The 144179-nt window shown below is 40.6% G+C and overlaps 3 protein-coding genes across 6 annotated transcripts; 1 reads left to right on the top strand and 2 right to left on the bottom strand.

The window, feature by feature from the left end:
• Positions 1-6357: 6357 nt before the first annotated feature.
• Positions 6358-41663, bottom strand: apoba (apolipoprotein Ba). Of its 3 annotated transcripts, XM_042500936.2 has the most exons (29): positions 41523-41663; positions 40020-40061; positions 39272-39384; positions 39013-39158; positions 31050-31197; positions 29982-30134; positions 28172-28296; positions 28013-28089; positions 27471-27927; positions 26726-26870; positions 26455-26601; positions 26087-26298; positions 25079-25286; positions 24821-24991; positions 24460-24663; positions 22835-23008; positions 21055-21260; positions 20787-20969; positions 20473-20603; positions 19000-19201; positions 18608-18780; positions 18332-18507; positions 18088-18209; positions 17520-17893; positions 9672-17246; positions 9469-9580; positions 8201-8233; positions 7906-8092; positions 6358-7761 (listed from the first exon to the last, which is right to left on the bottom strand). In XM_042500936.2, the coding sequence occupies exons 1-29, from the start codon at positions 41578-41580 to the stop codon at positions 6577-6579; spliced, it is 13239 nt and encodes a 4412-aa protein (XP_042356870.2). In that variant the 5' UTR covers positions 41581-41663; the 3' UTR covers positions 6358-6576. The 3 variants fall into 3 exon arrangements, with proteins under 3 accessions (XP_042356870.2, XP_087943181.1, XP_087943182.1); XM_088087055.1 differs by lacking the exons at positions 40020-40061; positions 41523-41663 and adding an exon at positions 39505-39593; XM_088087056.1 differs by lacking the exons at positions 31050-31197; positions 39013-39158; positions 39272-39384; positions 40020-40061; positions 41523-41663 and adding an exon at positions 30285-30303.
• Positions 41664-49060: 7397 nt separating this feature from the next.
• Positions 49061-59805, bottom strand: ldah (lipid droplet associated hydrolase). Of its 2 annotated transcripts, none has more exons than XM_042501347.2 (7): positions 59592-59805; positions 58153-58304; positions 57023-57157; positions 56118-56287; positions 53957-54197; positions 50875-50957; positions 49061-49378 (listed from the first exon to the last, which is right to left on the bottom strand). In XM_042501347.2, the coding sequence occupies exons 2-7, from the start codon at positions 58283-58285 to the stop codon at positions 49187-49189; spliced, it is 954 nt and encodes a 317-aa protein (XP_042357281.1). In that variant the 5' UTR covers positions 58286-58304; positions 59592-59805; the 3' UTR covers positions 49061-49186. The 2 variants fall into 2 exon arrangements, with proteins under 2 accessions (XP_042357281.1, XP_042357282.1); XM_042501348.2 differs by having other exon boundaries at positions 59596-59805.
• A 23026-nt stretch (positions 59806-82831) lies between these two features.
• setd3 (SET domain containing 3, actin histidine methyltransferase) lies at positions 82832-133357 on the top strand. The gene is made up of 13 exons (XM_042500592.2): positions 82832-82991; positions 87410-87532; positions 91924-92016; positions 92283-92431; positions 104685-104757; positions 105269-105525; positions 114895-114953; positions 119966-120080; positions 120185-120259; positions 122450-122616; positions 125468-125553; positions 129003-129163; positions 129813-133357. The coding sequence occupies exons 1-13, from the start codon at positions 82895-82897 to the stop codon at positions 130302-130304; spliced, it is 1947 nt and encodes a 648-aa protein (XP_042356526.2). The 5' UTR covers positions 82832-82894; the 3' UTR covers positions 130305-133357.
• Positions 133358-144179: the final 10822 nt, after the last annotated feature.

Below are 144179 nucleotides of genomic sequence, written 5' to 3'. Positions count from 1 at the left end.
GAAGGTTATTAAGGTGTTCAAAAATTTTGAGTCTTTTTTCATGTGATCCAATTCCACGCACATTCCAAGTGACAAACCATAACATGTTCATATCTAAACTAACTTATTGAGTATAAATTGTAATTTAAATAAAGTGGAGGTGTGCGTGTGTGTGTGTGTGTGTGTGTTAGATGTGTGCAGCTGCCTTTCTGAACAACCTGCATAAACAAGTTGTTGTATATATGTTTTCTTGTGTGTGCGTGTGTATGTCTGTGACAAGTGTATCCTTGTAAAATATGTGGTCGGACTGAGCATCATTGAAACACGATAGATTTAAGCATAAGTGGTGACACATTACAACAACTACAACAGGGAACAAAACAAACAGAACAGGTAACACAAATATACAGATTAACAGTCTGGAAGGAAAACAGTACATTATGAGACGTGCACTGTGATTTTAGTTAATGAAGGCCCAAAAGGAAGTTAGTGGAGGAATTGTTCTGTAACAATGTTCTGTATTACCTTACTCGGAGACTACCTTTAAGTGCGGGAGAAGACGTGCATTCAGTAGAGCCAAGGAGTGACTTCTGGATCACGGAACAGCTGTCCATTAACGTAGAGTTTGTCCACAGTGATGATAGCCCAGGATCCTCCGTCAATACATTTTTTTCTGATTGGGAACAGGCATCTGCGGCGCTCCAGGATTTCCTTGGGGAATTGATCGTTCACGCTGAAGTCTGTTCCTCTCACCTCCCTGCCTCGGCTCTTCACCAGCTCCTTTTGCTTGAAGTATTCAAACTTCGCAACAATGGGTCTCGGGCGCCGGCCGTCCGGTCTCTTCCCTCCAAGGCGGTGGATCCGATGGAAGGTGATGTTCTTCACAGTGTCCGTTGGGAGTTTCAGTTGTTTCTGGCGAAACTCCTTGATGGACGCTTCGGGATCTTCCTCTGCCCGCTCTGGGATCCCGGAGAAAACCAAGTTGTCTCGCATACTGCGCACCTGAATATCGAGGATGGACTCCTTCATCCATTTGTTATCCTCAGAAAGCTTCGTCATACCCTCGGTGAGCGATTTGACTGAGCCCCACAGGGTCTCGTTTTCAGCCGCTAGCGAGGCCACCTGTTGCTGGCTAAATTCCAGAGACTCACGTAGCGCCTGAAACTCTCTGTGGAGGACTTCCACCAGAGCCAGGCGGGCATCAAAGCTACTTAGCTTTCTATCTATTGAGTCTAGGATGTCTCCGTAGTCTCTTTCGGGCGATGAAGCGGCACTTGGAGACTTCTCCGAGCGGCTTCTCTTTGAGGAAGAAGTTGGCGTGTTGGTTGCCTTCCTCATGACGAGTCTGTAATAGCACTCGTCGACGTAATCCTGCAGGCTTTCCACGGTCTCTTCGTCCAGGATTTATCAGACAGATTTATTGCAGAAAGGGGAAAACGTGTAACAGTAAGTTTAACTGAATTATTGGGCTTGTATAAGCTGGCGTTTGGGGTTGAGCTGAGCTGCTTGCCTGAGCGCCATGTTGAATCACGCACAAATCTCGCGACGTCTCAGGCTAGCATCCCTCCCCGTCCTTCCAGCCTATTCTCATTCCAAACTCATAAAAAACTGCAGCTTTGACAGTGTTATTGGCATGAGATTGTGATGCCAAAAGCCACCTTTTGCTTTAACTTCAGCTTTATTATCTTGCAGAAAAATTAACTTGTAGCACTAACAAGATAAATATAAGGGGTTGTGATTGATTTATGAAAGGGGAAAGAAGAAAATAATAAGTTCAGTCACAAAAAGTGTTGTTTTTATTTGTCATTGTTGGGCTGTGTCTTTTGTCATTTGTAGTTATCTATTTATTTATGTTGTACAATCCCTAAACTTGCAGGTAATACAACAAAAAACATGAGCAATAGACAGAAGAGGAGTACTCGTGGGCCTGTATTCAGTGTCAGAGTCAGGACTGAAAAGTTACAGTGATGTAAGCACAAAACCACAGGGTGGCGCAACAGGAACTCATAAGGGTAAAACTTCAATTTAGGCTGTCAATATATAACATATCCCTCCCCCTTAAAAAACAAACATAAGGAAATATTTTGCCATTGCAGTGTCTTACTTAAAAGTCTTTGTAAAAAGAAACTGTTTTATCTCTTTTAAGACTCACAGTCCTTATTACCAATCAGCACTTTTCAATAGAACTAAGGGACATATCTTAAAAACTCCAACATCAGGTCTGTCTGCAGACTATGATGTCAGTCTATCAGGAGGTTGTCTTTTTTTCCTGGGGTAAACACAACCCGTTTGCATGTCAGTTATATTGTCTCTTGGTGGGGACTGCACGAGTCCCCAGCTTGGAGATGTGATGTCTTGTGTCTGCACCGGAGCAGGCGCAGGTGTACTATAAACAATGTCCATTCCTGAAGATGACTTTGGGTGTTCATTAAGTGGTGGAGACTCTTCCTGGCGGGTCTGCTGCTCTTGAACAAGGGATGTTTGCTGAGGTGTGTCATCTCGTGAATCACAAGCGTGGAGCAGCAGATCAATGTGTCTTCTCCAGATGCCATGATCCTTGGTCTTAACTGTGTAGGACGCAGGACCTGTCTTTGCGACTATTGTTGGAGGCATCCACTTCACACCTTTGGTGTAGTTCCTGGTGAGGGCACTGTCTCCAGCTGTGAAACTCCAAAACTTTGCTTTTGCTCGTCTCTGCACTTGAACTCTCTGTTGGTGGTGTACAACATCTTTTGTCTGTTGAGCTCTCAAGAGGTTGAGTCGAGTATGCAGTTGTCTCTTGAGCATAGCTAAGGCAGGAGACACCTTCGTGGTGGCATGAGGGGTGTACCTGTATGACAAGAGAAAAGTACTAAGGCGCCTGTTTAGAGACTGTGCACTGTGAGAGGATTGTCTGAACAAATCTTTCAGCGAGCCCATTGGTTGCTGGGTGATAAGGTGCAGACCTTGACTGTTTTGAACTCTTCAGACACCAGTCTTGGGCCATTATCACTTACAAACTGTTGTGGCAGACCAAAGCAGCTGAAGATGGATCTTAGCCCTTCGATAGTTTTCTCCGGGAACATGCTCTTCATGACAGCGACCTCTGGCCATTTGCTATGAGCATCGACTACCACTAAGAACAATGTTCTCCAGTGGTCCTGCAAAGTCTATATGTATTCTCTATTATGGTTCTTTAGTCCAGTCCCATGGATGTAATGGAGCCAGCTGTGGGAGATTTCTCAGTTTCTGGTAGGCAGAGCATGACTTAGCTTTCTCCTCAATAGCTGCATCCACACATGGCTACCAGAAATAACTGCGTGCAATCTCTTTCATTCGCACTGCACCACAGTGTCCAGAGTGTAGCTCGGTAAGTTCTTTCTCTCTCCACAACAGGCATCCAGACTGGACTAAAAGCTCCTTTTGTCTCACCAGGTAAGGTTTCAAGCTCAGTGTCATCTCTCCTCTTCTCTCCTTAGTGACATTGTCCATAACTTCAGACATGACTGGGTCTGTGCAAGTGTGTTTTTTCACATGAGCTGAAGTTACTGGAGCGGCAGTCATTTCCATGAAGGAGAAGATCTCAGCTAGTTTTGGATCAGTGTGTGTGACAGGCGATGGGAGACATGAGAGCCCGTCAGCATTCCTGTGCTCATCCGACTTCCTATACTTGATGTCAATAACAAAGCGGACAATAACAAAGCCCATCACTGCAGCCTACTGGCTGCAAGAGACTGGATGCCATTGTGAGGACCAAAGATGGAGGTGAGAGGATGGTGGTCAGTCAGTAGCAGAGAGACTGATGGAATTTTTTCACTCCAAACACAATAGACAGTGCTTCACGCTCAGTCTGTGCATAATTGCTTTCTGCTTTGCTCGGCATCCAAAAGCGATCAGTCTCTCTTCTCCTGACGGCATTATGTGTGACACCAATGCACCCACACCATAAGGAAAGGCTTTACATGCCAGCTCTAAGCTGGGTCAAAGTGGTGCTTGGTCAGAGTGAGAGAGGGCTGGCTTCAACTCTTTATAAGCAGTCTCACATTTGTCTGTCCACTTTCATTTCTTGGTAGTATTTAGGAGTTCATGCAGTGGCTTGAGGCTATTGGCCAGGTTAGGCATGAACTTTGTGTAGTATGACAGCAGACAAAGGAATGATCTTAACTGGCTGACATTCTCTGGGGATGGAGTCTCCACAACGGCCTTCACTTTTGACAGTGCCTTGTGGAGTCCAGTGCTGTCATTGACGTGTCCCAGATACTCGACAGAGGGTTTGAAAAACTCACACTTGTCTTTCCGTACTTTCAGACCATACTCTTCCAGTTGTTGTAGTGTTGTGTCCAGGTTCTGCAAGCGCAACTCCTCATCTGGACCTGTGATGAGCAGACCATCTAGTTAGCATTGGTCCCCTGGAAGGCCACTTAAAATCTGGTCCATTGCTTTTTGGAACAGTGCTGGAGCAGAGTTAATACCAGAAGGGAGCCTCAGATACTTGAAAAGACCCTTGTGTGTCACTATGGTCAACTGTTCCTGTGAGTCAACGTGTATTTGGAGGAATGCCTGACATAAGTCTATTTTACTAAACTTCTGTCCTCCAGCCAAGCCTGAGAAAAGGACATTGATGAGGGGCAATGGATACTGTTCAGGTGTCAAGACTGGGTTCACAGTGACTTTAAAGTCATCACAGATCTGGGCAGTTCCATCCTTTTTCATGACTGGGACTATGGATGTGTCTTGGTCACTTGTGCTCACAGGTTCCAGTTCCCCATTTTTCACTAGCCTGTCTAACTCTGCCTCAACTTTGGGTTTGATGGCATATGGGACAGGTCTCACTTTAAGACACTTTGGGATACTTCCAGGTTTTACTGTCAGCCTAACAGTAAAGTCTTTCATGCTGCCAAGTTCCCCGTCAAAACTTTGGAATGTTTCTTTAATTTTCTGTAGGGGGCTTTTGTTCCCATCTTCAATGAGGAACACCTCTTTCTAGTTCAGCCTGAGCTTATTCAGCCACCTGCGGCCTAACAGAGCTGGGCGGTTCCTGTTTTTGCAGGCATGTTCAATATGGTATTTCTTGCCACAGTTCCTGCAGTCTAAGTCCTTGAACCAGCACTCTGATGCCTGGTGCCCTGCTTTCTGTCAAGAGTTTAGCTCAGTTAGCCACAGCTTCATGCTGTACACATGCGAAAAAACCCATTAAAATCTGACTTTTAACTGAAAATAACAAACACAACGTGAAGTCTTGTCAACTTGTTGCCAGTTTTGTTGTATATCCCTAACCTTGCAGGTAATACAGCTAATAATAATGAGCAATAGACAGGAAGAGGTTTTCACGTGGGCCTGTAATCAGTGTCAGAGTCAGGACTGAAAAGTTACAGTGACGTAAGCACAACGACACAGGGTGGCGCAACAGGAACTCAAAAGGGACAAACTTCAGCTTAGGCTGTCAATATATAACAATTTATTTTATTAAACTTGTGGAATATTTAATAATTTGACCTCTTCAGATCTCATTGAAATGAAACATGAAACCTTGTGGGAGTGCAGATAGAAAATATTTATTTAGAACTTTTAACAACTAATAGACATCTGAAATGTCTGCTTTATTTTCTTTTGTTGTTGATTGTTTATTTGTTTATTTGTTTTTGTAAGGGGTCACAAGCAATGTTTCCAATAATGTATTTGTATATTATCATGTTTTCTTTAATGTAAGACCTTAATTGAAAAATCCCAATTAACTGTAGCTATCAGATAAATGAAATGAAGTAAAATGTACAATATTTCTCTAAAATGTTGTGGAATAGAAGTACAGAGTGGAAAGTCCTTGTGCTCAAATTGTACAGAGGCATGGTACTGCCTAAAAATAGTTAACATCATTCGGGAAATACTTGATAGTTGCCAAGGAAAAATCATCTCATAGAGCCCACATCTTATCTTGTATCTAAGTGTTCTCCAACTGTTTTCTGAAACTACAAATGTTGAAGATGACTAATTTAGAAGTGAAAGACATCAACAAAACACAATAGCTATGATTTTAAAGGTCTATTTTTTGAAGTCTTGACAGGTCTTTTAATTTCATTTCATTTATCTTATTTATAAGGACAACACACATTAATCAACATTTCTTTAAAGGTACCAGTCTTAGCCAGCTGGCTAGTCAAGCAATTTGATCAGTTTTCAATGCTCTTTTATCAGAGTTGAATGAAAAAACAACTGTTGCTTAGATCCAGTGAAAGTATAATGGACATGAAGTTAAAAGTATTTAAATAACCCAAAAGCAACAGGCTTGTCAGAAAACATTTGGAGCTCCACCACTGGGCCCTGATTCTGTCATACACATCCAAAGGATACAGGCCTATTGATTTACTGAAAATGTTGGTACAGTATAACAAACACAAAAAATCTGTATTCATCATTGTTTAATTGAAAACAATCATCGAACAAACGTGGTAGGTCATAATTTTATCAATTGTCAAATTTAAAGAAATCTCTCGTATGAAAAGCCTGTCTATATTTCATAAGTTAAAACACATTTAAACATGTTTCATGGCATTACACAAAAGTCATTTTATTCACAGACAAATTAAGTCAGTTATTATGATACCACAGGAGAGCCATCACTCACTGACTGGACCACATTGGCCATTCACTTTTAGCCTTCCAGAGGAAGGGTAAAGGAATTTCAATGTCCATCTTTTTATTGCTCACTCTAATGTATGGTGCTGTGCTAAGGGATGTCCTACTCAGTAGATCTATAGTTTCATTAAGTCCTCTGTAGAGAGGTGACTGCAAAATACTGATAAACTCCTTGGCATTGGTATTAACCCGCTCCATACTTAAAGCAGTATAAGCCTCTTGAATCTTCAGTTTGGCGTGGTCTTTATACTCAGCCACAAATCTCTTCGCCTCCTTAGTACGTTGGTTTGAAGACTGCAGAATCTTTGCATGAATGGCATCAACTTGAGAAGCAATTTCCACATTTTCATCTTTTAGGTAGGTGATGAAATTCTCTGCTTTTTCAGCAGTTACCTGGAGGAGATCATAAACTGTATTCTGAAGCAAATAAAACCCCCTGCTAACTGAATGTCTAAGCTGATAATACGCAGATCTTGTAGAGGACATTAGTTTATCCATGATCACATTTCCATTGACAACAACATCAGTTTCAGGTAAGGTGAACTTGATGTCCCTGATGTACCTAGTAATCTTCTCCATGAGGCTGGAAAACCTTTGTATTGTCCTGTCAGTGACTCTTGATACAGACCAACGAGCTTGCTGGGACATCTCCAGGCTTGAGAGCCATTCTTCAGATCCAGGCAATGTAAAGTTTGTGTCACTCAAAGACTGTCTGACTGCATCGAAGAAGACATAAATCTTGTCTTCACTGTGATTCAAGACTTGTCTAGCCTCATGAGTCAATGTGTCTATAACATCCTGGACATTCAAGGACATCAAGCCATCAGAAGCTTTTCTGTACATGTCCTGTCCTTCATCACTGAGGTGTTTGATTGAATTCTGCAGTGTGTCAGGAAACATAGGCACCTCATGATAGGCTCTTTCTATGCCATTGGAAACTGTGTTTTTCAGCTTCATGCCGCCACGGTTGAGATCAAAGCCAAAGTGGTCAGTGTGGTACTTGTTAATGAACTTGAACACAGCATCAGTCATAGCAGGAATCCTGTCCTTGGTACCCTCAACCACATCATGACAGAAGTCCCAATTCCATGACATCTGTAAGATCAACTTTTGAGGCTTTCTCAGTGTGACTCTGGCAGTGATAACATCAGTATCCTTTTCAGGAGAGGACTGAAGTTGAGGGAAGAAATTGAGGAGGATAATTGTTAAAACATTGTCATATTGGACAACATACAGCTACAATCCATCTGTAGATCTAAAAATGCTTTGCACTGACAACAATGTGGAAATGAAACAGCTACAAGAATGTCTTACCAGGTATCGACTGAACAGTTTTCCATATAACTGTGACTGAGACCTCCGCTGAAACTGCAATCCAAGGAACCCAGATGATGGACAAGACATAGATGCAGTTATTCCATCTTTGCGGAAAGCAAAGCGAAAGCTCACATCAACAAATGTCCGGCTGGTGATGTCAACATTAAGACTATGATGAGACTCCCTTTAAAAAAGAGAAAGGTGATAGTGGAGATATGTTCTAGAGAGAGAACTTGTGAGAACTGTTTAAATATGCAGAAAATAAATATTAAAAAAAAAAAAAATTACTTACATTGAATTAGCCAGGGAGGTCTGGTGCTTCATCCTGAAAAAAAACAACAAAAAACAAAAAAAAACCCAGCTGTATTTATGTAACATTAGGCCAATTCATCTTGCTCAACCAAGAATAGCATCTATAAACAACAGCAATGAGACATCTTGAGTAAGGGTCTTGTTTGTTTTCCCTCAGAGTAGCTCTGAAAACTAACTCTGAGTTTTGGTTGATTAAATGCAGACACAATTTCATACACATATGCATATTTTTTGTCCAGATCCTAAATCTAATCGTAATACAATTTAGTTGTGGGGACTACATGCAAACCAGGGCTGACTCTCTTCAAGTCCAGACGGTGTTAGTGGTAATGTACCAGAAGCTGTTCAGTAACTGACCAAAACCCCAGAAGAATAACATGCACTTATCAGTTTAATTACAACAGTTTAGGAAGCTTAGGTAGTTTAGGTAACAACTTTGCATGAAGTGATGAGGTAAATGACCATTAAGGAACAACTAGCATGGTCAATTTCAAAGGGTTCCCTTGAATTTTCACCTCAAGACTCTCTCAAGTCTCCCCGAAACTTAAGAGAGCTTGTTTTGATCATGTTTTGTTCCTCACAATCAATGTGGTCCTTTAAAACAAAGCTTTATAATTGTCATTTTAAGGGAAGTGACAACCAGCCTATTTAAAGAACAATAAATTGCTTAGCATGTATAGATACATAACACACAGATAATTAGAGATAATCAGATAATTGTAATATTAACTGTGAAGTAAGAAAGTCAGTTATATCATTATGTGATTACCTCACTCTCATATTGACATATTTTTCTATGTCTAGCCTATAAACTTCAAACAGCACAGTCAAGTTGCTGAAATTCTGTTATGCAGTTTGGTTTTGGTGTTCCACCCAAAGATTTTCAGCCGTCCCATCTGGCCACCCCTATGAAGATTTCTTGGATTCACTGAACATATCTATTTGGAAATTGAGATGTATAAAAGCTTATTTCCACCAGTTAAAGACAACAAAAAGATGAAAAGTAGGTCACAACAAAAGGAAAAAAATGCTTATATTTATGGTTAGTCAAAATGTTGATTTACAGGGTGAAAAAAACAATAACATAAGTCAAAAATTATGAAACAAAAAGTCAATATTTACCTTGCCATGAGCATTGTTTTACATGACTAACTTCATCTTTTCCCCTTTTTTCTTTCACAGGCAAATAAGCAAATAATTTTCCATTTAATTAAAAAATGAAGCACAAAATATACTGTGTATTCTTACCTTAGGTTCTGTGCCAAAACATGTTGGCAATTGACCTTTACATCGCTGTGAATCAAGTTGCACTTCCCATTTACATTGATTACTCCATTATCAAAGCCAAGGGTTGCACTGGCTGAAGGAACATAAGCAAAATAAAATATGACATGCAATGTGTTAGATCTGGTGATTCACATAAAATGGTCTTGAGTGTGTTCCTGTCTTACCAGAGAACTCATATTCCAAGAAGATCATGGTTGAGGTACAGATGGAATATAGAGAAGTCACAAAGCCAGAGTCCTTTTTCTCCAGGTTGGCAGTTGTTGACACATTATAAATAGGAGAGGAAATCTTCAGAGTGGCACTTAGGGCTCCAAAAGATGGAATAAACACACTTGAGGGCAGATGTAGAGAAATTTTGGGGATTTCAAGTTTTTGCTCAGGGATGACAATGGTTGGTAGTTTGAAGTTTGAAATATGATTTGTGATGTCATGTAGGCTGATGGTGTGCTCTCCAACGGTAAAGGATTTTGGTAGTGTGAAAGATGAGACTGCGATTCCATATTGTGGCATCTTAAATGAAAGGAATGTCATTTTCCACTGTAGATACTTTGTTTCAATGTTATAACTTGGCACAGACAGAATTGGCAAACCAGGCACCATGATTTCAAAGGCTGTAGAGGTGATCACATTAGGGATGGTAAGGTTCTTGGGATCAAATGTAAAGGGTCCTACATGCAAGTTGGTAAATGGCACATCAAAGGATGGAACTGAGATTGCAGGGGGAAGAGTGATATTATCAGGGACATCAGGGTTTTCAAATTGCATGTCTATGCTCCTTATGGAGTGTGGGATTTGTTTTGCCCAAGGAGGCATGGCAATGTTAATCTCAGGTATCCTAAAAGTGATGCTGTTTTCAAACCATTCAAATGGTATTGTATACTCCTGGCCATCCACTGACTTTGTGTATACAATGCTGCTAGAGATGTTAAGAAACTGTAAGTTGTCCATATTTGTGACTTGACCATACTTGAGAACATCCCAGAGGTTCTTCTGATATACAGGAAGCTTAACTGACTTCAAGAAAGCTAGGTGGCCTTCCATTGATCCACTCAAGTCCATGCGTACTTCGGATTCATCATTTGACATGAGTAAATCACAAGCATGCATGAGAGATGTCAGCTTTTCCTTACTACTCCAGGTGAAAGACTGCCTCTCTAAGCTGATGTCAAGATTGATGCTCTGAGAGAGTCCAGCATGAGCCAAACTACTTGGCTGACTTGCATCAATGTTTAATGTAGTCTTGAAGGTTGCCATGGGAACAAAATCTAGTTCTCCTTTAACAATGTGCTTTCCATATGTGTTGAAATATGCAAAATCAATATTGTTATTGCTGGTGTAATCAACTGTTGCAAACATTCGCTGCAAGGAGACCTCAAGAACCAAGTTCTTATTCACATCAAACTGGAAGATGTTATTGCTTGAGCTTCGCTTTTGTTTGTCCTGTTTTTCAGTGTTCAAGTTTAAGTTTGTCCTGATAGCTGAATGCAATATATTTGCATCAAGGTAGAAACTGGCCTCATTCTCTAAATCTCCAGCAAAGTTACAACAATCCATTACAATCATGTCTGACTTCCCTTGGGTGGAGGTCGTCAGTGACATATAGGAAGAAAGTGCTTCCAGTGCCCAGTTCATATCAAGGTTCCCTTTACCTATAGACTCAATCATAGGAATGTTAAACATGTAGTTAATTTTTTTCTTGAAAGTAGCATTTAGCCTGGTCTTTGTGTTTCCTGTGAGTTCCTGATTCAATTCTAGATTGAGGAAAAGTAGATTGATTTTTGCATTGTTGGCTATGGAGACATCAATGCTCTCTTTGGTGAGACTAACAGCACATTCATGGTTTGCTTCCACATTGTTATGCTCCAGTGATACAGTGGTAACTAGTTTAATTTCTCTCTTCTTTGTCAAACTGGTTATACCGTCTATTTTTCCATTAAGAATTTTAAAGACAGATGTTGAGGAAGCACTGAACTGAGCAACAATGTCAGACTGGCTGTAAAGGCCAGCATTAGCATTTAAGGCAATCACAGTAGATTTGAAGGAGAAGTCACAAGTAATGTTTCCCATGGCTGGGATCAAAATGTTGTTTTGAATGGCTGGTAGTGTAAAAGTTGGCAGTTTTATTTCATTTAATGTTTCTGGAACATAGATGACAGCTAACTCCAAAGATGGTACCACAAGGGTATAGGATGGCACATAGAAACCCAGCGCTGGAACTTTGAAGCTTGGTGTACTGACCTCCTTAGGAACAAAGTAGCTAAAGGCTGGCATCTCAGCCCTGAAAGCAGAGACCTCAATATTGAATACTGGTATTTTGTATCCAGGGACAGTGAATATTCTTGGAGGCTGGCTAGAAGTGTCTATTTTGTGTTTGATATACTGTGACTTTGCTTGGTTGTATGAATCTTTTAGAAGTAATACTACTTTTTCTCTATAATGATCAAATTGAGCATGGATGATGTTGGCATTAAAAATGATTGCACTGTAAATTGGTTCAAGGTGTAAATTAAAGCTGTGTGTATCAGGGTTCTTGTAGTAATGAAGCTTCAGATTTATATCAAATGACTGTTGAGGAATGGTAAGCAAGGTTTCGAATCCAGCACTTTTCCACAGTGAGAGGTCTCTGACCTCAGGGGTTTTAATTCTAAGATAAGGTACAGTTATTTCTGGTATAGATAGAGGAACTGTCAAAAAGTCCAGATTAGCCTCTCCATTAGCTAATGAGTAAAATAAGATGTCCTTTTCATTGTTTTCTCCTGTGAAGCTGTGATTGTACTTATACTGGTTGAATCTTGCCAAAGTACACCAATAAGCTCGCTGCTTGACAGAGTTTAGTGTAACACCATAGTCATACTGGAGATCCACCTTACCGGTAAGTTTCAGGGGGAAGAACATCTTTGAGTTTATTTTATTCGTAACATCAAGTGCAATCTCAAATGGATGGGTCACAAATTCCAGCGAGTTGGCCATTAATCCAGTCAGACTTTCAGTGAATTCAGCAGCATGAGAAGCTTTCACTGCAACTTTCAAGTCCCCAATATGAGCCTGTCCATTTAATACCATAACACTCTTTTTGACAGATGGAGCTTCAGTTTCACACCTTGCTTCAACACTGATATGGCTTAAGATCACTGATTCAGCAATCAATGTTTGCCTAGATTTCATGGCCTTACAGTCTGTTTCTCCTACAAAAGTTAACTCGGCAGTGCTAAAATTGATGTTAAATTTTGCATTGCTTTTGTGTGTACCTTCATCAGTGTAGTCTTGAACAGACCACTTTCCATTACCAGTGGTTTCACTAGTCACAGTAATTTTGCCTGATTCCATGGTGGCTGCTATATTCTGTTTTATTGATGCCTGACTTGAAGTTTCAATAGATGGAATGTCCAAGCTGTGGTCATAGGTCATGTCTATGGTTGCAGAGATTCCACTCCTCAGTGTGAGCACCATATTGTTTACCAAGTCTGCTGTGTACATTTGGGTTGTGGCCTTGGTCATGGTCTTTGCAGAAACTTCAGCAGAGGCACCAGTGAGTGTCAAGGACCCTTCATGATCAAAAGAGAAGGCCATATGTTTCGCTTTCATTGTTTCTGTGAATAGTAACTTCTTCATTCCGGGAGCTTCCAACTGAGCAGTGGCTTCAAAAGTGTGTTCGAGGGGCTTGATAGATGATTTGGCAAGAGAAGTAATGGTGGCTGTAAACTGTGGGTTTTTTGGTGTGGATGTTGAGTTCTCAATCTTTCCTATAGCCACAAGAGTGTAATCTGGGGAGTTGACTCTAAATTCTCCATGCAGTTTACTGAAAACTGGGATACAAATGTTACTGGGAACATCAGGTAATTTGATCTCTGGAATTGGAAGCACTGTGATTTTGAAATCATTCAGATTTAATTTGGGCATGTTGAAGGTAGGAAATTTGATTTCTGAAAGAGTTATTTCTTTTAAAGTAAGATCTGGTATTTGAGGTAGGTAGAGGACTTTTAAGTCACCAAAGATTGCCTCAGGGTCAGACGTTTGGATCTCAAATTCTCTGATTTTGTCTATGATTGCAATTATATTTGCTTTGATCTGATCAAAGTCTATGGTGAAGGCAGGAATTGTATAGGAGTTAAGGATGGTGAACTCAGGGACTGTAATTTGAGCTGGGATGCTGATCTTCTGCAGTTTGTTCAGGTTGATTGAAAATGCTGGAATGACAAGGTCAGTGAGAGGTATAGTAAAAGTGGGAACTTCAATCTCAGCTCTTTTCAGTGCACCCAAAACTCCATCTACAATTTGCTTCATCTGGGTGATGATCTCATGGTCAGCCACATCTCTGATCTTCTCTATCAGTCGGTTTATCTGCACAGAAATGTAAGCAACCACATTGCTATAGGATTCACTTGCTCTTTGAAAGTAAATGTGCATTTCATTTCTGATATCCATGTCAAGGGTTCTTTGATGCATGTCCTCAAGGATGTCCTGCACTTTCATCTTAATGTCATTGTAAAATGTATTATCAATCACATTTTTCAGTTTCTTTAGCATGTCAGACATTTTTGTGCTTTTGAGTTCATCCAGATATGTAAAGATGGAACTTTGAATCTCTTTAATAAATTCCCTAACTGCCTCAATTTTTTGGACAACCTCATATATTTTAATCTGCTCATTGATATAGTTTGTTAGTCCAGCAATCTTTTTGTTGGTCTCATCAACAAATGCACTGTAGTCAAATTCCCTCATTGACTTTAAAATTGAAGAAATGTGTTTATTGAGGTCATCAATGCTTTTCATTAACTCAAATGCTCTGAACTGGCTTATCAGGCTGTGCAGAAGTTGCATGATTTTATCATAAACAAATTCGAGGTTGATAGATTTCAAAGTATTTACGATTGACTGCACAGTCTCTTCAATCTTGAACTCCTTAATGAGAATCAGTGCCTGAACCATTAATTCTTTAAATTTATTATCAAGGCCATATTTTAAAAGTAGATCCCTAATGTAAGAATACACTGCATTGATTTTTTGGGGGATTTCATATTCATCAATCCAGTTGACAATCACATCATTCATAGATTCCATAACTTTTGCTATCTCTGAGGAGGGAATTTTATATGATAGCTGCTCAATATACATGGCCAAATCACCTGAGAGAAGGTAATCCTTTATATCTTGGAAAAACATGTTGACATCAAAGTTCTGAATGGCGTGTTTCATTTTGGACAGTTTGTCTTTGATTTTCTCCAAGATTCTATATTTAGAATTCAAATCTCGCAGCCACGCAGCATTGCTTTCTGTGAGCTTCTGTAAATCAATTTGTCTGATGATGTCCTCGATGGCATCAAGTGCTTTGACAAGTGATTGCTTGATCTGATACTTTTCATTAAATGCCCAAAGCGTATTTCCAATTTGTGAGAGTACATTTGTTATATTATCTGTAAAGTGTCTAGACTTGACATAGTCTTTGAGTGTAAGGATGAGGTCTCTCATTTTGATGGCAGTGGTTATTACCATATTCTCCATGTTTTTTTGCAAGTTTTCCATCGCAACCTCCAAGTCATCTATTTTTACAGAAAACTCATTGATCAAATAATCAAGTTTTGCATTTACTTGATTCACTTTATTCTCCAAGTCCATTTCTCGCATGAAATCACTCACTTGCATTGGTAGCTGATCTAATTTTGTTCTAAAGTCAGTGATTAGCTGATTAAAATCTAAACTGTTGATGAACTGTTGAAGCGATTCTAGGGTTTGCACAAGTGTGTTCTTGAGCTGCTCAAAAGCCAGAGGAAAGCTCTCAATGAATGGGAAATAAATGATATAACAGTCACTGTTTTTGTCATACTTGAAAAAACTAGAAACACTAACTTCTTCTATTTCTGATCTCTTTGATCTCTTATCTTTGCGCATTTTGCTGAAAATGTCTGTCAACATTAATCCTGACAACTCAAATCCAATCTTCTCAGGATTATTATAAGAACTGATTTCTTGGTCATATGCATGGTTGTTCAGTTTTGATTTTACTTTCCAGGTCAGAGATTGATTGTTTGGTGTCAGGAGGGCATCAAATTTGTTGTCTAAATTAGTACAAGATTCCCCACTTGGAAGCATATGTATGGTTGCTACCCTGCTGTCATGTGAGTATGCAAGAGCTAGGGGCTCAGCTTTCGCCAACAACTTGCTGTACAGCTGTCCGGTGTGCCTCCCATATAGATGAATTTCTCCTTCACTGTTGATAAGAGCATTAACAGTGAGGCTGAAAGGCAGTGCCATGGTTCGAATGGTGCTTTCAAAATGTAGAGGTTCAGAATTTATTTGTGCCTCACAGTTTGACTTGGAAGAAAGTCCAGCAAACTCAAGATCACAGTTGTGAGTGAGCTGGGTGTCCATTACATTGCCAGATGTGCTGCATTTCACTGTACCAGCCATATTGTCATAGTTGAGTTCATAGGTATGTTTAATGTTGTCTTTTTCTCCATAAGCTCCCTTCATAATTCCACTCAGATCCACTTTAATTGGCTCAAGCTTCATGTGGGCTTCGTTGTTCAAAGTGACATCATAAAACTTGAGATTATTTGTCATATCAAAGGACATTGTAAATGGCTTCATATCAACCTTGGTGTCTTGCTTGTAGTAAATATCCTCACAGATTAAGTTATTAGTCTTGGAGTGGAGGGCTAAGGTCCACAGAGTGATGGTCACTGTGTGGCTATTTTTTGTATTCATCTGCTTAAATGTTCCCATGGTGTTGCTCGTAAAGGTCAAAGCCCTTGGGTTCAGAACAATATCCATGTTGTTTCTTGTGGATGCATTGTATGCATATCCCTTGAGGACACCATTCAAAGAAGCTTCTGCAGCTGTAATTTTTCCCTCAATGTTCAGCTCTCCTCTGCTATCCTCGGCCATTGCTTTGGTCCTGGAGGACAGGTAGGTCCCATTGTTGTCTATGGCAGCATTGAAGATACTATCTACTGTGACAGGGCTGCACTGAATACCGAAAGTTCCACTTGTGGTTAGGCCATTTCTGCCAACCATAACAGAAGCTTTGTGCAATCCTTGACCCATGTCAAAGGCGAAGGAACCTTCAGAGTTCACTTGAAGCCCATTTGAATCCAGGGATCCTGTTATAAGTGAGTATGCCCTATTTGTTTCATCATCTGCTTGTGACTCAATTCTGAGGATGGTCATGTGGCTGGACACACCAAGCTCAGCTTTGTTATTGAAGGATTTCCCCATCGCTGAGGCAACAGCATTAGATTTTAGAATCAGTTGTGCATCGTTATACTTGAGCTCTGCTACATGCTTGAGGACATCCTCCAGGGCATTAGTTTTGGACACAATATTCAACTCAGAGTTTGCATAGGCTCCATGGATCACGTTGTAAACTTTGATGAATGGTGAGTTGAACTGCAAGGTAGACTCTCCTCTTCCCTCCCTATCTACTGGACGCAGGTTGTAGCTGTGGGTGTAGGAGGTATTGGTGTAGAACAAACCTATTTCAAGTGATCCGTCCACAGTGCCGTCTCCGGAAACTTCACCTGAATCTAGAGTTGAGGTTGACTGAGCAGAATAGTAGAGAGAGGCTTGCAGGCCTACTGGACTAGAGACTTCAATCTTATAGTTGGCTCTTGCATTCATTTTGTTGTTTACCCTTAATGTTTCTAAGACACTCAAGCTTGTGTCAATGAGGCTATGGCTGAAGGAAGTATTCAGAAGATACTTGATATTGTCATCAGCTCTTCCTGACATCATCCCTGTTCCTTAATACAGACAGACAGAAAATATATTATTACCAGTTACACCACAGGCAGTGATGAAGAATACGAAAACAAAACGTAAGTTGCTGCATCTTACAATAATAGATCTCATCTATCCAGATCAAAACTCAGTTTCACAAATACATTTTTTTTTACCCATCAGTAACTTAAGTTTGTAAAATCTTATCCGTCATGCCTCATTCTCTTATCGAATGAAACAATGCCCCACCATTACTGATTAACTGTTAAGAATTTTTGTTTTAAAAGGATGTTTACCTTCAAGCTTGTATGACAGTAGGTTGAAAGGTGATTGGGACTTGGCATTAAACTGTGCAATGTAGCTTGGGACATCAACAGTGTTGTTCCCCCCAGAGATGCAGCCTTCCCATCTGTAGAAGTTGCTGTTGATCTTGGTGGATGCTTCAGCCAGACCAAGAAGAGGGACAGTGAAATCCAAAGTAGGCCATATAGTGAATGACGGTAGTGGATAGTTTTTGGCAGGGATATATAGACCTATCTCTGGTAAATCTATGAGGGGAATAGACAGAGTAGTTGGAATGTTCAACTCTTCTGAATTTTTGCCTCCATGTGGAAGAGGAAGTGAAATGACCATCCTATCCTTGTTGAACTGGTATTGGAACAAGCTGTCACTGTTGAGGTAAAAGAAAATGCATAATCAATATTGTTCCAATTTTTAGCTTTGCATCTGAACATGTATTAACACACTGAACATGAACAGGGAATTGGAGGACAGAACACCTAGTTTAACTGAACTGTTGAGTTCCGTTTTATGCAAGGTAATAACGAAAGCAAGTGATATTTTTAAACTGAAATAAAAACTTACAACTGCAGAAACAGTTTCTCAGGCAGAGCTGGCAGTGTAAGGTCTGAGATACTCCTCTTACTTCGCAGGTTTGAAAGATAGGGAATGCGTATTATCAGTTTGTCCAGCCATATATTACCTGCCTTTGGGATGACATGATGATAACATTTCACTCAAAACGATAATAGCAAAGCTGAAAAGTACTCAAAAAACTCAAGCTTCTTTAAGAAGGTAATAAATACAGTGTCAAATGTCGAAGTGCTACCTCAATGCCTTTGGTGACTATGTGACGCAGTTTCATGTCAGTCCTTGCCACTTTCTGGTCCAAGACATGATCGATGAGATGTTGCATCTGCCTGTGATGATCCTCTGCATTTGGGATTAGTTTTTTAATTTCTGAATTTAGGCCTGATTTCAGTTCCACCACAAACTTGTCATCATCTGTGAAGAGAAAATCCACATGCACCCGCAAATATACAAAGTAATGAATATTCTACACCCTCCATCTCTGTTGAAGCTGTGAGTGATGGCTGACAGTTACTGTATCTGAGGGAAGCTTTCTGTTGGTAGGATGTCTCAGGTAGGCTGATGAGTGTTTCCAAGTCCATGAGCACATCCTCATCCCTCTTCAGAGATGCAGTGACAGAGGCATCAGTTTTCAGAGATGGAACGACCAGCTGGAGTTGCAGCATGGCATCCTTCATCATGTCATGTCTACATTTAAAACAAACAAAAAGGTTCTATTTAAAATAGACAAAAATTACATTTAGTAGCACAACTCAGTTTTTTAATTATTTGCATGCCATGGGATGTTTTTATCACTCATTTCCTACTAAAACAAAATTGTCTACAGAAAGCATGCAGCAGAGCCAAAACTTCAGCATTATCTATCATTAGAAAGAATTGAAAGTTTGTTAAAAGAATTACATGTACCTTGTGCGTCCAACAAAAGTCAGCTGTGGGATGTTTCTGTTGGTGACATCAATGGTAATACCTTTTATCTTCTTGTCACTGTCACTTACAGCCAACTTGATACCTGCCTCCACATCATAGTTAGGAATTACAACCTCAGTAGTGAGCGTGTTCTTGTTGCGGTTGTATTTCAGAGATGCAGTGGCCTCAGCTGAATCATACCCTAATAACAGCAGAAAATAAACTCATCAGTTGGTGTTTGTATCTAGGGCAACCAGCTCGTAGCCTCAAGATCTATTAAGACGTGTGCCTGTACCAATATCATAAGCACTTATCAAACCATCATTACATTTATCCAAGCCATACAATTCCAGTGCATACGAAAACCCAGGATTATGTTCAATACCAAAAACCAGTGTCTTTAAAACTTGGCATATATGATATAAAATATAGCAGCTATGGTATGAATAAGGTAAGGAAAGACTGTGGAATTGGTAAATAAAGTGTGATGAAGAAATTATTATGGTCAGGCAACAAAAAACAGGGTTGACATCATGAAAACTTTGCGGTCCCTTTTATGAAATATGAACATTATGCACAGCTCTGTCATAAGACACAAACTCTTGCATGAAAGTAGGACAGGCTGCATGCCCATCCATCCACACTATAGACTGTATATAAATATGGTCGACACGCTCCCACTCACCCCCGCCATATTGAATGAGGTTAAAATATCCGAGATACAGGCATTGCCATCTTGCGAGGGTGATGTCATTGAGAGCCTGCATCTGCGCAGTAGCGCTATCCACAGTGAGAAAGTTCTCGCAAAAACACCCGTCCGACCAATTGCGAGCAGTTTCATTGAATGCGAGTGCATGGATTGGCTGTCACAGCTGTCAATCATGGTGGACCCCCATCATAAAAACAACCACTTGAACAAACATCGGGGTGATGACAATTACCTTCAGTGTCAGAAAACAACTTTGGGAAAACATTTATTTGGCGTGTACTTTAAATGTTTAGTTTGGCCTATGTCCATTTACTACAGTCAGAGTCTAAGATCCACACTAATACGTTTCCCTTTATTACATAAAAGACACACTACTTCCTGTATTGGTGGCACTCTACGCCAATGGATGGAACTGCAATTGCATAGAGCTTTTCTAGTCATTTGATCATGCTTTGACACTACAGTCCCCCATTCACACAGACATTCATGCACTGCTGGCTGAGGCTACCATACAAGGGGGCAGCTGCTACTCAGTTTTTGGAGCAATTTGGGGTTGAGCATCTTGCCCAAGGATATTTCAACATGTTGACTGGAGGATCAAACCTCAAACCATCCGTTTGCTCTACTTACTGAATTACAGCCATCCAGTGTCAGTTGTGAGGTGTGCAATTGTCGTTTATGAATGCAATAGATTGGGATATTGGGCTGGCCCCTTACATGCGCACAAACACACCATCAGACAAACACATATGTTATTACATTACCTTCTGCCTTCAGGGATAGCTTCAGACAGTCTACTCTACGACGACCTTTTTTACCCTCTCTAAGTGTTTCATCAGTGATGGTGGCAGTATACTCTGAAACTTCCCCTGTTGGCTGGATTTCAACTGCAAAGCTGAGAAAACAAGGCAGGTTTTATTATTTAGGCTCACATTTTAAGTCTGTTATCTATTTGGTTAGTTATAACCATAGAGCACTGCATTAGGGTAATTAAATTGATAACCAATTACAGTAACTAATTAGCTACCCAAATAGAAATCAATTTCAACTTCGATTTGCAAATATGACTTCCTCTTACATGCTTTCTCCAGTCAGGGGGTAATATGGGGCCTGGTCCAAGGAAGTGGCATCAAAGTAACGCACAATAGTGCAGAATTTTAGACCACTGAAAAGGGTATGGCAGTTAGCTGAATCAGACCGGTCCTCCACCAGGGATGGCACTATTGTTGTTTGACCAGAGGACACTGAAAGCAACTTGTTGCTGTATTTCAAAAAGAAAGAGAACTAGTTAGCAAGAAAAGCACGACACTAGCAACTATTGAAAGGGTTTTAATACAGCCTCTAACCTAATGCTGAACAACTGAGTCTTTGACTGAGGAGCAAGGATAGCCAGTCTCATCTGGTTTCTGCTCATGGTGACCTTAGCATTGAGGGAACTCTCATGGTACAGATTAGTGTGCATCTCAAACCCAGCCTCCACATAGTCTGGAATATGGACACCCATTTCAGTGATGACTTCTAGCCCAACTGAGGGCATAATGGACAAGTCAGTCTGCAAGGAGAAGGATACAAGACAAGCTGTAAACAGCATTTTACAGGGGGACAATAAAATTATCACTTTATTTTACATACAATTCGGATGAAGACGAGCTATGAAGATAAATATGTTGTAAAAGGTGACAGCTTGAAACCTTGATGTGAGAATTGCAGAATGCAATATGACAACCCTTGAGCAAAATTTTTGTTTGCATTGTTATTGATTGTTTATTTTCATTTGTTTGGATTTGGTTTCTCATTATTTCATTGTTTTGTCTGCACCAGACATGATGTGTAGTCCTGTATGGTGTGTTTTTATAATTCCCTTCTCTCTGTTGGACAGATGCTGTGGGCCTAGGCAGCAGTTCAGTTCCCTAGTGGTGGTGTTTTCTTCACAATCCCGTTTCTCGTTGGTGTGCAATGTCACGGATGGTTAGTTTATGGACCTTCCCCTTTATGGAAGGTCCATTGGAGCTCCTGCTGCCATGGTAAGCCCTAGCCTTGTCCTCATTCCCTTGCTTCAGTGCTGATTTTATGTCACCACACTAGTACACTTGAATCCTGGTGTATGACATTTTAGCTTTCTGTTTGAGTGTTTTGAACCATTATTTTGTTAAATAAATTCTTTTCTTTTTAAACTGAAAACCTGTCTGTCTTTTGCCCAGTGGTTAAAACGAATCTGTGTGAGCTTGTTAATTTAAAAATTAGCTTTAGACCTCAGGTGGCGTTGTCGCAACCATTTTTATCCACCACTCATGCCACACAGGGAAATAAGAAAATAAAATGTGTAACAAAAAAGTTATAAGTCTGTCCTGATTTTTTCCCAATTTTAGTCGTAAAAATGCTTCAGTTGAATGATCAGGGAATTATACATTTTTAGGTCTGTGGGCAACATGTTCAATAGATTATTGTGGCGTTCAGCAATGATATTGGAGTAACAGGTTTGTCTTGCAGCTTTGATGGCAGAGTTGTAGTTGGACATTAGATTTTTAAATTGATAATAATGTAATTTAATTTTTTAATTGCCTTCTGTGTTCTGACAGAGCGACCCACAGGCTACGTGTGTCTAGCACAGTCCCCAGATACTCCACACTGGTGTTGTTGGGGACTGCACTTTTTCCGGTTGATTGGTCATGACTTGGCCATTAAAATGAGGTCACAGAGATAAAAGAAGACCCTCATGCCACTGATGCAGCCGAAGTGTCACATACACGCATTTGAAGGTGGGACTTGTTTGGGAATAGCTGAACAGCAGTCTGTTGTACTCGTATCCCCTGGAAGGTGAAACACCATAATTTCCTGTGTTTTGGAGCCATCTCGACATGACAGAATCTAAGTATCCTTAAATTCAAAGGTGGTGAACCAATCGGCCAGCTGGCCCAGTTCCAGTGAGTGGCTAGCATACGGAATGTCTTGCAGTCAACACATGGGTGCATTGGGTGCAAATTTGGATTAATGTGCATTGTCCCTATTTTCATTTTTCAAAAATTACAAAAAAAATAGGTTCAGATTTTTGTTCAACCATTTCTCACCTAAAGTCTATAAGCTCTCAAGTTGCAAAACATTTACTTTTATAACAAGCTAACTTACCATTTTGTTGGCAGGTGAGTGGGTCAGGCCTCCTTTGACACCAGGTGCAAACACACCAGCCAGTGAGAACTTCAATGGGAAGCCAGAGGCAGTAGGTAAAGAGAAGCCAGTCTCCATGAAGATGTAGTGGGCAAATACCTCATTTTCAGTGCTAGATGTCAAAGCAGAAAAGGCCTGTTGGGAAGAAAACAAACGGGCTGTGTGAATGCCACAACATCTCTTTAACCTGTGGCTAGTGACTTAATGGAACTCTACTATCAAATAGGTCTTTTCTGTGGAAGACATTTTGACATGTCAGAGTGAGAACAACTGAGAGAATGTTCCCACTGAGAACAATGATGGCTGAATTCCATTTAGCTGCTTTGATTTCAGGATCCATGTATCCTGCATGCTCGCTAACTGTCACGCTAAAATCTAGAATATTGCCTCTTTGCAGTGGATTTCCATGTCTACATATTATACTCTGGGTATCCTTCTCCGTCTGCTCTTTACATTCCGGGATGCCGCTACTGTGATGTCAACGCAAGCACATGGTGGGATTACCGGTACGCTGTAGAACCATCCACACTGCTTATCACTTATCACTACCGGCAGTGTTTCATGCATACATTTCAGGTTCAGTCTGGACACGTTCTAAAGTGACGCGGTAGATGCTGTTCAGCCGTCCACCACTGTATAATAACACATGACTGGTCCCCTCCAGCTGTGTTCTCACTTGACACCATACAGCAGTGTTTCATACGAAAGGTACGAAAGGTGACTTTTGGCATTGCAATCTTATGCCCAAAGCACTATCAAAGCAGCTGTATTTTACAAGTTCGGAATGAGAACAGGCTGGCCACTGTTACTGAAGCACTTGAACAGAACAGAGCCTACATAGTGTTATATTAGTAACACCTGTGTCTTTCCTCCTTTGACAAATCAACATGTCTGCTGCGAGAGAGATCTATTGTGGTCTTTGTGAATGACGAGACAATTGGGCCAAGAAGAGGAGCTTACATACAAAAGATTGTTGTGGGTAACAATCACTCTTAAGGCTCATTTACCGTATACTTCCTTTACGTACAAAAATAGATACATCAGTTACAGACGTTGTAAATGTCAATGCCCTTATACATCCATGCGTTTTTTATGTTGGCACAGATACAGCCTATAGATGGTACTAGAGGGTAGAGTTAAAAGTTTGACACAACAACAAACAAGCTTATAGTGGATAGTAGTTCTAAATAGAAGTAGCACTGTAGTTGAGGAGGTCCATGTATCAATTATATACATCCCGTCATGTGGACAGAGAATTCTCTCACTCATTTCATGATATATTGCTATCTCTTGCCAATTAGTTCCATACCACCATTATTTAAATTTCTTCTACGTCTCCTGTGGCAGTAACTCGCTTGAATTTCGCTACACGCCATGACCTCTGGTTATTCTGCTCCGTTTTGTCCGCATCCGGAGGCTTCATTTGGATGAGATTTGTTATTCAAAATCCCAAAACAGGTAGAGAGCCTTGTTCACTAAACCTGCCACCGTGAGGAAGATTTGTTTTGCATATGTAAAGATGGATAGCTAGGTCTTGTCAGTTCTATTCTCTTGCAGAATCCAAGTTAGGAAACAACAGATCTTACCTTGCCAGGTAGCACCCTGGTGAAAACAATGTAGTACATGGACAGAGTCTCAGCCATCTTTCTCATGTCGCTGGTCTTCATGTATCCTATCTCCGCTCCCAAAAGCCGAAGATAGGCTATGGCTTCAGGGGTTGGAGAGAAACGCAGGCCCTCCATGAGCTTCTGGACACTCTTTGTGATGTCTTGTAAAAGATCCTGTGGGGCCTGAATTGATATGACAAGTGTTTGTATTAGACCCTAACTATGCATGCACAACAAAACTTCCAAACCAAGTAAAATGTATTTGGAGAGACAGGGTTTTATTTATGTGAAAGCATTGACAAGAACAGAATGCATGATGTATCGAAAAACATCATTTCACCTGTCTTTTCATTCTGTTTCTTTGAGGGGCCATTCTATTCAGAACCTCTCGGAGCATCTGGGCTTTGTCACCTGCCCAGTACGTGACTTTGGAGATGGAGTCAGGGATGACACCCTGCTCCCCAAAGAGGGCATCAATTGTTGGTTCAAATCCTGATCCCTCAACACTCACCTTTAGGGGGAGATTTTGAATGTTAAAAAATCTTTTTGAATTTGTGTGTTTTCAGCACATATAACAAATATGCTATTAAAAACATACCTCAAAGATGTCATAGTTGTAGTCAAAAACCTTTAGAGTGGTCTCAAGCATCACCTCCTTAGGTAAGGTGTCCGTAGCATCAAAGATTATGTTACTTTGCACTGAACCCAAGGGAGAGTCTTTTTTGTAGTTGCGTGACATGCCACTGAGTATCTTTCTTGTGGGTGATAGCTGGTCTTTGAAGGCCAACTCAATGTACTTCTTCAGTCTTCAGTAAAGAGAGTAGAGAAGGCTGTAGTGAGCTGACACTGTGCAAAACAACATTTCTATTTTGTCTCTCTAATCAAGAGAGCTGTAAGAAAAGATTTATGTCTCTTTAATAAAGTTGAAGATGCAAATCAGCTTCAACTTACCTAATTTTAAAGGGAAATATTATTCATAAGTGGTTATTTTTAAATCTGCATTACAAAGTCATTGGATTTTTCTGAATGTTTTTTTTTTTGTTGTTGTTAGATGGCTGAAATAATAAACTCTTTGGCTAACACCAGCTGAAAAGACGTTCATGTTTTGTTCTACAACATAAAAACTATCAGTAAACACCCCACATTGAACTTTGACACTTTTATGTGTCTTAAAAAAGGCAGTTGCTGACAAGTGGCTAAATGAGACTACAGAACATTGTCATGCCAAGCTGTGCTGGACACAGCTTTACAGCCTAATTGTGGTGGTGACATGACCATTTGTTTATATTTATTTGTTCATGACATTTGTTTGCCTCAGAGCTAATGTAAGACCATTGCTCGCTCTACATCTCCAACTCCTGAGAGAAGTACCTGGCTCTTTAGCTGCTAGTAGTTTAAATTTCTTCACCAATTAGCTGTTCAGCCTTGTCTGCTGCTGGTTTGCTGCTAGGTGAGCAGCATACAGCAGTGTTATGGTTATATAATAAGATTTCTGAGCAACGTTTGATATTCTTTTATCACAACTAGACATTTGCATGTGCTAAAAACCATTAATATTTTTGTAGGTGTTTAATGAATTAACAAGCCAATATTGCTGGCCAAATACTTATGCATTTGTGGCTCGCTGGAGTCGTAGATGTTCTTCAGGTGGGAGACCACAAAGCGCTTGAGCTGCTCATCCCTCAAATTCTCTAGATTGTTGAGAATGTCTCTGAGCAGGGCTTGGTCTGGGTTCTTCATGAGAATCAGATAGGCAGCTACACGTTTTTCTACCGGGTTCAGAGCATCCTGGTACACCTCAAACAAAGTATTTTTGACCTGTGTTTGAACAATGGTAAATTACAACATTCATACTATACATTTGGTAATTACTTATAAGTCAAACTGTCAGTTGAATCCCATAATATAACATGTGGTCATCACTACCCTACAATGACAATAAGTAATGAATGTGTTGGTGTAAAGTAATTGTACCTCATTGTTGATATCCATCATCCTAAAGGCCTGTATTGCTGCCTTCTGGTTTGATAATGGAATGTCTGTTTTCTTTGCGCACTTCAGAATGGAGGAAACGAGGCTGGGGCTGACAGCCTGCATGGCCCGACCCATGACACCAACAATCTGGAGATTAGGGGAAAAAGTAAAAATCTAAGGGAATAAGACCCTGAGCCAAATTGCCTGACATGGGCTGACTCATCACCAAATCCAGAAATGCAGTCATAGATCCTTGAATGATTAATGGTACCCTCAGTACAAGGAAGGACATCTTTCTTGGGTCAGAGGGAAAGTCAGAGTCATCATCAAGGATATCTTCCGAGCAGTCATTTAGGAGTGTTTCCATGAACACTGACACGTCTTTGACCACTGGAGTAACCTCTGCTTTATGGAACCTGGAGGGCACACAGAGAAGATATCATCTGATGCTCTGGTTTGAATTAAGATTCTGCTTACATTTGCAAGTGTTATGTCTAGTTTGTAGCAGTTACAAAGTTGACATGTATAGACCGAATGACAATTTTTATTTACGATAACTTCTAGGGAGAAAACTGCTGCATCACATACATAGGATCAAACGGCACTGAACAAACTCTACCATAAGTGATTACTTTAAAGCCACCTAAAAAAACCACCTTAAAAAAAACAATATCCGTTGAAGTATACGCTATTTTAGAATATTTTTACCACTTTACCTTGCCATAAGACAGCCCTTACCAATGTGGATTTGAAGCCGTAATATCAAAAACACCAGACTCCATTGAGAAAAACAGTTATTTCACTCTACCACTGCCTCAGTCAGCTGTTGTGAAAGGTATAGTGAAGCAAATATTCAAAAATAGTGTGCATTTAAACTGATATTTTTTAAGGGGTTAGAATATGTTTTGCTACAGCCCCATCCACAACTAAGCAGGTTTAATTTTAAATATATAGAAATAAATATATAGCAATACTTTTTTTTTTTAATTATGAGTCATAAATCATATTTGACTTACTTCTTGATTGTATTGGCTAGAGCATACATGATTGCTCTGCTCTGTCTATACTGAGCCATGCTGAGCATGTCTCGGACTCGTGAGGCATCAGGGTTAGCCTGTAGACTCAGCCCATAGACGAGAGCGTCCACCTCCAGTGACACTCCATCAATGGTCCTGACAGCACTGAGGATGGCACTGGTGCACTCTGCAGTTCCACACTGGAACAGGGCCTGCCAGGTGAGCCATCCTGACATATCCATCATCTCTGTGACCATTTTGCTCAGGGTTTCATTCTGCAGGATACGCAGGCTAGACACAAGCTTATGAAAAAGGCTGCTTCTCTTCTGACCCTGGTCTGTGCCTGCCAAAGCCATGAGCTCCTTCATGGTGCTCAGTACAGCGTCTTTGGTCTGGACTGGAGCTTTGTCCTGAGGCTCTTCAAAGTGGAGTGGCTTGCTCTGGCTGGGGTTCACATCTGCATACACATATTCAGCATTCATTTTGAGAGATGTGAACTGAAACTATCCCTGTCAGCAGACATGCTTGAAATGATCACCCACCAAATACACTGTTGTTGATCCTTTTGGAGCTTAGAAAACTAAGAACCTGGGTCACCACAGATGATATCCCATTGTCCCTGTCAGGCAGATTAGAAGGTGAAGCAAAATGTATAACAGTGCTTTATACACACTTAAATCTGCACTCAGAAGATGACTTACTGATAGGAAAATGGCAAATAGGTGTGTTTTTCTTTGCACGTGGCTGCCGTAATGTGCTTTCCCTTGTTATCAAACTGGTAGTTGCAGTCTTGAGTGCTTGTAATCAGCTTAGACATGGGGCGATGCTAGAAACAAAATCCACAATGTACATTTAGTCAGGACCACTTAAGTCAAAGAAATGTTCTATTTGCAACATGATATTTTTGCAGTATGGTTGTGTTTCTGGCCCTCTCTGCCTTTCCACGCATTCACATGGAAAGCCAAAAAAACCCACACCTACGAGGAAAGCTTAAGACTGAGAGAGCATCTCCCCATCTCCTTGTACCTACTTGGAAAGCAAAACTCTCTGCCCTCCCTGTGCATATGAGAAAGGCCTTAGGCTAGAGAAGCAGCAAAGATCCCTGGGTACAGAAAAGAGCAAGCATCTATGACAACAGAATTGACACTGATAAGTCAGACACAGCATGGAAAGGAGGATCTGGGGTGGAAGTAGGTTGCAAAGAGGCTTGAAGAGGAAGCAGGCTAAAGTAGTTTAAACAGGCGCCCTTAATGAGATTAGTCAATTGGTTGCATAGAGAGGAATCATGTGATCATCAGCTAATCTATCACCTATTTGCCTGGCTTGAGATCAGCTGATGTAGTGAGGTAAGCTTGACACCCCAGCTTGCCTGAACTAACGCTATGCTCAGTTTTTTAAGTGAAAAGAAAAATTTTGACCTCCGATTTTAATTTTTGGCAACTTATGCATCAAAATGTCAATTTCTTTTTTTAAACTGACAGACCAAAATATCTTTACATTATGTAAAGCACTTTACATAATGTTAGGATACTACTATCTATAATAATTGGCAGTTAACAGGTATGGGATCAATTATTTTCAATTAATATATGCCATACCAGGGTCTCCATCTTATTGTAGCATCAGCGAAAAAGTTATCTCATATTACAGGACAGAAAGCAAAACATTCAACACAACATACTAATATATACATTAGGCATATTAAAATAGAGAAAATACCATAACTATTACAGACAAGCCAAATATACTTATTATGAAACAAATCAAAACAAACTGTGATCAGGAAGTTAACTGTGCACAGCTGAACCTAAAAATCAAACAAAATAACATAAATAAATTAATTAATTAATTAATTAATTTTTTAAAAAAAGGGGACCACGGTGCCCTGAGAAACACTTAACTTTTTGATCTTAACAGTAACAAAAAGTAAAATTTTACAGTTCTCTCTTTTAAGGTTAACAGAGATTATAATATCAATAGATGTGAACTTGTTTATATTCTGATGTGAATGCTGGAAGCAATTCAGTTCCACCACATTTTTCAGTGTAGAAACTTCATACACACATCAAAACGTTCACCTACATTAGAACATGCTGGCTACTAACTTTTATTATTCATATCTTAAATACTCTGATGTTTGTCTGAGAGTATTAAAGAGTATTTTTTAACTTTTGTGTAAAAGTCTTTACGCAAAAGGCAGAAAAAATGAAACGTGATTTGTAGTTTTGTAGTTGGACAAAAACAAAAACAAACTTCAGCCGAGTCTTATTTGCTCACAGCCAACCAAAAAGTACACGCCCACTGCATTGTTTACTGTTGCCATGGTGTTTGGCACCACAGACAGCATACCTTCATATATAAATTAATTCCATTACCTCCACATGTGACGTTTCGGGCATTAGCCCTTCCTCATACATGAGCAAATTGTACCAAAACCTTCATCACAATATTATAAGGGAGTAGAAGAGAGTATCCAGTCAGAGGCTGTAGAGGCAGATTTTGATATCTCACCAACTTTTGCAGTAGGGCCAAGGGGCTGTTGATTCGTTCCCTGCTGTAGAACTGGTCACACTGGGATAGATCTCTGGACAGCATCACATCTGTGGCGACATCCTTCCTGGCATTCACCGTGTAGTCTGTTAAACATAGGCCATGCACTGTGCTCTGAGGACAAATAAAACAAGACAGCAAATTGTGGGCTAGACAAATGAAACAAGACAGCAAATTGTGGACTTAGCCTAGGAATATTTTCTTTAAACTAGAAATGACACCCCACGGCTGTATGCCTCTGCATACCAGTTAAGTTACACTTACAGTTTACATCCATGTCTGTGAAAAGATGGATGTTCACACACATCTTCTCCCCCAGCAGCACAGAAGATCTCTACAATCAGCAGTTCCAGGGTGGACACGCAAAATTAGTGTCACCAATTCAGTATCTGACCAAATGTCTCCCCTTCTGCTCCTGAGATATCAAGATGAGTAATGGCTAGACAAGAGTTTTTGCACAACATTATGATGTCACAGTTTACCTTTGACATCTTAGACATAAAATGTCAGCACCTTGTCAATATATCCTAGGAGACATTAGTGTGAAATTTTATCATATGCATTCTTGAGCTATGGCCAAAAACATGTTTTGAGGCCACCTTGACCTTGACCTTGACCTTTGACCTTTGACCACTACAACCTAATCAGTTTATTCTTGAGTCTAACTGAATATTTCTTGCCAAATTTGAATAAATTCCCTTAAGGTGGTCTTGAGATAAGAATGAGACAGATGAAGTCACAGTGACCTTGACCTTTGTGCACCAAATTCTAATCATTTCATCCCTTAGTCCCAGGGGATGTTTGTGCTGAATCCTGAGAAATTCCCTCAAGGTGCTCGTGAGATATCACGTTCATGAGAATGGGCCAGACCGACGGATTAACATATGGACGTATGGACTTACAGATGTACATACAGACAACCCTGCCACAACAAATGTTCACCCACAAGGGGTCAATCAATTTATAAGTAAATGTATAATGTGTCTTCAACGACAGACCCTCATGGTGTAGTTGTGAGAAGATACCAACCATGAGGCTACTCTGTTCATCCTCCATGACGGAAACGATAAGTGATGAAATGATTCCTCTCTTAATGTTAAGTATGTTGACTGGCTCATCTGTCTCTGGGTACAGCTGCACACGGGTGGCTTCCTCCACAGCAAACTTCAGAGGGTTCCTGGGAGAAGAACAGTTAGAACGGTTAATGGGATGGGCAGATGGACAGACAATATGAAAACATAATGCCTCAAGCCTCAGCTATTGCAGGTGCAGAGGCATAAATATATGAGAGGATAGCACTTAAAAGCATTACTGGAAACACTTTCTCCTAGAGTGGTCTCATCCTCCTTTCAACCCCACTTCCATTGTTCAAACTACTGTCTTCAAAGGTTAACAGTCAACACTCCCCGCAACTCCTCCTCCTTAACTTTTATTTTAAAAACATGGCCTCAGTTTGTCCAAATTTAATATGCAACGGTGTTGTAGGTTGTTCCGCAGATAGATTCCAGTACAGAAAACCCAACTTCCTGCTATTTTATCATTAGCATGAGGAACACTTTATGACATAATGTTTGCTCTTGTGTTGCAATTATGTTGACTTCCAGCCATGTCAATTTGATAGCTGATATTTTTTAGGGCCGTTTTGTTCTTTCGTTCTTTTGGCCGTTTTTTAACAAACATATGGTGTAGTTTCAGGTGATTAACTCAATCTTAAACAGGTAATAATCCCATGTGCGATCATTTCCACAAGTCCTGAGTCCTAGTCCTATCTGTCCTATCAAGTCCTATCTGTCCCAAAGACCCATGGAACTCCTTTGTATTCAGATACCTTGCAGTGAAAGTTCAAAGAACTCATTTGAAAATTGCCAGTTGGTGTTAGAGCAATAGTTAAACAAAGAGAGGAGAGGGAGAGGAGGTGCAAATTCAGGCAATAATTGGTTAACAGTTTGGTTTCAGGAGTTTTTTCTGAGTCTGGCAACATGATAAAAAAATACAGTTTTTTGGACAGCTAACAGCAACCTGCTTTGCTGATCCCGTAGTGTTTTTTTAATGGAAGATGATCGATGCTGTGTCGAATGTTAATAAAAGGCATTGTGTTTTGTGTGAAGTAACACTTTTAAAAATGCTATACTGTCAACATCCAGATTTAGTGGTAGAATCAAGCTTGCTAAATGTGTTTTTAAAAAGGTGTTAAGTGAAACCTGGGTTACTTGCTGTACAAGAAGATGACAGTGTGAGGGAAGGTTGCGTTCGGGGGAGCTGGTGTGTTAAATCACTGATATTTTTTCATTTTACCCTACCAAATAATTCTGGTGACTTCTCAACTCAGACCGAGTCTAAACAACTACTTTTTGCGACAGCCCGACAACATGCCACGCAGAAAAACTCAAGTCTCTGAAGCTTGGGACCATGGATGTATTATAAGGAAGTCTGGATACAGCCGTGGGGGCGGGGCCTCATTCATTCCTATGAGAGCTGCTCAGTGGCGCATGAAGCAGAGAAAACTCTTTTTCCGGGTTTAGAAAAGTGTAAAATACCCGGATCTACTGGCCCGTAGAGCATGCGTAGAAGTGATTAACGACAGCCAAACACGGCCGAGTGTACCCGAGCATTGACTCCGACTCCCTGGCTCGCTCACACAGATGACCCGAGTGCTCGAAGCGAACAGCGCTGGTGCACGAGCATTCCTCTCATAGTAGCTTAGCTTATTAGCAACAGCAGCTAATCGGCGATATAACAGTGCTGTCGGTTTTAATATTTACGTGATTATCAGATAATGGTATATTTATCTCTCTCTCTCTCTACACACACTCATACACACACATATATACAAACTCGTCAGGGAATCATATCGTAATCTCAACCGGAGAAATCATATTAACAGAATCGGAATGTGTCGTGCCCATAAAAAGGTAATAAAAGGTGGTGCCTTGTAATATTGCCCTGTATTTTATTACACAGCTCAAGCTTAAGTAAATACCATGTTCAGTACCTTTTAGTAACTGTCACTAGTGCTCTGCATTGCTCACTGATAACCGGTAGTTTGAATACAGACCGTAGACTGTATACGGTCTCTGATACAGACATGGTAAGACGTCCATATTACAGGCTTTACAGCTAGCAGCGTATGGATGTGTTGTACAATGGTAAAAATGATGAATTGTGATTAAATAATGATGAATTACAGCAAAAATATCCATTACCACAGCCGGTACGAAGCCTGTGCTGTGTCAGAAACTCTTAAGAGTTAAATGCACGTTCACGCAGTAGAGTCCCACGGGTCCGATGCGCATTCATTTTATGTCTGGAGAAACACCGAATTACAAATCTTGATTCGGAAAATAGCGCATTTAACGTCTTTAGGACTTAATGTTTTTAATAATGGCTATAAAAGAATGCGTTCTGTAATTCAACATGTCTCAAAAAAAAATTATCCAGTGATTTAAGGAGGGCTCTTTCTCAATGTTAACAAAAGTCTTTCTGGGCCAGTGTGCATCACGTGACGCTGTGGTTCCACTTTCAGCCACTATGTAAATTTTGTTTCAGAGGGTTGCGCACTTCCTGGGGGCTTGCTTGGGACGGACAGACCAGTGAGGCTAAGGAGGGGGCTAACAACATGCCACGCAGAAAAACTCAAGTCTCTGAAGCTTGGGACGGACGGACCAGCGAGGCTAAGGAGGGGGCTAACGCGAATGCTAGCACCGGAGTTGAAGCTAGCTTGCTTGCACCAGCACTTTGTGAAGCAATTGCCGAAATAACGGCCAACATCTCCAAAGTTATCAACAAAAAGCTTGGGCCACTGTCATAGCTTTTGCAAATGCACCTTGAAGAGCTGGACAGCCATGAAAAGAGGATAAGTGAGGCGGAGTCGAGGATCTCTGAGCTCAAAGCCAGACGAAGCTGAGAACTTAGGCGCAGCAGGTGGGTTCCCCCAACGGAAAAACATCCGCATCATTGGGTTTCCAGAAGGAGCCAGGGAGCGGACCCGACGGTTTTTCGAGATTTGGCTTCCCAAATTTCTAAACATAGAAACAAAGTCGGGTTGCGTGAAGTTAGAGAGAGCACACCGCTGGCTGGCTCCCAAGCCCCTCCCCACCCAGAGACCATGACCTGTGTTGGTGATGTTCCATAACTTTCAGTATAAACAGAAGAGATGGTAAATTCGACACTTTGAAATGATTCAATACCTTTAAACCATTGCTTTGAAACATTTTGAAACATTTCTGAACCTGTTAAAAGGGAGGATGTACACATAGCCTTACTGCAGGAGACTCACTTAAGTGACAGTGAACATCTGAAATTACAGCAAGGGGGCTTTGTAAAAGTTTACTTTCCATCTTTTATGTCAAGAAGTAGAGGTGTGGCTATTTTAATTAAAAAAAAATTTACCATTCAAATTACTACACTGTATAAAAGACTCGGGAGGTCGTTCTGTAATTATCAAAGGTGTTCTTTATGGGGAAGATATAGTTATGATGAATTTTTACAAGCTCCCCTGGTCATTCAGCGGACTTCCTAACCACTTGTTTCTCTAAAATGGTAGATCTAAATGTCAGGAATTCTTTCATTAGAGGAGATTTCAATTATCACTTAAATCCTATTATAGACAAATCTCCCGCTGGGAAAATGTCACTCTCACTCGGGCCAAGATCGTTGCTGCACTGTGCAAAGATTTAGAGTATACAGATGTATGGAGGGCTCAACATGTAGCAGGGAAAGAATGTACATTTTCCTCTACTGTTCATAAATCCTATCTGACAAAAAAGAAAGCAGATTCTCAAATTATCTCCTGTATTATAAATAATCAGCGTGAGCAAGCTTTTGACAACTCAACTATCAGTAACTCATTTAAGAGTTTCTATGAAAAACTAAACTGCAGACTGATGCCCCAGAGAGAATGAACACTTTTCTGTCCTCCCTTAACCTCCCTAGTTTATCAGATGACCAGAAAACATTCCTTGATGCCCCTATATCTAAAAAAGAGGTACTTGATGCTATAAAAGGACTACAGTCTAGTAAAGCACCAGGACCGGATGGACTCAGCAGCGAGTTCTATAAAGAGTTCCATAACATATTGATCGATCCTCTTCTGAACATGTTGACTACACAATGACTCATTTAAGAAGGGCATTTTACCACAGTCTCTGAGGGAGGCAAATATCTCTTTAATCTTAAAAAAAGCTAAAACTCCTGAGGACTTTGCGTCCTAGAAGCCTATCTCCTTGCTGAATGTAGACCTGAAGCTCCTCTCTAAAGTACTTGCAACACAATTGGAAGGCTTATTACCTTGTCTTATTAATGATAATCAAACTAGATTCATTAAACATTGCAATTCATATAATAATATAGGCAGATTATTAAACACAATCCAATTTTTTCAACAGTGGTCTTTGAGGGGTCTGGTGCTTTTTCTTGATGAAGCAAAGGCATTCGACTGTGTAGAACTGCCATATTTGTTTTGTACATTACAAAAATTTGGTTTTAGTGAAAATTTTGTAAACATGACAAAGCTACTGTACAACAACCCTCTTTCTGCAGTGCTCACAAATGGCATGAGGTCTCCAAACTTTCCCATTTTGAGAGGTACAAGACAAGGCTGCCCTCTATTGCCTCTGCTATTTGCTCTGGCAATAGAGCCGCTCGCTGAGGCGGTCAGGACAAACAAGACCATACATGGTCTTATTATAGTGGACAAACAGCATAAGATTACTCTTTATGCTGATGATGTCTTAGTTCTTTTGACCAAGCCAGAAATATCTGTTCCATCCCTAATTGAAACCATCAAAAAATTTTGTGCTTTTTCTGGTTACAGAATAAATTTTAGTAAATCAGAGGTTATGCTCTTAGGCAGTCTTAAACAGAAACCCAGGAATCCATCTCCCTTCCTCTTTCAAATGGTCCCCAGAGGGTTTTGTCTACTAAAGTATACATACAGTATAATACCAACTTTTGAACAAATGTACAAGGCAAAATTTACCACCCTGTTTGAGCGCATTAAACTAGACTTGGAAAGATGGAATGCCCTGCCAGTCTCTTAGGTCATGTTGCTCTCTTAAAAATGAAAATCCTCCCTAGACTACTTTACTCAATACAAATGGTTTCGCTTTTGATTCCCCATAAGGCCATCAAACATCTAAATAGCTGGTTTAGCTCCTTTATATGGGCTAAGAAAAAGCCACACCTCAAAATAGCCACTCTTTGTCTCTCGTCCTCAGAAGGTGGTCTCGACCTCCCAGACATTCGAAAATAACAGCTCAGTGCCCATCTATGGATATTAGCTGACTGGGTACACAATAACACCTCATCCCTTTGGTTTGATATAGAAAGCTCAATAACTTATGACCTGCTGTTTCTTAAAAAATCTAGACTCTTAAAGTCAGCTTATACCAACCTGATCACAACCTCCACAGTTAAGGTATGGTATGCTGTCAGAAAACTGGAAGATAGATCTACAACCACATCTGTGTCTTTACTCCAATATGCAACAATCCTGTTTTCCCACCTGGAATAATACACAGTAATTTCCGTTGTTGGAAAAAAAAGGAATATTTATCAGTCATTTTCTGTAACCGCTTGTCCTTGTAAGGGTCGCGGGGGGGCTGGAGCCAATCCCAGCTGTCATTGGGCGGAAGGCGGGGTACAACCTGGACAGGTTGCCAGACTATCGCAGGGCCGACACATATAGACAAACAACCATACACGCTCACAGTCACACCTAAGGGCAATTTAGAGTCACCAATCAGCCTGAGCTGCATGTCTTTGGACTGTGGGAGGAAGCCGGAGACCCCGGAGAGAACCCACACAGACACGTGGAGAACATGCAAACTCCGCACAGAAGGGCCCCACCCAAGGACCAAACCCCGTTCCAACCAGGTTTCGAACCAGGGACCCTCTTGCCGCCCAAAAAAGGAATATCTCCTTTATATAAATTGCTAGAAGGCTCCATCTTGATGTCATCTAAGGGAAAAATACAATATTCAACAACAGGATTTTTTCCAGTTACAGATGAGGGATTTTATCAGGAAGGATACTACAATACTTGAGTGTCAAAATATACTGTGAGAGGCAGCTGTTCTTAAAACATAGCAACTCTATCAGCTCTTTTTATAATATACTTAAAGAGTATGACACAATAAACACTTCATATTTAAAAGGCGTATGGGAAACAGAACTCAATGTTAAGATTGATCTGCAATCTGACTGTTGGAATGATGCATGGAGAAGTGCAAAAACATTAAGTGTATGTAATGGAGTGAGAGCTATCCAGCTTAAGATCTTACACAGAGCCCACATCTCTCCCTTCCATCATAAATTTAACCCCAATTCATCCCCACAATGTCCCAAGTGCAAAACAGAAACGGGAAATCTCACGCACTGCCTGTGGTCCTACAGAAAAACTCAGCAATTCTGGCAGATCATAGAGCAAGAAATTAATAATATCCTGTGTACCAACACAAATGATGGCCCTTTGTCATTACTTCTTGGTATATCCAATACTCTTATAACTGACAAACATAAAAGAAAACTTTATAAAATATTAACGTTTTGTGCCAGAAATGTATACTTCTGAACTGGATTACAGATAAAGTTCCATCTAAAATACAATGGCAGAGAGTCATACTTGAATATGTCTCCCTAGACTATTTACTTGTAGACTACACTGCAAAGATATTTTTCACAAAACATGGGGACCCTTTCTGATGTACATTGGTTTGAATGTTTCCACTATCCTCACAAGAGGCTTTGTATTGCAGATTTGAGAACTTGACCAAGGAAGGAGAAGAGGGAAAAAATCAGTCTATACTTACTCTGAATTACTCTTACTCTTTTTTTCTCCTCCTTATTATTATTATTATTATTATTATTATTATTATTGTTTGTGTGTAAATATGTATATATGTATGTGTATGTGTGTGTATTATATATGTAGTAGTATTGTAAATTTATTATTGTATTAGTAATTTATTGTATTAATTTTTTATTATGTTATTTTTTAGTGCTGGGCATAGATTAATTTTTTTAATCTAGATTAATCTCACTGCAATCCTGTAGTTAATCTAGATTAATCTAGATTAAAATTATAGATTTGAATTTTGCCAAAGACATTCAAAATAATATCTATCTATTTAAATGATGAAAATGCATCACAAAATGCTTGAGAAAGCTGTTCTACTATAATATTTGGTAAAGAAAAATAATGTTCCATAAGATTTACTTTGGTGTTTAACTTTTTTTTATTTTGTTAAACACAGACATTTAGGAACACAGGTTCTGTCTCCATGTGGAAAAAGCTTTTTCCTGCTAACTGGAATGAACAGCAGAGGGCGCAGCCTCTGATAACATGACCCTAACTGAACTGTGGGCCTACATTAGAGGTCATGAAGAAGACCATTAACAGTCAGCAGCTTTGTGACACGGCTTGAGCCAATCACTCCAGTCACTCAGGCAGACCAGCTTCCACCTTGTTCACGCCCCCTCCGCGTAATTCGACCAGGTATACATCCGCGCTTAAACAACAAAGTGAAATTGGTGCCTTGCTTACTGTATAGACCCAACTTAGTGAATAGTTTATCGCGCGATAAGAATCCCGCGTTAACGCAGCACGTTAACGCCGTTAACGGCCCAGCACTAGTTATTTTATATTATGTTATGTTATATTATGTGTCACTTATTTATTTATTTTCACCTGATCTTGCTACATCAAGTGTCTTTCATCAGGATTTAGTGGTTTTGATGAGAGTTCTCAACAAAGAAATGACTTGAGCTCCAGATCACTTTTCTGGCCAAGCTTGAGACCAAGTAGACCACAACAAGCCACAGACTGAAATGAAACTTGTGTGCAGTTTGATTTTTTTTTTTAGTGATTGTGCTTTGTCAAGGCTCAATATGGACACCACAAAATATAAAACTTGTTTTTCCTTCTAACTTACAAAAGAGACATCATGCTATGGTCATCGATCATCAGATCGTTTGAAGAATGTTTTTCACTAACTTTTCCATTGCATTCTGGAAGGCCTCAGATCTGGGGACGTTCATGTAGACCGGCTGGCCCTGGGCATCCATGAGTGACACCTCAGTGAGAGCACAGTCCCTGGTGTGCATGACAAATCTGCACGGCTGAGGGACTTCGATCTCTACCTAAACATATGTGACAGCAGACTCAGGGTCAATGGGATGACAGGGATGATGCACAGATAAGAACATTCTGTTATCACGTGAGTTTAGTAAGTGGGACACAAACAGTTTTGTACCTGACAGGAAACTTTGGGGCCATTCTCAAGGTTAGCAGTGCCCACCACAGCATTGCTGCTCTCTGTGGTGTACTGGTACATGTAGTTCTTAAAGGTCTTGAATCTGGATGCCACTGAAACAAGATAACGGTATCACATGGTGATGTTGACTCTCTAAGATCTTCTATACCTGTATGCAAAGCTCTTAGTGTGTGAGTTCAAGCTACCACTGTAAAGACAGAGGACATGTTCACCTATAGGACCCCTCTGTTTAGAGTCAAGGTTGAGCGCATGGCAGCAGACCTGTGGAGTCAGCTAAATGATGTTTCCAATGGAAAACAGCTGCTACTGTAGTGAATCATAAACAGCACAGAAGCAAGAGTCCATTGGCTTCTGCTGCTATCACCAGAAAACAGGGCATGTGTTTATCAGCAAAACTACCATTGAACAGGTCAATGTGTCTGCTTGCAACAGCATATCACCCTTTCTATCTACCCTATGCACATACACACTTTTTCAGATACACATAGTCAAACCCCTTAGAGGATCAAATACAGAATGTTGCAAATACATCCATTTGGACCAATACAAAACAAAACAACAACAAAAAAACGTTTTGCATCATTCTCATTTTTTTCAGTTACCAAAATAGTTCAGAATAATGATGAAAGAACCCAATTACAATATCTTCAGAAAAGGGTTTGTAAGGTTTGTTGACTGACTAAAGGACATTTAATGTGAATTAACTGATGTATTGGTCGGAACTTACATAGACACATAGAAGTTGGAGCGTTATTGTCATTGCCTCCTTCTGGAAAATAAACAGAAGAGTGAATTGTCAAAACATGGTTAACCCTTTGAAACCTTGAGCAGCACTTTCCTTGTGCTGCTTTCAGATGCTTTTCACAAGTATCTTTAACCTGCACACTTTTGTGTTTAGAAAAAGTGTTTGTAAACACTCGGGAATGTCCAAGAAGTAACAAAATAGCTATGGGAAAACCTGTATTTATTATTATCATAATTACATATTTACATATTATCTGAAAACATTATCATATTTGAAAGTCTTTTTCCAGGTCCCATCTCCATTTTTTTTTTTTTTTACATTCTTTTTCTTAAATTTTATTTTTACAATTTAATGGTAATTTTATTGTGTTTTTTTTTTTTTTCACTAATTTCTTGCTAAGTTTTAGGTGATCTATTCTGTCATTGCTAAATGCCTTTTTCCCATGTTTTTGAAAGAAATCAGGCCATTTTTCTCAGGCTGCAAAGGGTTTAGACTATCTGTTAATAATTATTAATAGATATTCAGGTGGTGAGGTGAACAACTTTGGTCCAATGCCCTGTTATTCTGCTTTTTTAAATGCATTAATGTTCAATTTTGCAACATACAGTTAATAACTGCTGATGGCTGGGTAATATATACAGTATACACTACACTAGATGTACAGCTAAACTGAATGGGTCAAGGTGACAAAGGGGATTTAATCCTTTGTTTTCCTCCGTTTTCTTTGCTGTTTTTTCTGTTCTTAACTTCTACTGATTGAATGCCAATATATATCACAACAGACGGATTTGTAATTTCTAATATGCAAACTAAGCAATCTGGAGAGCAGTTACAATAAAAACATTATTCAACAAATATCTATACATGGCCACATACTCCGTCTGCCCTTTTAAACCAGGAATTTAATGTATGTCTACAAAGATAATAGTAGTAAACAGTCAAATTTAAGATATGGCAATTTAAAAAAAAAAATGAGTCACAATTATCTTAGTGTCTTGACTTAGCAGTCAAGTAGTCATAGTAGAGAAAGCACTAGTGTTACTTCTGACATGATGACTCACTTTATTCACCACAATAGGCTATGACTGAGAGCCAATATACAAAGTTGGACCCTCGAACCATCACAGTGTGGCCTTTTTCACAGAGGAAATGTTGACATGAAAAGCACAAGTGTAAGTAATAAAATGAACAGTGGCTTCATTCCATGTTCAGTCTCAGGGTTCTGGTATTGTTCATGTTTGTCTCACTCTCATGACTTATTGGGACACTTAAACAGAACAGAGCCATTGTTATTGTTATTATTAACAGCTTTGCCTTTCCTTCATTAACAAGTTAAAATGTGTGCTGAGAAAAAGGCCTCAACTTTTCAACTACCTTAGTAAAGACTTTGCTCCAAATGATGAATTCATCAGAAATGCTATAAAGATTTCAAGCAATTTTTTCTAATAAACAAATTATGCTAACTAAATATCTATTCCTACTTACGAGCCAACGTGTAGCCGCTCAGCAGCAGTAACAGACACAGCTTGCTGTACCTCATCATGGACTAAAGAAAAGGATGTTTCTCAGCCCTCTCAGTCTTGACTAATACAACAACTCCAGTACCCAGATCTTTTATAAAGTCCCTCTCCCCTGCCCCTCCATGAGCTACACAGACACAGCAAAGCCTGGGTGGTCCTTTCAAAGTTCAAATTCTGACCTGCACCAAAGGTTATCACTGGGTAAATAGCAGCTTCTAGGTCGGGATTTCTGGGTGTCTCCAGAAGAGACACACAAACACTTTTGTTCATGTCAATACAGGATCGTATAATGAAATGCAATTGATTGTTAAAGTTCACAATGTGGAACTTTAACAATCAACTTTGTGTTACAGTTAATAACTTCTGGAATACTGTACAATGCTCCAGTGCTATAAAGAGACTAAAGTGACAAATGAGTATTTTACTTTGTCTGTGTTTCCAAGAGAAGCATCAACCAACCTATTTCAGACTACTGTTACATCTGATGCCATCACATTTTAGGCTGGTTCTCATCATAAGCATAAGGGGCCAATGCCCCAACAAATGCCCAACCAACAACAGACATAGGTGTGTTTAGCTCTGAACAGTTCACCACTTTCAGCGGTTAATTGTCAATAAAGAAGACAGTAGAGTTGTAATTTTGTGTCTTCAGTGAATGGAACAAAGGCAAGATGAGACCAATCAGAGAGCATTTTTAGGAAAATGTGTGGTAATACTCAAGTCAAGTCAAGTCAGTTTTATTTATAAAGCCCATTATCACAAATCACAGTTTGCTTTACAGCAGACGACATCCCTCTGTCCTTAGATCCCCAACATCGATGAAGGAAAAACTCCCCCCCAAAAAAACCTGTAACAGGGGGGAAAAATTGAACAAACCTCAGGAAGAGTGACTGAGGAGGGATCCCTCTTCCAGGATGGACAGACATGCAACAGATTACAATAATGACAAAAAAGAAAGAGAGAGAGAAAGAGAGGGAGGAAGCGAGCGGGAGAGAGAGGGAGAGATGTACAGCAATAATGGTAACAATAACATATCATTTAACAATAGTGATAGACATAAAGTTAACGCAGTATATGATAGCATGTGATGTTACATGCAAATATCGTAGGTGTTGGTAAGAGTCCCATGCATATATTAATAGTAGAGGTATAACTCATAATAATGGCAGAAGATCGCGGTGAGCAAGATCACAGCCTTGATTGTGCCGATCACAATCAAGACTCACGACACAGGCACAGCCTCAGACAGGACCACAGCAACTGCAAAACCAAGACCACGATCCAGGCGAGCCAGAGGTACAGCATCAGTGCAGTCACAGTATCAGTGCAGTCACAGCATGAGCGCAGCCAAAGGCAGGGTCACAGCATCAGCACAGCCATCACCACGATCCAGGCGCAGCCAAGATCCAGAAACCTACGAAAGAAGGGAGCACAAATGCTCTGGGGAAGAAGCCGAGTTAGTGTAAAGAAGTAAAAAGACTTGAGTATTTGCAGATGAGGAGCTCAGTGTATCATAGGAAGTCCGCTGGCAGATTTAACCTATGTCAGCCTAACTAGGGGCTGATCCAGGCAACCTGAGCCAGCCCTAATTATAAGCTTTATGAAAGAGAGAAGTATTAAGTCTCCCCTTAAAAGTGGAGACAATGTCTGCCTCCATGACCGAAACTGGAAGATGGTTTCATAAAAGAGGAGCGCGGTAACTGAAGGCTCTGGCTCCCATCCTACTTTTGGAGACTTTAGGAACCACAAGTAACCCTTCATTTTCAGCGCACAGCGCTCTTGAGGGCTGATAGGGATCTATGAGCTGTGAAAGATAAAACAGAGCCTGACCATTCACAGCTTTGTAGGTAAGGAGAAGGATTTTAAATTCAGTTCTGGATTTTACAGAGAGCCAGTGTAAGGAAGCTAAAACAGGAGAAATATGATCCTCTTGGTTCCTGTTAGTACACATGAAGCAGCGTTCTGGACCAGTTCGAGAGACTTGTTGGGGCAACCGGATAATAGAGAGTTACAGTAATCCAACCTAGAAGTAACAAATGCATGCACTAATTTTTCAGCGTCTGTTTGAGACAGGATATGCCTAATTTTTGCAATGTTACGCTAGTCAAAGAAAGCAGTCCTTGAAGTTTGTTTTATAGGGGAGGCAAAAGATAAATCTTGAACTTTGGTGGTTTTGGGTTTTTGGGTAGATCATGACTTTGGGTGGAATTCCTGGGACTGTGTTTGTGGTTTGCTGTTGTGTGTTTTCCCTTTTTTGGTTGTGTTGCAGGGGCTGGGCATGGCTTCCGGGTGCTGGAGCTCAGGGCACTTCCTCACCTGCACCTCCTCAGCAATCAACTCTGGCATAAAGCACTCAGCCTCACTCGAGTTGTTTGCCAGATTGTTACCTACTACCTGTGGTTAGATCGGCCACTTTGCTCATTGTGATTTCATTACTAGCAGTGTTTGTTCTGTGACTCAGAGGATTTTTCCGTGTGTTTCTCCAGTGCCTTCTCCTGCAAGCTTCAGTGCCTCACAACCCAGCCTCTCACCTCCGTGCGCCACCACCCGTACCACCCTCCCTTCACCACCATCACCAGGCTCACCAGCCTGTCCATTCACCCCTCTCACTCGGTGTCACGGATCCCCCCTTCCCTACCTCTCCTTATTCCTCACCCATCCCTTTTTCATTAAAACCCATTTTTTTTGCTCCTGGGTCCTTCCCCCACCACCGGTTCCCAGACCACCACATGATCGAATATAACTCCAAGGTTTCTTACAGTTGTGCTAGAGGCCAAGGCAATGCCATCTATAGAAATTATGTCTTTAGAAAAAGATTTTCTGAGGTGTTTGGGGCCAAGTACAATAACTTCAGTTTTGTCTGAATTTAACATCAGGAAACTGCAGCTCCTCCAGGCTTTTACGTCCTTAAAATATGCTTGTAATCTAGATAACTGATCAGATTCATCTGGCTTCATAGATAGATACAGTTGTGTATCATTCGCATAACAATGGAAATTTACACAGTGATTTCTAATTATGTTGCCTAAGGGAAGCATATACAAGGTGAAAAGGATTGGTCCAAGCACAGAAAATTGTGGTACTCCAAAGCAGACCTTAATATGCATGGAGCATTAATCATTAATATGAACAAACTCCTGATTTATACCAGTTTAGTGCTGTTCCTTTAAGGCCAATTACGTGTTTCAGTCTGTGCAGTAAGATACGATGGTCAATGGTTTCAAATGCAGCACTAAGATCTAATAGGATTAATACAGAGGATTCATTTTTACAAATGCCGTCTCTGTACTATGATGCACTCTAAATCTTGACTGAAAATCCTCAGATAAACTATTATCTTGGATAAAGTCACAAAGTTGATTAGCAACTACTTTCTTAAGGATTTTAAAAATCAACGGGAGATTAGATATTGGTCTATAATTTGCTAAAACCTCTGGATCGAGAGTGGGCTTCTTTAGAAGGGGTTTAATCACAGCTACTTTTAAGGATTGTGTTACATAGCCTGTGAATAAAGACACATTGATTATATCTAACAAAGAACTGTCAGTTAAGGTTAAAACTTCCTTAAAAAGACTAGTTGGGATGGGGTCTAACAGGCAGGTTGATAGCTTGGATACAGAAATCAATGAAGAGAGTTGGTGAAGGTCAATGGGGATAAAAAAAAAAAGTCTAAACAAACTTCAGGCCATACTGCCATATCCAAATTACCTGTGTCTGAGGTCCAGTCGGTTGAGGGCAGGAGGTGATGGATTTTATCTCCAACAGTTGTAATTTTATCATTAAAGAAACTCATAAAGTCATCACTACTGAAGGCCAAAGGAATAAAAGGCTCTATAGAAACGAAACCTGAAAAGAAACCTAGGATTGTTTTTATTTTTCTCAATTAACATTGAGTAATAGTTTGCTCTGGCATGGGAGTGGGATTTTCTATACATTTTAAGACCGTCCTGCCAGAATAAACGGGACTCCTCCAGGTTGGTTGAATGCCAATTTCTTTCAAATTTTCACGATATTTGTTTTAATCTGCTGGTCTGGGGGTTAAACTATGTAGCTAATTTTCTTTTCTTCATTATCTTCTTCAAAGGTGCAACGGAGCAGAGAGCTGATCGCAGTGAGCAACAAGACAATCAATATGAGAGTGACTTAAATTAGTAAAAGCGCTCTCAGTCACATTGAGACATAATAATGAGTTCAATGCAGAAGGAATCAATTCTTTAAATTCAGCTACTGCACTTATTGGACAGACATCTATAGAACCTCTTGCTGAATGTGAATAGTGTAATCAAGTAACAAAAATGAAAGTAAAGTTAAATAATGGCTGACTCCTGTTTTATAAAAAAACACAATTGTTTTAGTTTGTAATGCATAATTAATAATTACTGATACAAAATAATAATTATAGAATAGAAATAATAATAATAATAAAAAGTTAATAAAGTTCCTTCAACGTACACAACAGTTTTTTTTTTAGGAAATCTGGGTCTTTCTACCCAGGTGACAGAGAGTATTGAGAGCACTGTACTCCTTTTTGTCAAACATGAAGCTCAATTACAGAAATTCCACAGAACCAGCACAGACCTGCTTCCACCTCCTGGCCTCGTCTGAACTGAACAACAAGTTGGTTGACCTGCCTCTCCTTGGGATGGGTCGGAACGCTCAGCTACCACAGGAGAGACTTTGCTGACACCAAGGACAATTTGTTCAAAGACAGAATTGAGAAGATGAAGAATTATGGAGGTGGATTTAGATTCCCTTGCTATCTCAAACCTATGCCAACAGAAGAAGAGATGTGCCAATGCCACCACTAAAGTCAAGCAGGCCTTTGGTGGGATAGAGGAAGGAGCAGCAGCTGGTCACACTGGAGGGAAAACTGAACTTCAAAGATCCGGGCTTGGTTGACTCGGTAATAACCCTCTGGATTACAACTGCTCATGATTCTCTTTTAAAGTACTATTCAAAACTAACACTTGTATTGATATCAGTTGTGTTTATGGGAACCAAACCATCTAATGATTAGGGCTGATTATGTTAGAAAATATCAGGGGCTGTTCCGTTAGGATGGTTAAGAAGTGACAAAGCAGTATTCTAGTGAGTTGTTTATAACTTAGAGAAACATTGTTTTCAATGGTCCAACTCCCCACCTCCTTCACTTCAGATCTACTGAATTATTTTTTATGCTTCAGCATGTCTACTCGTCCATACTATATCCCATTTTCATAAATGCCATATCTTAAGAACGCCTTGAGGAAATTTCTCACAAATTTCCACTTGGACTCAAGGATGAACTGGTTAAATCTTGGTGGTCATCAGTGGCGGTTGGCCAGTAGAGGGCGCGAGGGCCCCCCACCCCCCACCCCACATATATCAAGAAATTAAAATTTACTTAAACACGTTAAATATAATTTAGATGTATATAAAAACAACTATAAAATAAAGATGTTTTTTCAGTCTTTTAGCATCTGTCAGCAGCCAGTACATATTATTTTTATATGTTATTTGGTCAATGTGAGTTGAGTTGGCTCTGCGTGGCCATGGTGAGAGTGAGACCTTCGAAAACCCTCAGATATTGTGCGGGTTGGTGGATTTTGTTGCCTCCCTTGATGGTGCTGAAAGAGCACTTAGAGAACGCCACTGTATTTAAGGGGACTTCAAAAACGGTGCAAAACGAGTTATTGGACTGCATGCTGTCTGTTGTGAGAGAACACATCATCAAAGAAGCCCAAAGTAGAGATTTCATTGCAATCCATTGCAGATGAAACTATGGATATTGCCACACAGCACCAACTTGTGCTTGTACTGCACTACATTGATGACAGAAACAACATGCAGGAGAGATTTTTGGAGTTTGTTCCCCTGCTGTCAGCTACAACTGATTCTATTGCTGCAGTACTATAGGAACGACTTGCTGTCATTCTTCCTGAGGATCAAAAAGCTAAACTTATCTGCCAGGCATATGATGGAGCCAGCGTGATGAGGGGTGCCACTGCAGGTGTACAGAAAAAAATATAGGATGAGTACCCTAATGCCCACTGCATCCACTGCTACACACATCAACTCAGTTTGATAATGCAACAGGCCACCTCTCACATATCCAAGGGGAGAATTTTTTTTCTGACCTTGGTGGATTTGCTAGCTTCTTTTCCAAATCACCCAAGCGGACCTCTGTCCTTGACAAAGTGGTGGCTCGCTCATCAACTGCCAACATCCAGCAACATTAGATTGAACTTTCACAGCCATACCATCAACACCGTGTTTGAGCACAGAGAGGACCTCATTCAATGTTTTGAGACAATTCGAGACTCAGGTGACTTTGATCTGTAACTGTCAGAGAAGCAGGGGCCTTTGCTATGCTGCTAGGTGATCAGGATTTCAAGTTCTTTCTCAAACTCTTCCACCACATCATGCCACATGTAGACCATCTCAATGCCAGACATCAAAATAAGAACATTGATTCGGTCCATACTAATCAGTGCATCCAGCAGTTTCAGCAGGACATTAAAATCCTGTTTTTGATATGATTTATTATTATTTGCTTTCACATTCTTATATCAGTGTTTTTTAGGTGCAATGATTTTTGTTTGTGAGTGTCCCTCAGCTGGCAAAGAAGCGTCGGACACGCAGTCTAGAGGAAATTGAGAGGATTGCAGCAGAGTTGGTTGCACTGTATTTTGTAGAAATCAGTCATCTGGCATTTTAAAAGTGGTAAGATTACTTACAAATCTTACTTACAAATACATAAAAACAAAATAAGATATATTGATCAATTACTTTGTCAAGGTGCAGGTGTTTTTTTCATGTTATTAAGCTGTAAAATATGAATGAGAATGTGAAACTCCTAAAAATCCTCATCACCACATCCATGACCACAGCAGAAGCTGAGAGGTGCTTCTCAAATTTAAAAAGAATTAAATCTCTGATTAAATCTATAGGCTACATTTTCCTTCTTTTTAATGCTGTGACCATGTGGACATTATAGCAGCTGTCAGGTGTGCAGTGCCAGGATAAATTATGCAGGAATACTCCGGAGAGGCAACGGAGTTAGCGTAATGCAGTAAACACACATGAGCATTTTCAGATTGAGGGAGCAAAATCATAGAAAGTCCCCTGGCAGATTGACCTATGTCAGCCTGACTAGGGGCTGGTTCAGGCAACCTGAGCCAGCCCGATTATAAGTTTATTAAGTCTACCCTTAAAAGTGGAAACAGTGTCTGCCTCCCTGAACAAAATTGGAGGATGGTTCCATAAAAGAGGAATTTAAAGAAAACAGTATACACAAAATATTTTTTGTGTTAGCTGTAAAAGTAAACAGACTATTAGAAGAGAAATAATTTTTGACAGTAATCTATCTGTAGACAGAGGTCTAGCACCCATGCAATCACATTTACATGTAATTTATCACAGTTTTAAAGTTTTAAAGCACAAATCAATCAATGAAAAATACAAAAAAAAAATAATTAAAATGGATTTTAGATAAATTCCCATATCATTAACCACAGTATGCCATAACATTGATAAAATATATTTTAATTAATATTTGCAATTCAGCACTGAGCTTACAATTCCATTAAGTCTACATATATATATATATATATATCAAAAAGAAACTGGTCACCTCAGTGTTCATGTCAGTCAGAGGAAGAACACATCTCTACAGATCCATTCAAACACCATTTTGGCAACTTCTTGTCCTGCTTCCAGGACGAAGGCATGGTGGAATCCTCTCTCACACAGTCTGAAGTCTCCTCGGGGGAAGTCCTGCTTGATATCATGATAATATTGAACAGGGCACCAGTGGTCTGTGGCTCCATAATAAAAGATGAGCTGAAAATAAGAACACAAATATTTTATTCACAATAACAGTTGAAGAGAGCATGTCACAAATAAAACATCACCTGGTTATCAAGCATGTTGTCTTTATGTGTCATGTGGCTTTTATGTTATCAAATATTCACTCGTAGCCACAAGTAGAGAAATGTCACTACAGAATTATACACACACAAACACCTACCATCCCTCAGTGCTGGATCCTCACTGGGACCTGAGACCTGTACTACAAAGCCAGTTCAACAAACCCTGGCTATCTTTCAGTTATCCGGCTAAACTAACCCTAACATTGGTGTTCTGGATAACCTGAACCACAAAACTGGTTATCAACTTGCTCAGTCCACTGTGGGTTTCCTTCTCCAGCACCCAGTGTGTTGATGTGAAAGAGGCGGGGCTGTTAATCATGAGGAACATCATCAGAACAGAGAATGAAGTACCTCTTGTGATATAATGTTAACAGTCTATGAAACTGTGATACAGCTGACCTCCTATTTATGGGACTGCAAAAAGTCATATATAATGGTGTGAAATGTAAACCACAGCCTGTAATCTTACTGCAGGATCAGATGTAGAAACACCAAAAATCTTTTCCAAATATTAATAGTAAGCCAAGACTAATAATACATGAAGAGGACTATTTGTTGCTGTTGTCAGGTGAAGATACCACTCTGAGTATCTCACATAAAAACACTTGCAGTGATGTCAGACTGTTCCTGCTACCAAAGTAAAGAGTGGAAAAGTAGCTAATGACTGATGAGCTCTTTCAGACCCAAATGTTGCATTTATAATAACAGGAGACAATTAACAGTGTGTGGATATTTTTTCATAAATAATATGAGAGTTCTCAACACACAGGTGTCTCCTATTATTGTGAGCTGCAGTGATGAATCAGTGTCAAATCAAACGCACTGTCAGATATTACTGCAGGATCAAATAATCAAATCACTGTCATGTTTCTAATGTTGTAAACCATCTCTACATTTGTTAGAATCTCTGTTTTAAAACCAGTGGAAACATAAAGTCTGGACCAACAAAATGATTCTAGTAACTCTGTAAAAATATTGATCTTTAACTCTGTTTACCTGAAAGTCCCATCACTCTGGACTTGTGTCCATGTCGGCACACTTTTTTTCCATTGATGGGATTGGTCAGAGGTCAGGGGTTAAACAGGTTGTTATCTGATATTCTGAAGTCAACCTGCTGCAGAGCAGGCTAGCACCAGTTACCATGGTGATTTATCCTGGTAATAAGTGAACCAGCAGTACTGAAAACCCAGAATTAACCTTGAAGTTAATAAACTGGTCTGTGGTTGGACTAAGATTCCCTGTAGTAATGTAGTAATCATGGGCCAACTAGAAACTCTGCTAACATTGTGTGTGGAAACCAGTTGCACTGGTTTATCTCTCCACCAGGAGGAGCAGTGACCTCAGAGCTGGTGGCCTCTGCTGGGGACTTCTACCTGGCTGGATCAGTCTGGGCAGGCTGTTTCTTACCTTTTCAAGATTTTTCTTGATGGTTATGTTGTCTCTTTCCAGAACTTTCCTCATCTCCTGACCCCCCATATACATGGCATTCGCTACAAAGAGAGACAGATCACACTGCTCGAGTCATCGCTGTTCTTCACTCATTCTAAAAATATGAAATGACGCAGGCTTGAAGTTTAACATATCTGTAATTCGTTTTACACAATAGATGGAAAGAAATTTTGAGGTTAATTAAAAAAAAAAGTTGCAGAAGTGACTACATTTTGGTGAGTGACAGACGCAGCAAGCTGGAGAGACAAAGTGTGCAATGTGTGTTTCAGTGTTCATGTCTCTCCTTATTGCCTTCTTGCACATGCATTTCAGGAAGGATGGCACACAAACAAAGCAGACATGTTTAGATGAGCTGGGTTCACTGAGGTCAAAACAAAATGAGACAACACTCTCACTCACCATTAAACTTTTGAGACTGGATGCTGAATCCTCAAAGTAGATATTAATGATGTAAAGATTAGGACAGCACTCTTATAATATATATATATATAGTCTTATAATTTTTAATATTGGTGCACAGACATTTGGGGATAGATACCCTTCTTCAGCATGTAGATTAGCAATGTCCAAAAGGAAGCTCACAGGTGGGGGTTCTTATAAGTCAGTCAAATCATAACCAGTGCATCCCAGCAGGGGGTGACAAAAAAATTTACAAACACACATGTTTACATGATAAAGAACGATCTTGTTCACTTGATGAACAAAAATACAATTCATACAAAGCAAAAAAATGAAATCTCCTCATTCAGCCCATGAATAAGGGTGTCAGGATGATGTCTCCTTCTGGAGGAGGATTCTGTCTCTGTTGCCTCCTCTCTGTGTCTCTACGTACTGCAGTTCACTCAAGTTGTGTCTGATTACTGAAGTGTCTTGCCACCGATGATTTCTCTTCCTGATTACGGACAGATCATTTATGTTCACAGATCCTTGTTTTTAACTGTCATTTTGTTTTTCAACATAAAATAGATTTCACTGACTTTTCAACAGGTAAGTAACAAATTTCATATTTTATATTCTCTGAAGTCTACACCAGGATGAATGAAATGATGGCCCTATAATCACAGAATACCAGTGTATGCAGTTATGAGGAGGAAAATTTCCACTGGGGATTTGGTAAAGAAAATGAGAGGGCCTCCTCAGAAAATCTGATTTAACTAAGAAATCACACAAGTTGAAGGAGGTTTATAAAAAATATCTCTTTGTGTTGTGAACAGACTTAGATATAGGGCTGTACGTAAAGATGCAGGACCCTGCGAGGTGTCTCTGGAGCTGCTTTCAGTAACTCAGACCTCTGAACTTGGCGTACCTTTTTGAGAAGTTATCTAATATTCCACATTCATATCCTCTGTCTCATATTTCTTTTTTGGATGTTTTGGTGAAAAAGAGGGGAACTTTTCTTTCTCTTGCTCCCTCCATCTGCAAACACTCGTGTCTGTTTACTGCATTACACTAACTCTGCTGTCTCTCCGCAGCATTCTTGCTCACTTGTTTCCTAGTTTTCCCGGATCTTGGCTGCAATCTTGGCTGCGCCTGATCACAGTGATGGCTGTGCTGGTGCTGTGACCCTGCCTTTGGTCGTGCTCGTGCTGTGGCTGTACTGTTACTGTACCCCCCCACTTGCCCTGATCGTGGTCTTGGTTTTGCCTTTGCTGTGGTCCTGTCTGAAGCTACGCCTGTGTTGTGGGTCCTGGTTGCGCCGATGCCATGATCATGCTTGATGCGACCTTCTACTGCCATTATTATGAGTCACGCCTCCACTATCCAAATACGCATGGGACTTTTATCAATACCCACAATATTTGCACAAAACATCACATTCTATCATAGAGTGCATTTAGTAATTTTAGACCTATCGTTATTGTAATATGACGTTTTTGTTACCATTATTGCTGTGCATCTCTCCCCCTCTCTTCCCATCTCTCTTTCTCTCTCTCGCTCTCTTTCCTTTTTGTCATTATAATTCAATTGTTATATACGACATCTATTGCTCGTCTGTCCATCCTGGAAGAGGAATCCCTCATCATTCTCTGTCGCTTTTCCTGAGGTTTCTTCCATATTTTCCCCCGTTACAGGGGTTCTTTTCCTTAAGCAATGTGAGGGTCTAAGAGTAGATGGATGTTGTATGCTGTAAAGCCCTCTGAGGTAAACCGTGTTTTGTGATAATGGGTTTTATAAATAAAACTGACTTGACTTGACTTGACTTATCATTCTGAAAAGAAGTTTCCTGCACAGTCAGCTACTGAGGATCAGATGCAACTCTGATGAATCTTTTAAAGCAACATCACTTTGCCTTAGATTCAAAGACAGAGGATAAGTGTGTATACTTTTTGTTCATCAAGTAAACAGGTATGTTCTTTATCATGTAAACATACGTGCTTTGATACATGTAATTCTGTGACTTGAAAAATGTTTGTCTCCCCCTGCTGGGATGCACTGGTTATGATTTGATGTGCTGACTTATAATAACCCCCACCTGTGAGCTTCCTCTGTGACACTGCCAAAGTACATGCTGAAGAAGAGCGTCTGGCCTGAAATGTCTGGTATAGTATATGGATTTTTGTGTAAAGAAAAGAAAAAACAATCATCGGCTGACTTCAAATCAAATGTAAAGAGAGTCAAAAGTACAATATTTATCTTTTAAATGTAGTGGAGTGAAAGTAATAAGTTTCCATAAAAAATAACACTAAAGTTAAGTTGTACAGATACTCAAAAACTGTACTTAATTGCCATTTAGTACTTAAGCAAATGTGCTTTGTATGCATGGCTTTAAAAAATCTGACAAAAGGAATGCTTCTGCACATCTCTGGATTTATGTGTGCACACAGTTTTAGTGGTGAATCTCCAGAGTTTGAAGCATCTGGCCCCTGGACTTCAGCACAGCAGAAGCTCCACAGCTGTGCAGCTGATTACACACACACATCCTACGGCTGTGTCTTGAGGACGCTGCATCAATGGTGGCATTATATCATTGATATACAAGCTGTACAGCAAAACATCTAGCTGGCACTTAATGTAAGCAGTCAAACAGAGCAGAACCAACCTGCACAGTCTCCACTGAGCAGACACGTGGTTGGCTGGACCACACTGCGGTCCAGAGAGCGAATGCCACAGAACAGCAGTTTGATGAGGCAGGCTTTGAGTCCGTCAGGCAGCAGAGAGAGCAGGAAGACAGGCAGGTAGGCCACATAACGCATGTGACACAGCACAGGGGTCATGACCTTCCCCTGAGGAGTCTGAGCCATGCGCTCGATAGTGGGAAACAGCATGATGGCTTTTAAAATCTGCATCAAAACACACACAAAGGTCACAAATGGCACTGGAGCTGTCCTGGATCAACAGGACATTCAAAACAAATCAGAGCAGCTAAAACACTCACAGAGATAACAAGCTGTCTATTATGGAAAACCCAGAAAAAAAGAGGTTTCCATGCATTTTAAAGACAGGGGAGGCAGAAAGTTATTCTTCTGGCCCTCCTCTTGGCTCTGTTTTCATGCTTTAAAAGAATCTAGCCCCAGATGGAAAACTTTGGCCAATCACAGGTCATTTTAGAGAGAGGGCGTTCCTATTGGCTGTTCTACTAAGGCTGATGTGCATGGAGGCTGCTTAGGAAAAAGCCTGATTCAATGGAGGAGAATCCTACAGAGAAAGTTGCTACTCCAGCGCTGGCAACAACTACCTACACTGCAGAGCAACACAACAAAAGAAAAACAGAGAGTCTGAAAAGAGTCTGACAATAAACAAAAATAATAAAAAACACTGCAGTATCAGTGAAGGGTTTCAGAGATGGAGAAAAATTGTTGTTAATAGTTAAGCCTCCTGTTAATCTGAGAGGCTCACGACTGTGGCTTCAACTTCACATTTATGTAGGTAATGTCAGTTAGACCCTTAAGTCACAAGCTGCTTTTACACTGCCTGCTCAAGGCAGGAACATTGCACTGTTACGCCTCGTCGTTCTGTGTATAAGGTATGACTGAGGAAGGAGAGAACAGAGTGGTCTTGCCTCTGAGCTGGGACAGGAAGTAACAACAGCACTGCAACGAGGTCTAAGCATAGACTGTATATAAAGATGGACAAAAGGCCCCCACTTCCCCAAGCCATGCTTCAGTGAAGCTAAATATTCGGGAAATGGCCACGGCCATCTTGCACTGGTGATGTCACTCTAGCCAGAGTCTGCACAGTATCAATATTCACAGTGGGGGAGTTCCCGCCAAAACACCAGTCCAAATAATCACAAGTAGCCCCACGGAATGTGAGCAAATGGACTGTAGAAGCCACTTATTGTAGAACTAAATTCATGTTGTCCATCTTTATATACAGCCTATGGGTCTGAGTAAAAGGTAAAGCCAGAAAGAAATGACCATTGGCAGGGTGGGCATGATGTTTTGATGACATGTTGTGGGTATGACCACTCTTTTAAAATTTTAAAAGTAGCTGTCAGCTGCTAATTCAAAGAAGAAGAACGGCAGCCGTAAATGTCCACGAACAGGTAAAACAATGAGATTCAGAGATGGTAAATGATGTTATTTAGAAAGTGCTGCTGCTGCTTGTATTATTGTGTCACATGTGAGGCAGATGCCGTTGTGTTAAACATCATGCCTGTCACGCCTCTTTTGGTCCTGTGATGCCAGAACCATTTTCAAACCACAAAATGGAGCAACATGATGCTGCCATCATTTCACTCAGGGTAAAATGCAAAGGAGGGGAAGGACTTAGCAGCAGCTCTATAGAGTCATCTCTCTGTGAAAAGGGCCACAGAGTGTCCCCTGCCTCACTCCTTGCCACCATAGACCACCTCGCTGGAGGAGGGGTAGAGTAGCTCCAGAGACCGACCCTGAGTTAGCGGCCATAGCAACCTGAATCCAGTCAGCTCAAACCATAGCTGCCACTCCCCGCAGGATCTGCTCTTTTTCATCAAATAAGAATCAATGAATGTATGGGAAGCACTGGGTTATTGTATAAAGCACATGCATATGCCCGTGGTCGTCTGGTGGGAGGGGCTTAAGACAGAGAGGGGACAGCTGCATGAGGTGGGTGTACTGTTTTCAACATGAGGCGCACCCAGAGCAGGGACAGCATGTGACAGGCTGCTCATTGTGTCCACACCTTCCACTGACTCCTCCTGATGATTTGATGCTCACATGCTTTACTGAACAGGGAATGTGTTTCCCCAAAAAGAAACATAATGAGATATAGAGTGCAACCTTGAGTTGAGGATTTCTCTTTATCATGTTCAGAATAATGTAGCAGCCGATGGAGTGTCCCACCAGCACCAAGCTGATGTCTCTGGGGACATGTCTCCTGAGGAAGGCCAGCTTGTGTTCAATCTGCCCGTTCAGACCAAACATGTCCTGCTCTGCTGCTGACGAGTTGTCTGTAGAAACAAAAAGTTACAAATATCAACTTGTCTTGCATCTTTCTTTCTTGAGACTTGAAGGGTAAGACTTGCTTGTGACTTGCATGTGTGACTCACTCCCACCTCTGATTTTTGAGACAACTGTACTGTTAAATGTGTGGTTTGTGTATTTAGGAAAAAACAAATAAAAAGTGACGTGTACTTCACTTGAGCATTTGCGGCCACTGCTTTGTTATTCCTTTAGAAGAGAAATATTGCACTTTTTACTCCACGACATTTATTTCACAGCTTATAGTTTCCAGTTACTTTTCAGACCAGCTTTATACATTAAATACAAGATCAGTAAAAAATTATTTCTACACCTGAAAAATGGCCATCATAAATTGAATTGCTCTTTCCTCTATCACCCCCACTGAAAAGCTACAGTGACCGGGCAGTAAGGTGTGGGAGTTCTGCTCTGAAGATGGGGATGCAGTTCTGCAGGTAGCTGCACATCAAACATAAGTCAGGGATCATATGTTCATTTCTGCAACTGGCTGACAGAATAGCTCTATTTTCAGTCCAACTCAAAACCTCACTTAATAGGCCGCAATATTGATAATATGTGATTTTTTTCTTTTTGGTCTTAAATTGGTATTGGCCTCAAAAATCCAACATCATTCAGGCACTAATATTTACTCACACTCTCTCTTCCAATGTACTTGGATTAGCGTGGGAACCCTAGCATGTAAAGAACTGGAGAACAGTCATTACCTTCCACCATGTCCATGGAGAGCGGGGGCACACAGTGGCCAGCGTGGCTTACAGCCCAAACTGGGTGGTGGGATTCAAACATACTGTACAGTGTTTGCATAAAGGTCCTGTAGAAGCCCACCACACCTGGATTACCTGCAGTGAAAACAGCACAACATCAGCACACTCCCCCACACAACAACCTGATAACTCAATTTAAACATGTTTCTCTTATGTCCTAACTGTCATGGTGCTGTTCCTTGTAATTTAAGTAATAATCTCAAACATTTTAATCTATTAAATGTCTGTTGAGTCACTACCTGTCCACAGATTATTTAACACAAAGGTGACTGAGTCTACAGCTCACTGATCAAAGTATTGCATTCTCTATATTTTTGCAATTTTATGAACTGGGTGTCGGGGCGACTCTTGCATCAGCACCAACTTACTGCTGATGCAAACTGAACATTTCCTCCTGCTGCAGCTTCACATTAAAAGCATTTAACTGATGAAATAGTTGACTTTTATTAAGTATAACTCAAAGGAAATTATTTAATCTTTTTTTGACAATGGATCAGTTTGAAATCTTGCAGGGAGTGATGGGATAGTCAGCAGCAGCCACAGTGAGCCATTCACACCTCAGACTTTCACTGTGCTCTGCTGTCTGCAGAATCCTGCAGCGTACAACATCAAATCAAATCCAATCAGATGTAACTTTCAATAGTGCATCAGCGAGAATAAGTTAAGAGTGAAATTCAACTACAGTTGCATGGCAATGATTTCATCATTACGGTACATTTGTATCACACTACATCCTCTGCTTTATGAATTCAGGCTTTTTACATTATGACAGCGAATGCAGTTCACATGTGACTTGGGACTAATTTTTTTAAAAGGAAAAAAAACTAAAGTTCTTTTCCAGCCCTAAACAGACCAGCTGATACAGTCATGGAGAGGTTCATGTGTTCATGAACCCTGAGCTGCTGCTGACTCAATCCAACCACTAAACACACACACCACACTGTTGGTGTGCATGACTTTGTTCCTGGTCATTTTACACACAACTCGGGTCACTACATGAGCTGATAATGTGGGGCCTGTCTCTGCTGGTATGACTTAAAGTGAGGCACATTCATGTATACAGAACTCACCTGGAATGATGAGAAAAAGCACCTTGTGTTTTTCAGAGTGTAACTGATGGGAGCCAAACTTCAGCACCTCTGTGATGGCTCCACAGCAGTAGATAAAGTCTGTGTGTGGTTCATCCATGTTGTCTGTCAGCATCCTGTCTGTATCATCCGTTCTGAGGGAAAAGGAGAAACAATGAATACCGGCTGTAATTCTATCATTTGCTTAATAAGTCACATTTATGCAGCCTTTAAGACTGTGTAATCACATTTATACAGATCAACTGAATACAATGCTGCATTAGAATTAGAGAGGGGGAGAGGGGGAGAGATGCAAAGCAATAACGGAAACAGACGCATGTCATAACACAATAACGATAGGTGCGAAATTATCAAATGCACTCTATGATGATATTGTAGGTGTTGATAAGATTCTCATGCATATATTGATAGGGAGGTGTCCAAAGGCATGATCACAGCATCTGCACAACCAGGACCAAGAGCACGATCAGGGCATGTGGGGGGTACAGTATCAGTGCAGCCACAGCACAAGCACAACCAAAGGCAAGTTCACAACGCCAGCACAGATATCACAACTTTCAGGGACAGCCAGGGTTTCGGCCAGGGTCCGGGAAAGCGAGGAAACAAGGGAGCAGGAATGCTCCAGAGAGGCAACGGGATTTGTGTAGTGCAGTTTAACAGAACCAAGGTGGTAAACAGTAAAAAGGATAAGCACTCAGTGAGGATCCTAGAGTCTTGGCTCTGTGGCTATGACATCATTTCTTTCATCCAAACCATCAAAATCTAATCAGATCACCATTGAGTCTAACTGGATGTTTATCAGGTTGACAAACATCCACTTTGTGAAAAGTGTTTTTGGGTCACTGTGAGCTTGTCCTGTGTTTGATCCTTCTTTCTTTTGTCCTTTTGTAGGCTTCAGTAAGGTAGAGCGCTTTAGCTATTTAGCATACTATTATATTAAGGGCAAATACATTTGAATCATACTTAAAACTGACGCAGAATCTAACTTTTCATAAAGTGTCCCAGTTTACCAGTATAACCCCTACAGATTATCAGTAAAAAAAAAAAAAAAGTCCAAAGGTGGCGCATTTCTTCCACGTCACAGGTTCACGTGCATGCAGTGTCTGTCAGATTCACAGCTCCTCCAAACAATAAGATTGTGAACTTTGCAAAACACGAGTACAGTTACAGATTTCCACATGTTGAAGTTAGCCTCCACAGCTCTCAGGTGAACGACACAGAGAAGACAGACAACTGACCACAGAGTTAATGGAAATGCAACGTAACGTAAACTTATACAGTTAGATTTCTTGGTGCAGAACTAAAGAATGATTGATGCAATATCATATTTGTACAGAGCGGAGTTACAGGATGAGATATGGAGCCGTGTTGAATAGATAGATTGTTGCGACACCTTTCTGTGACAGTGGCACGAGCATTACCTACAGTACTGAGTGACGTCAACGTTAATCCTCAGAGACGGAAGGTTCAGTGTTTTTCTGACGCTCTCTGACGGCTGTGAGGTGGACCAGAAGATCTCTGACCCGTCAGCAACAGCAGAGAGCCTGAGATGATGACTTCCCTATAATCCATCCATGGCCAGAACTTCAAAATTCCTGCTGTTTGAGCACTTCCTGCTCCATTCTGATTGGTCAGATTAGCAGCCAAGCTCTTTCTTCTTTTTATACAAGTATGGTCCCTATCACACTCAAAGCTGCATTACTGCCCCCTGCTGGAGTCCAGCTAGAACAGGTAGAATCGGGGTGAATGAATGAATGAATTTGATTTCGTTCACAAACACCTTGAAAAACAAAGATTAGTTCACATATATTGCTTCAGTCAACAACCAAAAAGGCAAAAGGCTAAAGCCCAAGGCCTAACCTATATCAACATAAGGATAACCCAGAGAAACAGCAATGCCAAAGACAGAAACAAATCAATGAATTCTTAAAAAAAATATACTCCTCAATCATTTAAAATTATAGTCTGTAATCATTTTACATTTTCAGACTTTTTGAAACTCAACAGAGAGCAAAATAATTTCAAATCAGCAGGGAGTCCATTCCATAATTTGACTCCCAGAGCTGAAACACATTGTTGCATTTTACATTTGTCTTCACTTTGCATATTTAAAAAAACAACAACCTTCTTAATTTAAGAAAAAATTGAATACAGACAGGATGGCTTTTGTTACGGATTTGAAAAAATATTTCCATGTTTTTAAATACACGCGCACGCACACACACCAGTAACAACAGACTGTAGGTTTTGCACATTCAAAGATGTGCAATTATTCATTAATATGCATCAGTTCTGTTAAATATTTTATGTTAATTTCACCTAAATTACCCAGTTGCTCCTCTTTCCAGTCTTCCCAGTACCATGAGCAGTCCCACTCAGACTCTCTGAAAGCTGAACATTTGCTGCTTTGGAGGATACATAGGTTTTCGGAATTCATTGTGAACCTCTATGGTTAATTATTATTAAAAAACAAAAAAAAATAGGGCCCAGAAAATACAGAACTAAAGGCTGCTGGAATCATTTCTGTATTATTCTCGAACTGTTCAAGTCTTTGTGTCAATTTGCCATCATTTCAGACCTTTCAACAAGACAGTCTCCTAGTCATACTGTGATGGGAGGACTTGTTGCTACAGACCTCGAGATGGTCTCCAAACTGTGCACACTGGTTGTTGTAAATAGCTTTTGTGTCCAGTGCTTCCAAAACGCAGTGCAGCAGTTAGTTATTGCAGTTCTGTGTCTCCTCTATGAAGCATTCTCAGAAAACATTAAGAGCTCAAATTTAATTGCATGTTCAATGCTGCTTTGTGAAATGTTGTAGTGTTGCCATTTATGACATTTATTTGTTGCATGGAATCATAAAGTATGGTTTCAGTAAAATGTAGCCGTTGCCAGTTCAGTTAGGTGTCAGGTGAAGTCAGGTGGGACACATTTTGGCATATTACCAAGAAAACCACCGAGAACTTTTCAGATTACCTTAAGATTTACTTTTACAACGTGTTATGGTTCTCTGCTTTATTTCAGTGAAGGAAATATGTTGTTTCGCAAAAATAAATTAGAAACTTTGGACCTTCAGACACATCAAAAACACCTACCTCACTCTGATGAGTAAAGGAAAAGGCTAGGCTAGTAAGAGTGCAATGGGACAGTCATGTTTATTTTTTTAAATGGTTAAATCCATTTATCAGTTCAGTCTTTGATTAAATCAAAATATAACCTATGTAAAGAACATTTGTAGCAACAATGCAATAACACAATAACACTGGCTGCTATAGTGATTCAACTCACACCCAGCAGGTCCCATGGGCTGACCCACAGGTTGGGCTGTTCAGGTTAGTTTGTTAGAAAATTTTGCGTGTTTTTGGCGGTTTGGGTCATAAAGTGACGAAGCAGCATTCTGAGTAAGCTGTTACACTTTCTCCTGGCAAATCCTTTCTCTCTTACACAACAAGCAGCTTTCTCATCAGCGCTGCTGCACTCAGGCTTTCTGATTTGGCTTTTGACCTGGGAAATCTGCAGAGGTCTGACATATTTATATCTCTAAATATGCAGGCCCAAAAGTGTTCTTACAGCAGCAAGAGTCTCTCTGTCCACACTGACAGTTAAATACACGTTAAATATGCAACTCTGTAATGTCATGTAAACAAACCACTGTACCTGTCAGCTGTGCACTCATGTAAAGAAACCAAAGAAGTTATCAGCTGTGCACTCAAGATCATAGACTTAAGAAAGATGGGTGAGTAGTTGTTGTCTCTCTGTCCTCTGATACTTTTTTCAAGCAACAACCCCCCCCCACAATACAGCCAACAGCAAGTAGGTCATCACCAGACATTTTCAGCTCTGGTTTGCAGTTTGGGTTCAGGTTAATGATTAATACACATGAGTGCAGGTAGGGTGGGTCAGGATGGCTCCCACAGTGGGCCAGGTTGGGTTAGATTTTAGAAAACCCTGATGTGTGCATCGCTACAGGCTTTAGAGCCCAGGATGTAAACCTTATTTGTCCTATTTTACCTGATGCCCCACATTACTTGACTTCAACCAATAGTAATGGTACAAAAATGTCAGTGTTTAGGATTAGGCAGGGTCATCATTCAGTAGGCTATCCTTGTGGCCTGAGGGTAGAAGCTCCTCCTGTCCCAGGTTACCAGGGGGGTGATGAGGTCCAGGGTGGATAGGTTGTTTTTTTGTCCTGCTAGCAGCAGGACGTGGTGCTTTGGTTGAATTTTCTTTTTGTACTTTTGTGGAATAAAACTGCATTTAACCTTATAGCAACTGCTCCATTGAGGCAGCAAACAATAATGCTACAAGATACTGTTGGATCTACAGTGGGCCTATAGTAATGTCATGTGAAGTGACGGACCTATCACTCAAAACCACAACACAATTTATTCAACTTAACCACTGTCACTTTTACATTATAGTGACAGCAATCAGCATAAGTTAAATGTCTGCAAGAAGAATCCTGTAAGAAGAATGATGTATAAAAACCTTAAGTCTTTAATGTGTAGAAGTCGTTTACTCTGCTACAAGTGAGTTACTACCAAATAGAGCACCTTTTTTCAGTGGTGGATGAAGTACAGATTTCTCACCAGAAAATGACTTTGGTAAAAGTTAACATCACCTGTTATAATTACTTGAGTAAACAACATCAGTGTGGGGTCCACTGAGGGGCCGTGTCCTACTACCCTCTTTGCAGAGCTGCTTCAGGAAGTTTTTGGGGAAGAGCTCCTGGAGTCACCGCCGGAATTCGACAGGGCACACTGCACACTCTCCGACAGGCCGAAGCCGGGGCAGAGACCGAGGCCTGTTATCATCCAGCTACACAGGTACCAGGTGAAGGAGAAGATCATCCACGAGGCCAAGAGAGGCAAGCTACAATATCGAGGCTCCCCCATCTCCATCTACGAAGGCTACGCTCCAGAGGTGGTAGACCTCCAACATTATCGAGACGTGATGTTGGAGCTGTACAACCTGGGCTACAAACCCGCACTGCTGTTCCCCGCCAAGCTCACCATTGTAACAAAGGACAGAGGTAAGAGGAGGCTCTCTTCAGTTATAGAGGCTAGAAGCTTCATTGCATCCATGCACACGGAGAATGCCTGACTTCAGTGGGTGGCTATTAGCTGTTGAGCTGCTGAGCCATCGTTTCGCTACCTGAATAGCCGTACCTTGACTAGTCTTGGTCAGTGCTGTGCTAATCGACCCACTTATCATTAGTGGCATTAGCCTACTACTGCACAAACCACTCGATATGAGGGCCCATGTTTAGGCTGTGTGGACCTTCAAAAAAACATTGCTAGTGTCATGATTCCTGCATTTCCTCCTCCTCCCCCCGCTGCCAGTATTTTTCCATTCATCCTTCCTCTGCTCTGCTCTACCTGCAAGCCACGCCCACAGCTGCAGCCTGCTCTCCCCACAGCTGCAGCTCATCACCCATCAACCCAGTATTTAAGACACTCCAGCCCTCTCAGTCATTGCCAGATCGTCCTCTGCTATTATGCATGTCTTTCCAGCGCTTACCTGCCAGATCTTCCGTTGCCGACTCTGCCCGTCCCCGACCTGCTCTCCTCGCCTGCCTGCCAGTGTACATACCTGCCTTCTGTCCTCGACCACGTGCTCTGTTTCGGCGTTCCGGAAATCTGACGGCTCTGCTGGTAAACACTCCTCTGCTCGGCTTCGACGTTCCTCCTGCCTGTTTCCCTGTCGGTGCTGCTGCCCTCGCGGACGGATTTCCTGGTTACCGATCCCCTGCCTGCCCTCGACCATTCTTCTGCTCGACCCCCGACGACGCTTCCACACGTGTAGTCGGCTCGTTGTGCTACGGGGCTTCCTCCTCACCAGCCACAGTAGGTACAGGCTTCGTTTCTTCTCTTCGTGGGAAACCCAGAGACACTGCTTGGGCTTACCGCCTGAACAACGAACTGACTATCTGTAAACTGAACTTTCTTTGTGTTGGTATTAATAAAAGTTATTACCGACCGCCAGGGCGTTTTGTTGTACTGCATCTGGGTCCTAAGCACACCCGTTACAGCTAGCTGTTTTGTTTATTTTTTCTCTCTAAGGCTTGACAGTTGCAGGTTAACTCAATATCTGATGTTAAAGGGCACTTCTGCCCCTTTTTGTTACATTCTTCTCCCTGCCTGTGCATACATACGTATATATGGAACTCTGTCGGGTTACCTGGAGTACTCTTATCTTTTGTTGCTCAAGTATTCTTCAGTTTGGCTTTTTTTTTTTCTTTTATTGAAGTTATTTAATGATTGAGGTGTTTTCAGTACTAGTTAACCATTTTTACTTCTTGAATATAATGTCTCAGACATGCAGAGCACTCTGTTGGTTTCAATTTTAATTCAGAGACAATGATGCATATGTGCCTTATTTAGAGACTTAATTGCCTTTGTTTGGTGCATCAGCGTCTGTGTCCACCCAGAAAACGGGTTCCATGATAAGTCCGTAATAAGTTTGTCTTTATCCATTTTTAGACCACTCTTTTATGGTGCGCTTTTAAACATGTTTTATCTGTGACTATATCTTTTAACTGGATAAATGATTTTACCAACAAACTTGGATTTTAAGATTGTAGACACAGTTACCAATGTCAAGACAAGTCCACCACTCACCTCATCGCCTGCTGCCTGTGACATCTGTCTCCAGCTCAGCCAGAGGCTCTCTGAGCTGGAAGTTAGGGTCTCTCTACTCCTGGGGATCGGCAAGCCACCAGGGACCTGGACACGATAGTGCCGGTTGAGCGGGCGACTGACAACAACTGGGCCAAACTCAGGGCCCTGGGTCAGTCGCCACCGTGGACTCTCTTCCACAGGAAGAGCTGCGGTAGCAGGTCTCCCCCGTGTCTCCCTCGCTTCCAGGACCCCTGTCTGTCCAATAAGTTCAGTCCGCTGGATGAACTGGAGTTTCCTCCGCTCACCGCCTCCTCACAATGGGACCTAAGACCACCTCCCCGACCCTCCATCCTCCAGAGAACTGCGCCCCTCTCCTTCACGCCGTGCCCACAGCCTCCAACAGCTGGAGCCTCCACACGTCGGACCTCCCCTCCAGCCACCAGGACCCCGACGACTGGAGCCTCCACACGTTGGGCTCCACAACCTGACCCAACTACAATTATCATCAGGGACTCCATCATGTAACAGGTAACTACAAACAGGCATCATAGCAATCACACCAGTGGAGCCAACATTGACAATTTAAAGACAATAAAACCACAGACAACCATCCTGCAGAGGAAGCAGACTGCTGTGACCCTTAACATGGTACTACTGAACATACGTTCACTGTCAAATAAAACTTTTCTTATTATTGAACTAATTTTAGATCATAATATTGAGTTTGTTCTGAACTGAGACATGGCTGGGCACCGATGCACCAGCTGCCCTCATTGAAGCTTCCCCACCAAATTTTAACTTCACTTTTCGAGGAGCGGCAAAAACGGTGTTGGCACTGCCTTCATCCTCTAAGACAGGTTTGTTTTTAAGGAAGTGTCATTCGTCAGTGTCACCACCTTTTGAATACCATGCCTTTGTTTTTAGCAGCCCTCCTATTTTATGTTTGACAATTTACAAGATGGCGCTGTGAGTGCGGCAGCCAGTTACAGCGGCTCTTACCCACTTTCTGTGTTTTTAGCTATTATTGTGGTTTTTCTTTTCTTGTTTATTTATTTATTTTTTTCTTTCAAGTGGTAGTACTGCACTTGCACAGCACAACTATGCATGTACAAATGGCCACGCTATTAGTCTGTTTTTTACTTGTTTTCGGACTTTTAAAGTCCGCATCTGGAGACCCGTTCAGCCACGGCTCCATTGTTTACACACGGGAACAGCTGTTGGCGCTGCGCCAGGCCAGGACACCGTCTTGGGAGAGACCGGACATCCCCGCCGAGCTCCGTAGGAGGACGAGGGGATGCAGGGCAGGAGTGAAGCGTCGGGAGAAGAGGAGACGCTACAAGCCGACGGTCCCGTCCATCATCATGGGAAACGTGAGGTCTCTTCCAAACAAGATGGAAGAGCTGACAGCGCTGACCCGGCTGCAGTGGGAGTATCGGGAGTGCAGCCTCATGATGTTCACGGAGTCATGGTTGAACGAACTCACTCCGGACTCGCTCATAACTTTGGACGGGTTTCATCTTGTCAGAGCGGACCGGAGCTGGAGGGAGAGTGGTAAGAAGAAAGGCGGTGGCCTCGCGATGTATGTGAACGAGAGATGGTGTAATGCTGGACACGTTAGCATTAAAGAGCAGCGCTACCTGAAGGATGTTGAACTGCTGGCGTGTTAGTTTGCGCCCTTATTATTTGCCGAGGGAGTTTTTGCATGTCATTGCGATTACAGTGTACATCCCCTCGGCTGATGCTGCTGCTGCCTGCGAGATCATCCACAGTGAAGTGTCCAAGCTGCAAACATCCACCCCAGTCTCTGATCATCATCTCAGGAGACTTCAACCATACATCGCTCTCCACCACTCTCCCAACATTCAGCCAGTATGTGGACTGCCCACTAGAACAATAACACCTTGGACCTACTGTATGCAAACACCAAGGATGCATACAACTCATCACCCCTCCCCCCGCTGGGTCGCTCAGATCACAACCTGGTGAGACTGCAGCCCATTTACATACCTATGGTGAAAAAACAACCCCCGACTATACGGTATGTGAAAAAGTGGTCTGAGGAGGCCACTGAGGCGCTGCAGGACTGCCGAGACCACGGACTGGGATGTACTGTGCCCACACAATGAGGACATTGACACCATTACACACCTGCGCCACAGACTACATTAACTTCTGTGTTGAGAACACTGTATCCACCAGGAAGGCACGGTGTTTCTCTAACACAAAACCCTGGGTGACCCCTGAACTGAAGGTCCTGCTGAAGAGGAGAAGAGGAGATCTTTGGATCTGGGGACAAAGAGGAGCTGAGGAGGGTGCAGAAGGAGCTGAAGAGAAAAATCAGGGGAGGGAAAGGCCAGCTATAAGACCAAGATGGAAACCTACTTGCAACAAAAATAATCTAAGGGAGGTCTGGAGAGGCCTCAAAACCATCTCTGGTCACAGCAGAGGCCAGGTGAGGGGACCTGAAGCAGGAGACCAGGAGTGGGCAAGCAAAGCTGAACCTGTTCTTTAACAGATTTGACTCTACTCCCACTCCTCCCCCCACTCATCAGAGCACCGACCGGCTGGCTCTTTTTTCACGCCACCTCAGCTCTCCGTCAGCCCCATCACCTCCACCACCACCCCTCATCAGCCCCTCTTCCGACACCCTCGGCCTCTCCATAACAGCTGATCAGGTGAGAAGTGAGCTGAAGAAGCTGAAGGCGAGAAAGGCCACGGGTCCTGATGGCATCAGCTCCAGACTCCTGAAGGACTGTGCAGATCAGCTCTGCCTGGTTCTTCTGCGCATCTACAACCTGAGCCTGAGTCTGGAGAGGGTCCCAGCGCTGTGGAAGACCTCCTGTGTGGTTCCTGTCCAGACAGCGCACCCCAGGGAGCCCAACCACTTCAGACCTGTGGCCCTCACTTCTCACCTGATGAAAACCATGGAGAGGATTGTTCTCAGAAACCTCCGCCCCTGGTGAGCTCACATCTGGATCCACTGCAGTTTCATGCACTAACCGGGCATTGGAGTGATGGCGCAGTCCTCTACCTGCACAGATCCCTGACTCACCTGGAGGACACCGCAGCACTGTGAGAGTCATGTTCTTTGACTTCTCCAGTGCATTCAACACAATCCAGCCTTCACTGCTCAGGGGAAGCTTGAAAGAGCGGGAGTAGACTGTCACCTGGCTGCATGGACCATCGATTACCTCACCGACAGACCACAGTTCGTGAGGCTTCAGGACTGTGTGTCGGATATGGTAGTCTGCAGCACCGGGGCCCCTCAGGGGACAGTGCTCTCCCCCTTTCTCTTCACCCTGTACACTTCTGACTACCACTACAACTCTGGGAGCTGTCACCTCCAGAAGTTCTCCGATGATACAGCCATTGTTGGGTGCATATCTGAGGGGACGAGCGGGAGTACAGGACCGTCATCACAGACTTTGTCAACTGGTGTGAGCAGAACCATCTCCAGCTCAACGCCAGTAAGACAAAGGAGATGGTTATTGACTGCAGGGAGGAAGACACCCCAGACTACACAGGTGAACATCCAGGGTCTGGACATTGAGATGGTGGAGACCTATCGATACCTGGGTGTTCACCTTAACAATAAACTGGACTGGTCTACTAACACAGATGTCCTGTACAAGAAGGGCCAGAGTCGTCTCCACCTGCTGAGAAGACTGAGGTCCTTTGGAGTGTGCAAGTCTCTGCTCCGGACATTCTATGACACTGTGGTAGCATCTGCTCTTTTCTATGCAGTGGTCTGCTGGGGAGCAGGGAGCACAGATCGGGACAGAAAGAGACTGAACAGACTGGTCAGGAGGGCCGGTTCTGTCCTGGACTGCTCCCTGGACTCCATTGAGGAGGTGGGTGAGAGGAGGATGTTAGCAAAGCTCACATCCATCATGGACAACCCCTCTCACCCACTGCATGAGACTGTGGGGGCTTTAAGCAGCTCCTTCAGCAGCAGACTGCGACATCCACCCTGCAAGAAGGAGCGCTACCGCAGGTCATTCATCCCATCTGCAATAAGACTCTATAACATCAGCATCACTGGCTGAATAATTTGCACAACAAATTTTTGTAAATTCTATTCTCAAATCCATCTTTTGTGTACATACTTATTCTATTACTTACTTATTATGTGTACATACCTTTTTCCTCTATGTACATACTTATTTTATTACTTATTTATTGTTATTTGTTATTGTATAATTGTGTTATTGTATAATTGTGTTATTGTTATTTTCTTTGTTACATTCCACTTTCTCTTTTTCATGCTGCTGTAACATTTGAAATTTCCCCCAATGGGGGATCAATAAAGGAATATTCTATTCTTCTATTCTATTCTATTTACGGACCACCCAAACACGGTGCTAATTTTATTAATAAATTCTCCGATTTACTTTCAATTATCCACACCTCTTACAAAAAAATCATTATCTGCGGTGATTTTAACATATACATTGATAATTGGTCAGACCCAATCGCCTCTGAGTTTTTAAACCTGCTTCACTGCATGGGTTTTATTCAGCATGTCACTGAACCCACTCACAACAGAGGACACACTCTGGATCTTGTCATAACATCCAGCCTGTCCACCAGTGCGTCCTCTGTTGTTGACTTGGCATTGTCTGACCATTTCTGTGTCTTTTGTTAACATCACTGGTTTTATTCAGCGGGAACCTTCGAAGCAAACTGTGAGGAAACGATAACTTACTTCTGAAGTGGCTGCAAATTTTATTAAGGTTTTACATGACATTCCTGTTGACCTTCTTTGTGTGATTTTATCATTAAGAATTTTAACAGCAACTTAAATTCGACTCTGGACTCCGTCACCCCACTGAAAACGAGGGAGGTGAAAAGAAATCCTATTCCCCCATGGAGAAATTAATAAAACAATTAAAAAGAAACTGTAGGACAGCAGAAAGGAAATGGAGAAAATCAAACTGTTAATACATTACCAAATCCTCCGTGAGCAACTAAAAATTTACAATAATGCAGTCAAATATTCCAGAAAGGCTCACTTCTCTAAACTCATCACAGACCATAAACACAATCTAAAAATCCTCTTCTCTACTATCAATCACCTTATTAACCCTGATTTCTTGAAGTCCAGCAGGATGTCAACAGACTCCCTTTGTGAGGACTTTGCAGACCACTGCAGAGGTAAAATTGATAAAATTAGATCAGATTTATTACCATATCAGAATATGGTTTTTAACAAACCAGAATCTTTGCTTTTATCTGAGGAAACACTGGAGAGTTTTGTCCTGGTTGATGCTGAAATGCTTGGTAGAGTTTTCTCCCAAGTAAATCTTACAAACTGCTTTTTAGACCCCATTCCCAGTTCACTTTTTAAAACATTTTATGGATTCTTCGAGGACGAACCTTTAAACATCATAAATTGCTCTCTTCAGACGATTTCTTCCCCACTGCCTTTAAGACTGCAGTGGTCAAGCCCCTTCTGAAGAAAGAATAGCAACTTAGATGCTAACATTCTTGATAACTACAGACCAGTATCCAACTTACCGTTTTTAAGCGAAATTTTAGAAAAACTTGTTTTTACTCAGCTAAATGATTTTTCAAATGAATACAATATTTAAGAAAAATATCAATCTGGTTTTAGGACGAACCACAGTACAGAGACAGTCCTGTTAAAGATTGGAAATGATTTGAGGTATAACATGGACATGAAGAAACCTTCTGTCCTGGTGCTACTGGATCTAAGTGCTGCTTTCAATACAGTAGATCACCAAAATCTTTTAAACTGACTCCACAACCTGGTCAGCCCCTATGGTACTGTTTTTAACTGGTTTTCTTCCTATCTCACAGATAGAGAATTTTTAGTATGTGTGGATACCTGCTCCTTGAAGAACTATAAAATAAACTGTGGTGTGCCCCAACACTCAATTTTGGGCCCCACACTTTTTAAAATCTACATGCTCCCACTTGGGAACGTCATCAGGGGGCATGGCATCAACTTTAACAGTTATGCTGATGATACAAAGTTATATATCTCTGTGTCTCCTGATGACCCAGGACCACTCCATGCCCTTTTTAACTGCATTTTAGACATCAGGTCCTGGATGGCAGATAACTTCTTGCAGCTCAACCAGGACAAAACTGAAATTTTAATTATTGGTCCTGAAACTCAGAGAGAAACTCATAACAAAACTACAGACTGTTTTTAAACCCATCACAACAAGTAAAAAACCTGGGCATTATCTTTGACTCTGAGCTTGGTTTTATTCCACACATATAAAATATAACAAAAATGGTATTTTACCATCTCAAAAATATTGCCAGCCTGTTTCTCTCCCAAGCAAACACAGAGATGCCGATGCATGCTTTTATCTCTAGTCGTATTGACTACAGCAATGCTCTACTCTCTAGTCTTTCTAAAGAACATTACTTAGCTACAACTAATCCAGAATTCAGCAGCATGTGTGCTGACGAGGACCAGAAAGAGAGCACAGATTACGCCTGTTTTAAAGTCTCTGCATTGGCTCCCTGTGTGTTTCAGGATTGAATTTAAGGTACTTTTATTGGTTTGTAAAAGTCTTAATGGTCTTGAGCCTTCTTATTTATCAGACTTGTTTTTATCACATGAACCCCTGCAGACCCTGAGGTCCTCCAGTACCGGCCTTTTAATTATTCCTAAAGTTAGAACAAAAACCCACGGTGAGGCATCATTTCAGTATTATGGCCCCCATCTGTGGAACAGCCTGCCAGAGGACCTGAGGGCTGCAGAGAGTGTTTTTAGTCTAGCTTTTAGCTAATCTTTCTTAGTTATTTTTATTTATTTATTTATTCTTAGGTTGTTAAACTGTATGTTTTAGCTAATTTTAGTTTACATATATTTTTATCTCAGATTTGTTTTGTTTTATCTTATATGTTTAGATGTTGTTTTATGTTTTTAAATTGTGAAGCACATGCTACATTAAATGTATGAAAAGTGCTCTATAAATAAAGCTTGATTTGATTTGACTGGATTTGTTTAGTTTCTTAAAACATTAGCACACCGGTTTGTAATGCAATGCTTGGTCTTATACACACTCAAAATGTTTTTCATGTGACCTTGTTAAGCTTGACTTGGGATTGTTTACAGTTGGAATAAGGGAGGAGACCCCGGAAGTTAGTAGACTTTGCGAGTCATTGAGCTCAGAATGAGGATCTTTGTTTTGGGTGCAACCCTCGGTGTGGTCATGCATAGGACAATTGTGAGCGTTTGTTTTATTTCTCTATGTCTCTTCTCTGCTTTTTATTTTTATGTTATTTCTTTTTCTTTTGGGGTCCTTTTTGTTTGTGTGTGTGTCTGTTCTCTTTCTTTTTGATTTCTCCGTCTCCCGCCCTCTATAAGAAACGGCTTCAACTGCACTCAGAACACGGCATGCTAATGACGCATTTAGTGGGGAAACAGCTGCGACAGTCCAAACATTGTTTTTTTGAACAGGGAGACAAGACTGGGAGACTCTTGGCACAGCAGGCCCGTGTAGCCAGCACCTCTAGATTAATCCCCAGGATCAAATCAGCTAATGGCAGTCACATTTTCCGATCCAGTTGAGATTAATAAGTGTTTCTCAGAGTTTTCTGCCAAGCTGTATACCTCTGAATGCCCCCCAATCACTGCAACGGCCCCCAATTCCTTAGAATCATTAATAGACCCCCAAATTGCTGAAAATATTGCAGTTTAATTCTATAAGGCAGGGCTATTCGATTACAAATTCAGTTGGGCCAAATTTTAAAATCAAGAAATGTAGCCAGGCCACACGTTAGGTGCCCAATAAGCAGCTGGTAATGACAAATTTCAAACCAATACAGATCAATGTGATGAAAAACATGCACTTTTTATTCAGTCTCCCTTTTAAATTTGGTAACATGACAAAGGCACATAAAACAGTGCACAAACACAATAACAGAACTGTAATTGAACAGAACCTGAGCTAGTAGAAATATTTTTTTTCACTTAAATAAAAATAAAATAAATAGAATGAAAAAATAAAATGAAATTCTGTAAATAATCATTTTGGTCACATCTTACCCAGGCATATCTCAAAGTACATAAAAACAAAATGTGCACAGTTGTAGCAGTAACATTTGTTTCTGGTCATATCTGAACATGCCCCATTACAAAGTGCATTTAACTGAATAAAAAAAGAACTGTCAAACAATTCACTGCATAAACATATGAATGAAACTAAACCACACATCTACTACTACAGTTTGTTTTAAATCACCAAATCTGTGATTAGGAAACTTAGGAAACTTTTAGTTACACAACCCACATTCCCCTGCTGAATTTCTCAATGGGAAAAGTGACATTTTTTGTTCTGAACGAGAGCAGTGATTTTTGGCTCATAAGATGTCAGTGCAATTTGAAGGCAGTGGTGAAGAGTGCTGTCAGCCAGGGAACAGCGATTGCAACTTTTTATTGAGTTCATGTGTGAAAAGCTTAAATTACATGTATATGTCGAGTCAAACATACTGAGCATGCAGATGGCTACTTTATGAACGTTGGGGAACTGGTGCTTGTTGACATCACTCCAAAACTTCACAGATCCCTTTGTATGAAGCTCTTGTGCCATAGTTCGGGTAACTGCAAGTCCACAAGTTCCAGTATGAATTTCCCCTCATCTATGGAGGGGACCACCTCCTTTGCTCTGGTGGATATGCCCCCTGCTGTTGCAACAGTGAAAGGGTCCCTGGCAAAGCCCATTACTTCTGTGGGTAGAGCAAGTCCATCCAATTGACTGGATGGACTTCAACCTCACAATGAAATCCTATCACATCCGTGATATGTGCCGGCAATGATATGCTTTAGCGTAGCATCGGAAAAAGCAGCATTCTGCCGGTGCTCAAGTCGGTCGCAAAAAGGTCCAGTTTGACTTGGAATGCGCGCATCTGTTCCACAAGATCAATGACATTTTTGTCTCTGCCCTGTAGTCCCACATTTAAGTCATTCAGGTGTTTGATTATGCCACACCGGAAGCAGACGTCAGCTATGAATTTGTCGTCCAGTATGTGTTTCAAGTGTGCTTCCGCCTTTTTGTGCTTGCTGCTGTGGAGGAAAGCTGTAATCTCCTCTCTGACATCATAGAAACGCTCCAGTGCTTTACCTTTGGACAGTCACCTGACGTCATTATGCAAAAGTAGGTCATGGTGCTTAGCAGACATTTCTGACAGCAGCTTGTGAAATAGGCAATGTTGGAGGCTTGATGTGGAACAAATAAAATTAATTGTAGCCATCACACTGTCTATTGTCGTTTTAAGATTCCTGTTAAATTTCGCACACAACACCGTCTGATACACAATGCAGTGTAAGGATGTTATCTGGGGTGCAACAGCAGACCACCGTGCTGCCACTCCACTTACTTTATCTGCCATGGATGGAGCTCCATCTGTCACAAGCATGCGCACACACTCCATATCCAGACCATGGTCTTTAAAAAATGTTGAAATCTTTTCAAAGACTACCTCGCCAGCTGTGTGTCCTTCTAACGACATTAAGCCAAGCAGTTCCTCAAGCATTTGCCGTCAAAAAAAAACAACGGACATATAAGCACAATCGTGCAGTATCAGTTCTGTCCGTGGACTCATCTACTGCTATAGACATGACATCAGCTTTCTTCAGTTCCTTCAACAGCGTTTCAATTACATCTGTAGCTAGAATTTCAACGCTGCGAATGTTTGACTTGTCTGACAGGGGTACATTATTAATAGCAGATGTCACACTCCTTTTCATTCTGTTGTCATTATCACTTCATCCACGATGGCAAGCATACAATCTTTCGCAGTTTCAGAATCAGGGTTACGGCCCTGAGCCATGAGCTTTAATCCCCTCCTCTCGCAGTATGTGGATGTATGTATGTGTGTGTGTCTAACCATCCAATTGAGTTACAGCTGTCCCCAGAGGGCGTGTCCTTCCTGGTGGCTGGTGATTGGTGCAGCTGGTCGGTGCGGGGCTCCACCAATCCAGGAGAGACAGCGGTTATATGCTCAACTGATGGTGGCAGACACCACCCATATCTCCTGGTTGTGAAGTTGTTGCTTGTGAATTGTGTAAAGTGTAAGACAATTTGATTCCTGTGCGTGTCCCAGATTTGGGCCAGGGTAAGATTAAAATACTGATTTTGTACTGCACTCACCATAGGTTTTGTCACTGTTTAGGTTCACTAGGTTCAGGGGTGCTGGTCATTTGTCTTTCTCTTTTTCACTGAGTCACTAGAGTAGTTAGTTAGGTTTTGTTTTAGAGATATTTGAGTCATTTGTCACTGTAATCTTTAGCTTTACATAGTCAGCTCCAGTTTTGCTTTAAGGAGTCCTCTTTTTGTTATATTTATATCATGGTTTTGACAGCAGCTGGCGGCCCTTATCTGTTTTGCACTTAATATCCACATGTCCTTTTTTAAATAAATACACCTTAATTCACAATCCCCTCCAATGACTGTGTGTGTTACTTCCCTTTTCCCCATTGTGAGCTGGGTTTGTAACAGTCAGTAAATGGCCTTTTCTTCTTCACCAAAACACAGAGGGAAGCTGCTGTAGCTCTCTCTTGGGCTGTGCATGTCTGCACCATTGAAGTACAGCTCCGTTTGTAAGATGCAATCAAAGTCTGCACTTTTACCGTTCTCTCCTGAGATCCCTATGGGAACTTTGTCCGGAAAGTCGGGTATTTCTCGATGTGGTGCCTCCGGACATTGAAATCTTTTAGTACCCCAACGCACTTATGGCCAATTAAACACACGGGTTTGGGTTTGAACGTGCTGGTAAAATAAGTGTTTGTCAGTCCTGATGGGGTTAAATCGATGGTTTTCATGTCAATTCTACGTTCCAGAGTTGAAAAGGACATGTTTTAGACTCGGTATCTTGCCACCACGTCTGTCAGCACCGCTAGCCACGCTTGCATTGTGGGTAGACTGTTGTGAGGCTACGCAGAGTGTTGCATACAGAGTCTAAAACAGTGAAGGAATTTCTGAAATCTTGCGAAACGAGTTGCCCTCTGCATGTCTTGCTGGACCACAGGCTGGACCACTCAGGGGTTGGTTCTGGGCTGTATGTGACCTGCGGGCCGATAATTGAATAGGCCCGCTATAAGGCATACTCAACGCTATTAGCCTCTATTCTAGCCAGAATGCTCAATGATTCCTTTACTGCAGGCTGACTACCAGCAACTATGTCAAAGGCACCAATCTCATTTCTTTTGAAGACGGATAGAGACCCTACTTCTTGTGGTAGTTATAGACTGGTTTCACTTTTAAATGTGGATTGCAAGATCCTGGCCAAGGTCCTCTCCATCCACCTCCAGACTGTGATGTCATCTATAATTTCATTAGACCAGACAGTTTTCATGTTAAGCAGACACCCTTTTTTCAACACTTTTTCACTTTTTCAACGCTTTTAAATACCATATTTTCACCCACGTCGTCTACCCCAGAAGTCGTAGTGGCGCTTGATGTGGAGACAGTCTTAGATAGGGTGGAGTGGAGCTTTCTGTTTTTTTACCTTAGAAAAATTCGGCTTCGATCCTAGTTTTATTTCTTGGGTTATACTTTCATATGCCACTCCATTGGCTTCCATTAATACCAACAGCATTCACTCACCATACTTCCCTCTCCAACGCGGGACTCAACAGCACTGTCCACTTTCACTCTAGCTGTTCAACATAGCTATTGAGCCGCTAGCTATCTGGCTCAAAGAATAGAGTGCATTTGAGGGTATCATTCACTACGGCCCAGTTCACAAACTTTTCCTCTATGCTGACGACCTTCTGTTATTCATTTCAATGAATCAAATTTCATTTGTCATTATTGGATCACTTTGGATGCCTGTCAGGGTATGAACTGAATATCCAAAAAAGTGAATTACTTTTTATGAACAATCTGGCAAGGTCACTCCCACGATCCACATTCCCCTTTTAGGATAGCTGAGAAGGGATTCAGGTATTTGGGGGTGTTTATAACCAACTCCTTTAAAGAACTACTCCTAAAGAGCTTTCAGCCGTTCATAGATGAATGCAAAGGGGATCTGTCCAAATGGGGTGCTCTTCCCCTATCTCTTGCAGGTCGAGTAAATCTCATCAAGATGGTTATTCTTCCAAAATTTTTGTATCTCTTCCAACATATCCCATTATGTCTACATAAATCCTTCTTCACTAATCTCGATCAGCACCTTAAAGCATCCATTCGGCATAATAAACCAGCCCCTCTGAGGAAACCTATTCTTTAACTACCTAAATCTGAAGGTGGACTAGCGCTTCTGAATTTTCGTCATTACTTCTGGGCACGTAACATTAATAAACTATTGTACTGGATCAGTGGCAGACCTACTGACACCTGCCCACCATGAGTTCACATTGAAGTGTCATCCTCATCCTACTCTCTCCATTCTGTGGTCCATTCACAGCTGCCCATAACTGCTCATAGGTTCTCTCCCAACCCGGTAGTTGCCAACACAGTTGAAATCTGGACCCAATTCAGGAAACAGCATGGCTTACACAGAGCTTCACCTCATACTCCGATTGTAAATAACCATGCCTTCCTTCCCTCCTGTTTGGACCTTACTTTCCACATGTGGTCAACCAACGGCCTCAGAACACGTAAGGACCTATGTGAACATGGAGTCTTCTCTTCTTTTGCATCTCTGTCGATTAAATATAACTTTCCCAACAGCCTTTTCTTTCGCTTTCTCCAAGTAAGGCATTTTATCCAGAAACAGTTTCTGCACCTCCCAATCACTCCCCACCCCCAGCATGTCATTGCCTTCACTACCCTGGGCCAGGCGTGCCATTCTTTTCAAATGGAAACATTTTTCTCCTCCAACTCACAGCAGCTAGATATGGGAAATTTTACAGGGCCTACAATTTGAGAAATTAAGGTTCTCACAGAGAGGGGCTTTGGCTTCCTTTCACAAGACCTTGGACCCCTTGCTAACCTTTATTAGTAACAGCCTTACTGTCACTCCTGATGATGCCGAGGATGCGTCTTAAGCACAGCTAACTGTTTAAGAGAGACGGAGTACCCCCCCTCCCTTATGTTCTTTCTTATTTTTTCTTTCTCATTTATTTATCTGTGTGCACTTGACTTTGTTATTTGTTTATTTATTCAATTATTATTTTAATATGTCTATTTGTACACTCATCCAATGTCCGTATATGTGCTTAAATATTTGCATGATGTAGCCACAACCGACATGTGTAGTTTGGTAGGAGGGTGGGTGGGAGTGAATTTTCGTTGAGGATTTCCTCTTTCTCCACTTTTTTCATCATTTGCATATACAATGGCATACCCTGTATATGTCACGCTCCTTTGTATTATCTGCAAAAAAACCTGAAGAAAAATAACTGGGAAAAAAAATGGAACATACTGTCGCGTCCCGCAATCACAAAGCAGTGAGACGTTATCCAGGTTTCCTGGGAGTTTATTCTGGCACAGTACACAGGCTACTGTGGGCCGTAGCCAATGCCAAAGAAACAACACTTAGCCTGTTAACAGTTCACTTCCTAGCCCTTGTCACCTGCTCTCCGTCCTGACACACCCTCCCTCACTCTCACAAGTGCACCAACAACAATCAGGAGCGAGCTTATTCACACACTGTCACATGTGACTCCAATGACTGACAGGCTTCTAGCTTTTCATGACAGGTTCAATGGCATTCTGTGAATCTCACCGATTATGGCAACTGAACAACACAAACAACTAATCCCATAACATTCAACATAACAGAGAACTAACACGTTCCTCAGTCCATTACAATACATTACACTAAAACTATGTCTTTTTTTAACAACTAAAATTATTTAAAGGGCAAAATCCAGTTTTTTTCCCTCCTATTCTTTCATTTGTCCATCTTTCCTCCTTCCTACCTTCCCTATTTTGTGGTAAGTAAATGTGTGGGGGGAATGAAGTGGAGTAAAAGTGAAAGGTGACAGAAATGTTAAAAACTACTCCAGCACAAACACGAGAGAGACAAGGGCTTAATTTCCTAGAGGATTTAATTATTACATCATTAATGATAGGCCTACATGTAAACAGACAAGAGCAGTTATATCTATGGCCTACTTCTTCAGCGGGGGCCTACAGAACAAACATCAGAGTCAGGATCAATCTGGACACATCTTCACTACATTCTGAATATATAAGAAACCTCATTAGATTTCTGATCAGACCACCCAAGCAGTGTTTCTCTCCAGATCTCCCGCATACTTGCTCACACCGGACAGTCCTCTCACACAGCTACCAGAATCCAGGCACTGATGGCCAATCCCTGGCTTTATATTGGCAGGAAACTCTTTGTGATTCACCTGCAGAGGTGCTCTCACCCTACTTGTCAGTCCTCACACTTTGGTATAATTTAAAACTAAAATAATGCACACTCCTTAGACTTAGACTTAGACACGTTTATTTATCCCACTTGTGGGAAATTAACTTGTCACAGCAGCCGTGTGTACATAAAAAAATATATAAAAATATCAATATATACAAAATATAAAATATACAAGAGTGCAAAAATAGGCATGTATCAAGAAGAAGAAAAATGTACAGGTTGTAAATACAAAAGTCAGAGAAGACATGTGCAGAGATGCAACTTTTGATTGTGGTGAGTCCAGGTTAATGTTGGCTCAGGCTGGTGTTGTATAGCCTGATGGCCGATGGAAGGAAGGACCTGCGGTAGCGTTCCTTCCTGCAGCGTGGGTACCGCAGTCTGCTGCTGAAGGAGCTGCACAGGTCTCCCACAGTCTCATGAAGGGGGTGAGAGGGGTTGTCCATGATGGATGTCAGCTTGGCCAACATCCTCCTCTCACCCACCTCCTCGATGGAGTCCAGGGGACAGTCCAAGACTGAGCCGGCCCTCCTGACCAGCTTGTTCAGCCTCTTCCTGTGCCACTCTGTGCTTCCACTGCCCCAGCAGACCACAGCATAGGAGATGGCTGATGCCACCGCCGAGTCATAAAATGTCCTTAACAGAGTCCTGCTCACACCGAAGGACCTCAGTCTCCTAAACAGGTGGAGACGACTCTGGCCCTTCCTGTACAGGACATCTGTATTGTGTGCCCAGTCCAGTTTGTTGTCGAGGTGAACACCCAGGTACCTGTACTTCTCCACGATCTCAATGTCCAGGCCCTGGATGTTCACCGGTGCAGGCTGAGGTGGTTTCCTCCTGAAGTCAATCACCACCTCCTTTGTCTTGCTGGCGTTGATGCTCAGGTGGTTCCGTTCGCACCAGCAGACAAAGGAGGTGATGACCTCCCTGTACTCCAGCTCGTCCCCCTCTGACACACATCCAACGATGGCTGTGTCATCGGAGAACTTCTGGATGTGGCAGCTGTCAGTATTGTGGGTGAAGTCTGATGTGTACAGTGTAAACAGGAACGGGGAGAGCACTGTACCCTGTGGAGCCCCCGTGCTGCAGACTACCACATTCGACACACAGTCGCTGAGCCTCACATACTGCGGTCTGTTGGTGAGATAGTCGATGGTCCATGCAGCCAGGTGACGGTCGACCCCGGCTCCCTCCAGCTTTCCCCTGAGCAGGGCAGGCTGGATGGTGTTGAAAGCACTGGAGAAGTCAAAGAACATGACTCTCACAGTGCTCCCGGGGCCCTCCAGGTGCGAAAGTGACCGGTCCAGCAGGTAGATGACGGTGTCGTCCACACCGATGCCCGGCCTGTACGCGAACTGCAGGGGGTCCCTCGCGCTGCTCACCAGGTGCCAGAGGTGGGTGAGAACAATCCTGTCCATGGTCTTCATCAGGTGAGAGGTTAAAGCCACTGGCCTGAAGTGGTTGGGCTCCCTGGGATGCGAGGTCTTTGGAACAGGCTGCAATGTAGTTCTGGTTGGCAGAATTTTTCATACATAAAAACAGAAACCCCAAATCATCCCCCAACATTGTTTCTTTTTTTCTTAAATTAATTCAAACTGTCCATAAAATCTTTACAACTGATCAAAGGAGCACAAAGGTTGCAAGACATTCCAAAACACTGTCCAACTGTTATATAGGATAACGGAAATGCTTCTTTCTTGTGTGCTAACTTATTTTAATTTAACATTTTTTATATAATTACAATTATATAACAACAATTTTTTTGAGTTATTTTTTAAAAAATTCTATTCATACTTGAAGCTGAAAGCACTTCCCTTGTAATCATTTTGTAAATCTGTATTTTCGGCCCGATCTGGCGGGGGTGATTTTGAGTCTGTTCAGACCTGCCACTCTGCCTCTGCTTCCTCTCTCTTTCTTTCATTTCTATTACTGCTCTCTAGCATTCATATTTAAGTTGTAATTGCTGATCAGTGACTCTAGGATCCTCATTGAGTGCTTATCCTTTTTACTGCTCACCACCTTGGTTCTGTTAAACTGCACTACGCTAATCCCGTTGCCTCTCCGGAGCGTTCCTGCTCCCTTGTTTCCTAGCTTTCCCGGATCCTGGCCGCAACACTGGCTGTGCCTGATCGTCCCATATCTGTGCTGGCACTGTGACCCTGCCTTTAGTTGTGCTCGTGCTGTGGATGCACTGATACTGTACTCCCCACTCGCCCTGATCGTGCTCTTCGTCCTGGTTGCGCCGATGCTGTGATCATGTCTTTGGACACCTCCCTATCAATATGTATGAGACTCTTATCAACACCCACAATATCATCATAGAGTGCATTTGATAATTTCACACCTATCGGTATTGTATTATGACATGCCTCTGTTTCCATTATTGCTGTGTCTCTGACCCCCTCTCTCCTCCTCCCCCTCCCTCTTTCTCTTTCCTTTTTGCCACAAATGTATTTCATTTGTTAGTTACGACATCTTTTGCACAACTGTCCGTCCTGGAAGAGGGATCCCTCATCATCCTCTGCCGCTCCTCCTGAGGTTTCTTGTTTTTTTTTTTTTCCCTCATACAGGGGTTCTTTTTTGGGAATTTTTCCTGGGGTGATGTGAGGGTCTAAGGGCAGAGGGATGTCATATACTGTAAAGCCCTCTGAGACAAACCATGTTTTATGATAATGGGCTCTATAAATTTAAAAAAAAGAGTGTTTTTTGTAAAACTGTTTATTCTGGTGTTATCTTTGTACTTCCCTGTACTTAGTAGATGTGAATGATACCATATTTGTTTTAATGAGTCCTAAAGTCTAGAGTCTGTTAGCCTTTTAACATGTCCGGTTCCCTCGTCTTAAAGTCTATGGGTTTTTTAAATGGATTTTCGGTGAAATGCCTTAAATAAGGTCTTTGGTTAACACAGGGTAAATATATTAAGACGTTTTGTTCTGCAACCTAAAATACGTCCGCTTAAACATGATTTTTGAACTTTTAAGGTTTTACTCCTCTTAAAAAAGGCAGTTGCTAACAAGTGGCTAAATGGGACTACAGTGTTTGTCGGGGTCGTTAGACATCTTCACATCAGAGAGAGAAACTCATTAAACCCTCTTGTCTGCCTATACAGCTTTACAGATTTGCACTTTTCGCAGAACTTTTGCATCTCTGAACTGAAAATTTTTCGATCGTGTTTTAACATGTTTTTACAGTGTTGACGTTTAAGTCGTGCGACCGCGATGTAGTTCTTGTATAGCCTAACAATAACTTTCTGCTTCTGGCTATTTCATTTATGCTTCAAAACACACAAAAATTGTGTTTATCTGTCAAGATTAACATGCGAAACAGAACGTGTAAATTTCATAAATTTGTGTTCATCAGAGAGTTTATTTTTTTGCGATAATCGCAAAAGCCCATTCAAAAATCCCATAAGGTTTTTGACGAGGGAACCAGTGCGATGCCAACCTCCTGGTTGGCCTACAAAAATACGTCATCTCTTCAACACTCTATAAAGAAGAGGAAAAAGAAACAAAAGACTATAGAACCATGGATGTATGTATAGAACTCATGGATGTATTATAAGGAAGTCTGCGCTAAATGAAAATTAATGATTGACACGACATTCAGCCAGTCATCGAAGCTCAAATATTACCATTTATGGTCGTTTTAGTCTTTCTAAAAGTAGGCACCCAATAGTATGGCGCAGTGGGTGGGGCATCTTCACATTTAGATAAATAAGCAGTTTCAGCCTGTCGCTGTTCTGCTCCGAGGGCGTGCTGCCCTTCAAACCAATCAGAAAGCCGTAATCCAGTGTTGTTTTCATGGGCGTATTTCACCAATGCTCCAATCACAAGCGCGACTCAGTAAAGGTTGGTTTCAGTGCAGGACCAGAGGAACTGCTGCTGTCACTACAGAAAGGTACGACTGAACCCGACAAATAGTTCGGTTTTGAAAAGTTCTGCCTCGGTGCTGACTGTTGTTCTTGATGAATACGTACATTTGGCGGACAGGCGGTTGTATGGTAGCAAACCCGGCCAGCTAGCCCAGCAGTCCGGCAGATTAGCCGCCTGTAAAAATCAGGCTGATCCTGTCAGTTGACAGTTTAGCAGCTAACAGCGAGTGCTAACCTTCAGTGAGAGCAATCATGGGAGATGAATGAGCTGTGTCCGCTCCTCTGCCAACTCCTCTGTGAGCTACTCTGTCGGTTCCTCTCTCGGCTCCTCTGTCAGCTCCTCTCTCGGCTCCTCTGTCTGCTCCAGTTGCAGCTGTGCTCGGAGGGGCGTGATTCCTCGGTGCTACTCAGCTAGCTGCTGGCCTGCTGGAGGAGGCTCCACATGACTCGAGGGGCTAACTGTCTTTAACCCAACTCTTGGTTGGAGTATAAAACCTTAGTTTTGTTATGTGTGAAATGAAGCCCCGAAACCACGTTGCCAAAGATAAATCATGTGCTCGCTGTTTTAAACGTTTTATGTCAGTGTCAGTGTGCTGCTAGCTACATGAGAGACATGTTACAGAGGAGCTGAAAGTGACATTTCAGGGCCATCAGTGATTCAGCCCACTGCTAACTGTTGTCAACGCCATAGGACTGTGTCAACTATCCCTGCGTTTTAAAAGCTTTATTCATTGTTAAATGGATAGCTCCGATTTTTTTGGAAGTGGAGTTGTATAAGGTATTTCTCTACAGTGAATGTGTTACATATAGTAGATAGCGGTCGGTCAACCCTCAGTTTGGAGAAGCAGATTGATCAAAAGGAAAGCCAAGCAGTGTAATGGTGTGGATAGGTATCAGCAACAAAATGCATTTTAGCCACCTAAAAAGTCCCACCTAAAACAACAATAACAACAACAACTAAACAACAAAAAACAATATCAGATTTAGTGCATGCTATATTGAAAGTTTTTTCACCACTGTACCCCCTGTCAGACAGCCTGTTTTGTCTGGGAAGTGGTTACCATTCAGTTCCTCATCTATGCTCTGGCCAAAGCCAGCAGACTCCATTGAGAAGTTTGCTGAACATTGGAGATACTAGTCTACCACTGCTTCGATCACTGGGTCCTCAATATTTCTACACCAGTGTACGCCTATGGAGCATAGAAGTGGAGGAGTCTGCACACTGTTTGACGGGTATCATTGCCGGCAGATACGCTGGACACAGATAGGCTCTAGAGCTGGGTGATGTGGCCTAAAAATAAAATCTCCGATTTTTTCACACCAAACCCGATTTATGATTTTAATCGATTTTTTCCCCTTCTTTAAAACAAACTACAAATAACAAATAATTACTCAAAACAAGTTTTGCTTTTGATTTTAGCAGTAAAAATTAAAGGCAAACTGAATTTCCCTTCTGTTAATATAGTAAACTGAATTTTCATTTTGGAGTTCAAGTGCAAGCTGCATAACTTGTCTTTAACACTGAAGGCTGCAGTAATTTCACAAATCATATTTACATGAATTAATTTGTGTACTATCTTTAGCAATATGCAGCATGACTCTATCAGTAACAGCTTTCAGTATTTCTACATCACCTGCACTCGCCTATATTAGTTACATTGAAGGTTTAGAGAACAGCATAACTTCTTGTACAGCTGCCAACAGCCCACCATCACTCCAAGTTAGAGAATGGGCTAAATCAAAGCAAGGCAGTTAGGCTGGGGCACCAGGCCCCCGAATCACTAAATCCACCCCTGATAACAAGGACAGCAGCAGAGAGCAGCTGTGTGATCAGCCAGGTGTGATGTTTCATTTTATTAGGCCCACTTTTTGTCAGTCTTAATGCAACAGTTAGTTACGACCAAACAATTTGATTGGTCGAGAGGTATTCCATGAGTGCTGATATAGGAGTTCAACATCACTGGGACTGTTAACTTTTAACTCTGCATGTATCACTCCGCTGGTGGTGGTGGGGGGGGGGCTGCTTCGTGACTCAGTAAACAGAAACAGTAAACAGAAAAAAAGAAAAAAAAAGATAACGTGCTTGGTAAACAATCACGCTGCAACTGATTTGCAGCAGTTGACCTGTGGTATTTTATACTTTTCTAAACCCGGTAAAAGAGTTTTCTCTGCTTCATGCCCACTGAGCAGCTCCATGGATGTATCATAGGAATGATTTAGGCCCTGCCCCCACGGCTGTATCCAGATTTATAATACATCCATGGTCCCTGCCCTCACTGACAGTGGGTGGATCCTACCGCTAGTATGCCGCATGGTGGCCCTAGTTGTCATGAGACGCCAGGAGCTGCCACAGCAGGATGCCACAGGGTGTTGCAAGATGCCACTAGATGCCCGGAGCTGCCAGGAGCTGCCACAGCAAGATGCCACTGATTGCCACAGCCTGCCAATGCCACTGCTGCTGACAAGATGGCCGCATGGTTGCGCCTCCCGAACATGGGCATCAGCAGCATAGCAGTGAACCACAGCAGGAATAGGACAGCACCTCACATGCCCACCATCACATAAGTCTGTGTTCACCATAAAGCACACACCTCCTCTCCTTCTCTCCCAGAGTCTTCTGCTCTGTCAGATCGGCAAATAGAAAAAGAGTCCCCAGGATTTAGCCAAGTTTCAGTGAATCAAAGGATATTACAGTTCCTGATATTGACAACAACTTACTGCTGAACGTCAACAAAATCAAGGAGATGAAAGTGGACTTTGGGAAGAAGCAGCAACGGAATGACACCCTCCTCAATATCAGCAATATCTCGGTGGAGAGGGTTGACAGCGTCAGATACCTTGGTGTCCACAAGAGCCTGACCTGGGCGCTGCATACTGACTCAGTGGTGAGGAGGGCAGAGACTGTTTACCCTAAACACCTGAAGAAATTCAGAGTATCCTCTCAAATAATATGTTATTTTTACTCCCGGACCACCGAGAGCATCCAGTCGGGAAACATCACTGCTTGGTACACAGGGTCCCAAATTAACACCCACCAAGCACCAAATACGTGTAGACTTTCCATTTGGCGAGTAAATCTCAGCAGCCGATGGTACAGTGGACACTGCTGGTACAGCAACAGAACAGAACAGGAACACATGGCCCTGCAAAGAGTGGTTCGTTCAGCTGAACACACCGTAGACACTGCTTTACCTGCATAAAGGATGTTTACACCAGACGCAGCACATAAAAGGCCAAAAGAATCACAAAAGATCTCAGCCACCCAGATAACTTCCTTTTCACCCTGTTGAGGAGGAGTACTGGTTACAGCAGGCAGCACTGACAGTTTCAGGAAGAACGTCTACCCTCAGGACACAAAAGATGCTGAATAATGATGCCTGCCTAATCCTAAACATAGACATTTGTTTATTATTAGTAGGGCTGGGCATTACGGCTTTAGAATATTATCCTGATTTTTTTAGGTTATATGGCAATACATGATATATCTCTTGACATTTTGAAATCTCCTCTAAACTATTGTGATCTACAAAAATACGAAATTATTGAATGAATTACAGTTATAAATAAAGTCGCTACTGCCATAAACTGTTACATAAGCTGTTGTTATAATAATGTTTAATGAGATACTGTTATAATGTTAAATAAAGTATACAGTTAAATAAAGCTCTCTTATAGGAAAGTTATTTTAAGTAAATAAAGAAAAATGATGGAGAAAATCAAACTGAAAATGTAGAAGGCAGAATATGTTGCCGTAACCACAAAAAGCTGGACCTCCATGATAACCTAGTCAAATGTGACATTACTGTGTTATTTTATGACTACGGAAACCTTGTCAGTACTGCGCTCCAGCACAATCAAAAGTGACATGTTTGTCTGCATGTCTGTTGATTGGACACCAACACCCACACACTGGCTCCTGCACACAACAAACAGAACTCTCCATATTTTCGACATTACAGCTAAGTGATGTATCTCGGCCAGCAACTGCTGTTTTTGCTATTTTCTGTAGATGCATAAAGCAGAAGCCTGTGTTGACCTCTTGTAGTGCTGGGCCTGATGCGTGGTGCACAGTAACAAAAGTGAAACTATGTCAAATGGTGCTTATAATGTGCTCAATCATTTTTCAGACACTGTATACCATTATAGATCAACTTTTGACTGTTTTCTCTGTGCATTTTACTTGGTAGACCAGTAGACAAGTTTAAACTCCTGTTCAATCATAAATGATGGGAAGAAGCATCCCTAATTTGGGATGCACCTTGCGCTCTAACACTGTTAGCATCAGCACAGGCCCTTTGCAGTCAGTGTTGATCATTAATTGAAGTGTCAGTTTATTTTGTTAAAATCGAGAGATGCTGTGTTTACTTTTCTATTCAGCTAGAACACAGTAGTCACTGACATGTTCAGCCTCACAGCTAACAGTAATAATGTTGTATCTCCTCAGCCCAGCCGTCTATCAGCACCATGGGAAAGAAGAGTCGAGTGAAGATCCAGAAGTCAGGCTCAGGAGCCAGCATGGTGGTTTCCCCCAAAGAGATGATGAACCTCATCTCTGAACTGCTGCAGAGTATGTTTACCTTCCTTTTGACATATGTGTGTGTGTGTGTGTGTGTGTGTGTGTGTGTGTGTGTGTGTGTGTGTATGCAGCTCTTGCTCTTGAGTATATCTGGTCTTTTATGCCAATATACTCAGAATAAAGTAGTAAGTCTATTGTTGCTATCTTGATGAAGGCTCAAGTACTAAAGGCAACATATCTCTCCCAGGTCAAATCAACAGCCGGGGCAGCATGATAAAATAGAAAATATTAGAGAGTATAATCTGACCCAAAATGTGTCACCTTTGGTGTTGCTTACTTACTTTCAGCTATCGTTTCAAAATTGGCATGCCAAGTTGGCCTCTTCTTCCCAACCACGATCGCGTCCACATTCTCTTCCTCCTCCTCTTCAGACTTTTTCTTGACACACGTAAATGCCGCTCTGTCAAGAGCTTGATTTTTTTGTTTACATTTTTCTCTTAGTGCTACAGTAGTGTAGATTGATGATGCACCCCAACGACATTTTGCTCTTGTAAATTGACTTCAGTGGACATAGGTTGTAGCCCGCGATTCAGTTGGTGATATCATCGCACAGTCTGCAAACATCAAACTTGATGTTGTACCTAAGTTTATGAGATCCATGTTGCAGAGTGCAGTTGCACTAAACTTAGATTAAAGAAATCTCACAGTCTGCAGGTGGCTTTGTGCACATCTCTCCCACTGCTATGAGGCAGAGGCAAACACTGTCAGCCAAGTCACCATACAGCCCTCTTTTCTCCCTCTCTCGTTTTGTGTCCCTCTCTCATGTGCATTCTCTATCCCCCGTTTCTCCACATGCTGCATTTTTTCGTCACTTTCCCTCTCCCCCCTCTTTCTTTCTCTCTCCCTCTTGAGTCAGTCCATTAAAACTCCTGACAAAGTGCAATTTATGCTTGAGACAGTTCACCACAATTTCCTACTACACAACTTGATAAATGAGTGGAATTTGTTTGTATAAATCTTGAAATGCAGTACTCATAGCAGCACGCAGCAATGCAGCTGAGATGTTGCAACAACACTGTGTAATGTCCTCATATAAGGAAAGCAAAGTTTCTAAACTTTTAATCTTGTCTCGTCCCATAACAGTAAGACCCATGTATAAGGCACAAGGTAGATTTATTTGTCATTTTTTTTAAAACATAGTTTTAAGAAAAAATGAAATGAAAATTTGTCCCTAAAACCTGCTACATCTTTTAGCGTCAATGGAGGAGTTTATGAGTCTCTCAGCCTGGGGAAAGAAGCTGCTCTGTAGTCTGGTAGTTCTTTGGGCTCTGTGCAGATGCCTCACTTCACCGAGGTCACTGATGCTCTGTATGATGGGAACCAGTGATGTTCTTGGCAGTATTAATCACCCGCTGTAGAGCCATCCTTTTCTGGGCCGTGCACAAACCATGCCAGTTCATTATGTTTCCAGTCAGTATGATTTCTATTGCTCCTCTGTAGAAGTTAACCAGGATCTTGCTCTGGAATTTAGGTTTCCTAAATTTCGGTAGGAAGTAGAGCCTTTTTTGGCTTTTTATTGGCCAGTATTGCTGAGTGGTTACAATAAGGTGTGCTGGTCAACATTATTTCAGTCATTCTGCTTCTGTGTCCATACAACCGTAATTTACAGTCATCAGTCATAAATAAAGGCAACTCATAACTGACAGCATTCAGAATAAGGCTTCTGTCTTATGATCTTCATGTGTGGCGTTTGTGTATAGTTTACTTTATAGCTTAGCTTAGTTTTCGCAACACCACAGTAACAAGAAAACAGTTGCATCACGTCATTTGAAAAGTTTATAGCGAACTGTAAGTCTACAGTTTGTGTTGTCATTAGTTACATCAAAGATATGTTTCAGTAAATAGTCAGTTCATGTTGTTACTTTACAGTCTAAAAGAAACATTACGAGTTCAGTCAAACTCCATCTTTTTACTGTCCAAGAGCTGTCTCCGTCGTTGGTAAGCCACACCAGTATTTACTCTCGTTTTGCTTCTTCTTACATTGCTTCTTTTCTTTGCTGCAGAACATTGCTTCTTTGCTGGAGCTGCTTCTTATGGAGAGAAAGATCCTCACAGACACTGTAACATCTATGCTGTTCAAAATAACTGATAGAAACTTCTGATAGTCATGACAAAATAGTATCACATACAATAAAACTCTGCTAATGAATGCACTCTGATACATGCTTTAATGCAACTGAATGAGGAAATGAAACTGTATGAATTTAAGTTACCTCTGTGTCTGGTTTCCCTCATCTCAGGGTTTACTTAGAGTCTACACAAAACCTGCAGTCTTGAATAGATAGATAGATGGATGGATAGATAGGTGTGATGTTGTCTGTTTTAAGTCTTCAGTGACCTGAAAGATGAGATGAGATGAGATGAAGAAAGCAGGAAAGAGATCAGAGAAACATCTTGCTAGCTGCGAAGCTTTCGCTCAAGCTAAAAGAAAACATCCATAGATGTTGTAAACCCTGAACACAACTACACAGTCAGTGATATTTTGTGCATCAGACATCAAAAACAACAGAGCTGATTAGGGATTTAATGATGCCTCGCGAGGCAGTTACAAATTGATAAAAAATGTGAGATTCAAATAGGTGAGATGAAAAAGGAACCACGAAACTCTTTTTGAACAGCAGAGGGCATAATCTACCTTTGACTTTGATTGCTCAACGTGCCACGTCGCTCGAGTTCAGGGTCCTACGTCATGCATGAGACTAGAGACAGCTCACCAACATAAATAAGACCAAGCAAAGGCTCCACGACAGGCCACAATGAAATAGAGGATGCACCCTCCAGTTTTAAATCAGAAGTGTGGCCGTATTTGAGCTTCTTCAAGTGAGAAAGTAATAAAGGCGAGAAGATAACAGAAAAAACTGTCTGCAAATATTGCAGGAGGGTTTGGTCAGCCCTGCCTATGCACATTCCTCCTTACGACGACTAAACGCCCAAACCACACTGACAAGCTGCAACCCTGCTCGCCCAAACGAGTACAAGAGCCAAGGAGCAAGCCCAGTTTATCACCCACGAGTGGGAAATGGCCAGCTTAGTTCTTCAAAGTCGCACTCTCTGCTGTCCCCTCTAGCAAAAGCAAACCTTTCCACACCAGCCACCTCTGTCTCAAGTGAAAGCTTTTTCTTTTTTTTTTTTTTTAACAGCAGGGGTAGTTGTGAATGTCCAGAAATGCATCCATTGCATAGCTTGTGTTTTGCCTTTATACCTTACCTGAGAAATAAAAAGGGATTCTTTAATCTGATGTAGAAAAGAAGAGAAAATGCAGTATTTTACACAATTTTTGTTTGAAATAATTAACAGAATATTTTTCAGTCATACTTTTTCTGTAATCTCATTTTGAATAAAAAAAAAAATCATGAGTTGAGTGAATTGTTACTTCCCTAGAGTTGATGTTCCATCACTTTGAATTATGTACAGCAGAAGTTGCTATGCAACATGATTTAGTAGTGATATGCTTACTATGATGTCATGGTGTCATGATGCAGCAAAGCTGTATATGCACTCAATGATATTTTCTCACATGTCGTACTGTATCGCAAGCTGGTCTCAAGATGGGAAAACAACACTCGCTCTACTCAAAACACTGTACAAGCAAACTCTTAAGGTACTGGATAAAAAGCCAAAAAGCTATCACTACTGTAACATCAAGAGAAGAGGAAGTACAACCTCCTAACCTCTGATCATTTTGTGGGTTTTGCTAATGCTTGTTTGGTGTACAAAGTGATAAACGGTTTGGCTCCTCCCCCTCTAAAAGAATTCATATCAATGTGTGCAAGTAGTGGAAGAACAACTAGGACAGCTAACAGAGGTGACTGTGTAATACATTACAGATTGTCTGAGTTTGGTAAATCAGCTCTCTCTATTAGAGCAACAACCTCCTGGATCTCAATACCAAGTAAAATCAGAGAGTGTGGCAGCTTTGCAGAACTTAAATCTGGGATGAAATCATGGCTAAAATCAACTCAATCATGTACTCATCACACTTGAAAACAAAGTTTTGTGAACTCTGTGTTAATTTAATTGTGGTAATTAAACGTCTCCTCATTTTTAAAGAAAAAGTAATGTAAATTGAAATATGTTGTTTTATATGATATATTGCTGTTTTTATTGTTTTTAGTTGTCTGCATGATGTTTTTTTTTATTGTTTGTTTTGTATGTTTTTTTAGATCTTCCTGCTCAGGGACCACAGATATAAATTAGCTTTTTAGCTAACTCTGGCTCAACAGTTGTGTTGTGCATGGTCCCTGCCAAATACACGAATAAATAAAGGGTGTAGATATGCTCTGTGTTTCAGGTTAACATGTCATGGTTAAGGTGTTTGTTGGCTGCACACATGATGAAAGCGTTAGAGTTGAGGTGTTCATGGTGTGCATGTGCTTTCCCAGAATGCAGCAGTGCAGCACCCTCTGCTGGCAAAGAGTGGGAGGAGTACATCCAGATCAGAGGCTTGGTGGAGAAAATCCGCAAGAAACAGAAGGGTGAGTGCATGCAGCTGTGCTCACAGTATTTTAACCCTTTAAATGGATGATTTCCCAAATGTTTTTTCATAGTACAGAAACATTTGATGTAATTTTAAGTCAAGGATCACTTTAGTGGACATTTATTTTTTTATTGTTGTTGCTCTCTGTGTGTGTGTGTGTGTGTGTGTGTGTGTGTGTGTGTGTGTGTGTGTGTGTGTGTGTGTGTGTGTGTGTGTGTGTGTGTGTGTGTGTGTGTGTGTGTGTGTGTGTGTGTGTTCGTTCAGGTATGTCAGTAGTGTTTGAGGGCACCAGAGAGGACTACTTTCCAGACCTGATGTCCTGGGCTCGTGAAAATGGGGCGTCCTGTGACGCCTTCACAGTGGCTGACTTTGGAGTGGAGGGTTATGGCCTGCGGGCCACCAGAGACATCAAGGTGAGCTCAGCCCAGTAATGGGCACTTTTATGTTTGAAGTGTGTCCAGAACTAAAACAACTCTATAGGCACCCAGTGCAATGCAACATTAAGTTCAGTACAGTGATCTATAATAACCTTTAAATAACAACACTCCAAATGTTTGTATTTCCTTTAGTGTAAAGAAGTACAAAATGTTTAACCATTTACAGAACAGATGATGAACAACCTGAGATGTCTTCAGAAAAATAAGTGTAATTCCAACATGTCTCAGTTTTTCCACCTTGAGAAGGATGAGTGCGGCACTCCTTACAGCACTCGTTTTGTGATTACATGTGCATTTTTCCATATGTTTCCACTCCTGTGTAATGTGCAAGTGGCTTGCTCAAAACTCTGGTTTTACAACTAAACAGTGCACTAATATCTCACCGCTTGCGACAATCTTAGGTTCAAGCCCTTTCTAAATCAACATAAGGAAGCAGACTAATTACCCAAATTAAACCCATAATCAGCAACATGCAGCTTTCAGGCCTCACAAAGCTGATCATAGTCAGAATTGTTACTAAAATGCAACCTTTTTTTGTTTGCTACTGTGCTAAGCTAGCTAAGGTTAGTTAGCCTATTACTTAAGGAAATCTGCTGTTGGACTTGCAAGTTCCATATACACAGTTTTGGCTTTTCCCCTGTTCTATAGGCTTGACAGGCCTCCTGTGGCCGTTTACAGTAGCTAATGCAGAACTGGACATTGGCTGTGGAAAGGAGGCTTAGAAAGAGGCTTAGTAAACAGGCAGTATAGTTTGGCTTCTCAGTAGACTGAATGGGACTCCTGCAATTCATCTTGTAACATATCAGCAGAGGCCAAGCAAGTTATTGTGTTTAGTGATTGTGTGTGTGTGTGTGTGTGTGTGTGTGTGTGTGTGTGTGTGTGTGTGTGTGTGTGTGTCTGTCTGTGCTTTTCACCATATATATAACAGGAACATACTCATCGTTACACAGTCACCAACAGGAGCAGCAAAACTAACAGGGACATTTTTAAGTCCCCACTTGGACATGCTCTATATCATCATAAAATCATGTGTTATGGCTTCTGGTGAAATTTTTCAGATTTTGCCAAGAGGGGACCAAAGTGTGTGTGAGTGTTTATATCCATATTCAGAGCTCTCCCTCCTGGTTGGAGCTGGTATTTGAACGACCCATTCACACACGTCGCTTTTAACACTCCTCTCCCCAGCAGCCTTTCAGACTGCAGATGGGCCGTTAAACAGGCTTTAGTAATGTTAATGTGGGTGACATGAAGGCCACAGAATGTAATGTATCAAATATGATACAAATAGCATGATAGGGTTAATAAAGACACCAGTCTCCTGAAAAGTGATTTGTTATTAGTCTTTGCATTAAAATTCAAGGCTTGGCTTTAGGTGATTTCATAAGTTTTAAGCTCTATACTGTATTAAAATAAAGGGCTACCCAGAAGGCAGGAGAAATCAGTATTTTAGAGCCTTAAAAAGCAAGAAAACTATAATCCAAGCAGAATAAACCTTTACATAAAATGATCAGCAGTAGATTTTTTTCTTTTAGGTTTAATTATAGCAAAATGATGTAACATCAGACCTTGACTAGACTTTAAAGTTGTTCCAGTCTAGCGATACTGACCTGACCAGTTTTCACGAGCACTGAATGTCAATCAGTTTTTCAATATACTTCAATATACACTCTCTCAGTCTATACGCATAGAAATGTAATTTGTTTGTGGGTGCACATTATAGAAAACATGTCCAAACATAGGATAATGCAACATGAGTCCACTGTTGGCTGGTACATAATGACAATTAGTTCCCTCTTGGATAGCATGGAGTGGCGTTCACACTCCACCATGTAAAGAATAAATAAAATGAGATAGATAAGACTTACACAAAAGAATCTCACTAAATGAATTCAAAATTATTCCTCAACTATGATTACAATGACTGTGATTATTATAATTATAACTAATATTTTATAACAAACTATAAGGCTCAGTTTTAGTGGATGGCTTAACCATCTAGCTTGACACTGTTTTACAAAGCTTCCCCAGAGAATAAGGAAATATTTTTAAATCTAAAGAAAGGAGAAATAACAATAACAACAATAATAATAATAATAATAAGGTAGGAAGAAAATGTGGAGAAAATACCAGCAAGATCTTTACTAATTTTAATGAATTGCTTAAATTAGTTTATTATCAGAATTTAACTTAACCTTGAGATTAGCTCAATCCTCCAAAAACTCCTTTGAGTTTTAGATGCACTAAACACTAGATTTCTGTCAATCTTACAATGTACATATGTTTTTTCTCTATAATCACAGGAATGCATTTATTTGCTGATCTACTCTACAGGCAAAAGAGGTCCACACTTGTGTAGTATAAAGCAACAGGGGTCCACAGTTGGCTGGTACATAATGACACAAGTTACTTGTAAATATATCTAAACTAAATCATGTAAATTTTTTTGCTTCTAAAAGGATCTGTAAGTATGTATTTTTGTAACTGAATATAAAGGCTCAGCCGCTGTGGATGTCTTTACCATTTTATAGCTTGACACTGTGTTTAAAAGGGCTACCCCAGTCCATTCTCATTGTTAACTTTTTCAAATACATTCCCTCTGTCAGTGCTTTTGGCATACCTGCATCAATCTGGATCATGGCAGGATGATGTGAGATGAGAACATAGCGGACAGAGCCAGCGCGTGTTATTATCGTCAGTAGACAGCCAGACAGCACGAGGCACATCTGCATACATCTTGCGTGGCTAGCATCACTTGAGAATATGGATGGGCGTACTCAAAACTTCCATTTAACAGTTTTTACAAGCAAAAAATGCCATGCAAGTTTTAGGTTTTTATTTTGAGGATTTAAAGTTTTTTTTTCTATTGGGAAAGAATATTAAAAACAAAAATGTTATTTTTTTTAAAAGGAATAAAGTTTCATCATCATTGAATGATGCCTTTTCAGAACCAATATTTGCATAAAATGAAGCAAATAATTTAAAAATAGCTTTGCTGGTCCAAAGTCTTCTTTGTAAAACATCAGGAGCCACTCCAGAAATACTTAGAGGGCATCTGAGGAACTGAGTATGGATTAGTTGTGGGCAGACATACAGTGAAAATCAGATTTAACGGTTTAAATAGTTAAGAATTCTGTATAGTTGCAGTGATTTGACAAATTGCAGGGTCTCCAAATTCACAGGAATCAACCTGAATTTGGCATTTTATTGTTATGGTTGAAAATCCAATGTGTGTGTGCCCATCTATAGGAATCCATTTTATTTGTCGCTCCACATTACAGAAAAGAGGTCCACACTTGAGTTGTATAAAAGTGACATGAGTCCACTGTTGGCTGGTATATAACAAGTTCCATCTTAGATATATAGTATAGAGTGACATTCCATTTCAACATGGATAAATGACAAAGAATAGGAAAAAAAGAAGTTAGATGCATTATTGTTCAAAGAAAATAATCTTACAAAAATGTAATAATAAAATTATTTATTTTTAGGAAATTGGAGATAGAAATATCATTTAGTTTTTTCGTACATTGCTTTTTTGAATCGTGCACCTGAATAAGTTTTTGAGTTGCTGTTTAAGAGTGTGCTCCTTTTTTACCTTGTGTTGAAAACACATTGACAACCCATGATGATATAAATGACTAGAGCAATCTTTAATGGTATTTATAATATGGGAGGTTTGTGAGCAATCAGTTTGTCTCAGTTACAGGGATAAGTCAGTTAGAGGAATGATTAACCTCTGAAACCCTCTGTTCAACTGCTGAGATGAACTATTTCCAAATTCTATAGGTTTTTGGCTGTACTTTTGGCTGTGCTTTAACTTTAAATTCTAAAAGGAAAAGTCAGTCCACACTTTGTCCCCTCTTGGCCTGTACAAAATGACACTTCTTGTTTTGTTTGTTTGTTTTGTTTTTGTTTTATATTTTCTACAGTGGTTTAAATTAATCTTAATTCTGCATTAGACAGACAAAATTGTATATACACAGTTCTAGATCTCAAGAAAACCAAAACATCTACAACTACTAAGACAACTAAGAAATATAAAACAGCCAACAATACAAAAAACTGCAGAACTAGGATCAAAATAGGATTCACTTTCAAGTAAAATAAAAAAATAAGCAGCTGAGAGATTTGGATTGGATTGTCTGCTGTGTACGACCTTTAAAGTCTTCTGTTGTAGGAGAGGGAACTGAGAGTTTTTAAATGGGTGTACTGGCATGCAAAATTACCAGCACATTTATGGATTGTGTCTTTAACAGAGGCTGACTACTCATTTTGTATTGGATTAAATGATTTGCCATCTCTCTGTGTGCATGCTGCAGTGACCAGAGGACTTATTATTATTCAACACAGTTTTGGTTTATATGAAGAATTTCAAATTCCTTAAGGGTTTTAGTTTATGATGTAAGCATTAAACAATCCTCCCACATTGACTGAGTGGAGTGTCCCAGCACCCATGTGCCTTTAAGGTTGCCTCTGAGAAATGAGTGACTTGGAGAGGGTGAGGGTCAGCGTGTGCAGCTCTGTATGAGCCTTGATTCTCTGCAGTGTGGGGTTGGTTTTCTTTGTTGTTGACGCGATGGTCAATAGGCCATTCCACATTAAGCTTCAGAGATGCTAATTTATATTAGCTAGAATGTTACATCCAACTCTGACTGCCTGAGACATGGGTCTGTCCCTGTCCTGGGTTAAACAAGTGGCACACAGTGCTTATTTAGCTGGTACAACATCTCTGGATTATTGGGAAGAACATCCTAAAAGTTTACAGATTGGGCATATAATTCTCCACTCAAATTCCCACTAGCTTGAATACTGATACAAAAGTTGTACTTTTTTTTTACTGGATAGTTAAATATTTGAACATATTTAATCACCTAATAATTACATGAATTTCATGGCAAACCATTGTGATGTTACATAGTTTATTGTGCCAAATTAACATTTAATTGTTCTAATCATAATAAAAGGTTTGGTTTCAACTATAGGAGTAAAAACAAAACTAAAGAGTAGAGTGATCGTCTGATCATCATATTAAACATATTCAGGAAACAGAAATAAAATGTCAGAATGCAACATTGAGCCAAAGAAAAACATGAGTGGATTATTGTAGTTTTGTAACATAGGTTTTGTTATTGATCTGTAATGCTGAATTTATGTAGTCCATTTTCACCTCCTGAACCCTTTTCATTTGAGCTGCAGTGATATAAATTTAAAAGGTTTGGTCATAAATCAGTTTGAACATATGAAAATAAATAGTTTTCTAACCTATAAAACATTTAATGGGGGCAAGCGTGTATGCATGCTTAACACAGCTGAGAAACAAAGCATTTTTTAAGTGACTGTAAGATTTAAAACAGCAAATGCAACTTTAAAATGGCCTCCCCAAATAATATGTCAAGATCCACTACATGGTATTTTTTAACAGTTTAACAATATACCATCAGTAGTGTATCAGTGTATCAAGCCGCACCATCAGTAGTTGCAATTTATTTATTAGTTATCAAGTAGTATTGACAAAAGTGAAATTAACAGTCTGTTAACAGCCAGCTTAGGAAAGATGACACTGACATGTAAAATTACCAGCACATTTATGGAGCGAAATGCATCCCTAAAGGAGGTTAAATATTCATTTGTTTGTGAAAAAATTGTTGTTCATCTCTCTAAGATGTTAAACATTTGATTCAGTGGTGCTCGGCATTATTAAGTAAGCAATCACATGGTGTTATAGATATATTGTTAGATTTATGAGCCTTCCAGTTGATGAAGCTGACAAAATATGTAATTTCCTCTACACTGAAGAGGTGGAGTGACCAGCACCCATATGATTCTCAGATCCTAACTTTGAATGTTGAACAGTGGAGACTGCTGCCACTGAGAAGTGAGTGACCTGCAGTGAGTGAGGGGTTTGACTCTGTAGTCAGTCTGTGAAAATCTGTCAGGCCTTGATTCCCTGCAGTGCAGGGGATGGTTTCTTCTAGCTGGCGATGGTCGTTGCTTAGCACATGACACGATGAGCTAAGGGGTTGCTAACTTCTCATATCCAAGATGCTGTATCTGATTTTGAACTGACTGAAACGTGGCTTATTCCCCATCCTGGGTTTAACAAGCTTTACACTGCTTATCTTGGTTAGTACAACATCCCTGGATTATTGGGAAGAACACCCTGAAATTATGCTGAGATGAGCATACAATTTTTCCACTTTAATTCCCATTTTAAATACTTTTTTTTTTTTTTTTTTTCAAAACTTGTACTATTATGGATATTTAAGTAGTTGAACATATTCAGTTACCTAATGATTACATCTGTTATTTCATGACATACCATTTTGATGTTGCACAGGTTATTGCCTCAAGTTTACATTTCATTATTCTAATTATAATAAAGGTTCTGTTTTTAACTAAAGAGGTAAAACAATACTACAGAATTAGATACTCTGTAAAGCATCTACAAACATTATTTAGATAGTTAAAAAATGTTGTCAATGGTTATTGATTGGATAAAACTAATTTGGCCTTTTAAATGTTTTATAGGTGAGCTACATAAAGAGTACATGTTTGTGTCCTGATTGTGTGATTATCATTTTAAACACATATATGAACAGAAAGTCAATGTTGACATGCAACTTTGAGCCAAAGATAAATGTAGTAGGGTTATTGTTGTTTTGCAACTTTTGTAACCTATTAAAGAATTTAATGAAGGGCAAACATGTATGTATACCACAAAGTGCTTAGAAAGACATTATTTATTAAGTGACTCAAAAGATTTAAATAGCAACTGCAACTTTATAATGGTCTTCCAAATAGTATTTCAAGATCTGCTACATGGTATTTGTTAACAGTTTAACAGTTTATTACCATTAGCAGTTGCAACTATAGAAACCATCCAAACAATGTTTATAAACAGTTTTCAAACCAACTATTAATAGTTAACAAAGTGTTATAAATATTTGGTCTATCTATCCAAGAGATATTTATATTGTATAATTTACTTTTTTGTTTTTACGAAGGTTTACAAATTAGTTGGAAACCATTAATACTTAGTTTATGTATTTATACAAGACTGTATAAGTCTTGGTATTTGACTAATAAATAACAATCTATAACATTACTTATAATGGGTAAAAGTTAATTAGTTATCATTTCTTCATTTGGTTATCAAGGAGTATTGACAAAAGTATAATTAACAGTCAGTTAACAAATTATTAATGATGTCTATAATACAGTATTGCCAGCTTCAGAAAGATGATACCGACCGTAAAATTACCACATTTATGGAGTAAGATGCATCCCTAAAAGAAGGGCTGAGTATTCATATGTGTGAAAAAAATGTTATTCATCTCTGTATGATCTATGTACATTTGATTCAATGGCTTTGTGCATTCTTTGAAAGCAATCTGTCTTTATTACATTCACACACAGTTTTATAGATATATTTTTATATTTACTTGGCCTTCAGTTGATGAAGTGGACAAAAATATGTAATTTCTTCTACACTGAAGAGGTGGGTGATTAGCACCCATATGATTCTCAGATCCTAACTTTGAGTGTTGAACAGTGGAGACTGCTGCCACTGAGAGTGAGTGACCTGCAGTGGGTGAGGGTTTGATTCTCTGCAAGTCAGCCTGTGAAAATCTGTCAGGCCTTGATTCCCTGCAGTGCGGGGATGGTTTCTTCTAGCTGGCGATGGTGCGTTATGGTGCATTGAGGACATTACATTGGGCTTCAGGGTTGCTTACTTCTCATATCCTAGATGTTGTATCTGACTGAAACATGGCTTTTCCTCTTTCCTGTGTTAAACAAGTGGATGTTGGGTAAAGATAATGTTAAACTGTAAAGAGTAGAAATACAAGCAGAATTCCACATTTTGGCCGTCAATTGCACAATTGACTACAAGCTATTCAAAAAGGAGTTAAACATGTTTTTCACATGAAGAAACATCTGCTGGGAAGTGACATAATAACCACATGTATGTAATATCACTGAAATAATTGAAAGGTAATTATTTATTAAGTGGCCCTCTAAAGCAGTAGGGCATCTTGGCTCTCAGTGGCTCTGTTTGTCTGAATTTTTAGCATAATGGCCATCAGAAACACATTAACATTAGTTAAACTTTAAGTGCTAAAGAGTTGTTTCAGTTGACAACACTGGAATGTAAAGACCTGTAAAGCTGAGTGTCAATGTAAACTTATTTTAGCAATCTCACATGCCTTCATGCACACTCTGTGCCGCAGTGACAATGCTGTATACCAGCCCTGTATTTGCCAACTAATTTACAACTCTATGTATTTACCAACTATAGTTATCAAAAACAACCAAAAATAGATATAACAATAATAAAAACTTAGTTCTGGGTTGCACAAAACCTCTTTGAATGGGGTCAACAGAAGATAACTAGTGAAGGCCCATTCATAGATGTGTATCCTGCTGTGATGGTTTTGAGATGAGGTGTTGGTGGCTCATCACCATTTCAATGCCCATCAAAAACACTAACATACCAGTTAAACTTTAAGTGCTAAAGAAAGGTTTTAGTTCACAATACTGGAATTTAAAGTCCTGTAAAGCTGAGTGTCATTGTGAACTTATCATTAATATATTATTTATTATGTGCCTTTCACTTCATGCACACTCTTTGTGCACTGTGACAATGCTGCATGCCAGTGTGTAGTATATGTTATAGACTGTAGTCATTAAAAACAAACATCTTTGAATGGGGTCTAGATTAGATAATGCTAAAATACACTTACAAACACAGGTGTTTCATCCATCACTAAAAAACTATTCATGTTGAACACAATGGAACACATTACAAAACAAGATATTTGGTGTTCAAATCCATTACCTATCATAATAGCATGAAAAGGAGCCTTGAGAAATACATAAAAGAGACAAGGCTAAAACCAAAAATGAATAGCCATGACCTTTGACCCATAAAGCTGCACTGCATTAAATACCAACATGACTGAAGGATATCACAAAAATGAGCTCAAGGGACACTAAAAACCACTGACAGTGGACACAGTTTATCACTGTATCTATAAATGCAAATTAAGACTTAACTATACAAAGTGAAAGCCAGATATCAACAAAATCCAGAAACACTGCCAACTTCCCCGGACCTGAGCTCATCTGTCACGTCACAGTGAATATTAAGACAAGTTATAATTGTGTTCACATTATAGCCTTTATTTTAAAAGCTACAATGGCAACATTTTCTGGTGCCAATTTACTAAACAATGAGAAGCTTTACTGAATAGATACATTTTTTTGTATTAGATATTTTCTCTTTACAAAATGCACCTTTCTATTTCTCTTTCATTAATCTATGGTGGAGTGTGAATATCACTCTGTCCTATCCAAAAGGGAACTTGTGTCATTATGTACCAGCCAACTTGGGACCACCGTCGCTTTTATTCTATATGTGTGGCCCTTTTTCTGTAATGTTGATCAACAAAGAAAATGCATTCTTATGCATATAAATTGAAAAGCTGCCTTTTATACATTGTAAAAGAGATCCTGTGCTTGTAATAACTCTTAATAGAATTTCAGTAAAGTCTGATAATAAATCTATTTTTATGATTAATCAGCAAATACTGTTTGCTGACCTTTATATCGTTTTGGTCCTTTCTGGGAAACCCTTCATTGTAAATTGAACATCTAAAGTAGGAATTCAGTATGTTTTTCCATGGCCAAGGGATCAGCTAGTATGTGTGATATCTCTGATCTAGACACTAGAAAGAAGTCTCAGACTTGTAATGTCATGAAGTATAAAGTCTGGAGCTGCTCCTTCTGCTCATCGAGAGAGCCTAATTTTGAGGGACCAACAGAATGTTTGTTATCCATAAACCCAAATGAACTTTATTATATTGGTGTTGTCAGTTCTGTAACAGAAAATGTTCCATATACTTATAACATTGTTCTGGCTGTTCTCAGTGTCATCTAGAAAATCTTTCACAATTTCATATCAATGGAGCAACTCTACACTTTATATCACATGACATCACAAGCACTCCAGTTTTTGGATATGGGAGGCGAGTTGCCCATGTTTACTAATGTTTTTAGACTGCCTTAGATCATAGAAATAATATGTATGTATTTTAGAAATGGGCATAATTTCCCATTAATACAGTATCAAAGCCATAAAAAGGTTAAAGCCAGCCACTAAAGTTGAGCCTTTATATTCTGTTACACAAACATACTAACAAATCATATTTGAAGAAGAAATGTAACATTATTCAGATGAGATTTTTTTCACAAGTATTATTAAATATGTTTGTATGTGCTTTACATGGTTGAGTGTGAATGTCACTCCGTGCTATCTAAGAAGGAACTTGTGACATTATGTACCAACCAACAGTGGACTCATGTCATTATATCCTACTCAAAGGGTGGACCTTCTTCTGTAATGTGCACCAACAAACAAGTTGCATTTCTTTAAGTACAGACTGAGAACACAAGTATATTGAAAACTTGATTGACATTCACTACTTGTGAAAACTGGTCAGGTAAGTATTTTGGAAATTGAACAATTTTAAAGGTCAAGTCAAAGTTTGATGTTACATAATTTTTAATTTAAAACTCCTTTTTAGTTTTTCTTACAAAAGGAAATGGAGTGTGGACATTTTTTTTCTTTTTAGAGTGCAAAGTTCAAAAGGTACAAACAGAGTTGACTTATGAGGCCCATTCATAGATGTGTATCCTGTTGTGATGGTTTTGAGATGAGTTGTTGGTGGCTCATCACCATTTCAATGCCCATCAAAAACACTAACATACCAGTTAAACTTTGAGTGCTAAAAAGAAAGTTTCAGTTTACAATACTGGAATGTAAAGTCCTGTAAAGCTGAGTGTCATTGTGAACTTATAACATTTATTATGTGCCTTTCACTTCACGCACACTCTCTGTGCACTGTGACAATACTGCATGCCAGTGTGTGTAGTATGTGTTACAGACTGTGATCATTAAAAAAAAACAAACATCTTTGAATGGGGTCTAGATTAGATAATGCTAAAATACACTAACAAACACAGGTGTTTCATCCATCACTGAAAAACTATTGTGAACACAAAGAATACATTACAAAACAAGATATTTGCTGTTCAAATCCATTAACTATCTGCCATAATAGCATGAAAGATTTAGAGAACCTTGAGAAATCTCTGCATAAAAGGACAAGGCTAAAAACCAAAAATGAATGGCCATGACCTTTGACCCATAAAACTGCACTGCATTAAATACCAACATGATATCACAAAATGAGCTTAGGGACACTGAAAACCACTGACAGTGAACACAGTTCATCACTGCATCTATAAATGCAATTTAAGACTCTACTATGCTAAGTGAAATAGCCAGATTCAACAAAATCCAGAAGCGCCACTGACTTCTCTCTGGACCTGAGCTCATCTGTCATGTCACAGTTTGATTTCTTTCTTTTGGAAGCAAACAGCTTTTAAGATTAGTCACAGACTTGTGTTAAATCATTTTATAGTGATTAACTAATTAAAATAAATATATTTATTAAAATAAGTAATTATATTGCTGATCATTTTATGTATAATGTTACTCGTTTATAGATTTATTTTTCTGAATTTTTGGTGATACATTGGTAGTTACAATTGGTCTGGTCTAAATATACATATATATATATATATATATATATATATATCTATATATATATATATATATATATATATACATATATAAAACAAAGACAACAATAAAGTTATTAACAGTAAATAGTAAGATAAAACTGAATTCACAGGATTATGGGAGCCTTCTTTAAAAGATATACTTTGCTTTGGCAAGTATTATTTCTGTAATATTTATTATCACAAAAAATGTTGATATATTGCAAGCAATAAAGTTTTACCATTTTAAAGATACAAATGAAGTTTTAGTGAAAAAGAAGCACTCTATAGGTGAGAGAACCAGGATAAACCAGTTTGACTGCAGTATATGGATGTCCCCCCTTTGATAGGCAGACGTCGCTCAAGGCTTCAGGTCCCCTCTTGGCAATTTCTTTAAAAAATTGTAAAAATAACATTTGCAGTAATATTGTGAAAGAAGACCTCAAAAGTAAATTTTCAATTCTAGTTTTGTATTTTTAAAATGACTGCTAATAAAGGTTCCCTCTTGGATAGTACACTTAGATAGTCCCCTATTATTCATGTTCGCATGTATGTGTGTGTGTGTGTGTGTGTGTGTGTGTCTGTGCGTGCATGTGCGTGTGTGCAGGCAGAAGAACTGTTCCTGTGGATCCCTAGGAAGATGCTAATGACTGTGGAGTCGGCCCAGAACTCAGTACTGGGTAAGGACTTAAAATGAGAAGATACACCATTGAATTATTTGGGCCACATGGGGAAATGGTGCCATTCCAGCTAAATCAAAAGAAAAATAACAAATAATGGAGAAAAGGAAAAACAACCAAATTAAGTCTTCAAAAAACTATATTTTTAAAAACTGTATTTTATTTTATTTTTTATTCTTCAGTTAAGCTGGGGATTAATATCCTAAAGATCAGTCTTGACTGTTGAACCTTGTAATGTCCCAACATCCCAGTGATTAATTTATTTCTTAAATTGTTTTTTTTTGCAATAATAAAGATAAAAAAAATCATTTTAATGTTGCCCACTTATGATTTCTGTTTGTAATGTAATTCATCTTTGTGAAAAACACATTTAATGAAATTTAAAACCTATTTATGTACAAAATCTTTAGTTTTATTTTATTGATTGCTTTATTTATTTTTGACATCAAGACATGACATGGAAATCAACCAAATATATATATATATATGGGTGTGTATTTGTATGCCTCAGGTCCTCTACACAGCCAGGACAGAATCCTACAGGCCATGGGCAATGTGACGCTGGCCTTCCACCTGCTATGTGAGCGGGCCAACCCTGTGTCATCCTGGCTGCCGTACATCCGCAGTCTTCCTCAGGAGTATGACACCCCGCTGTTCTACCAGCAGGAGGAGGTGCAGGAGCTGCTGGGCACACAAGCGGTGCAGGACATCCTGAGCCAGTATAAAAACACTGCACGACAATATGCGTACTTCTACAAACTGGTACAGGTGGGCAGATACACTCCACACACAGATGTTTAGATCATGTGCATATACTGTAAAGTCTTTCATTTGTAGTTCATACAGAATAAATTTGCCAAATATTAGGTGAGCATTTCTACAGAAGCCCAGAAAACATGCCAAGACAAAAAGAAAATCAAAAGTAGACAATAACTAGTTGATACCTCTGCCTGTAATGTGTGTGAGTGCCAGATCTACAAAGTAACAAAACAAATGAATACAGACCTTTTCTTAGCAGCCATTTTAATCTGTCACAGCAGAAGAGCACAAGTGTCACTAATTAGGGTAATGAAGTTCTCAACCTTTAAATGTTCCATTAAGCCATGACAGTGACCAACAGGTGCTACATGACCAGAGAAAATCTACCAGAATACACTGGGCCGCACCAGACCAATAAACTCTCCCTCTGGTGCGTGTCGAAATGTGAGTTGCTCATTAAAAAAACAATGTGATGTCAGGTCAGTAACAAACAATTGCATATTGCAGTTAAACGTGAGCTAAAATATGTTTCTGAGAACATGTAAGGTGAGAAATATGAAACACAGTAGCAGAATTGTTATATACTGCTTACTTTTACCATTTGATCTCAGTTTATTTAGCCTCCATTTTTTCACAATACTGGAAGCAGTCTAGCTCCCTCCTCCTGTTGACAAACTCTTGTGTTACAGATAAACAGGGCACTAAAATATAGCCTTTGGCAGCAGTCCTGGCTTCAAGCACTTTCTCAGCCGATTGAAGAAAGCAGCTTAATTGTCAAAATCGCAATCACCACTGTATGTGTTTCAGGCTTCACTGCGCAAGACAGTGCCTTCACATTCCGAGTGAACACACTATTACAACAGATAAGTTGAAGAAACAGAGATGGATGAGTTTAGTGAAGCAGGATGAACCAGATTGTAAAGTACAAGCTAGCTGACAAGGAAACGGGGACAGCAGAAATGAATCCTGTCTTCCCTAGCTGAGGGAGCAAAAGCAGTGAGACAAAGGCTTCAGTGTAAATGAAATCTTTGAAATGAAATCAAGCCTCATTAGCATCAGCAGAAGGATGCAAGTCACTTTGAGGGCTATCCATCTTTCGTTTTTTCTCTCACAGGCCCTTTACCCAGCAGGCATTTGGTAACACTAAATTGTCTGCAGGTGGACTATCGAAGTAAAGAATATTTGTAACATTTCAACTGTTATTTAGTTGAGATTCAACAAATCAATGTTCTGCTTTGTCTGTAGATGTTTATCTTTTTCAATTTACTAGTCTATTTTATTATCATTATATATTTATGATATGATAATGCATTACAGTCCTTCTCTCTTCAGCCCTCTGATATCAGAGATGCACTGAGAGAAATCTTTTCTAAGAATCCTTTCTATTCTTCATGTGTTTGTTTTCTTAGGTGATTAACAGGCAGGGGAATCCGTGTTTTGTGTGTTAGGAGAACAGGCATGATATTTGTGTCAAGCTGACTCTTTTCTTTTAGACAATAAAAGTGCCAACTCCTCTTGAAAGTTACTTCCCAGTGTAATTTTGGTGGACTCCACTGAGTGGCAGTGTTTGTTTCTAAATGACTTACTGTCAGTGAGGTAGAAAAAGAATACCAGCGCTGGAGGAGCTTCGGTTACAGTGCTCCAATACTGTCCATTGATAGATGTTGATTCATATTGTCGCTTTCTGTGATGCATTCTGTAAATGCTGGATAATTTTCTATAATAATAATAATAATAATAATACATTTCATTTATAGAGCGCTTCTCATAGTACTCAAAAAACTTTACATAACTTATAAAAGGTCATAAAGCAGAATTCACTCAAATACACACAACATTAAAATTCACACGGGATGATTCACATATATATAAAGCAGAGGGACGGGGCCGCGTTGGAGAAGGCTCTGTGGCCCCAGGTGTGGTGCTTGGTCCTGACTGGTGGAGACAGGAGGTCGGCATCAGAGAAGTGGAGGCTGTGGGAAGGAGTGTGGTGATGCAGCAGGTCGGTGAGGTAGAAGGGGGCCTGGTTATGGAGGTCATTGTGTGAGGAGACAGACTTTGACTTGTATTCGATGTGGGAGTGTGGAGTCAGTAAAGGTTCTAGGGACAGGGGTGATGTGATCACAGGGGACAGACGATCAGATGAGCAGCAGAGTTCTGGCTGTACGGGAGTTTATTTAGGACTATGGACAATGAACCATAGACAAAGCTGTTTTAGTATTGGATTCTGGATGTGATGAAGGTGTCGCTCAGCATTTGGGCAGCAGCGGGGGAGAGTGATGGGAGGAGAAGAGCTATGTTTTTAAGGTGGGAGAAGACAGTTCTGGTGATGTTGCTTGAAGGAGAGGTTTCTGTTGAAAAGAACTTTGAGGTTGGGGATGTGTGTTGTAAATTATTTTGTACAGACATATGCACCCCCGTTTACGAAGCCTCTTTCTAAGCCCCCCCCCAGAGGTCATGTTCATGCCTCGACAGGTCAGAGCCAAATTAGGTCCAACCGTTGATTGGGGGTCCCTCTGTGATATCAGCACATAACACCTATGTTCTGCAACCCCGTTCCTCAGGCCCCTGAGCAGGTTTTATGCTTATGCCAGGCCTTGTTTAGATGACAACGGTCCAACTAAAAACAAAGTCTTTCATTTGCGTTTTTAAAAAAAAAATCTGTGTTCCTATGAAAACATTGTGAAAACGATCCTTGTGAACACAGATCCACAAAACGAAAACGCTCTAGTATGCATGCCAGGCCAGTAGTTAGCAGTGTAACTGTGTAATGACACGCCATAGAAGAAGACCACACGCCTGCACATAAAGGTGTTCCTCTACAGAGTGGTGAGTATAACAAACAAGAAGACAATGGCGATATAAATAAACTCAGTCGAGTCAGCAGCATAAACACAGCTTAGTAGTCCGCTATTGTTGTTACTGTTAAATAGTAAATGGACTATACTTGTATAGCTCTTTTCTTGTCTTATTGACCACTCAAAGCATTTTAACACTACATGTCACATTCACCCATTCATGTACACATTCACACACTGGTGGCCGAGGCTACCATACAAGGTGCCACCTGCTACTCAGTAATCATTCGCACACACTCACACTCCGATGACGCAGCATCGGGAGCAATTCGGGGTTCAGTATCTTGCCCAAGGATACTTCGACATGTTGCCTGGAGATCGAACCGCTGACCTTCCGATTAGAGGACGACCCACTCTACCTCTGAGCCACAGCCTCCCTGTTGTCCTTCTACTTGCGCATGGCTATTTATCTGAAATGTAATGTGCATGAGCAAAGTGCAGCCGTGACATCACTGTTCTCACAGGATTCGTGCATTGCCAGTTTACTTGGTGACAGAAGGGGTGGTGTTTTCAAAAGATTGCACCCTGGAATGCGGTTTCAACAGTCTGTGTTTTCAGGCTCCCGAAACACCGTTGTTGTGTGAATGAAAGGCCAAACCGCTACTAACGTTTAAGGTTTCATGCAAGAACCGTTTCTGTGTAACGTGTAAGTGGCATCTACATGAAAGCAGAACCAGAGGTTTCCCTGTAGAACATTGCATTGTAACAAAATGATCAGTGTTATTCACTTCACCTGTCAGTGGTCTGAATGTTTCAGCTGACTGTAGAGCTCCCCTGTGCTGTGGGGGGAAGTTGTGTGGGAAGAATCCCTGTTTTCACAGACATGGATGTAAACTATAAGTGTATCTTGTCTGGTTCATTGAGGCATACAGCGGCTGGGCAGTAATTCTAGTTTTTATTGCAAAATTTACACTAAACTCAATATAACAATTTGAACATTTCTGTTGCCATATCAGAGCTGTGTTTGGGCTCTCTGTCTAGACACATCTGAAGTAGAGTCAGTAATCGCCTGTAACACACACTCAGCTTGAGATGGCGACTGAGGAGGACTCATGGAAATGTGTGTGTCCAGTCCTCTCATCTTTGATACATCTTCTTAATCCCCCACACACACACACACACACTCGTCCCTTCTCATGTAGGCCCTCGCACTTCAACCTCCTCTCCCTCCCCCGCCCATTCCACCCCCTCCGCAGATGACCGGGCTGGAAAATGAGCTTGTCACATTGGCTTTGAATTGAATTGACCTGAATGTACCTTCCTCAACCCCCCCCCCTCCCCGCTCTCTCTCAGAGCTGCCTCTTTATGTGAGCATTTCCTGTCCTACAGGACATGTCTGGGTTGAAGGGGGTCAATTTATGACCTTAGAAGTTAACGTTTTAACATCTGTGTTTCAGATCTTTAGTTTTACATTATTAGCTTTCTCCCCTTCATGTTATGTTTTTGTGATTATGGCCTTTTTCTTTAGCTCAATTACACCATAACATTAAATGCAATGACTGTAATTGTTCGATTGGACAGCATAATGTAAAGGCACCGCAAGTCCTGAAAAAAAATGTCACCAAAGTGTTTGCTCTGGATTCACACCACTCAACTGACAAGGTATGAGTATGCTATAAGCTTGTCACGGAGAATGAAAAATAAGGATGGTGACTATTTACTTTCCAGTATTGCGTCTCAACAACTAAGCAACTAAGTAGTGTGAAATCAACACTCAGACTCAAGCCACCACCACTGAGCTGCTACGTTACTTACTATACTTACTTACAAACTATATCCGGCTAACATAGCAAACAGATATGAAAATGTGTGGCATAGCTGTCATCAGGGACAGGGGTAACGCCATTGTTTATTAACTTAACAGTATGTATTTCAATGTGGCCTACCGTGAAAACACTCTGACTGACTGCACCACCATTTGCTCCATTCAGCTGCTCTCTGCTGCTTGTGCTGAGTGCTGAGAGTAGTGTAAACAATGGAGTCAGAGCGCACTCTGCTGGACAAACTATGTAATGAAACCATTTCTAAACCACCCATGCATTGTTTTCTGCGTTATATAGTCTGTAAAAAAAGTTTTCTCATTGGCGCATATCGGAAAAAATTTACACTGATGCCAATATGTTCCGATATGTCTGTGAAAGGCTCATATCAGCCAATAACATCCGTTGACCGATAAATCGGTCAGGGTCTAATTGTGACCTTGATGTCTGCAACACACTGTGTGTTCCTGAATGCTGGCAACAACTCCACTCTGTGGCCGCCACTGAACAGCACATAGCAGTGACCCAGAGTGTGTATTGCCTTTCTGTTACAGGATTAGCAGGAACAGAACAGCACCTCATATTTCCACTGTCACGCGACCATGAAACATGCTTCCTCGGAAAGCCTACATTTTCAGTGTTATTTAATTGTATAATTTAGTTTGAAGTTTCACAAATAGGCAGCTGAGCCAGGCTGCACCACAGCACAGCACGACACATTGAATCACTGATTTGACAAACAGAGATAATCTGGCTACTAGCTCCAAGAGATCGAAGCCTGCAATTAAAGTAAATGTGCTGTTGCATCTTCTAAATGTACTCCATGTGAGGAATTGTTGATAGGTGTTTAGCTGCTGTCTTTTTTATTGTACTTTTTAGTGTTTTAGTGCAGTTTATTACTGTCAGGCTGCAGCCTCTCATCAGCTCTATTTGTCAGGGCTGCAGCTGTCCCTTCACACATACACACACAAAGAAACATTGAGTGATCAACAGTGCAGAGAGGCTGTGGTGGAGACAGTGAAGTGGAGCAAATTAAGATTATTCAAAGTGGTATCTGTGGCATGCTATTCGGCTTAGCATGCCACAGATCTTAAAATTTACCAGCGTACCTGCAGGCAGTGAATCACCTCAGCAGCATGACTGATAATGAGGGATATCTGTTTATTTTTTGTTCGTTTGGTTTTTTACTTTTTCATAACCACTCAGTATTCTAATGTTAGGAATGTGATTCTTCATATTGATATTTTAGAATTGTTTAAAGTGAGATATTGAGTTTATATAGAGTTTGCTGTTGTAAATATTATTGCTGATGCTCTAGAACATTTTATCATATTTAAAATATTCAGTTCTAATTATGTCCTAGTTTTATTCTTTTCGAAATAATTCAGTGTAAAATTTTCAGCATTAGTTTGCTTATAATCTTTCATGTCAAACAAAATTGGTGTTTGTGTTTAGCGTAACTCAAATATTCCTCATCACTTGATAGTGAATATAATGGAAATTGAATCAGGACCTTGTGAATTGCAATAAAATTGACTGAGCACATCAGTGGCGATACCCAGGCCTCTTTTCCACTAAATAAATGTTTAAAAAAAGGAAAAGCAATCACATTTACATGTATTCGTGTAAACAGTGTCCCAACTTTTTTGGAATAGGAGTTGTATTTGCGAGAACATTTATCAGCAGTCTCTGAACATAAACTGGTTAATGGCAGACAAAAATGAGATTGAAAACAAAGGTATGTGTCTAAACTTTAGTCTGGACATCTTTGGCTTATCTCCACATCAGCTTCTTAAAAAGCATAGTAGCCATGCACATTTAAGGCAGGTGCTGGACCAAAAAAAGATAGCGATACAAAAAAAAAAGAAGTTAATGTAGAAAACATGAAAAAAGGTCTGCGCACTGCAGGTTGTCTTCAGTCTGAAGAACAACATCTGGAAACAGCTGGAAACATCATTTTTGAATGTGCTCATTAATTACACTTAAGGAAGTTACAGTCTGCAGACCTTTTTCTCTACATCAACTCTTTTCCTTTTATCAGCTGAAATGTATATGCTGATAGTGATGTATGTGTAATGAGCTAATATCAGCAGATACTCTGTGTAAGGTGTATGAGATGGATGCCTTGTTACAAGTGTGATTCTACGCACTCACCTGTAGGGATGAATCGGTGTTACTGCTGGCTCTTTGTATGAACGCACACATGAACGTGTGTGTGTGTGTGTGTGTGTGTGTGTGTGTGTGTGTGTGTGTGTGTGTGTGTGTGTGTGTGTGTGTGTGTGTGTGTGTGTGTGTGTGTGTGTGTGTGTGTGTGTGTGTTAGATGGTGGTAGTGTTAAGTTCTCACTGATCTTTGTCACCATGAAAATAAATGCGATGCTAAACTGGAGGTTGACTAAAACTTAAAGCTGGATGGGGTTGCTGTTGCTCAGGTGATAGAGGAGGTTGACCTCTAATGTGAAGGTTGTCGGTTCGATCTCTGGCTTCTTCAGAGAAAAGGGTTGAAGTATCCTTGGGCAAGATACTGAAGCCCATATGGCTCCTGATGGCTGTTCCATCAGTGTGTTGGTTTGTCAATGGGCCTCTTTCTTTACATGGCTGGCAAGCCCAAACAATGTATGACAAACAATGAATGTATTTGAGTGATGTGCACTGCATCAGAACATCTTGTTGTTGTTGTTGTTTTGTTATTTTTAAATGTAATTTATTCTGCCCGGTCTGTGTGGGTCAGTATGCTGCCAGTGTATATCTTGCCAATGTATTAATCTCTCTCTGATGTACTACTACTACTGCTGAGTGTTGCATGGTGTTGTCTGTCAGTTTGTGTCTGGTCTGGGTAGATTGTGAAACTGAATTGCCCTGTTGGGATAAATTAAGTTGTTTGAAGTTGAAGTTGAAAGTGTATAATCTCGGATGGGCTGGGTTGTGGCTTCAGTTGACACGGGTCGGTTAGGTTCGGGTTGTAATTTTTCTAGCCCGTTGAGAATTTATGTGTGAATGTGACTCATCGTGTGAAAGTGCTTTGAGTAGTTGAATGACAGGAAAAGCACTGTAAAAATGCAGGTCCATTTAAAATGAATCCCATGAAGGAATATCATGAATTTTGTCATTTCTTACATTAAAGCTGTAGTTGGTAACTTTCAGAAAATAACCATTTGTCATACTGTTTAGTATACATTTGCTTAGACTGTCCCTGTGTCTAAGGGTACTGTGTTTGCAGACAAATCAATGGAGAACAGGAGGTGATGAACTTTGTCTCTTACAATTTTATCATTGAAAAACATCAAAGTTGTTACATCTGAGGGCTATAGGATTACAAGGTACTTTACACAGTTTCATCACAAAAAATGTGTATAAACATTGCAACTTGCATTTCAATTTTATGGAAAAGCTGCAGTGAAATCAGGCATTTCAGGCCACAGTAAGCCTCAAAACAGCCTGCAAAATCTTGGAAGGACTGACATAGTCATTTAATCCATAGTTTCTATAAATATATGGTGCAATGTTAAGTTTAAGGAAAAAGCCTTATTCACCTGGAAAGGGTCTGGCATATTATATGCCCTAAAATAGAAATGATAAGTTTTACATTTCTGTTCATGTACATATAAGCAGTATATATATAAGTATATATATATATAATTAGTGTAAATAAGTGAGTTTTAGAGGAGTTGGCTAAGCTGTCCCTGCTCTGACTCTGTACTCAACACAGGGAAATGAAGTGGTATCAATGTCCTTTCAATGAACTGGGGCTGTGTTAGATACAATAGAGTCATGAGTCATTTCAGCTTTCACTTACTTACTGCTGAACTTTTGGTTCATTGTAATATCTCAGTTTTAACAATGTTGACATTTTACACATCTTGCAAAAACAACAACTCTTTGTAACCCAGCACTACATCTAACCCTAAGCCACTGAATAAATATATAGCTATATCCCAAAGAGTCTAACCGGTGAAGTTGAGCTGAGTTGGTTTGGTTTAGTTTGGTTTGGCTTGGTTCAGTTTGGTTCAGTAAGTGGTTGGCAACATTATAAAATGAACACAATTTGTAGTTCAGCAAAATCAGCTTTGTGGTCATGTGAGAGCCAAATGAGCATCATATCAGTTTATTAGAATTAAAACATCAGCAGCATATCGCCTCTTTTTATGAACTGATGGCTACAGCCTTGACTCTTCCTCATAGACTCTCTCATCTCTGAACAGTGGTTCTGTCTGCTTTGCCACCTCTCTTCTACTCTTTCTTACACTGCTTTCACTCTTTACCTAGTTCTCACTGTTCTCCTGCTTCCATTTCATTCAATTCACTCTCCTCCTTTTCTTCATTATGCATTCCTCTGAACTCCTCTCTTCCTCTGGTTGGGGGTGGCTGTGGCTTTCAGTGGAGAAACCATTGCCATTGAGACACACTCTCACACACACAAACACACACACATACACACACACGCACAGGCGTGCACCCAGACACACACCCTGTGTCAGGCCCAAATTGATGAGGCAGATTTATGACGGCTGCTGGCCACAACAAATTAAGTTGACAGTGATGTATGTGAGGGGGCGATTGTCACACTGAACTAACGGACCACACACACACTTACACGTGCACCCCAGCAGTGGCCCCCTATTCCCAGTCCTTCTTGTTAGGCGTCCCTGTCAGGCAGCCCCCCTCCAGCATACCTACTTAATGAAATTCCTCATTTTGATTTGTGTTTCTTCCTTCCCTCTCCCCTTTTCCTCTCATCCACCTTCTTCCCTCCATCCCCAGACTCATCCCGCTGCCAGCAAACTGCCCTTGAAGGACAGCTTCACATTTGATGACTACAGGTCAGTTTGTTTGCGTGAGTGTATTAGTGTGTGTACAAAATGGGCCTGTTTTTGTTTAGATATTTATGTCATCTTATACATGTTTTGTATGTGTTTTTGCTATAATATGTTCCTGTGAATGTTCTGGTTTTTTTTTTTATAATTGAGGTCTTATATTCATTGATTTGGCCATTATGCCTATTAGTAATAAGAACATTGCATTTAATGTCAAAGTCAGATGACTAGACTTAAAAAAAAAAACAAAACAGGTAAGTCAAATTGGACGAGAAATTGAAGACAGACAACAAAGACTACTAGCAGTTCAAAGTGCTCTACATAAAACATCAAAAGCATTGAGACAAAGTGCAAAAGAAATGCACTTTTTAAAAGATATTTAAATGTAATTAAAAACCTAATTAAAGAGCTAAAATATAGAAAATGAAAGCAAGTTAAACAATTACTAAGGTTTGAAATACCAAAAAAAGTTTGTGTCATAAAAAAAAAATGATTTAATGAAAGGCAGCAGCAAAGAGAAAAGCCTTAAGTCTTGACTTAAAAGAACTTAAAGTTGCAGTAAATCTGCAATTTTCTTGGAGTTTGTTCCAGATATGAGGTGCATAAAAACTAAATGTTGCTTCCCCATGTTTAGTCTCCACTCTGAGGGCAGAAAACAGAGCGGTAACAGGAGACCTGAGAGGACTTTATGGTTCATAATGGAGCAGAAGGTCAGAAATGCATGTGGGCTTTAATCCATTCAGTGCTTTATAAACCAACAATAGTATTTCTCTGATAGACGGTGTTGACTGCAGGACTCTCTTGGTCTTAGTGAGGACTTGAGCAGCAGCGTTCTGAATCAGCTGCAGTTGCCTGATTGATTTTTTTAGGAAGACCTGTTGTTCCAAAACCTTTTGTATCAGTTTTGTCTTTGTTTAATTGAAGAAAATTGTGGCACATACAATCATTGATTTCTTCGATGCACTCAGTTAGAGCTTGGATTGAACATAGTCCCCTGGTGATATTGTTATGTAAATTTGTGTGGTCTGCGTAATTATGGTAACATATTTTGTTATTTTCCATAATCAAAATTCTGTTTCAATTCATGTCCATTTTTTATAAAGCATGATTTTACAAATCACTATTTGCCTCATAGAGCTTCACAGTATATGACATCCCTCTGTACTTGGACCCTCACAGTGGATAAGGAAAAACTCCCCAAAAATCCCTTTAATGGGGGAAATTTTATACATCTCAGGAAGAGCAACTCAGGAGGGATCCCTCTTCCAGGATGGACATATGTGCAATAGATGTCGTGTTTACAGAACAGTAATCCTTTTGACGAAATGACACAAGAGGCACACTGCTGCAGTGCGTGTGTTCATGGTGTCCTGGATGATTCTGGTAATCCTTGGTTTTAATTGTGGAATAATTCTGTTCTGTTTCCAATACAGTTGCTTAAATCCACCACAGATTCAGTGAGTTCATCAGTGATGTTGATGGTGGTGTCCTGGAACTTTGTCCAGACTACATTGTGTAGTGCAGACTGAAAGGTGACTTCTGATTAGTCTGACGATTTCCAGAGCTCTTGCATTACTCGGGACATGCGCTGTATTTTGTTTACATGATTTAATCTCAACAGGATGGCCACATGGCGCCTCTCACCAAACAGGGGAAGGGATTCAGCTCCATAGCAACCTCTGAAAGGTGTCTTAACAGTGGTCTGAAAAGTGTCTAACAGTAGTCTGAAAGAAGTCCCACAGTGGTCTGAAAGGTGTTTAACAGTGGTCTGAAAGGAGTCTAACAGTGGTCTGAAAGGTGTCCAATAGTGGTCTAAAACGTGTTCAACAGTGGTTTGAAATGTGTATAACCACTGTTATACCCCTATTGCACTGTCAGTAATATTGATGGGAGTCAATACCCATCATAACCTTCTAACCTCCTTAAGGTTAGTTTGAGGGAAGTCCTCAGCAACAATGAGCACAGCGTCAGGATTACCAGTCTGTGAGGAGTTCAGATCTTTGCAGAGATCCAAAAGTATTTACTTGTGGTGGAATGCAGACCGCTGTGATAATGACCGCTGCTAATTCCCATAGTACAAACCCCAACGTAATTAAAAACAAAATACAATGATTTGCAAATCCTTTTCAACCTATATTCAATTGAATACACTACAAAGACAATATATTTAATGTTCAAACTGATAAACTGATTGTTTTTTTTACAAATATTCACTCATTTTGAATTTGATGCCTGCAACAACTTCCAAAAAAACTGAGGCAGGGGCATTTTTACCACTGTGTTACATCACCTTTCCTTTTAACAACACTCAATATGAGAACTGTCGACACTAATTATTAAATCTTTGTGGGTGGAATTGTTTCCCGTTCTTGCTTAATGTACGACTTCAGTTGCTCAACAGTCCGGGCTCTCCGTTGGCGTGTTTTGCACTTCATAATGCGCTACACATTTTCAATGGGAGACAGGTCTGGACTGCAGGCAGGCAGTACTACGAAGCTACGCTGTTGTAACGTGCAGAATGTGGCAAAACGTTCCTAAAAAAAGACGTTGCTTGGATGGCAGCATATCTTACTCCAAAACCTGGATGTACCTTTTAGCATTAATGGTGCCTTTCCAGATGTGCAAGTTATCCATGCCATGGACACTAACACACCCCCATACCATCACAGATGCTAGCTTTTGAACTTTGCGCTGATAACAGTCTGGATGGTCCTTTTCCTCTTTGGCCCGGAGGATGCAACATCCATGATTTCCAAAGACAATTTGAAATGTGGACTCTTCAGACCACAGCACACTTTTCCACTTTGTGTCAGTCCATCTCAGATGAGCTTGGACCCAGAGAAGTCGGCGGCATTTCTGGGTGTTGTTGATATATGGCTTTTGCTTTGCATGGTAGAGTCTTAACTTGCATTTGTAGATGTTGCAATGAACTGTGTTAACTGACAATGGTTTTCCGAAATGTTCCTGAGCCCACTTGGTAATATCCTTTACAGAATGATGTCGGTTTTTAATAAAGTGCCGCCTGAGGGATCGAAGGTCACAGGCATTTATTGTTGGTTTTCGGCCTTGCCACTTACGTGCAGAGATTTCTCTGGATTCTCTTAATCTTTTGATGATATTATGGACTGTAGATGATGAAATCCCTAAATTCCTTGCAATTGTACGTTGAAAAACAATGTTCTTAAACTGTTGAACTATTTGCTCACGCAGTTGTTCACAAAGTGGTGAACCTCACCCCATCCTTGCTTGTGAACGACTGAGCCTTTCGGGAATGCTCCTTTTATACCCAATCATGACATTCACCTGTTTCCAATTATCCTGTTCACCTGTGGAATGTTCCAAACAGGTGTTTTTTTGAGCCTTCCTCAACTTTCCCAGTCTTTTGTTGCCCCTGTCCCAGCTTCTCTGGAACGTGTTGCAGGCAGGTTGTCTTGTAGTGTATTCAATTGAATACAGGTTGAAAAGGATTCGCAAATCATTATATTCTGTTTTTATTTACCTTTTACACAACATTCCAACTTCATTGGAATTGGGGTTTCTAGAAAGGGCAGTCTGTATTTGATTGACAGTAACCCCAGATCAGGTGAGCAGGAATGGGATAGCAGTTTAATATCCCCACCATCACACCAGTTCTTGTTCACCATAAAGCACACACCACCACCCCTTTTTTCCCCAGAGTCCTCTGTTCTGTCACATCTATATATAGAAAAAGAGTCACATGGTTGAATGGCGCTGTCTGATATTTCAGGATTTAGCCAAGTGTTGGTGAAACAAAGCACATTATCCCTCAATGTTGCCTCGGTGCCTCCTCAGATGCTGAGATGGACACAGAGATGGTCTTGCTTTTCCATGCAATCCCTGTTCTAACTGGAGCTCATCTTATTCACTTTTTACTTAATGTTTTCTCTGATGTTAACATTTGAAAACCTGCACAGGCTAGTCAGTAGCATCAGCAGGAGGAGAGTTCACGAAGTTCTTCAAGTTCTACAATCACAAGGTGTATAGCTGAGATCTGTTAATAAACTTGAATAACATTTTTTGAAGCTGACATGAGGTGTCTGACGAGGTCCGCACCAAGCAACAATAAGTAAAACTAAAACAGGAAACTCAGCTTTCCTGTGCAAAGAGGGATTGCCACTCACATACTCAGCATGTAGTTGTTGTAAGTGTTGTGTTTAGAAATTAGAATATTTATGAATCCCACAGTTTGAATTTGATTTCTTATATTATGATTTCTGAATTATGATTATCTGATTATGATTAATTCTGGATTCAGTGAGCAGAAAAGGGCCCGCTGTCCTCAGGCAATGGACACAATACATGACATTAACAACTTAAATGTTGGATCAAACGAACAAGTAGAAAAAAGACTGTTGGAGTACTACTTTATAAATTTCGAACATTATTGTACATTTCCATGCTTTTTGTTTCATCAGCGTATTGTTGGGAAAACCTAAAATGATTGATTATGCTCAATAAAAACTTTTTTGATTGCGTGATAAGATTCAGAATTGTCATCTTTAGTGGTTTTCTCCCCTCCCACTCCTAAATTAGATTATCTGCCTAACCTGTTGGCTTTATAAGTCAGCGATGAGTCAGATTTCACCAACTACCTTGGTGAGTGCATTGTTCCCATAACTGATGGGTGGAATGGACAGAACTGCAAAACACAACGCCCAAGGAGTGATAAACTGGAATTTTCCATGATGTTGAGTCTGTGAATGCTAAAGGTGGGGAGAAAGTGGGCCACTGATTAATTATTCCTTCAGTCTCTTCTTTTCCATCCTTGTCCTTCTCCATCCTCCTCCTCCTCATTACCTGCTCTTCTGCTCTGTTCACCCTCCACTCTCCTCCTCATCCTCCCTCCATCCATCCTTCCTCCATCCTCCTCTGATGCAAGGCCTATATAAGAGTTGAAGAACTTCCCTCTCCTTTGTGAAGCAAGAGGAGTCCGGGATGTCAGTGCAGCGAGTGAACTTGACTGTAATACGCAGTTATTTGTTGGTTGTATGTAACAGGTGGGCGGTGTCCTCAGTAATGACCCGTCAGAACCAGATCCCTACTGAGGACGGCAGCCGGATCACCCTGGCCCTCATCCCCCTCTGGGACATGTGTAACCACACAAATGGACTGGTAAAGTCTTTATCTCACACTCACACATCCACATACATGTATGTATTTGTATTTCTTGAACACTGGTAAAGGTTGAATTAGTTAAAGTTGTTGTTGTTCGGCAGATCACCACTGGCTACAACCTGGAGGATGACCGATGTGAATGTGTGGCGCTGCAGGACTACAAAGAGAACGACCAGGTAAACACACTACTACCACTCCTATTTACATCTTTATGTCTGCACATGCATAAACCGTTGCATACACTGTGTCTGCAGCAACCATTTGAGTCAGAAGTCACACCTGTTCTTCACAAACACATAAAAAAGCTATAATCGCAATAATCAATGCAAATTCAGCCAGTCACTGTGAATTCTTCACAACTTTGCTATTTTTGTCACTGCAACTCTCCTGCAAATTTGACTCATTTAATTATTCAACTGCACACAGCTCATCCGCTTTCTCTCTCTGTTTATCATGAGAATGAGACTGCTGCTGTACCTGGGATAGAGTCAGACACAGTGACAGGGAGAACTGTTGGCATCACATAGCTAATGTTACCCAATGTTTATTAACAGGTTTATTGACTTAATCGAGCCATTTTGTCTCCGTTAGCAGCATCATAATGCCATCAAGAGGCCCCCCACAGTTAACTCCCGAATGGAGCTATTTCCTGCAGCACAGAGCAGGAGTATTTTAACTAGTGCTGGGCATAGATTAATTTTTTTAATCTAGATTAATCTCACTGCAATCCTGTAGTTAATCTAGATTAATCTAGATTAAAATTATAGATTTGAATTTTGCCAAAGACATTCAAAATAATATCTATCTATCTAAATGATGAAAATGCATCACAAAATGCTTGAGAAAGCTGTTCTACTATAATATTTGGTAAAGAAAAATAATGTTCCATAAGATTTACTTTGGTGTTTAACTTTTTTTTATTTTGTTAAACACAGACATTTAGGAACACAGGTTCTGTCTCCATGTGGAAAAAGCTTTTTCCTGCTAACTGGAATGAACAGCAGAGGGCGCAGCCTCTGATAACATGACCCTAACTGAACTGTGGGCCTACATTAGAGGTCATGAAGAAGACCATTAACAGTCAGAAGCTTTGTGACACGGCTTGAGCCAATCACTCCAGTCACTCAGGCAGACCAGCTTCCGCCTTGTTCACGCCCCCTCCGCGTAATTCGACCAGGTATACATCCGCGCTTAAACAACAAAGTGAAATTGGTGCCTTGCTCACTGTATAGACCCAACTTAGTGAATAGTTTATCGCGCGATAATTTCCTTATCGCGCGATAAGAATCCCGCGTTAACGCAGCACGTTAACGCCGTTAACGGCCCAGCACTAATTTTAACATCTTTCATAGTGAGGACTCTTATCATTTCAGATGCATAACTAAATTTAACAGATCACTTTAGAGCACTGACCACAGATTACTGAATTAAGGAACTGTTGGAGCTTCTTAACTTTACAAACTATAAAGTTTCACAACCGCTGTCAAGCTTTCAGAAGCACACCATCTGAGGATGAAACTTAGATCTGAAGACAACAAGTTTGAAAAATGGAAGTGTTGGGTTAGAAACAAGTGAGCTTAGCAGACTTCAGGAGCCAGCAGGTTGGAGGGTCCAAGATAAGCTGCTCTAAAATAATACATTAAATTTCCAACCAAACTGCTGGCAGCCAGCTTCCATTGTGGTTAATGTAGTTGGCAGGTCTGGCAAGGACGAATACAGCTGTTATACTGCACTCTGGTGGTTGGCTGTATTATTGTGTGAAGTCACCTATAAACTCTACACTGGTGAAGCAGCTCAACTCGAGAACAACTTGCCCTGGCGGGGTCATTGATGCCTTACTTCTTGAGTTCAAGTCCTGGGTTGTGCAGATTAAACATGCCTCTACCTCCTCAGACACTGTGCTATGTGGGGTAGAAACACATGATTTCAAAGGTAATTCAAGGATTAATGGTATTTTGGCCCCCAAAAGGTATACTGATGCGTCTCATGAATTTGATATTTGTCTCCCGCCTCTTCTTCATTTTCTCTCATCCTCTCCTTCTTCTTCTTTTCTTTATATTATTCTTCCCCCCGTCTGAACAGTTCTTCATAGGTATTTTTAACTTATCTATTAGGTTAGGGTTGATCATCTTCTTGCTCCTCATAATGCCTGGCCCCAACCCATCGCTGCACAGCAACTATAATATAGAAATGAGATCCCTTAGATGTTTGAATCAAGATCCTGTTTTTGTAGTTGTTGTTGTTGTTTTTACCCCTGATTAACCGTGCAGCCCTACTGTGTATTATTAGCATCCTCCTTAAGAGAAAGTGACATGCAGACAGGTGATGGTAACAGTTTAGATGCTGATGATGTTTTCTTCCTGTAGATCTACATCTTCTATGGCACGAGATCCAATGCTGAGTTTGTCATCCACAACGGCTTCTTCTTCCAAGACAACGCCCACGACAGAGTGAAGATCAAGCTGGGCGTCAGTAAGAGCGAACGCCTCTACGCCATGAAAGCCGAAGTGCTGGCACGAGCCGGCATCCCAGCGTATGTCCAACTACTCTTTTTTTCGCAAGGCTACCAAGGACAAACATTCTTCCTCTTTTCTTTCTACTTATTTACAAACACAGAGTTAGTCTTAGAGGTGACTCAATCTGTAAGTGCAGCTGTAAGGGTTTTACTTGAAGGCTTCTAATATGGGTCAAAGAGAGCTTCAGGCTCATGCACCTTTCATGTATAGCTGCGCTACACTTTTGTGTTTCAATAATAGAAATTTCAACCAACCAGGCCCCCCTTTGGCATAATTAAAACACATAATATAAATGTTGCAGCACATTTTTTTTCTTTTTCTTTTTTTTTGTCACCCCCTCCCCACAGAGTATCAATTTACCATCCGCCCCAACGCTTTCATCACCAAGAAGCTTAATCATTTTATCATTAGCCCCTTAATTGTATGCAGCACTCTCTGCTTGGCATTTTTAATCAGACACGTTTTAATCTCTTATTGATGACTGTCTAAATCTCAACAGTGGAAATTAAATGAAACAATCCCCGTTGTTGCAGTGCTGCTCTATTAAGGTGACAGATATGCTTAAAGATCATTTTCAGAGGAAACGGCAGCAGATTCAGTGTGGGGCCTTGCTGAGATGTTGAGCGGCTGTTATCATCACAAGTTTTTACAAAATCACTCCTTTTGCCTCACTTCATTTCTGTCTGATAAGTGGAATTTAGTTAGCACATTTGACTATTAATTTGGAAATTTTAAATTAGCTCTTTTCCCCAAGTCTACATAAACACACAGCACATGAAGGAACAGAATTTTCCACTGAGAGTTCACTTTCCTGAGGTGGATTCTGTGTTGTTGGAGCAGTGGACAGAGAGATCATTGAGGAGGAGTGGAGAAGTACAATAATGTTGAGCCTGTGCTACAGATTGCCACATTCATCACTTGACTAAAATGGGAGGAAAATATTGTCTTCTGCATGTAATGTTATGATGTGGAATGAATTTTGCTTAGTTCTGAAACAAACTTGCTTTCTATATTTTCTGTTACACTGCTGACTTTCTGATATACTTCAAACAACATCAATTTACTGTGTAGAGAGACATGAGAGAGGCAAGAGTTTGAGTTTATAGAATCAGTTGAAATGCAGGCAGAGGTGGTGTTCTCAGTTGGGCATTTTATACATGCTGTCATGAAAGTCAAGGTTAATCATCTGGAAAAGCTCCAACTCTGTTGTTTTTCTGTACCCCAAGTTAGAGGACTAACCAAAAAAACGGACATTAAGCTTAAGATATATCTTCGAGTAAACAGGCGTTACCATATAATGTTTATTTCGTATCTTTGTCCAACTTATTTCAGACAAAGATCACTTGAGAACAGTTTGCAGTTTGGAGAAATACTGCTTTGCTTTCTTTACATGATGTGATGTGTGATGGTGGATTAATATGACTCGCATGCTGGAGTTATTATAATAATCAATTTCGGATTATGTAGATTTTCAGATTCAGTCCATGCATGCAGGTTTTAGTAGGAATTTACCACACATGGCAACCTCACTGTGACCCCAGATCTCTGGGAAGCTGCATGCTGCTTTTCTGCTGCTGGTCACCAAAAAGTATTAAAACAGGTTACCCACGCTCATGAAAAACCTGGAAAAGTCATGGAATTTCACAAACACATTTTTCCGGCTTGGAAAAGTCGTGGATTTTGTCAAATTTACTACAAGTTTTTTAAGTCATGGATATTTTTTTGTATGCAATGAAATTGTTACCATAATATCCTGCGACTATCTTTCCAACTAATGCATCTGAACAGCTGTTGATGTAACGTAGCTTTAATATATGTCAGTGTGTGACATTTTATTTACCATTACATACATTTCTTCATTTTTTCCCCTCATTTTGTCTCACCCACCACATATGCCAGCTATCTGAAAGTATGTTTGTGATTTTTATCTGATATGTTTGAAAAACAGCAGGCAAGAGGGGCAGTTATGGAGAAGTTTTGAAATGTGTCCATGAAAATGTATGGGCACTTTGATCATAGTATGTGGACACATTTTTGAACTCTGAACCAAGAAAGTCACGTCAGATCTATTTATAGACAGACAAATGTTGACCAAAGGGATTAAGTCGGTAACATAAAAACTGTCATGAGTAAGAGAAAATAAGTAATTTTAAAGGCATACAGTGTCTTCATAAAATCTATTGTCAATCTAAAATCAAAAACCTATTGTACAAACAACAAAATAAATCATCAAAATGAATATTAAAAGTCTAATGAAAAGAGATGGGTTTTAGGACAGGTTTGAAATGTCTCAATGGATGGGGAAGATCTGACAGAGGGAGACTTTTCCCCAGTTTAGGGCCAGCAACTGAAAATTCTAGATCACCTTCAGTTTTGGACTGAGAGCGTGGAATGGAGAGTAGTGATTGGTCACCAGATATGAGGGGTTAAGAAGGGGGATAGGGGAAAAGTTGTTCAGAATTGTAACCAGGTGTGATTCCATGCAGTGCTTTGAAAACAAAAGAATTTTAAAATCAAATTTGGACTTGACTGGTAACCAGTGAAGAGAGGCAAGTACAGGGGAGATCTGGTACCAATGAGGAGTAGAGCTGCTGAATTTTGAACAAACTGAGTTAGGCTACATGCTTCCTACTGCGCCCAGTCTTTGAGCTAAGCTAAGCTAAGCACGTCCTGACTCCAGCTCTGTGCTGAACACAGATATGAGAGTGTTGATGATAGGCTGATTCAGTCAATGTGTCTCGTTGGATACAGTTGGACACAGTTGGACACAGTTCGACACACATCACTGTATTTGTACGCACATATTCTGAATTCCTGGGCCTGTTTATTGGTTTCTTCTTAACATGTTGGTGTATGTTGTGTTTTCAGGTCCTGTATCTTTGCCCTGCACTGTAATGAACCCCCCATCTCAGCCCAGCTCCTGGCCTTCCTCAGAGTGTTTTGCATGACAGAGGGTAAGACATTGACAGATACACCAGCACACACACACACACACACACCCATACACACACACACACACACATACATACATACACAAACTGTGAAACACTGGCAGCTGTACATTTCCAATGGAACCTCAAGCCTGGCAACACAGTCTAAAACAAACATGCCATGGTATCCGACCTGTCGCTGAGACCGCCATCAGAGAGCATTTCCTATGCACATCAGTGAGGTAAAAATGTGGATGTAGAGGAGAAAGAGAAAGAGGGAGAGCAAGACCTGTCCATTACTTAGTTGGTTAATTGGTCACGGCAGGCTGCCAGATGTGTGGAGGGAGCAATCCACCAGGGGATTTACAATATTCATTGGCATGTATGCGGAATGGCACCAGTGTCGTAAATCCCCAAGCCCACAAGGCCACAAGGCCACATCCTCCTCTGTCACAGGACTCATCTGCAGGACCCCACTGATATATTATTCACATCTTTTGCTTCATGTTAATTTTAAAATGGTTTCAATGCCTTTGTGTGTGTGTGTGTGTGTGTTGATATTTCTTACCAGGTGTGACATGATGGATGCATGTGCTCACACAGTTTGTCTCTTTCACCTTCCCATGTAACAAAACCATGTTTCGGTCCTGAGATCAAAGGAGGAGGAAAGTACCGTCAGTGACTTCTTATACACATGACATGACCTTTACAAAAAGTACTGAGGACATTATTACACAATGTTTGACAACAATCACAAAAAAATTCTAAATAAAAGGGATAGTCTGCATATGTGGATGTTGTCTTTACTATCATGGGAAGATAATAATAATCCTAAATAATAATCATCTCTGTGTGTCCAAACTAAGACAGTTAAGTCTGCACTGTGTATGGACATGAGCTTGGAGAGAGCAGCTTTTAAAGGTGGTTGTCATTTTAGCCAGCCAATACAACAGTCATCGCTAAGTTGAAATGCTAAGCCTGTAACCTGAATGTTTTTTGCCATTTGCTAAAAAAAAGAAGTAGAGATCAGGGGTTTGATAATAGATTTGTTAGGACTTCTTTGTTTCTGGGTATTTGTATGAGTTGAAAGTATATTAAAAATAGAGAAAATACGGACAGCAGGGGGAAACTGTTGTAAGTATCTCAGCAAAATGTAAAAGTGACCATGCCAACAATTCTGAAGTGTTATGCATGCTGGACTACAGGGAACTTCTCAAACACCTTTTCCTTGTAGTTACATTCAACAAAACCCTCAGCCGCTACCTTACAAGATACAATAGAATTAATAGTAAATCTAGATTGATGGAAGGCGTAGTGTTACTTGTTGTAACACTACGCCTGCACGCAGTGTGAAGTGAAAGTTGTAGGCACAAGACAAAGCTGTCAACTGACCATAAAAGCAAATCAAATCTATTAAAAATAAAAACTCATAAAATAAAAAATAAGATGAAGAATAAACCAATAAAAGATACAAAGATGTGTGAGTCCGAAGATTCTGTGCAGAAGCAATATCTGCGGTGAGGGAGTTCCCGCCAAAACACCAGTCCAAGCAATCGTGAGTAGCGCCATTAAACGTGAGCATATGGATATGCAGACACTTCTGACCAAACTAAAAACTCAAAGAGACGGGCTTTGTGACCTATACAGCAGACAGACACCAGGGGGTGGTCAAGATGATGAAGCTTCACTTTGGGAGAGCTGTCATGTCATCTATCTTTATATACAGCTGTTTAAGTTAAATAAAATAATTATACTAAAAGTAGACCAATAGTAGAGGATACCACTTATGAATTAAAAATAATTAAAGAACTAAAAATATAATAAAATAAGTAAAATAAGCCGATAAAAGATGATAACAGATGAGTTAAGCCAAAAAAACAAAACAAACCAAATAATAGATAATCTAATAAACCAGTAAATGTAAAAACACATCTATGTTCAAACCAATAAAAGAATAAAAAATAATAGTTAAAATAGTCGAACCAGACTACTGGAATGTGGGGCTAAAAAGGAATGTCTTAGCTTAACTTTTAATGATACAGTTGGGGCACTTCTAATGTCATCAGGATGGAATGGACCAACGGCTCGGAGCATAACAGCTGTTTCACTTTCACCTGTGTTCAGGGACACCACAGAATAACCAGGCAACAGAGTTATTGGGTTGCCTGATCGTGTCATGCCTTAAAAACAAGCAATAAAATTTAAATTCAAAGTGGCTATAAGAAATAATAAATAATTATTACAAATAATTACTAACCAAAAAATGTATAAACTATTAAATTTGACAGCGAAATCACAGTTTCAAAAGACTCATTTGGGTTCCGCTTAAAACTAAGGTGAAATAACATAAGGACAACATTAAGAGACAGGGAAGGGATCTCTTGTTGCTTTGAGGCAGGACAATGTATTGCTTCAATTGAGATGTCAGGTGAAAGAAGACAAAATTATCTGTGTTTTGATGCATAGATTGTTTCGTGGGAGTGTAAATTGTAGGCAAAACAAAGCAGGTGCAGTGATTCTTAAGACTTCCTTGTCTTTACATCAATGGTTTCTTGTTCATTGGTGGAATATCAGGCTGCTGCCAGAGGTTGTCTCTAATCTGAGTTGACTGCATTTTGGACCAGATCTAATTATGTCAGGTATATTTCAGATTGGTTCTGTCATTCATCAGGACTATTTCAGTATGGGTCTATTTTGTTAAAAAGTAAATATCTGTATATCGGTTTTGGGTTTGTTTTTTTATGCCTCCACTCCAGCGATAGCTGAGGCTAGCACTTTGAAGAACGCTTTAAGGGAATTTCTTCAAATCTAGCACAAACATTCACTTGGACTAAACGATGGACTGATTATATTGTGGTGGTCAAAGGTCAAAGGTGAAGGTCACTGTGACCTCATCTGTCTCATTCTTGTGAACACAGTATCTTGATCACACCTTGAGGGGATTTCTTTAAATTTGGCATAAACATTCAACATTCAAGTGGACTTCATTATCATGAACACAATATCTGAAGACTGCCTTGAGGGAGTTTCCTCAAATTTGGTTCAAATGTCCACTTTAAATCAAGAATAACTGATCAGAATCTGGGGGCTGAAGGTTAAAGGTCAGATCTTGATGGCCTCTTAAAACATGTTTTTGGCCATAAGTCAATAATTGGTACGGCTGAAATGTCTGTTAGAATACAATGATGACTTTCTGACATGTTATAAGCAAGAGGTCAAAAGTCAACTGTGACACCATAATGTTCTACAAAAACAATCACGAGCAGTAGCTGAAGGGGACCCATGAAGACCTTTACTTTAACAGTACAATGTTTTCTTTTATGGGAAGAAGGTACTAGCTGCCCTCCTGTAGGTTTATGTCTTACAAACCCATTACCTTTTATAATCCATGTCACCTTTACTACTTTTCTCTAATGGCTTGCAGTTGTGCTTTGGGTTCTTTTGAAATATGCTAACATTTAGTTTATTTACAGAGGAACTAAAAGACTATCTGCTGGGAGATCGAGCCATCAATAAGATCTTCACCTTGGGCAACAGCGAGTTCCCTGTCAGCTGGGAGAACGAGATCAAGTTGTGGACTTTCCTTGAGAACCGAGCTGCTCTGCTGCTCAAGACCTACAAGACCACCTCACAGGTCAGTCTCGTCTGGAATGTTTATTTTGTTGAAAGTTTTTAGACAAAGAGGCAAGTGTTCAGTAAGGTTCAAACCAACTTGATCTCACAAAGGCTTATCCATGTCACTGCTGTACGTACATCTGTCCCATTCTTCTGAAGGCAATATCTCAAGAACACATTGAGGGAACTAACTTAAATTTGGAAATAAAAAAGAAAAAAGTCCACTGGAACTTAATGATAATGATGGGATTTTTGTCAATGTGACCTTGCATCTGATTTATTCTCCAGAGTGCAGTATAAATGGCCATTATTCAGCACCATGACTCAGGAACCAAAGGGGAGACATTTAGTCACATAGTGATTTGGTGACTCTAATCTTGGGTGTCCAGCTTAAAACTGCCAGATTTATAGATATCCTGTGCTGCCTGGTTGAACACGTGTGTAAAGCATCCAAGTTTCAGAATATGTCACTTCTTTGCAGCATCATTTCAAGCACTGTGATCTGTCATGGCTGCATATGACTTTGGATAGACATGGATGTAAACTGTAACTGCAGTTTGCCTGGTTCACAGAGGCACAACCATAACTTACATGCCCTTTTGTTATCTTTCCCTCCCTCTTTCTTCACATTTTCTGTGGCTTTTTACCTCTGGTCTGCTGTCTTTTAGGACGATCTCTTCATGCTTGAGAAACCTGATCTACCTCTTCATGCTCGCATGGCGATCCAGCTCCGCCTGGCCGAGAAGCAGATCTTAGAGAAAGCGTCAGCCAGTGGACAGGCCAAACGTCTGCACTTTGAGAAGAAGCTGGAAGAGGGTGCTCCATTGCCTCAGTACGAGGAAAGCGATATTGCTATGCTTGAGAACTCTGATGCAGACGCAAAGCTTCCCATCATCCTACGCAAGCTGGAAGAGGTGGAGGAAGGTCAAGAGATCCCGGTGGAGGAGCACAGTCACCTCCTTAATGGGGAGAAGGCTGTTTATGGGCTGGGTGTGGAGGCTAATGGAGAAGCAGTGCAGGAGAAGACTCAGGAGAAAGCCAGCAAAGATATTCACTCAGCTTTGGACTTGATTGGAAGTTCAACCCAGGAGGGCCCAAGGGAAGTGGCCGACCTAAGTGCCAGTCGAACTGAAGAGAATCCCAAAGACAATAGTGACTAAATAGATTTCACTTCCTGCCACAGCCAATGCTATTTATTTTTATTTCTGAGTCTCTCCGATGACTCTGAAATACAGAAGCTGGAAAAGTTGAATTCAAAATTGGCTGACTTTTCTGACTTCATTCATTCAGCGTGGCTTTTCTCAGTCGTCTGCTGCTGAACTTGTTTGAAAATGCTTTTGATTAAAATAAGCTTTTGTTTGAAGTTTAAAACGTAGGTTTACATTGAAACAGATGGGGCCCTACAGCATTGGAAGAAAGTGATGGAGGGACACAACAAACTGGTTCCAGCAAGTTGTTAGCTGAAAACTGAATGGAGTTAGGTAAATGTTATTCCACAAAGCCAAAATTTCTCTGAACTGGCTGGTTTATCACTGCATCTATGTCCTTGTATGTTTTGAGCTGACAATCGTATTTTTAGCTCATTTTAGGGTGTGCTGCTGAGTTAAGACCATTGCTGCCCCCTGTTGCTTCTTTTTTTCTGGTTCAAATCATTTAAAAAAAAGAGATAAAGAAAAAGTTCTTAACCTATAAAAACTGGTTTGAAATTGATTGTAAATGTCATGGTTCAATATGACACGCCAAAATTGAAGATGTTTTTCTTATTTTTTCTTTTTTAATGACAGATGTTATTTTTAACGTCAGATCAATTTGTACATTTTCCGTCATTACATGATGGCAGCCCTTATTAAATAACAAAGAATTTAGTTTTAATGTGAGTCTAAAAAAGAATGTTTATGAATGTACTAAGTTTACATTGCAGTGATTATCTGCAGATGTCACCAAAAGGGACTGATGAGTGACCTCATGATCACTGAGAAAGCCATATGCAGCACTGAGGACTCACTCAAACAGAATTAAAAAAAATTAAAAATAAAGAAGCACCGTCAGTAGATAGTCAGGTGATAACGTGGTTGTATGTAGGGCTACCCCCCCATATGTCAAAGATTCCAATCATCAGTGGAGAAGACCTCCAGCTCATTTGCATTTAGCCAAATCACTACAGTTTTTTGCTGCATTGTTCACAGAGCATGACAAACTCAAACTTTTGTAAACAGTTCTGTTCATACACCTGTATAACGATGGACTACACGTCTCCACTTGCTCCCACTGTACAGAAATGAATCCAAAATATCCTAGATACAGTCGCTGCCATCTTGACGTCATTTGGAGCCAGAGTCTGCGCAGTAGCAATCTCTGCTGTATCACCCACTGACTAATCATGAGCAGTGGCATTTAACACGAGTGCACAGATGTTGGCAAATCCCCTTTTTACATCATCAAATAACAAATTCAAACAGATTCATAAGGAAAACAAACATCTGAACCAACATCAGGGTAAGAAGAAGAACCTTAAATGTCAGAACCAACTTTGGAAAAATTGTATTTAAGGTGTACTTTGAGTTTTTAGTTTGACCCATGTCCATCCACTACCATGAGGACAAGGGGTTATGGCCTACACTGTAGCAAACCACCGGGGGATGATCGGGATGTTACGGCTTCACTTTTGGCAGGGCTCTACGCTAGCTTTTTTCCCAACGAGTACATTTGCTCCTAAATAAAAAAAAATTAGCAGGAGCACACAAAGAAAATCAGGAGCACAGTTCAAAATGTTCCAACACAGAGACTAATAAACAATTAATTGCATACATATTCATACTATGCGTGCAAGCAGTTTCTTCTCATACATGACTGTTATGACGCAACATTTACTCATGTGGTCGATATCCTTCTGAGTTTAACAAACCACACGAAAAATCTACCCCCGCATGTGGCGATTAGCACGCGTTCATTTTGGGCCCTGCTTGCGAATATCACTTGCCAGATTCCTCTTCCTCCTCTTTTTGCAAAATAAAATTTTTGGGCTTCATTTTTATCCACAACGACAGCTATTGTATTGTTACCAATGTGTCTGTGACTGAGTGGTAAAGTTACTTTCACTGAACTCTCTGTATCTGTCATTTTAAATTAAAAGCCCCCTTTAAAAAAAACAAAACATTTCTGTTACTCTCACATTGTGCTACTATATTATTTTAACGGTTCGCACATATCAATTTGCTGGCACTGCAGAGGCCTGACTTTTGGGGCGCTGTGATGTTGTCCATCTTTTGTTGTTGAGGTGTATCAGTAATAATGTTGAGTGATTATGAGATGTCTCGTGGCTCAATGCATCAGCCTGAAGCGCAGACTCTGGACATCCTGACTCTGGCGGGCCTTGGTCATGTACAGGGAGTGAAGTGGTTATGTCTTTAACAGTGGATGTCTCTTTCTAGATGTCCACTGACTTCATGACTTTGACCTCTTCCGGTCCTCTCCCCAGTCTGGATCAGAGTCAGTTGACACCTGGAGAAAGATCAAGCAGGACGTTTACGTCTGACAGCAGAGACTGTCTCTGAACTGAGACAGAGATTACTGTCTCCCTCATAAACAACCACCTGCTATCATGTCATCAGACGACCATATTTTCTAAAGGTCACATGACATCTAAACCTCCGCAGGACGACGAGTCCATTGTCCATGGGAGATGGCTGTCAGTCATGGAGCAGTGAACCTGACATCGTGATTTCAAATCCCAGCCCAACACAACCAATTTTCAAACAGCTGTGTATCAGAACTGTGGTTAGAATCTGTAAATGAGCTGCAGTAAACCAGTGCCGACATCTCCCTGCTCCCCTCCACACCAACTGTCACTGGCTCTTGGCTATCGCTTGAGCAATGGGCTATACTTTTGCATTTTCATATCACCCGCCACCACGAACACAAGAGTATAAAAGTACATCAAGAGACAAACCTGCTGCTCTCGCTTCTCTCAAACCCAGATCAAACTCACATCAAACGCCAAAACTCAGCAGCTTTGATCGAATTAAAACTAACATTATGTTACTGCACTGGATATTTCTCTTCTAATATGTTTTCTGAAACACATTTAAGTGTTGTGTTTTGCTGTAATCACAAGAGTTTCTGAACAAGTGGGCGCAATACTATATCCTGCAAAGTGAAAATGGAGCAGGAAAAACCTGAAATCGAACAATAAAATGAAGCAGTGCTGAACAAATATGAGTCAAGATTCTAATACTGAGTTGCATATCTCTCACCTCAGATGTTTTCAGAAACATGTTTTACTTTGCTGATTAAGTGTAAAATGACACTGTTTTTTACCAGCCTGCTGCCATTGTGTCAAACTGACAAGTTTGCATTATGCCACCTACTGGCAGGAGTGTTAAATGGTCCAGAGCAGCACATTGCATTCTGGTAGTTGTAGGTTTTCTACCTCTTGAGCAAAAGCCATGCCATAGTTCTTTTCTTCTGTTTTATTTGCTCATGTAGCAGCATGTTTAGCATCTTTCTGCTGCTGAGGCAGCCTAGTTTAATGAAAAGCAGTGAAATACTGAAATAAATAGTAATCAGGCAGGCCAAATTCACACCAGGGATTAGCCCTGGAGCACACTGGACTGTCTTTTCTGTCTCTGCCTTCTTTGACTTCAGTAAACTCCTTAAATGAAGAGGTTAATTGTGCCTCGTCCACTCATGTTAACGCTGAAAGAAATGAAACCAAAATTCTAAAATAAGATGGAATATTTTTTGGGGGGGACTATCAGCAAAAATGCTTCTCATGTCTGCTCTGATTGGTGGTTTTAACATTTTAACATTGTTTTACACCACAGTTAACCATGCACTACTGCTGCTCATATATAAAATTAAATTCAGTGGATGGACCTATTCTTAGCGGAATGTTTTAAAAGACGGGGCAATGAATAAAGACATATTAGAAATTTCTGAAGACTCAGACTGCTGTCTTGCCTTTACTTCAAGAAATGTTTTTTCTTTTCAAATGAACAATAGAAACTAGCACTCTGTGAGTGAATGGATAAGGTTTCATGTGTCATCCTTTTACAAAAGGTTCTCAGCTTTGATTTGATGACAATTTGTTCAAAAGCTCTGCCTCTCTTAATTCCACTCAACATGTTCTCATCCCTACTCATCACAAGTTGCCGCTTTGCTGTGGACTTCTGCATCTACATGTTATGCTCTAGGTATCCTTCTGTGTCTGCTCTTTACATTCAGGGATGCTGCTGCTGTGATGTCAACAAAAGCATATGGTGGCATGATGCAGCACGTGGTTATGTTCAGACAATGACAGCTAATGGCAGCCAACTCACATACTGGCACAGATGGTTAGGATTATGGGAAGGAGGGACATGGTAAGATGCAGAAAAAATAGAGAGGTGAACATTGGACTCCCATATGAAAGTCGGGGTTTGTTGGATCCATCCACCATACCTCCTACCAGCCCTATAGTCAAGTCAAGTCAATGTTATTTATAGAGCCCATTATCACAATACAGGGTTTGCCTCAGAGGGCTTTACAGTGCACGACATCCTTCTGCCCTTAGACCCTCACATCACCCAAGGAAAAACTCTGTAACGGGGGGAAAAAAAGGAAGAAACCTCAGGAAGAGCGGCAGAGGATGATGAGGGATCCCTCTTCCAGGACAGACAGACGTGCAATAGATGCTGTAAATAACAAATGAAGTACAATTGTGGCAAAAAGGAAAGAGAAAGAGAGAGGGGGGAGGGGAACAGCAATAATGGAAACAGACGCATGTCATAATACAATGACGATAGGTGCGAAATTCTCAAATGCACTCTATAATGATATTGTGGGTGTTGATAAGAGTCTCATGCATATATTGATATGGAGGTGTCCAAAGACATGATCACAGCATCAGCGCAACTAGGACCAAGAGAACGATGAGGGCGAGTGGGGGGTCGAATATCAGTGCAGCCACAGCACGAGCACAACCAAAGGCAGGATCACAGCACCAGCACAGATATGGGACGATCAGGCACAGCCAGGGTTGCGGCCAGGATTCGGGAAAGCTAGGAAACAAGGGAGCAGGAACGCTCCGGAGAGGCAACGGGATTAGCGTAGTGCAGTTCAACAGAACCAAGGTGGTTAACAGTAAAAAGGATAAGCACTCAATGAGGATCCTAGAGTCACTGAGCAATAATTCCGACTTAAATATGAATGCCAGAGAGCAGTAATAGAAAAGAAAGAAAGAGAGGGAGCAAAGCCAGAGTGGCAGGTCTGAACGGACTCAAAACCACCCCCGCCGGATCAGGCCGGAAGCTCTGCCACCTCTCCCTCCTCCCTGCACACGGACGGGGATTTCAACTGAGCACAAAAAACTAACGAAACTAGGGTCACTAATCAGCTATTATGGCTTAAATATAAAGGTCCCCACTGCTCTTTGACCCCTATAGTAAGTCCCCCGGCAGGTTAAACCTACATCAGCCTAACTATGGGCTGGTCCGGGCAACCTGAGCCAGTGAAAATTATAAACTTTATCAAAGAGGAAGGTCTTAAGTCTACCCTTAAAAGTGAAAACATGTCTGCCTCCCTAACCGAAACTGGAAGATGGTTCCTTAAGAGAGGAGCGTGGTAGCTGAAGGCTCTGGTTCCTATCCTTCATTTGGAAACTTTGGGCACCACCAGTAATCCTGCATTTTCAGAGTGCAGTGATCTTGAGGGTTGGTAAGGAACTATGAGCTGCTACAGATAAGACGGAGCCTGACCATTTAGAGCTTTGTAAGTAAGGAGGAAGATTTTAAATTCAATCCTGGATTTTACAGGGAGCCAGAGCAAAGAAGCTAAAACAAGAGTAATTACAACACGTGCAGCAGCGTTCTGCACCATTTGGAGCGACCTAAGTGATTTGTTGGGGCAACTGAATAATAGGGAATTACAGTAATCCAGCCTAGAGGTGACAAATGCATGTACTAATTTTTCAGCATCTGTCTGGGATAGGATATGTCTAATTTTTGCGATGTTGCGCAAGTGAAAGAAAGCAGTCCTTGAAGTTTGTTTTATATGGGAAGCAAAAGATAAACCTTGATCAAATAAAAGCTTCGTTAATAATTGGCACTCCCTAAAAGGAGTGCTAATTATTAACAAAGCCCACATCATTTGCTGGACACCACCTCGACAACCAGCGGTTGAGTGCTGACATGTGGCTAAACATGTCGTCACTGGTCACATTGGGGAGGGGTCCAGAGAAGATTACGGTGTCCGACATCGTCTTTGCGTACTCACACACCGACTCTGTGTTAATTTTAGTGACCTCCGATTGGTGTAACCGGGTGCCATTGCCGCCGACGTGAATAACAATCTTACTGTATTTACGTTTAGCCTTAACCAGCAGCTTCAAATCTGACTCGATGTCACCCGCTCTGGCCCCATGGATACATTTGACTATGGCCGCTGCTGTCACTAACTTCACGTTTCGCAAAATAGAGCTACCAATGACCAGGGTTGTGTCCTCGCCCGGTGTGTGGTTAAGCGGGAGTACTTATTTGAAACATGAAGGGGGGGGTGTACTGTGGGCTTCGGCTTACTATGCTTCGCTCAGACAGTCACCCAGCCTCCCAGCTGCACGGGGGTTGCTGGGGGACGGCTAGCAGAGGCTATGCTATGTCGGTCGGCACCGGCTACAGGGGGCTTGCTAACTATCGCAGCTAAAGAGGGATTATCCACGGTGCAGAGGTATAATAAACTACACTTGTTACAGGTACCACTATCACTGAAGGAGGCAGAGGAGTAACTAAACATCTGACACACTGAGCAGGAGAGAGCAGAAGAGGGAGAGGAGCAGGGAGAAGCCATCACTAACCAGAGCTAATGCTAAAGTAGCTAACGGGCTAACAGTGAGTGAGCGGCTGTGAATACACAGGAAAAGCTGCTAAGAGGAGGAGACAGCTGTGAGTGATTCAGTGAGTTTTCAGTCACAGACAAATAAAAAGCAATCGAAATAAGGAACAAGTAATAAGATTAGCTGGGAATCGCTCTTAGGAGCAGCTCAGAGACGCTGCCCGAGGCACAGACAAAGATGCACCGGAAGTGATGTAACACGCTTACCCGCAGTACGTCAGCATGTCAAGGAGGAGGTTTGTCGTCCCTTACACTCAAATGCTCCAAATCTACAGCTGAGGCAAATGTACCATTCTATGTTTCAAAATCACTCATCCGTACCCATCTTAGGGAGAGCAGCATGTGAAACACTGCATCTAGTGGGAAGGATGGACATTGATTCACTGGAAGTGAAACTTCTAACAACAAAAGAGGAGCTGGTTGCTCGACACCCAACAGTGTTTGAAGGCCTAGGGGAGTTTTCTGGTGAATACCTTATCCACACAGACCCCATAGCTACACCAGTTATACATGGCTGCAGGAAAATACCACTATCAGTGATGGACTGGCTCAAGGCCACTCTTGATGACCTGATAAACAATCTTGTAGTCACAATAACAAAAGATGAGGAAATTAAGGGTTTGCTTGGACCCTAGTGACTGAACAAAGCAATATTGAGACAGCACTTCTCCATTCCCACAACAGAGGAAATTTTGTGCAAACTTGCAGGCAAGAAAATATTCACAGTGCTAGATGAAAAGGACTGATACTGGCAAGTAAAGCTAGACAAGGAGTCATCGCTGCTCTGTATATTTAACACACCATGGGGGAGATACATGTTCAAAAGGATGCCATTTGAGATCAAGTCATCAAGTGAAGTCTTTCAGCAGCGCAACTGTGAAACATTTGGAGACATTCAAGGAGTCCACATCATAACTGATGACATAATCATAGCTGCAGCCACAGAAAAAGAGCATGATGAGATAATACAGATAGTAATGAACAGAGCAAAATAGGCCAGGGTTCAACAAAGACAAAATACAGTACAAGGTGAGCAGTGTCAACTACATGGGTCACACTGTCACTTCAGGTTAAGCCAGATCAGACAAAGGTTAAAGCCATCACTGAAATGCCATGCCCACTGACAAAGCAGCACTACAGCGAATGCTAGGCATGATAAAAGACCAATTGCAGTACATTCCAGGTGAGGCCACCATAACAGTGCCATTGAGACAGCTGCTACGGATGGACATTGTATGGCAGTGGGGACATGAATAAGATGAGATAAGACACTAAAAAATGCCCTTGTGACTGCTCCTGTTCTAGGATTCTTTGACCGTAAAAACCATCTTGTCATACAGGCCGATGCATCTAAAGATGGGCTGGGAGCGTGTCTCCTTCAAGAAGGCCACCCAATAGCTTACGCATCAAGATCACTGACTGAGTCAGAGAAAAATTATGCACAAATTGAGAAGGAGCTGTTGGCCACAGTGTTCTCTGTCAAAAAGTTCCATCAGTATGTGTATGGAGTGATGGTTAAAGTTCAGTCAGATCACAAACCGCTGGAAAATATTCTAAGAAAACCATTTGGAACAGCCCCATCCAGACTGCGGAGGATGTTGCTCCAGCTGCAACGATATGATCTTGATGTGACCTACACACCAGGTAAAGATCTACTAATTGCTGACACACTCTCATGAGCCGCCATTCATGAACAAGCTACAACAGAAGATGACATAACAGATGAGAAAGTTATCGATGCTCTAGAGACTACAGATGCATTAAGTGCAGAGGCATTTGAACAACAGGACAACAACTAAAACATGAGACAGTCAGAGACAAAACACTGCAGGTGCTACAGGACACACACAGGACGGGCTGGCCTAAGCACAGGAAACAGGTAGATGTAAGACTGACATAGTATTGGCCCATCAGGCACACTGCATCAGTGAGAGAAGGAGTCATGTTTGCAGGAGACAGGATAATCCTCCCAAGACAACGAGAAAATGCAAGCTGCAAAAGCTACATGTCGCTCATCAGGGTATGCAATGCATCAAAGCACTGGCTAGGAAACACTGCTATTGGCCATGAATGAATATAAGAATAGAGCAAATGGTCAAGAGCTGCAGAACATGCCAACAGTTCCAGCCCAGAGACCAGAGAGAGCCACTGATTTCGCATGGCATCCCTGAGCTACCTTGGCTTAAAGTAGGAGCTGACATCTTTGAAATAAAAGGTCAGTCGTTTCTGCTCATGGTTGACTATTTCTCAAAATACCCAGAGGTATTGAACATTAAAGACAAAACAGCAAACACAGTGATCAACAAAATTAAATCAGTCTTCTCAAGAATAGGAATACCAAAAGAAATAGCGTGTGACCATGTTCCTTTTGCAAGCATGGAGATGAAAAACTTCACAACATCATGGGGCATAAAACTTACCCACTCCAGCCCAGGGTATACACAGTCAAATGGGCTTGCTGAAATAACAATCAAAACAGTGAAATAAGTCCTGAAAAAAGCACAACAAACAAACAAACAAACACTTGCACTTCTTACCTTGAGAAACACCCCAGTTAGAGGCATGGAATATTCTCCAGCACAACTACTCATGGGCAGAGTCCTAAGAAGCACTTTACCAACCTCCAGCACAGTACTCCGGCCTGCAGTACCAGGAGATGCCTATTCAGCCCTGCAACATATACAGAAGAAACAGTACTAAAAGAGAGGAGCAAAGAAACTTCCAGAGCTACACCCAGGCAATACTGTTCACATGAAACAGCGCAAGGTTGGCATCCAGCAGTGGTCACCACGCAGAGAGATGAACCATGGTCTTACAGCATAGTGACACCATCTGGTCAGCTTTTACAGATGCAACAGGCGCCATCTGAGGAAAACACCACACGACATTCAGATGAGCTCAGAAACAGACTGTGAGGATGATGAACAACCCAGTACGCCAGAGACAGGTACTACTGATAATGCTGAGCTGTCATTTTCACCTCAGCCAGTGCAGACCAGGAATGGACGAGTTATAGGACCACCTGAGAGGTACAAAGACTTTCTTATGAGCTGCTACTAGAGGTCATGCTCCACCTTCAGAAGGTCAGAGACTACAATATAATGTTATTTCTCGCAGTTTAAAAAACCAAATTGAACAAGTGATGTTCAATGTATGTTTATGGAACAGATTTTATTTTGTTTTGCAGAGAAAGGTAAAGGGTAAGACCTTCTTATAATTAGGGCTGGCTCAGGCTGCCTGGACCAGCCCATAGTTAGGCTGACATAGGTTTAACCTGCTGGGGGACTTCCCCTGATACGCTGAGCTCCTTTCCTTCTCTCAATGCCGCCATCGGAAATCATGCATGTCTGTTAACTGCATTGCCATTTGCAAGCTTAACTTAGCTCTGTGATAGCCATGTGGTACTCTCACTACCTGGGGCTCGCGATTACAGAGCCTGGGTCTGTTGAACTGCACTACGCTAATCCTGTTGCCTCTCGGGAGCGTTCCTGCTCCCTTGTTTCCTAGTTTTCCTGGATCCTGGCCGTAACCTTGACTGTGCCTGACCGTGGTGATAGCTGTGCTGATGCTGCGACCCTGCCTTTGGTTGTGCTCGTGCTGTGGCTGTACTGATTCTGTGCCCCTCGCTCGCCCTGAATGTGGTCTGGTCCTGGTTGCGCCAATGCTGTGATCTTGCCTTTGGACACCTCCCTTTCAACATATGCATGAGACTGTTATCATCTCCCTCAACATCATCATAGAGTGCAATTACTAATTTCACACCTACCATTATTGTAATATGACATGCATCTGTTTCTATTATTGCTGTGCCTCTCTTCCCCTCTCTCCCCCTCTCTCCCCCTCTCTCTTTCTCTTTCCTTTTTTGCCATGATTGTATTTCATTTGCTATTTACGACATCTATTGCTCGTCTGTCCGTCCTGGAAGAGGGATCCCTCATTATCCTCTACCGCTCTTCCTGAGGTTTCTTCCTTTTTTTTCCCCCCCGTTACAGGGATTCTTTTTCGGGAGTTTTTCCTTGGGTGATGTGAGGGTCTAAGGGCAGAGGGATGTCGTACACTGTAAAGCCCTCTGAGGCAAACCATGTTTTGTGATAATGGGCTCTATAAATAAAACTGACTTGACTTGACTTATGTAATTCTCAAACACAATATTAGTTTGTATTAATGTTTTGAAAAGAAAAGAATTTCTGTCATTATAATGAAATGAGATTTATATTCATTAGTGCTTGTGTTAAACAAATGTACACCTTAAACAGCAAGAAACAAGTTTATTTCTGAGGTTGTTTACCATAAGAGTTACTAATTAGATTACTGAAACTAATATTTTAAGAAGGGAGGATGTAACATATAGTGCCACGCATATATACTAAAGTGTTGATGTCACTGGCAGATATAGGTAGATAAAGGGACAGAAAATTTCTGGTAAATTTCTGTAACTTTCCAGAAACTTTTCAGAAAATTTCCATGGGAAGTTAAAGTGGGGAATTTTGGAAATATTACAAATTGGAAACTTTTCATGGGAATTATGGGAATTGGTGGGAATTAACAGGAATTTATGGGAATAAACAGGAATAAACCTGGAATTGTAACCCTGACCATGGAATTTACAAAACTGAAGGTTGGCCCTTAACAGCGATTTTAAATATAGGTGGGAAAATATATTTTAGCATAATTATGACTAAAACAACCAGATTCCATGCAAGTACACTTGAAAATATGTATGCTATTCCTCAATCACATGCACATAGTATACAATGACTTTCCTTGAACATTAGCTTGTTTGAAATGCCTCCACACATCAGACGGCGCATGTGGTATTTTTCTGTAGAATAAGATGACAACGGCTTGTAAAAATATGAATAGTCAGCCTAGCCAAACAACTGCAAAGGTCTTAAGAATATTTTACAGTTGATGTACAGAAAAACATCTTGCTGGAGGCAGAAAAAGGAGCATCACATTTGAGGTAGCTAGTATCATGATTAGATAGCCTCTTAAATGGTCAATGAAGTGGTGCTAGCTATAGCTTACATGTAGCATCTAACTTATCAGTTAGCTATCTACTGTATGCATACATTCATACATACATTCATGTGATATTTGCCAGTTAAACATTATTCCCATACATCAAAAATATTTACCCCATAATATCATGAAAACTTACTTCACTTTATGTAGTCCATGGGCTCAAATGTGTGGCTTCAATAGTCTTGTGCTCTGGGCTCAAAAAATGTGGCCTCAGTAGTCCAGGGCTCTAGAAATCATCTGTGCATGTGATGGAGGAATGCACAGTGCATTTAGGGGGCATGTCCTCAATACCCCTGCAGTAAGCAGTGTGCTATGTGCATGTGATTGAGGAATAGCTTAGATATTCTGAAGTGTACTAGCATGAAATCTGGTTGTTTTAGTCAAGATTATGCTACAAAATGTCCCCAACTATATTTAAAATCCCTGTTAAGGGCCAACCTTCAATTTTGTAAATTCCAGTTTTATTCCTGTTTTTCTCATAAATTCCTGTTAATTTTTGTTAATTCCCATGGAAAGTTTCCAACTTTAAAATTCCTGAAATTTTGCAACCCTAGTCCTGAAGCTCTAAGAGACTTAACTTCATCTCACTTCTTACATCTTGTGTGTAGTGTTGTTTACAAACCGTCTATCTTTGGATCAAGTTGTCTTCTCCTCCAAAGACACATGGTCATCACCTGTCTATTATTTCTTTCCTTTCTCCTTTTGTTGGGGAGAAAAAAGGTTTATTTAATGTATTTTCCCCTTCTCTGCCCTCTGGCCCTATTAATAATTTATTAAAGAAACATTATCTTAAATCATTTAATTTGGGGTAATTCATTTTTAAAATGTGCCATCCATAATTGATGGGTGTCTAAGATAAAGCAGCTTTAATCCTTAAATATATTATTATAATGGGCATTGGAGTGGGCAGTGGAGAGCGAGGCATGTCCAGTATTGTTAGTACTCACTATGTCAGTGCTGGTAGCAGGCCTGGGACCAGCACTCCCAAGTAATCCTGCCCTATGAATTATAAACTGCCAGCTATATTAATATACAATGACAGCAGCCACGGCTCACTGTGGGACAACACCATAGTCATGCAAGTGTTTACTGGTGTCATGCTGGTGGCGCTGGCTGCTGGTTGCTGGGGGGTCAGGTTAAAACCAAGCCATTAGCATTTTAGGAGACTGAGCGTGGAAATGAAGGTGATAGACAGAAATTTTATTGTCATCTTGCTTTCCATCATCTGCTGCTTGAATACAATATTAAATATATATTCAATATTTTTAAAGTTACTTATTCCAGTACTCAGTCATATTATTATTATTTTATTTTTTAAATTGCAAAATAAAATCAGATTGTTTTTAAGAAAAGGTCTTTTTTATTTTGTTTTGTTCTTTTGTTTTTTTTTTTTTTTTTAGAAAAGGGCATGACCCTACTACAATGTTAAAATATTAGGAGTAAAAGTCATAATATTGTAACATTTAACATTAAGATCATATTTGAACAAAAAAGTCTGAATATTAAAATAAAAAAAGGACTATTATGAAAAAAAGGTTTTGGTTTTGAAGTGAAAAAAAAAAATTCAGGTTTTTTTTGTTTTTAAGTTACCCTTTAAAAGATGTCATACAGCATTTTTTAATGTCAGTTTGGGAATCAAGAAGAATCAAGGAAAAGTTTTTAAAAAACGAAGCTCTGTTTGTTAAGATCTAGCAGATTGCAGATTGTCTACCTGTGCACACTGGCGTCTGCTGTAGTTGCTCCAACAACAAACCATTCATTTGGGGGAACACAATCTGCAATTCATTTTTGTTTTTATTTATTTGTTTACTTATTATTATTATTATTATTATCATTATTATTATTATTATTATTATTATTATTATTATTATTATTATTATTATTATTATTATTATTCGGTAGTGTCTGAATACTTTGTGGCTTGGGGGGAGTGGGTAAGCCAGATAACTTGTCGAGGTCCACAGGAATCAAACAATGACATGACCATGTCCTTGATTAATCGACCAACTACACACATTCTTTTGAGAGAGTGACAAAGAAAGGGGAAGAGAAGGTGGAAGGGGAAGTTTTTAAAAACTTACTTGTACTTGGAATGCTTCTTTGTCACTTTTTGACCTACCTGCCAGAACCTGTGCTATTAATAT

This window comes from Plectropomus leopardus, chromosome 14, assembly GCF_026936395.1.
Source record: "Plectropomus leopardus strain MGB_pleo_1.0 chromosome 14, ASM2693639v1, whole genome shotgun sequence".
NCBI lineage: Eukaryota > Metazoa > Chordata > Actinopteri > Perciformes > Serranidae > Plectropomus > Plectropomus leopardus.
The sequence above is the reverse complement of the archived record's forward strand: the minus strand, read 5'-3'. Positions and strand labels throughout refer to the sequence as shown.

Excerpts from the sequence above, each read along its gene's own strand:
- setd3 (XM_042500592.2), top strand. The coding sequence starts at position 82,895 with ATGGGCGTATTTCACCAATGCTCCAATCACAAGCGCGACTCAGTAAAG. Across the intron at positions 104,758-105,268 it reads GGCCCAGAACTCAGTACTGG|GTCCTCTACACAGCCAGGAC; the intron begins GTAAGGACTTAA and ends TGTATGCCTCAG. Across the intron at positions 120,260-122,449 it reads ACTACAAAGAGAACGACCAG|ATCTACATCTTCTATGGCAC; the intron begins GTAAACACACTA and ends TTCTTCCTGTAG.
- ldah (XM_042501347.2), bottom strand. The coding sequence starts at position 58,285 with ATGCTGACAGACAACATGGATGAACCACACACAGACTTTATCTACTGC. Across the intron at positions 57,158-58,152 it reads GCTTTTTCTCATCATTCCAG|GTAATCCAGGTGTGGTGGGC; the intron begins GTGAGTTCTGTA and ends TTTTCACTGCAG. Across the intron at positions 56,288-57,022 it reads CTCCATGGACATGGTGGAAG|ACAACTCGTCAGCAGCAGAG; the intron begins GTAATGACTGTT and ends TTGTTTCTACAG.
- apoba (XM_042500936.2), bottom strand. The coding sequence starts at position 41,580 with ATGATGAGGTACAGCAAGCTGTGTCTGTTACTGCTGCTGAGCGGCTAC. Across the intron at positions 28,297-29,981 it reads TGGCCCTACTGCAAAAGTTG|CATCGCCCCATGTCTAAGCT; the intron begins GTGAGATATCAA and ends TTTTGTTTCTAG. Across the intron at positions 26,602-26,725 it reads TGTCCTTCCTTGTACTGAGG|ATTGTTGGTGTCATGGGTCG; the intron begins GTACCATTAATC and ends CCTAATCTCCAG.